Here is a 144,179-nt window from a genome sequence, read left to right on the forward strand (position 1 = left end):
CAGCCGGCGCAGCAGGATACCATGGTCAATGGTATCAAAAGCCGCCGAGAGGTCTAATAGGACCAGGATAGAGGAACAACCTCTATCTCTGGCCCTCCAGAGATCATCCACCAACGCGACCAAGGCCGTCTCCGTGCTGTGACCGGGGCGGAAGCCGGACTGGCGCGGGTCTAGATAATCATTTTCCTCCAGATGACGTGGAAACTGGTAGGCCACCACACTCTCTACAACCTTCGCCAAAAAGGGAAGGTTGGAGACAGGACGATAATTGGCCAGCTCCAAAGGGTCCAGGGAAGGCTTCTTGAGCAAGGGTCTCACCACCGCCTCTTTCAAGGCGGCCGGGAGAGACCCCTCGCTCAACGAAGCATTCACTAGGCCCAGGAGCCAGTCTCGTGTAACCTCCCAGGATGCCAGTACAAGCCAGGAGGGGCACGGGTCCAATAAACATGTGGTGGGTCGCAGTCGTCCACGCATTCTGTCCAAATCCTCGATGGCAACCAAGTCAAACTCCTCCCAGATCGATTCCTCAAGACTCGCCATGGACGTCTCCATTGGACCACTGACAGGGACCCAATCCCTCCGGATTTGAGCGATTTTATCCTGCAGATATTTACCAAATTCCTCTGCCCTGCCCTGTAGAGGGGCCTCCCGCGGCCTCTGAAACAAGAGGGAGCGGGACACCCGAAACAGGGCTGCAGGGCGGTTCTCTGTGGATGCAATGAGAGTGGCACAATATTGGCGTTTGGCCACTCTCAATGCCACAAGGTACGTCCTTAAATGGGCTCGTGCCTGTGTTCGATCAAATTCGGAGCGAGAGGATCTCCAACGACTCTCTAGATGTCTCTTGCGGCATTTCATCACCCTTAGTTCCTCGGTAAACCAAGGGGCCAGGGTGGATCGTTGCCGCCGGAGAGGCCGCAAAGGCGCCACCCGGTTCAAGGCCCCAGTAGTCGCATTATTCCACGTGACCACCAGGTCCTCTACCCGGGGGCGGGTCAAGGTTACAGGAGGTGGCCCAAGCTCCGTCTGGAACCTATCAGGTTCCATCAGGCGCCTGGGGCGGAACCATCTGGTACTTTCCGGTTCCGCCTCCCCGCAGCGGGAGGTAGCACCAGGGAAGTCAAGACGAAGGAGTGAGTGATCTGAACATGACAGGGGAGTGATGGTTAAGTCCCCTCCTCCCAGATCACTCAACCACTGGCCAGAGACAAAAACGAGGTCCAGAGTGTGTCCTCCCTCGTGTGTCGGGCCCTGAATCATTTGAGTCAGGTCCATGGCTGTCATGGAAGCCATGAACTCCCGAACCCCCTCTGATGCTTCTCCCATCGATGGCAGGTTAAAATCCCCCATCACTAAAAGTTTGGGGGTCTCAACCGTCACCGATGCGATCAGCTCGAGGAGTTCGGGCAGGGCCGCTGATATATAGCGAGGAGCCAGGTATACTATCAGCAGGCCCAACTGTCTCCCAGGGCCCCATTTCACAACAAGGGATTCACATCCGGACGTCTGTGGCACAGTAGACTCCCTCGGCTCTAAGTCCTCCCGAATAATTACTGCCACCCCACCGCCCCTTCCCTGGGCCCGGGGCTGGTGAAATGCTCGGTAGCCTGGTGGGCACATTTCCACGAGGGGAAGACCTCCCTCGTGGCCCAACAAGGTCTCCGTTATTCCCGCGAGGTCCAGCTCCCCCTCTAAAATTAGATCGTGAATGAGGGGGGCCTTGTTAACAACGGACCTCACATTGCATAACAACAGCCTCAGGCCTTGGGTCTGTAACTCTTGACCACCTAGAACGCGGGGGTTGGTACAAGCGACCGGGTGTAACCAGCAACCACGGTCTCCCAACCGACTGTAAGTTCTTAATCTGTCCTCGTATCTGCCCCTCCCTGCGACCGTTGGAATTAAAGAGCCCTGTATAGGAATGATATCCTCCCCCTCCTCCTCCCTTCTGCTCCTTCTGCTCGCGACCACACCTGGAGGCCCGGCTCTCACATCGCTCCTGATCTGACCCACCCACCCCACAACCCCTGAGCCCCCACCCCTACAAATTTTTAAAAAACAACTAACTAAAAACCCCCTAAGTCTCCGCTTCCTCCAGCCTGGTTCCCATGAATGTATTAGAATAGTTTGTTAATTAGACATTGTTTAAAATTTTAAAGACGGGATATTGTAAAAAATAAAAAATTATAAACAAATTAAAAAACAATAAAATATGTAAGTCATATTGCTGTATCAGCCCTACAATTTATCTCAGTTAGATTAACATGTGCAAATGCCAACTGAGTCTATTCTAATAAAGGGCCTATTATAATTTTTGAGGATTGCTGCATCTTTTTCTGCTTCCATATCCCAGATTCTTTGTAAAGATAACTTTTTAGCTGCTTCTCCAATTATACATGAAACAGGGAGACCTCAGTTCCTAATACGTTTTGTCAGTTGTATAATCCAAGATTGGTCTTTGTCACGATGTTAAAAAGTTTGCTAGATATGAACTGACTGAAACTGACACTGAAGAGTTAAACTGAGAAAGATTTATTGCGCAGGTCATGTTCTTATCTGACAGTGATGTACTGCGCATGCTTCACACATTCCAGAGCTTTTCTTTTTGTTTCTTTGTCCGCCTGCCAAGAAAAGCTGGCAGACGGAACTTTTATTATCAAAATGTAACAATTAGTTAACTTCTGTTTTATTTACTTTTATTATTTCCGTATTAAAGTTTGTTTATTAATTAGAATATACTTCTCAAAGACTTTTATTTTTCTTTTCTTAACATTTCAATGATATGCTGAAGGGAATCAGCCCGGTCCATAGACCTCATTTTTCTCCAGGGTGTTTTTCCCCTGACAGTCTTTAACTGAAATTTTATCTTTTTTGTCAGACACAATTTTTGGAGATAGATTAAATATTATGCCAATATTTTCTGATTTTAGACAAAGCAGAAATTGTGTAAATTCCCAAATTAGCTCTGAGGGCAGCAGCTGGAGTCCTTTTGACCACCCCAAGATACTCCTCGGAGGCAGTGGTGGGATTAAAATAATTTAACAATCGGTTCTCTCCCCTAATGATTTCTTCCAACAACCAGTTCACCAAACTACTCAGAAAGTTAACAACTGGTTCCCCCAAAGTAGTGCGAACTGGCTGAATCCCACCACTGCTCGGAGGCTGTGATTGGGTTGGTTCTGCTGGTGGTTTCTCTCTGAAGCCCCAAACATCAGATTGATGTAAGAACATGGGGGAAACCTTGGCTTCAGATACTTCAATAATTGGGGCTGAGGAAGCTGGAGAGCTATGAGGTTTTCATTTAAGCACCACTTTCACTCATGTCTTTGATCTAACTGAGCTCCTTTGATGATGAGGAGCCAAGATTCAGTCTCAGAGAAAACAACCCCAGGTAAGGAAAGGTCTTACTTGCTCTATTGGCTGACCATCTATGGCTAGGATGTCATTTCCCAAAGACCATAACTTTTGAACTTGATTTATTAATTATCAGATAATTATTATGATACAAGGATCCAAGTCTTCTTCACAGGGTATATAATCCAATGTGTAAGTATGATAAAATCACATTATCAGTGTAAATCAATGTGTTCCAATAGGAATTTAGCATGCTAAACAAATGTACCAATTACAGTTCTTAAAACAAAATAAAAGACTTGGAAGGGACCTTGGAGGTCTTCTAGTCCAACCCCCTGCTCAAGCAGGAGATCCTATACTATTCCAGAGAAGTGGCTGTCCAGTCTCTCCTTAAAGCCTCCAGTGATGAGCACCCAAAACTTCTGAAGGCAAGATGTTCCATTCCTCACCGTTAGAAAATTTTTCTTTAGTTCTAGGTTGTTTCTCTCCTTTATTAGTTTCCATCCATTGTTTCTTGTCTTGCTTTCTTGTGTTTTGGAAAATAGGTTGACCCCCTCTTCTTTGTGGCAGTTCCTCAAATATTGGTATACTGGTATTATGTTGCCCCTAGTCCTTTTCTCTATACTAGACATACTCAATTCCTGCAATTGTTCTTCATATGTTTTAGTCTCCAGCCCTTAATCATCTTTTCTGCAATCTTTCTAGAGTCTTTACACCTTTTTTATAATATGGTGACCAAAACTAGATGCAGTATTCTAAGTGTGGTCTTGCCAAGGCATTATAAAGCAGGACTAATACTTCGTGTGATTTGGATTCTATCCTTCTGTTGATGCAGCCTAGGATTGCAGTGGCTTTTTTTGGCTGCTGCCACACATTGCAGGCTCACATTTGAGAGATTGTCCACTAAGATTCCAAGATCCCTCTCACAGTTCCTGCTATTGAGCCAGGTTTCACCTCATCTGTACCTGTACATTTGGTTTTTCTAGTCTCAGTGTAAAACCTTACATTTCTCTACATTGAATTACATTTTGTTAGATAGGCCCAGGGTTCAAGTCTATCTAGATCCATCTGGATCTTGAACCAATCTTCTGGGGTGTTGGCTATTCCTGCCACTTTAGTGTTGTCTTCAAATTTGATGATTTCACCATTTATCCCCTCATCCAAATCATTCATGAAGATGTTGAAGAGTACTGGGCCTTAAATGGAACCTTGGGGTCCCCCACTGCTTATTTCCCTCCATCTAGATGTACTGTAGTTCGATTTGTGGATCACAAATTGAATCCATCTGGGGTGATGCTGTCTATCCGATTTATTTGTAGCTTGCTGAGAAATAGGTTGTGGTTTACTTTGTCAAAGCCTTTCTGAAATCCAAGTATACTACGTGCACTGCATTTCCTTTGTCCACTCATTTAGTAATTTTTGTCAAGAAATGAAATAATATTTATGATCTGTTTTTGGATCATTCATTAGTCCTAGTAAGTCATTCCTATGTCTACTGAATAACAAGGGTTCAAATATGCCCCCTTCCCTATATTAAAACTAATAAAACTTGTTTAAAAAAACATGCAACCTTCCCTTCCCGCTTGGTAAGTATGGATCCTCGTGGATAGGAGCCATCCTATTACTCCGTTGAGCCAAACCTCCCTCTCAAACAAGGGCTTGTAGAAAGAGCTTGGATCAGGGTCACCAGTCTGAGCTCCATTTTAAGGGCAATCAATTTCCTCCATTATTTATATGTGGAAATGAAGATGACAATAGAGGCCCCCCCAAAAAGGGAGACTTTTTGATCAGTTAAATAGTTGGTAGAATGTCTTCTCCAGGGAATGTACTGCTTCCATTTCAGGCCTTTTATAATTAATCTCAACATGAACATAATGAGGTAAAATATTGTCATTTTTGCTAATATGGAGAAAAGTAGCTCTTGAATTCCATGGAGAAGACATGATTGCATCTATTGCTCACCCACCACCCCTCACCACACCCTTTACCAGATGGAGAAAAACACACACAAACCTGGGGGACTTTGTAGATGCCTACTAAAGTTGATGCCTGGATGGAGATGTCCCTGGCAGCTACATCAAGAAGAGCCAGAAGGTTGTCCTTCCTTCCACAACCGTAGTTGGGGACATTTGCTTCTCCAGTGGAGAGAATGTCCAGCAAGGCATCTGAAGTGCAGAAAGTGCTCCAATAGTTACTATGGATGTTGTAGCCAAGTGTGAGATTGTGCAGGAACTGGGAATTCTTGTTGATCGTTTGAATGTCATTAATTAATAGTAAGCCATATAAAAAATGATAATAAGTCCTATTGTAAAAAATGTGTTATTATAATCAACAGCAATAACAAATACTTTAAAAAAAAATATGTATCCCTCCAGAAGCAGGGCCGGATTTTCCTATAGGCTAACTAGGCTTCAGCCTAGGGCCTCAAGATCAAGAGGGGCCTTTTATTTTTATTTATTATCCGTGCCACATTTTTTATAAAGGTTAGTACCAATTACAACATGTTTCATTTAATATATTGATATATATCACAGTAATGATGTATTTTATTATCTCTCATGTAATTTACAAACTTAAAAATGGGAGGTGAAAGGGCCCCATAAGTGGAATAGCCTAGGGCCTCTTTTCATCTAAATCCGGCCCTGTCCAGAAGCCTACTGAGTCTTAAGCCAACATTGATCCAAAACCAATGATCACTTACACAAATATGAAATTGGGCTAAGTTACGGCAACTACAACTGGTTCAGCCATTACTTTAAATAACATTCATTATTCAAGTGATAATTAAGGATTGAACTGAGAGAGGAAAGTAATCTCAAGTCCTTTCAGCTTTTTTTCAAACCCCTTTTTGGATTTGAGTCTCTTTCACAAAATCAGACAAAAGAGAGAAACCATGGAAATCAAAATCATTCAGGGAATTAGACATATTTCCCCAATATAGGAATAAATGAAAAAAACCAGAAAAGAATGAGAGTATTAGAATGCAGGGAGTACAACCCCATCACCCTGAATAACTTACGAATCATGGAAAACAAACTGAAGAGAAGGAGCCACGTTGAAAAGCAACTTTATATGCCATTTTTCAATTCCACTGATGACTATAGAAATGAGATGGTCTCCTGGCCTGTAAAAGCTCTGTGGTCCTTTTCCATCCTGGTGCTCCAAACTCAGTGGGCATTTAATTCTCAGCTTCCCACAGATTGGATGGGACACCAGCAGCATCAGAAGCAGAAGCAGGAGGTCCATCATTCAATGGGGTGAATCAATGAATCCCTTTTCTGTTTCTAAAGAAGAATTAGAAGAATTCAAAGGACTCTCACAAGGTGTAATATGGTCCAGTGTCTTTCCTGATTGAAACACAGAGAAACACCCAGCTTCATCTGGAAAGGAGAGAGACAGACATTCAAGAGCACAGACTCTGCCTGTCCCTAAACTCCATATTTCTCTGCCCAAAGTCTCCCCTGGAGGATTCGGCCAAAGAGCAGAGCTGAAACTTTTATCATAATTCGCCCTCTCAGGTGGGATCCCTGGATAATTCAACTTGTTCTTGGACTCAAAGGTTGTTGGGAAATTCTCTGGAGAGAAATGAAAGGGAAATAGTCCACGTGTGATTCATAATAACAGGGACAGAGATGGAATTAAATCAATAATCTAGAATTGAGAGGTTCTGGAGCTCCATGCTTGAAACTGACCCTAGAGGGAATACTCGGCATCTATAGCTGAAGAAAAAAAGAAATGTGACATTTATTGGCATAGTGATTAAAGGCAAAACTCCCAGGGCCAGTTAATGCCAGAGCATGTCATAGATCTGAAATAGCTCCCTGCTGAGTTGGAACCAAAATGTACTTTATTTTGAAAGCTAATGCTCAAAGGCACCACACAAAAGGGCTGGTGCAACAGTGCAGCCCGTTTTTAAGAACAAAATCAACTTTAGTGAAAAACTAGTTACCAGAACTTTGCAGAGTTAAAAAACAAATCACACAAACACACACACACAAGAAAAAAACCAAGTGAAAAAAGATGGAGAAATCAAGGCTGCTTCTCACCCCATGTGAGGAAAGAAGGGCGGGAGGGAAGGGGAGCTCAGGATTCTCGTGTTGCAGATGGAAAGCTGATCTACAAAATCCAATTTCCATCTTCAGAGACCTGGGAATGCAGAAGCCCATACCCCATGTTTCCATGCCTCCCTTTCCCATGCAGAGGCCAGGCAAGGGGGCTCTTGCAGGGATGCCAGAGAAGACTGTCCGGCTGAGTGGGGAGTTAAGGTCACTTCTTTGCTCTTATAACCCTACAAAAAGAAAATATACCAATTATTTATTTATCCTTTTATATCGTTCATATCATTTATTTTGCATTGAAGGAGTATATGAATCAATATTGGCTTCTGCCTATATTATTGTATACTGTCTGAAATTAGCTGTTTTATATCCTAGCAAATTGTAATCTTAATACTGGACTGCAAATGTTATCTCACTGCTGAGTCTCACTTCTATTCTTGGCTTCAAAGCTTGGCACATTTTTGAAAGCTAGTAGAAGAAATTGCTACATGGGAATATCAAACTGTATAGATAAAGGAACCAAACTAGGGAGTTTTTCTGGCTCATAAATCCTTAAAGCGTTCTGCCCCAAAACAATTTGGCAAAGGGGGGCAGCCACCCCCTTACACAAGGCTATAGGAATACTCCACAGATAAGGTAGACAGAGACAGGACCTTGAACAAAAGAACCCTTTAAAGATCACATTGGTAACGAATCTTTCCCTCTGATTGGACAAAACTTTGTATCAGTATCTGTGTAAAATGCATATAATACTCTGAGCCACTCTCGCAGGGGGTGGCTATTCCTTACATGCCTTTTGTTTGTATGTTTTGGATATAGTTTTGTGTTGTGGCCCAGCAGGAGCCGTTGGAGTTGCCACCAGACTCCGACAGCGAGGGTCCCTCTGAGTCGGCTCAGGAGGATGTGGAGGACCCTGGACAGGATTCCGACTCTGAGCAGGGCGCAGAGAGGCTGGTTGGCCACCAGGAGGCACCTGAGGCATGGAGCAGTGGTGAAAGCCAAAGGAAGGGGGCTCCTGATGTCATGCCTTGGAGCAGTGGGGAGGAGTCACGGGACAGTGAGTCAGACATCAGCAGTGAGCTATTAGATGCTCGTTACCGGCGTGCTACCTGGCGTAAGGAGCAATTGAACAATTACAGGAGGTAATTGCTCTCAGCTGCTGATAAATTAGACTCCTCTCCAGACTATAAAGGGACTGCTTGTGGACACGCCCTTTGCAGGAATCATCTGATCATTGGAGTTGGAGAAGCTCTCAGATCTGTGTCGTACTTTGGCAGGCTGGATTGCTGCCAAAGGGTTTACCTGGATTGCTGCCAATCTGTTCCCTGGACCTTGGCAAGCAGGAGTGCTGCTAAGGCAGTTATCTGGAGCTTGGTAGCTGGATTGCTGCCAAGGGGTGTCGCTGTAGCTGGATTGCTGCCCAGAGTGGTATCTCGATCTTGGCAGGCTGGATTGCTGCCAAGGTGGAACTTGTATGAAAATAAACATCTTGAAGAGTCTTTGTGTCGGAGTGACTTGGTGACGAGAGGGGAGGAGGTCAGAACAGTTTTGTCACCCAGCTTTTGCTATGGCCATAAATAAAAGCTGATACTTTTTGCAAGTCTGGTCTCGAGTCTCACTCTTTGGCATTTCAGTGGCTCGGGGAAAACTGCTGGAAACTTACAGCATAAACGAAGTATATAAAACAATAAGAGGTACACAAACACTTACATAAGAGCATACAAGTGTTTTCTTCAGTGCACTAATGATAATAATGACCTACAAAAAGAACCTATACCATGATATTTAACCTGGTTTAACCTGGTAAGAAGCTATACCATTAAAAATTTAACCTGTTTAACAAATTTAACCATTTAATACTTAAATAAGAATAAAAGAAATACATACAACAATAAAAGAGGTACACAAATACTTACATAAAAGTGTTAGTTGTCTTTCACTTTATAAGATGTTTCTATATCAATTTTTCATTGGCGCTCTCCCACTTTTCTTGACCTTGAGTCTGGGATCATCAGCTGAGCGATGGTGTCCTCGTAGCCACTTTCTCACTGCAGGAATAGGGTCCCATTTTGGAAGAGGTAGGCCAGTAATATTGATGGTCATGAGGTTGGTTAAATTAGAAATGGTAAGACGACTTCTGCTCTCTGAACATATGAAGTTCATTTTCGAGAAACCCCTTTCTGCTTCTGCAGAACTGACAGCAATTGTTCTGACAATATCTTTTGCTTTTTAAATACTGTCAGGAATTGCGTAGTTCTTTGAATCTTTTAACACATTCTTCAAAAAATCTCTATAGTCGTTGATATTAATGTTGTAATTGAAAATATTCACCAAGTGTGTGCAGTTGTTCTTCAGCTGCTCTCCATGGAACTACTACTTCTGCAATATCCCAGTACTCTGGCACCAAAAAATGTAAAAATTTTAATTTATATGTGGTGTCTTGCAACTGGCTCCCTGTTTTTAACTGTTCACAGTCCATTGTTTTTTTCTGCAAATTTGTTATGATGCTTCCTAAAAATCTTTCTCAATGAAGTCCAACAAATCAATGATTTTTCCACAAAATTTATGTTTTTGAAGGTTTCTGAAATAATTAGTCCTTCAACTTTTCCTTGATGTTGGAAAACATCTCGGTTTTTATTTTGCTAGGAATGCACTCAACTATTTTCACAACTGATGGCCTATTTTTTTTTTTGTAATAAATTTTTTTATTGGTTTTACAAAATTTTAAGGAAAAGGGTAATGGATATGGTTACAAATTTTGACAGCTACATCATGTAGGAAATGGTGCTCCCCCCAAATCTCATAACTTTTACATATTAATAAACAAAATGATTATTACTTAGCTAGATTTTGACAGCTTATTTTTACCTTATATCTTTCAGTAGTTTCAATCCATTTTATATCAGACAGAAAAAATTCTCCATATCAGTAATTGCATTATTTTTTTAACTTACTTCTGTGATCTGAGTTTTCTCAATGTTGCCTCCTCCCCCCCGCCTGCCAGCAAAGTCTTGGCACCTCCTGTGTCTTGTGTAATATCGTCAGCTTTATCTAGGAGGGCTTTGTTTTTTTCCATGAAGGCCTCCGCCTCCATTGTTGTATTAATTCTAACTCTACCGCCCTCCCAGAATATCAGCATACCTTCTGGCAAAAGCCACCGAAACCAAAATCCTTTGTCAAATAGTTTTTTCGCTAATAGTGCATATTTTTTTCTTTTATCTCTTACTTTCTTCGGGATTTGTTTCAGGATGGCTATCTCTCTATCCTTGTATTTTAACACTTGCCCCCTTTGTGCACCCAGAATCTCATCTCTTGTAGCCTTTCTAAGAAATTTAATGTGGACCTCTCTTGGAACATTGTGTGTTCTAGCATAAGCTGAGTTGACTCTATAGACCAGGTCAATATCCCATCCTACCTGCTGTCTGTCTTTTTTAATATATTCAGCCAACATTTTTGTCATGATCTCCCTCAAATCTTCATTGTCAGTCTCAATTACATTTTGAAATCTAAGGAAAAAAGACATCCTTTCAAATTCCATTTTTATCATGTAGTTCTCCAGTTCTAGGTTTCCTCTCTGGACCCCCCTCACCTCCCCCCTCACCTCCTCCCTCATCTCAGCCGTCCCCTCCTCCAGAACTTCTAGTCTCTGTCTATTTTGAGCTGTTTGGTTCTGATTCTCTCTGAGCTGTTCATTCATTTCTTTCAATTGATTTTTCAAATCGTCCTGTGCCTTTAAAAGCTTTTGAAGCAGCTGATGGGTTAACTCCAACCGGTTCTTCGGAAGTTTTAGGTTGTAATAACAATGTTAGAGTCTGTTGTCCGCTTGGGCTGGATGTTGAAGATGTTGGAGCAGAGCCAGCAAAACCTGGTTTCCCAGGGGGTGGTCTCTTGGGAGCCATTTTAGTAAAGAGAACTCAGAGATAATGTCTATACGATGAGATGGCAACTGTAAAAGAGAATAGCCAAGAGAGACCACGAGGCAGGCAGTCCAGGCAGGAATGAAGACCTTTTCTATAGTCCAAATCTAGACAGTAAAATCATTTATTCCAAGCTCAGGGTACAATATGAGAAGAGATATCTCTGGGTGTCACAGAGGCAAAGACACACTGCCAGCAATTTCCATAGGTGGAGTCAAATTTCAAAGTGCATAAAGACAACGGAAGTGTGCCATCTTGCTTTGCCAGCACCAGGATCAGAAAGCAACAAGTCAAAAGTTTTCAAAGTTTTTTTTTAAAAGAGTCAGATCATCACTTTTCTTTCTCAATTGCAGTGAGGTATTCATCTGCTTGCTTATAGTGAGTGTGATTTCTTTTTAAAACTCTCTCTCCCTCTCCGAGAGTAGAGAGCAGTCCAAAGCCGCTTTTCTTGCGAAGGGGGGGAAATCCCCCTCCCTCCAATCACACTTCCCAAAAGAGGGTTGAAAATCCTTTTAAAAAGCTGACAATCCTTCATTTGAATGTCAAAAAGGGGATCGGGGCGGGGGGTGTTCCCATCTCACCACATTGTAGCTGTAGCCTTCAAATTGTCAGGGTCATACAGCTGTCTCGATGCGAAAGCGCGCAGGAGCGTAAAAGCTCCGTCGCGCACCCCCTTTCGCCTCCCGGCTCCTAGGGCAATGCAAGGAGCCCCCCATGGCCACCGCCGATGCAGGGGACCCCCGGCTAGCCACCCATTCGGCAGGGCGCCCCTTCAAGGCACCCTGTGCCCCCCCCAGCTGAGGGGAGCCCACCAGGAGCGCACAGGGTGGACGAAACACGTCCGCCGCTCTCAACAGCCAGAACCAGAAGTCCACAACTGATGGCCTTGAATGCAATCCTATCCCCAGATCTACTCCATTTTCAGTTTGCAACTCTATCAATTCTTCTATGCTTGAAATTGGTCTTCATGCTTTTGCCAGGCTGTAAACAGTTTTGAACATTTTAGAAGTGGTGTCTAAACGCTTTCCAGGCATCTTCTCCATTGCTTTTGTTATGGCATCCTGCTCCCCTTGTCTGACGTTGTCTCTGCAAATGGTGTGTGATTTTGACGTGAAATGTTCTCTCATTTTCTTCCGTAGAGACGCCTGCTGCACTTCCTTATTTTTTCCCAGCTGCCTCAATCTTGGAATGCTTCCATTCTTTGGACACATGAATATTGCTCTCTATTGCAAAGTCATGTTTCGCACACTACTTGGAACCTAGTTTCTTGTTTGACACATCCAATCCCGGATACTTTTCTTGGAAGTTGCTGCACTGCTTCAATGTCCAACAGTCAGGGAGAATGATTTCAATTTCGGGCTCGGGTGACTCAATACTTGGCTTGCTGCTTTCTCCGAGTCCAAGTTCAAGTGGTGGGAGTGGTGGTGCTTGTGGTGCTTGGGATGGCTTTGGATTTCCTTAGAGTCCTGCAAAAAAAATCAGGTGGAACAACGGCTGATGACCTCTTTCTATCGGTCCACCATAGAAAGTGTCCTCACATATTGCATTACAATATGGTATGCTGGTTTAACAGCTGCGGACAGGAAGGCGCTACAGAGAGGGATCAATTTGGCACAATAAACCATTGGTTGCCCTCTGACACCACTGGATGACATCGCCAGATCTCGCTGCTTTAGCAGAGTAAGGTAGATACTCAGAGGTGATTCACACCCTGGTCGGTGTCTCTTTGCACTTCTACCGTCGGGCAGAAGACATCAAAGTATAGCCAGCCGAACAAACAGGTTTAAAGATAGTTTCTATCCTTGGGCTGTGAGACTTTTAAAAACAACCACAATCACTCCATGCACACTCTAGTTTTTTTTCTTTTTCTTTCTTTTTCATTTCTGTTATAATTTTGCACCAGTGAGGTTAAAACCAATTTCGTTGTATTTAAGTACAATGACAATAAAGATTATACTTATACTTATCCAAAGTCACATCTGATGGTTATTGTCGGTTGTTCTCGGGCCGAATCTGACCGAACACAGGTAAGAGCCCATTTACGGACCTACCTTGTGGCACTAAGGGTGGCTAAACGTCGATATTATGCCACCCTTATTGCGTCTGCAGAAAACCGCCCTGCCGCCCTGTTTCGGGTGACCCGCTCCCTCCTATCACAGAGGCCGCGGGAAGCTCCTTTACAGGGGAGGGCAGAGGAATTTGGGGAATATCTGCAGGACAAAATCGCTCAGATCCGGAGTGAATGGGTCCCCTTCAGTGATCGTGAGGAGACACCGAAGGCGAGTCTTGAGGTACCTATCTGGGAGGAGTTTGACTCTGTTGCCACCGAGGATATGGACAGGCTACGCGGGCGACTGCGGGCCACCACATGTTTATTGGACCCGTGTCCCTCCTGGCTTGTACTGGCAACCTGGGAGGTTACACGTGACTGGCTCCTGGGTATGGTGAACGCCTCGCTGGAGGAGGGGTTCCTGCCAGCCTCCTTGAAGGAGGCGGTGGTGAGGCCCCTACTTAAGAGGCCTTCCCTAGACCCAGTTGAGTTAGCCAATTATCGTCCTGTCTCCAACCTTCCCTTTTTAGCGAAGGTTGTTGAGAGTGTGGTGGCGCAGCAGTTCCCTCGACACCTGGAGGAAATTACTTATCTAGATCCGCGCCAGTCCGGTTTCCGGCCGGGCCACAGCACAGAGACGGCTTTGGTCGCGTTGGTGGATGATCTCTGGAGGGCGAAAGATGGGGGTTGTTCCTCCATCTTAGTCCTGTTAGACCTCTCAGCGGCTTTCGATACCATCGACCATGGTATCCTGTTGCATCGGCTAGAGGGGATGGGGGTGAGGGGCACCGTTTTGCGGTGGTTCTCCTCCTTCCTCTCCGGTCGGACGCAATGTGTGTTGGCGGGAGAGCAGAGATCGACCCTGAGGCCGCTCACGTGTGGAGTGCCACAGGGGTCAGTCCTCTCCCCTCTCCTGTTCAACACCTACATGAAACCGCTGGGCGAGATCATTCGAGGATTCGGGGTTGAGTGCCATCTGTATGCAGATGACACTCAGTTGTACATTTCTACCCCGAACCACCCCAACGAAGCCGTCGAGGTGATGTCCCGGTGTCTGGAAGCCGTGTGGGTCTGGATGGGCGACAACAGACTCAACCCTTCCAAGACGGAGTGGCTGTGGCTACCGGCGCCCCGCTTTAGCCAATGTGTTCCATCTCTGGCCATTGGGGGGGTACAACTGCCCCCGGTGGATAGGGTACGCAATTTGGGCGTCCTCCTAGATTCCCGGCTGTCGCTAGATGATCATGTGACGGCCGTGGCTAGGGGGGCGTTCCATCAGGTTCGCCTGATGCGCCAATTGCGTCCCTTACTGGAGCGGGACGCCCTTTGCACAGTCACTCATGCCCTAGTGACTTCTCACCTTGATTACTGTAACGCTCTCTACATGGGGCTCCCCTTGAGATGCACCCGAAGGCTCCAGCTGGTCCAGAATGCAGCCGCGCGGGTTATTATGGGGAGTACTAAGTACTCCCATGTAACACCTCTCCTGCGCGAGCTGCACTGGCTACCTGTCGCCTTTCGGGTGCGTTTCAAGGTGTTGATTGTCATCTTCAAAGCGCTCCATGGCTCGGGACCTAGTTATTTGCGGGATCGCATTCTACCCCATACATCCCTGTGACCAATCCGCTCTCACAGAGAGGGCCTCCTCCGGGTACCATCCGCTAAACAGTGCGGGCGGGCGGTGCCTAGGAGTAGGGCCTTCTCTGTGATGGGCCCAACCCTCTGGAACGACCTCCCCCCCGATATTAGAACCACCTCTGATCTCCGCTCCTTCCGCAAGAAACTCAAGACCCACCTGTTTCGAGTAGCAGGTCTGGCTTAATTACAACTATAATCGTAACTGTATTTAACATCTATTCAAACCTTCCTGGATGGCTTTTTAAATTTTTAAATTTTATATTGGGGTTTTAATGGGTTTTAAAATTGTTCTTAATATTTAATTGGTTTTGGGATTTTATAACAGACCGTGTGTGTGAGTTGTTTATGTTGCATGTATTATGTCTTATGTCATTTTATTGTTTTGATTACGAATGGTCTGTACACCGCCCCGAGTCCCTACGGGGAGAGGGGGCGGTCTATAAATTAAATAAACTATTAAACTATTAAATAAACTGTTGTGACAGTTTTGGTTTCTTGGCCAAGAAACAGACCAAAGTTTGTTGCCTTTTCATTTTTGCCAGTAAAAGCTGCTACTGCAAAAGGAAGAAAAAGAGCTTTGTCAGCTGAGGACCAGTGATGGGAGCAATACAAAACACGCAAAACACAAGAAAGTAGTTTTAACACAAAAACAACACAACTGGCTCGCACACAATGCAGAAGCAGCTGCACCTCACACAAAAGAGCCCCTGCCACAAGCAGGAAACTCACAGTGCCACAAAGAGCTCAAAAAGCAACTTTCAGACTTAACACAAAAACAACACAACTGACTCACAACATTGTGCAACACACCCACAATGCAACATTGTGCAACTCACACACAATGCAAAAGCAGCCGTACCTCACAGAAACTGCCCCCTGCAACACTTAACAGACTTAACAGATTTAACAAGTTAACAGATAAACAGAGTTGGAAGGGACCTTGCAGGTCATCTAGTCCAACCCCCTGCCCCCTAGTCCAACCCCCCTTGCAAAAGCACACAAAATGGCCCCTGCGACAAGCAGGAAACTCACAGAGCCACAAAGAGCTCAAAAAACAACTTTCACACTTAACAGAAACGCAATGCCATTGTGCAACCCTCACACAATGTAAAAGCACACAAAATGCCCCCTGCAACAACAAGCAGTAAACTCACACAGAAAACTCACAAAACCAACTATCACAAGCACAAAACGTCAAATAAAGCTTGATGTGATTTTGTGTGTTTGTGTAGAGTGTGAAACACTACAGAAACACATAAAATCTCAGAAAGCTGCACAAATATAAAAATATAAAAGCAGCTAAAATGTTATAAATTTTAAATGGCTATTATTTCCTAAAGAAAATTCCTAAAAAAACCCAAGTAACCTTTAAAAAAAAAAAGTTTAAAAAAACCCCACTTGCTTCCTCAATTGAAGGCACCAGGCAGGCAGGCAGATTCCCTTGCTGGCAGATGAGATGGATTGCAGACAGAAATCCAGGATTTCAAAAGGAGCTGAGCAGGCAAACAGCAAGGCAGCTCCCGATTCCTGTCAATTTCTTGCTTCCTTCTGTCTGTAAGGTTTCCTCTCACTATTTTATGCAGGGAAATTCCTCCAGTGGAAACTAATAATAATAGCTGCACAGAGCCTGGATTATTGGGGTTTTTGGGTCCTTCGTTTGATTCCACAGAAACTGGTGTCAGCAGTGGGATTCCCAATCTTAGATCTGCCACCAGGGACAGCAGATGGGAACCACTATAGGATGAGTGTTGTGAGATTCATCCTATATGACCCTTCCCACTGACCCATAAAGGCCCCATTTAGGAGCATCTGTGAGGCCACAGTCTGTGTCTGAGAGTCCATTGTGCTGGGGAGGCTTGGAGGATTTGTGGTCCCTTCCATCCCAATTCTCAGCCACTCTGGCCCTGCTTTGAGCTCTGCTGACCGATGGCCGGAGGTGTCCAGGAACTGAGGGGGAATTTGGCTTTGTGGAGTAAGTGGAAGAACGGAGACTGACCCAGAGACTCTGTCCAAACTCCCTTTTTACTATGGTCTGAATGGAGGAATTCAGCTGATCCTAGGCATGGAGGGCAGTGGATGATGGGGCTCAGGCAGACTCTGATTGGGGAAGGAATCTTTCCCAAAGAAACAGAGAAACCGCTGTGTCCCAGGGCTGGGAGGGGTCTGGGGTCCTCACTGGGGCCTCCACAGGAAAGAAAGGGAGGGGGTGAAATTGGAGGGGATGATAAAAAAAAAAAACTCTTCCTCCCTGGTGAGAAGAGAAACAGTCTGGAGATTTTTTTTCTCCTTGTAATTCGGCCAAGAAGCCCAACTGGCCCTCTTATGAGTCCTGGAAGGAACCCCAGAGCTCTCTTGAAGCTCAGGAGGCCTCCGACAGTCAACCTGGAAAGAACCTTCAAGCTCAGGGATAAAATGAAGCTGAAGATTTTTAAAGCTACAGCAGTTTTCTTCTTGAGAATTCATTTGATCCTATACAATTGAAATGCCCCAATTCTCCTGCCTTGCTTTACACAAGGTTGAACAGCCTTGATCATTTGAACCTTCCTGAAGCTAGGATTGGAGCTGCTGGAGAGAAGGCGGGGTGAGTCACAGAGACAAAGACACTGAGGTGGGGGCCCTTAAACTCCATATCATTTGAACCTTCCTGAAGCTAGGATTGGAGCTGCTGGAGAGAAGGCGGGGTGAGTCACAGAGACAAAGACACTGAGGTGGGGGCCCTTAAACTCCATATCATTTGAACCTTCCTGAAACTAGGATTGGAGCTGCTGGAGAGAAGGCGGGGTGAGTCACAGAGACAAAGACACTGAGGTGGGGGCCCTTAAACTCCATATCATTTGAACCTTCCTGAAGCTAGGATTGGAGCTGCTGGAGAGAAGGCGGGGTGAGTCACAGAGATAAAGACACTGAGGTGGGGGCTCTTAAACTCCATATCATTTGAACCTTCCTGAAGCTAGGATTGGAGCTGCTGGAGAGAAGGCGGGGTGAGTCACAGAGACAAAGACACTGAGGTGGGGGCCCTTAAACTCCATATCATTTGAACCTTCCTGAAACTAGGATTGGAGCTGCTGGAGAGAAGGCGGGGTGAGTCACAGAGACAAAGACACTGAGGTGGGGGCCCTTAAACTCCATATCATTTGAACCTTCCTGAAGCTAGGATTGGAGCTGCTGGAGAGAAGGCGGGGTGAGTCACAGAGATAAAGACACTGAGGTGGGGGCTCTTAAACTCCATATCATTTGAACCTTCCTGAAGCTAGGATTGGAGCTGCTGGAGAGAAGGCGGGGTGAGTCACAGAGACAAAGACACTGAGGTGGGGGCCCGCGCGCCTAATGGCGCGCGAATCATATATCTATAAACCAAAATAGCAATAATACATTCTGGATTAGTGTGTTTGAGATTGTGATTTTATTTATTTCAAAATGACTGGCTTAGTTCAATGTAATAGCTGTTTTGCACCTGTCTTTCGCAGTACTCTTTTCAAATTTGGATACTGTCACCTTTGTAAACAAATTACGAGTCTACATGGGCAGATTACCTATCTAGAATCTGTAATCTGTGCTCTCCAAGCAGAAACTAGGTGTCTATGTCAGCCATTCCACTCTATGGCGAAGCCACACTATCAGCCCCCTCTACCACAAAGATCTTGCAGGAGAAGAGCTGTCTGGACAACTGTGGGATCTGGCAGGTTGAGAGCTGTGAACCATAAACACAAAGCTTTTGCTGTGACCCAGCAAAACAGATATAGTGCCCTTGCTGACCTTAATGGGGACACTAAAGAGATAGGTCAAGGCAGTTGTGATAATGATGACTCAAATAAGCAGGGGATCGTGGTCCAAAACGAAGAACTTTCTTCGGAAAGGTGAAAAGGGGAACCAGGTATCACACATCAGTCGCAGAAGAAGATCAAGGTATGTAAAAAGAGAAGTCACCTTCTGGTTGGTGATTCAATCGTAAGAGATGTTAATTTAGGAGAGGATACGGAGGTTTTAAAAGAGGTCAGGTGTCTGCCAGGTGCTACTGCCAGCAGAGACAAGAGGCGTATTCTTAAGATAGTCAAGAATGCAAGTAAGGACTGTGACGTTGATGCTATTATACATCTTGGCACTAATGATCTATCCCAGAAAGATGTACTTTCTGTGCAGAATGATTTCCAGAACTTGGGGTATGAACTTAATAGTATAGGTTGTAGGCTTATCTTTTCAGAGGTTTTACCTGTATATAAGGAACAAAAAGGGAAGGGCCAGCGTGTAGCAGAGTTTAATGTTTGGCTAAAGGAGTGGTGTAAAAGGGAAGGCTTTGGTTTTATTAGTCATGAAGCCTGTAGTTGGTCCAATGAAAAACTGTACAAAAGAGATGGGTTGCACCCATCCAAGAAAGGAACTGAGTTACTTGGCATTAAATTCACAGATTTTCTTGATAAACATTTAAACTGAAGAGCGGGGACAGAGAATTAATAGATACAGAACATCTCTGTCCCCAGCAAACTAAAATTCATAGGGTTATAAATGCATGTAACATAGATGTGTGTGTGGGTAAGATTATCACTCCTGTTGTCAAGCAAAACCAAGCATGTAATAGTGATTGCCATACCATGTGCATGAATCACACAAGTGGCAAGAAAATAGGGGCAGTCAGGCATAACACAGGTTATGTAGACAGTAAACACAAGGTCAATCAAAATGGACTCAAATGTCTATATACCAATGCACAGAGTATGAGGAATAAACAGGGAGAATTAGAAATTCAAGTAAAAGAGGGCAGATATGATATTATTGCCATTACAGAAACTTGGTGTGATGAAACTGACAAATGGAACATACAGCTAGAAGGATTTAAATTATTTAAAAGAAATAGACCAAATAAAAGAGGAGGTGGAGTTGCATTATATATAAGAAATAACTACGTCTCTACAGAAATAGAGCACAACAATAATGAGAACTATCTTGAATGCATTTGGGTCAATATTAAAGGTTGTGGGGGAAATGACATTGCCATAGGTCTATACTACAGGCCACCCAACCAAGCAGAGGAAGAAGATGAACTTTTTGCTAGTCAGCTAACTAAGGTATGTAGGAAGCACACCACAATAGTAATGGGAGATTTTAACTACCCTGACATCAACTGGGAAACAAACTCTGCACCAAGTGGAAGATCCAACAGGTTCCTAACAAACCTAGCAGACAACTTTGTTTTCCAAAAAGTAGAGAAGGAAACAAGGGGATCAGCCATACTGGACTTAATTCTCACTAACAGAGAGGAAATGATAGAAGGTGTTGAAGCCATAGGAACCCTGGGGGCAAGTGACCATGCAATATTGGAATTCAACATTATCCAAACACAAGTAGTAGAACAAAGTCAAACTAGAGTCTTGGACTTTAAGAAAGCTAATTTCAATAAACTTAGAGAGAGCTTGGGAAAAATTCCATGGATGAGAATCCTCGAGGGGAAAACAACTCAAGAAGCTTGGGAAATTTTGAAAAATGAGATTACAAAAGCCCAGTCTAACACAATACCAATGAAGAAGAAAAATAACAGCTCCCAAAAGAAACCAGCATGGCTGCATAAACAACTATCTGACAAACTGAAAGACAAAAAAAGTAAGTATAAAAAGTGGAAGGAGGGGGACATAACTAAGGCAGAATATCAGCAAATAGCCCGAGCCTGTAAAGATGAAGTGAGGAAAGCTAAGGCTCACAATGAAGAAAGGCTTGTCACAAAAGTAAAAATTAACAAAAAAAGCTTCTTCCAACATGTTAAAAACAAGAAAAAAGTTAAGGAAACAATTGGTCCGTTGCTAGGAGAAAGTGGCAAGAAGGTGACAAGCAACAGGGAGAAAGCAGAACTATTTAACTCATGTTTTGCATCTGTCTTTACACAAAGGAATAAAACAGTCCAACCTATCAAAAGCAGCACCACAAAATTAGGAACACAAATTGAAATAGGGAAGAAAATGGTAAGTGAGCACCTGTCTACCCTAGACGAGTTCAAATCACCAGGACCGGATGGATTACACCCCAGAGTTCTGAAGGAACTAGCAGACGAGATCTCAGAACCACTGAATTATATCTTTCAGAGATCCTGGAACACCGGGGAACTACCAGAGGACTGGAAAAGAGCTGATGTGGTTCCCATCTTCAAAAAAGGGAAAAAATTAGATCCAGGAAACTACAGACCTATCAGCCTAACCTCAATACCAGGAAAGATTCTGGAAAAAATAATCAAGCAACGAATTTGCGAACACCTAGAAGCAAACAAAGTAATAGCCAAAAGCCAACATGGATTTGTCAAAAACAGATCATGCCAGACTAATCTTATTGCATTCTTTGATAATGTGACAAAATTAGTGGACCAGAGGAATGCCGTTGATATAGTTTACTTGGACTTCAGTAAGGCTTTTGATAAGGTAGACCATAACCTACTACTAGATAAAGTAGAAGAATGTGGGTTAGACAGCATCACCACCAGATGGATTCGTAACTGGCTGACCAACCGCACTCAACGTGTAGTTCTCAATGGAACTGCATCTACATGGAGGGAAGTATGCAGTGGAGTACCCCAAGGCTCTGTTTTAGGCCCAGTACTCTTCAACATCTTCATCAATGATTTGGATGAGGGAATAAATGGGGAACTCATCAAATTTGCAGATGATACCAAGCTGGCAGGAATAGCCAACACTCCAGAAGACAGGCTTAAAATACAGAAGGATCTTGACAAACTTGAACATTGGGCACTATCTAATAAAATGAAATTCAATGGTGAAAAGAGTAAGGTTCTACATTTAGGCAACAAAAACGGAATGCACAGGTACAGTATAGGTGATACCTTGCTCAGTAGTAGTAACTGTGAAAGGGATCTTGGAGTCCTAGTGGACAACCATTTAAATATGAGCCAGCAGTGTGCAGCAGCTGCCAAAAAAGCCAACACAGTTCTAGGCTGCATCAACAGAGGGATAGAATCAAGATCACGTGAAGTGTTAATACCACTTTATAATGCCTTGGTAAGGCCACACTTGGAATACTGCATTCAGTTCTGGTCGCCACGATGTAAAAAAGATGTGGAGACTCTAGAAAGAGTGCAGAGAAGAGCAACAAAGATGATTAGGGGACTGGAGACTAAAACATATGAAGAACGGTTGCAGGAACTGGGTATGTTTAGCTTAAGAGAAAGAAGGACTAGGGGAGACATGATAGCATTGTTCCAATATCTCAGAGGTTGCCACAAAGAAGAGGGAGTCAAACTATTCTCCAAAGCACCTGCGGGTAGAACAAGAAGCAATGGGTGGAAACTAATCAAGGAGAGAAGCAACTTAGAACTGAGGAGAAATTTCCTGACAGTGAGAACAATTAATCAGTGGAACAGCTTGCCTCCAGAAGTTGTGAATGCCCCAACACTGGAAGTCTTTAAGAAGATGTTGGATAGCTATTTGTCTGAAACGGTATAGGGTTTCCTGCCTAGGCAGGGGGTTGGACTAGAAGACCTCCAAGGTCCCTTCCAACTCTACTATTGTATTGTATTGTATTGTATTGTATTGTATTGTAAGCCCTTAAGGAAGGGGGTGGGACTGGGGTCCTCCCTTCCCCTCCCCCCTTTTTTCTCCCCTTCATATTTCTCTTTATTATCTCCCTTGCCTCCTTTCCCTTCTCTGGACTCCAGGTCCTCTTGGCCTCTCTGAGCTCCACTCCCACCCACTGTCCAGACTCCAGGCCCTTCTCTGCTCGCCCTGGGGGCTGCCTGGGAGCCCCTCCAGGAAGCCCCAGCAGAGCACAGCGGTTGAGAGTTGGGGGGGGGGGCTTGGAGGGGCTTTGTCCCAGCCAGGCTGCAGGCATCGAGGGTGCCTCTTTCCTGCAGGGCCACGTCAGGGCTCCGTCTCCAGAGGAGAGCCGTGTGGGGAACAGCAGCAGGCAGGCGGCCTGGAAGGGCTGGAGCGACCCCAGACCCCACGGCAGCTGGAGGGGGGCTGGCTGTGCTTGGGGAAGGAACCTTTCCCAAAGAAACAGGGAAACCCACTGTGGCCCAGGGATGGGAGAGGGAGGTCCGGCCCCCCCACTTCTGTTTGCCTTTTGATCAATTAATCGGCTTCCTATATTGCAAGGCTCTAATCGGAAGCCCCCAAAGCTGATGAGAAGCAGACAAAGACCTTCAGGCCATCACAAGTATCAGTAATAGAAGAGGATTTTTTTCCCCATCGCTCTGCCTCCCATCAATTGGATTCCACACAAGCGGAATTTCTTTCTTCAGCTGAGAAGCAGAGAGGAGGAAATCCAGGGTCTCTGCAGGGCTGTGATGATGATAAAAGTCCCTGCAGACGCAACCAGGGAGGGAGGGGGCTCTGTGGTTTTGTGGAGGGAAAGAGAAGGTGGGTTTTCATGGTTTATTTGTCTATATTAAAATTGTGTGGGTGTAAACAGAATAAACCGTCTGGTTGAAAATGCTGCAGAGTTTTACAGAAACAGAAATTGTAAGTTTCTCCCTTTCAAAAGCTGAATTCTTTTTGGTGCTGAGTGTGAATGCTGACCCTGCCTCCATCCCTCATTTATTCTGGTCTGTGTGAGTTTTGTGTGAATGTTGTGATGAGTCAAGAAAGTGGAGATGAAATTTTCAGTTTTTCTTTCTCCCTTTTCTATGTGCTTTCCCCTTCCCCAGGCCCCAAGCCCCCTCCTCTGGATTTTACGAGATCCCCTACAACAGTCCTCGACTTATGACTTACGACTACAATTTATTCCAAAATTTCTGTTGCTAAGCGAGACAGTTAAGTGAATTTTGCCCCATTTTACGACCATTCTTGCCACAGTTGTTAAGTGAATCACTGCAATGGTTAAGTTAGTAACAGGGTTGTTAAGTGAACCTGACTTCCCCATTGACTTTGCTGGTCAGAAGGTCGCAAAAGGGGATCCCGTGACCCCCGGACACTGCGACCGTCATAAATAGGAACCAATTGCACAGCATCTAAATGTTGATCATGTGACCATGGGGAAGCTGCAATGGTCGTAAGTGTGAAAAATGATCGTAAGTCGCTTTTTCAGTGACATTGTAAATTTGTATGGTCACTAAATGAACTGTTGTTAAGTCGAGGACTACCTGTACAGTCTCTGTCTCTTGTCTGTTTGATGCCTTAATTCAAAGTCCCAAAGAGGAAGAGGCGGGAAAGAGGCAAGGCTTCCCTGGAGACCCCTGGGAGCTGCTGGCCCTCCTCAAGTCCCTGAGTTCCTGAGGAAGGGTCCCAGCACGAGTCTGAGAGCTCAGGAGGCTCAGCCTGAGGTCCCAGTGACCGACCCAGATTGGATCCTGCGATCTGGAATCTTTTAGGAGGAAAACAGGATAATTTTTTTAAAAAAGTAGAATAATGTGGCTGCAGAAGCATTCAGGCACAGCTGAAGCCTCTGAAAATCTACTGATTTCTCATATACCCCAATAAATGGCTGAAGCTTTGTTTCCTGTAAGGAGAAACTGCTGGTTGTTATAGCAGAAAGAGAAAAACTGAATTTTATATATATACACACACACGGACACACAAAACACACCAAGTTATGTTTAATTTTTTTTTAATTTTCAAAACAATGTCATGTTTCAAGTGAAAAAAAGTAAGGAGGCCAATTTCTCTCTTTTCTTCATAATTTACAGGAAGACCATGGAAATGTCAAGGCTCTTGTCAGAAAAAGAGGAGCTCCAGTTGAAGAACAAGGAGCTTTGGGTGAAAAGTATCCCACAAATTACAGAAAAGAAGGAGCTTTCCAAAGATTTTGAAGAGAAAGTGAGCAGTGAGCAATGTTTATCTAGCAGCCCTGACTTTTCTTCCAGAATTTCATCTTAAATACTCCTTAGCTCTCTCTCTCCCCCCCTTATTACCCATAGTTCTAGGTTGAATTACATTGCCTGGAATAAGGTTGGGAAAAATAAGACCTGACTCTTTTCAACTTGTTCAAAACACAGGAAATTATACATAGACATACAACCATTCACCAAGGCTGCATTACTATTACTATTAGTTTTCTCATCGGTCCTATCACCCATCTCCTCCCACTTACGACTGCAGGACTGTAGCTTTGTGGCTTACATCCTTACGATTTATATTGATATTGATATTGTTTCCTGATTGCTTATTTGTATCCTATGACTATCATTAAGTGTTGTAGCTTATGATTCTTGACGAATGTATCTTGTCTTTTTATGTACATTGAGAGCACATGCACCAGAGACAAATTCCTTGTGTCACACTTGGCCATTCTATTCTATTCTATTAAATTGAATTGCAAGCCAATAAACAAAATACCAGGTGTTTTAATTAGTTTTAATTTTAAACAAGTCTGATGACTCACATAACAAACTCCAGGAAGCTAATTTTATTCTGGTTTAGATATTTTACAGAACAAATATTGGGGAGAAGGTGGAACTCCTCAGAGAAAACAACCAATGCAGAATCAATAGTTTGGAGAAAAAACTCAATGATGTAAACAAGGAAAGCCATCATCTCCACTGCAGAGTTCGGGAACAAGCTCGGAGGACCAGGAGCTCCTCAGGGAGAACCGAGCATTGAGGGAACAACGGGACAGATCAGAAATACCGTCTTTCCCTGAAAATAAGCCCCAGCCTGAGTTTTTTGGGGTGGGCCAGTATAAGTGAAGGGGTGGGCGTGGCCAGCACAGGAGGCACCTTTTCCCTTCCCTGGTTACCTCATGGAGGCTCCGCCCCTTAATTATGGCTCGCGGATCAGCTGAGCGAATGAGAGCCAGGCAACTCGGCCCAGATCTCTGGAGCCCCTTCCCAGCCTGCCAGGGCCCCTTTCACCAACCATTAAACCAGAAATCGACTCTTCTTCCTCCATCCCTTCTCTCTTTCAGAAATGGACCCAAACGAGCTGTTGCAGCCATCCAGGGAAAGACCCCAGACCATCTTTGGAGACCCCTGGAAAGTCACATTGTTCATAGTTGGGGTCTATTTATTCGTTGGCCTCTGCATTTTTTACCACCAATGCAAGTAAGTTGCTCCTGTTAAAGAGAGTATCATCACCATAACCTGGGGAGCCCTGGGGCACTGGAAGATTCTCCCAAAAGTTGGTGGAACTAATAGGAGAAAGTATAGAATCCCTCAGGGCTGGAAGGGACCTTGAAGGTCTTCTAGTCCAACCCCCAATCTTTTCTTGAAAATCTGGAGCCTCCATTAGGAATAAGCTTCATTATCATTGTTAAGAAAACAAAGCACCAGTCAGTTATATTTGATTCTTTTCCTCTTCTTCAATCCACAGAAAAAAGTGACTGCAAGTGTCACTAGAACAACGAAACGAAGACGTGGAGGTTGATCTCATCACTGTGGAACCGTACATACTGGAACCCATCTACCCCAACATCACCTTAATTGATGAGCGAAGGATGTCAGACGTTCTGCCTTGCATGACAGTGTGATGGATGGTAAGTGTTTGAACTAATTTGGTTGTCAGTTTTTTCCCATTATGATGACATTATTGTTATTTAATTCTTAGATGGATTCCATTCGAGAGGCAGAAAAACCCAGCTGACTGCAGTCAGCAGGAAACTTGGAGGCTGCAAGAAGTGAGTGGCTGGAGGACTTGTCCAAAAGAAGAGTCCAAAGGCCGCTTTCCTTGGAACAGCTGACATACAGTCCGAACATCTGGCTGACTGTGTGAAGAACCACAATCCCCCCCGTGAGGCAGGACCTTGACGTGGTTGTGGGGCTTGTGTGCTCTGAGGAAGGAGAGGTTCAAGCATGCTGGACAGAACTCATGAGAGGAATTGGACAAAGAGTGTCTCTCCCACAAACAATAGAGAAAAACACACATTACAGAAGCCCAGATTGGCTCTCTAGTTGCCCAAGTCAAGAAGGACTTTACCAGGGGTTCAAATTCCTGGACATCTGGTGGGAAATGACCTGCAGGACTCAGGGATGATGGGTGAGCATCCAGGCCAGCGGCTGCTGAACAACTGGAAGGAAAGTGTTTTTCCAAGTCTCCCCAAGATGGCATCCAGTCTCAGCAGGAAGGTCCCCCCCCCTGCTCCTGGTTTCCTCATCTGAACTGGTTCTTTTCTTTTTATTTGAAAAAAATAAATATTTATTTGAATAAAAATCATTGTCCCATTCGTGTATGGAGAATAGCTTGGCGTTGAAATTCCTCTCACATTTCCACATTTCTTCTAGCAGTAAGCTGCTCCTTTGTGTTCAGGTCTGGCCTCAGAAGGATAATGTAGCACTTGGGGATGAAGATGCAGCCCAGCAGACCAGCACTGGAGGCGAGGATGGAGAAGACCTGAACAGCCACCATGTATTTCCCTTTGATGCTCAGGTAGGTGGGCACAAAAGTCACCCAGACACTGCAGAAGACCAGCATGCTGAAGGTGATCAGCTTGGCTTCGTTGAAGGCCCCAGGCAGATTCCTGGCCAGGAAAGCCACCGTGAAACAGATGGCAGCCAGGAAGCCCATGTAGCTGAGGGTGACGTAGAACATGACAACAGCCCCTTCGTTGCATTGCAGGATGATCTCTCCAGGCTGGGAGTGGAGGTCAGAGTCAGGGAAGGGGGGAGAAACTCCCAGCCAGATGGAGCAGATGATAACTTGGATAGCAGAACAAGAAAGGATGATGGAGTTGGCCAAGCTCTTCCCCAACCATCTCTTCACTCGGTTTCCTGGTTTTGTGGCCAGGAAAGCCAGCACCACCGTGATGGTTTTGGCCAAGAGAGAAGAAATGGCAACTGAGAAGATGATGCTGAAAACCGTTTGTCGGAGAAGGCAGGTGGCTTTCCTTGGTTGACCAATGAAGAGAGAAGAAGACAAGAAGCAAAGCAGGAGGGACACCAGAAGGATATAGGAGAGGTCCCGATTGTTGGCTTTGACAATGGGAGTTTCTCCATATTTAATGAAGATAATTAAAACAAGGCCTGTAGTTAGGAAGAAGAGTAGGGCAAAAGAGACCAGGATGATGCCCAGATGTTCTTCATAAGACAGGAAAGTTATAACTTTGGGGATACATTGGACTCTGGCCTCATTTGGATATTTGTCATCTGGACACTTGGTGCATTTTTCTGCATCTGAGAAACCAAAAATCAGTTTTCTTTAATATTTTGTTCTTTTTATTTTTCATTAAAAATAGCATAAGAAGGATGTATTTTTTTAAAGTAGCTAGGTATATGAAGTTGAGGAAAGTCCTAGGGTGTTAATTATTTCTGGTGTAATGTGTAATATAATTCATTGGAAGCTACATTATTACAGGTTAATAATGAATCATATAATCTTTTTATACAAATATTTAGAGTCCTGCCACATGGCAATTAATATGCTGGACTTAGAGGATACCTACAGTATGTTGTAACATCTGGAAGCTATATGGAATTCAGGACAAACTTCCTAACAGTGAGAACAATTAACCAGTGGAACAGCTGGCCTCCAGAAGTTGTGGGTTCTTCAACATTGGAGGTTTTTAAGAAGAGACTGGACAGGCTGAAATGGTATCGGGTCCCATGCTTGAGCTGGGGGTAGGATTAGAAGACCTCCAAAGTCCCTTCCAGCTCTCTACTGATTGATTGATTGATTGATTGATTGATTGATCTACATGACTGGCAAAATATTTGTATAATGAGTTCCCCCCATAACTATCCACAGCAACACATTATAGACAGTGACACCTTCTCAGTGATCCTCAAGAGGAGGATTCAATATATAATGAATTGCAAGGTCTTTCAGAAGGTGCACCTAAAACAATTCATCAAGTTTCAAAGAACTCAGGTGTTCCTAGATAGATGAACTTAGCAGCACATATCCAGACTAGAAAGCAGGAGAGATGTTTCCTCTGCTGTTAGTAAAGCTTCCTCAGACTTCCACCTCCTCCTCCCAACTCTTCCCAGCCCCTCCTTCAAAGTTTTTTTTATTTACTTCTTTTTAAATAATAAATTGTGCAGGTTAAAAAAAATAGTGAACTTCAATCTGTCTTTTAACTTGCACTTTCATGAAAAGGTTCTGGATGGATCCAGTTCCACAAAGCCTCCCATTTTCCTCAGTGTGACCCACCTTCCTGAGTGGAGAAGGTCCCCTCCGGACAAGGAATGCAGTCATAGCAGCAAACTGGCTCTCCTTCTCGAGCCCTCTTGACAAATCCAGGATGACAATTTGCCGCACAGTTGGACTGAGGCAGGGACTGAGCAGAAAAATGAAGAATGCCAAAGAAAATGTGTTAGTAGTCAACATTCATGGAAAATAGAGATAGACACTGACATTAGCCAAATACCCTCTGGTCTTCATGTAAGTAAATATGAAATACCTGACTACTACTAAGAAGATGCAGGAGGTATAACTAACTATTGGCAGATTCTTCATTTAGTTCCTCCCTTTTGCTTTTGGCATTTAACATTACAATAAAGGACTTTTCTACTTAATAAAGTCAGCAGAGATGGAATTGAAAAAAGATTTACATATGATGATATATTCATATTAAAACTGAGAATAAAATTTATTGTAAAAGATTTAGGAAATTTCTATTCCATTAGATTATTCAATAAAGAATAAAACTGTGATGAAGAAAGAAACCTCTGACCAGTACGATCTTGAAATATTTCCATAAAACATGGCAAAGCCCCTCCACTTAGGTCCCTGTTGAAGAACTTCCATTAGGTGACACCAACTGGCATAGGATGCCAACCACCCTGGAGACTCTAGGCTTTGCCCACTTGAAATGGGACCTCAGGCTTTGGAAAACAGAGAAAAGACACCAAAATTTATCTCACCTTATTGAGCAATTTTAGCCCTGAAAAAGCATCTTGTTTGATAGAAAGTCTCTCTTTTTGAAAATACGCCAGAATTTCTTCCACAACATCCTTCTTGGGGAGAACCAAGAAGCCCCAAATGCCCAGATCTGCTCTTATCTCTCCATTTTGGTCCAAGTATAGTTTATAATGGGAAATATTCCAAAATTCATTCTTCTCCAGAAAGGGATGAAACTAGAATGGGAACATCCAGGAATTTGAAAAGTAGAAAACTTTATTTCTTATCCCACATTGAATCTTTCTTCTACAATTGTCTAATCTCTAAATATGGTTAAATAGGATACAAATACTGCCATTATCTTCATAAGTGAATGAAAAAGTTTGAGAAAAATTTGTCAATCATTTAGTGACAAAATATAAAGAAAATATAATCTACACAATTGGTCAATTATAGGGAACGTTCTAGAGCAAATGGCAAATAAAATGAACAGAGAAAAAAGATGATCCATAAACTCTTTGAAAACAACAGGTTTCCCAGAAAGCATGGGTTGATCAAGAAGAAAGTTGTCAGGCTAATCTTCTCCCTGGTCATCCTGATGGAAAACATCTCTAAATGTGCTAATTCTACTTGATTGTAATACGACAGATTTAAAAGAACAAATCTCCCACCAGCTCTTTTCTCAGTCTGAAAAGTTAGTGAGGATCCTTTCTGAGTTTCTTTCTCTCCCATTATGCAGCTGCAGGATTCTCCCCTCTTATCTGATCCTTCCCTAGGCAGCCTCTCTTCCCCTCACCCCAAAAATCATTCTCACACATCATTACACTTCCTAAATAGATTATGGGGACTCTGGTGATAGAACTGGATTTCAGTAAAGGACTCAGAAATAATTTTGCGATAGGATTAGAAACCTGAGGGATGGATGGTATGATAACTAAGTGGATAAAAACTGTCTTCAAAATGATACTCAAATAATTTTTAACCTTTTAAAATCTTTCTTATGAAACCTAAAAGTGATGGATACAAATTTGCCTTTGGTCATCAATTATTCTATGTTGTCATTAATACGGTAATTAATAGGATCTTAGAGTAAGCTAATTTGATGTGATTTAAAGAATATAAAGTATTTCAACTTAGAAGCCTTATTTGAAACTTCATTTTAAAAGTTTGATAAAACAACAATGGTTTTAAATCAACTTAAAGGCGATAATCAGAAGCAACCAACAATTGTTGAATCGGATGGATTGGATGGATGGACTGGAACTAAACTTGCTGCTGGCATCCCTGAAGGAGGAGTCTGGTTTGAAGGCAGGCTGCTTGGAGATGGCTGGAGAGGCCATGGACCCCGAAGACTCAAGTGGACAGAACGGATGACTGATGAAATGGATTCTTTCAAGAAGATTGAGGGAGATTGGGGAATGGACTTGTCATATTTAACTGGAAAACAAGTCTTAAGAGCTGCTGTTTTTTCATTTACAGGAGATCATATAAATTTGGGGAATGGAAAGCAGTTGTTGGGAAAGATTCTAATTAAAATTTTAAGGAAATGTATTTTTATTATAAGAATCAAACAAAGATGTTTAACCCTGGATAGATTATGGATGGATCAGAGATAATGATTGTGTTGGTCTGTGGTAGAAATGTTCTGTCAGTTAAATGCAATAGCAGATAACAGACAATTTTGAAGTTTTGAAATTTAACTTTATTGTTGGATTGCCTGTTAACTATATTTTTTATATACAGCAGATAGATGACAAGTCCAGTAGATAGATAGTTTATAATTGTGGGCCTATTTTGCAAGTGCGAGAAATTATTATTGCTGTATTGTATTCAATTGGGGAGACAATATGCATGTCTTTGTCTGTTTTTAATGTTTTATCTAGTTTTGCTTTGTCTTTGTAATAGTTTTATTTTCCAAAAGTAGTATTTTACATTTTTGAATAAAATAAAATTTTATAAGAGGAATATCAAGTTTCGAGAAACAATATTTATGATTAGCACACAGAGAAGGGTTCATAAGTAGAAAGCAGTAGAAAAGTATCTGATTTTTATCAACTAGGACTTGACTAACAATAGAGTCTCATATAAGAACATTAATGATGGACTGGAAGAAACATTAAGGATACCAAATTTGATATGTATGTTTGTTAAAATGATCTCAAAATCGTAGTTAACTGGAAACAGAATCTGAGTCAGCCGGGAGATGTCCATGGAAAGAAGGAAAATGCAGCCATAAGAATCTGAGGAAGTGAACGTTCTGGTTTGGGGAGACTCCAACTCAAGGACCAGGTCCCCTTGCAGGCATCACACATGGAGGAGAATTTGTACAAAATCTACCTGAACTTCAGGGAAAGGCAATGAAGCCAAGGAAGTGTTGAAAGCAGCTGCTCTTAGCCTTGAGGAAAGACAACAAAGAGAAGAGCTGAAGATCAAGAGAAGTCTGGGAGCCCCTTTTCCAACTGACACAATCTCTCAGTTGGGGAAGGGAGGATACAGCCAGTGGTGCGATTCAGACGTTCCGGCCTGGTTCGAGTGAACGGATAGTAAAAATTCTGCCTGGCCAAGTCTCTCCCCACCACTACTTGCCTCGCAGGCCTTGGTTGGGGCTTTAGAGTCATTGCTGCAGCTGCTGTTTGGCTCCCTTGCCTCGACCACGTGGCCACGCAGCCCAGCCTGTTTGCCTGTCTTTGCCGTGGCCTCCTGCTCGTCTTGGCCTGCTCCCGAATGCCCACCTCAGGCTGCTCCCGACCACACCAGCAGCGGCCATTCTTCATCTTTTCCCTCTTTCCTTTCCTTTCTCTTTTCCTTTTTCCTTTCCTTCCCATTCCCTCCATTTTTGATCCTTTCCTTCTTTCCCATTTTTTTCCTTTCCCTCCCCTTCCCTTTCCTTCCTTCCTTCCTTTCTTCCTTCCTTCCTCCCTCCCTCCCTTCCTCCCTTCCTTCCAGGGGGTCTGAGGGAGAGTCAGGGAACCCCTTTCCTCCTTGACCCCCTCCCCAACATCTGCTCTGGTGGCAATTATGGCTAAAAGGCCTTTGGAAGCTGGTGCTACCCCTCCCCGAATACTGCAGGGAAAAATAGGCTGGGCCCATAACTGGGCAGCGTGTTGGGGGAGAGGCTGCAGCAGCTCCACGGTGACCGGAGGGAGGGAGGAAAGTTTGGCCAGGTCCAACTGGTTGGGGGGATTCACCAGCTCAGCCAACAGATTTCAATCGTCCCTCCTGGCTTACCCGAGCCACTCCAATTTCCCCCCTGGCCAGAGGGGCCTCCGGTTAAAAGCCCCTCAGTGGACACCCCATGCACACGCCCCCCCAACACGGAGTTCAGAATGATGTTTCTTCCAAAGACGTTCTGGGGAACCACCCCCCCCCCCCCGCTGCTCCTTCCAGAGCCCAGAAAACTCCCAGGCAAAAGAGCGCCTCCTCACTCTCAGGAGTGGGGAAGAGAATGGATGGGAGGAAAGAAAAACTTGGGGAAGAGGGAGGGAGATCCAGAGGAAATGGGGAGAGGCCCTTGCCCCATTTCCGCCTCCTCCCAGGCGGCCCACAAGGTTGAAAATCTTCTGATTCCTCACTCTCACTCTCTCTTTCTTTTTTCTCCCCCCCTCTCTCTCTCACACACAGACACACACACACACACACATACTCACACTCTTATCCCTGCAAGTCCCCCTTCTCTGCCTGCTCCAGAGAGAGAAGCTTGCCTGTGCAGAAGAGGCACTGATCGAAGCGCGTCCCAGTAAGTTAATCAGCCGGGCTTTCCTGGGATGCGAGCGATGCTGCCGGGCGCTTGGAAAGGACTTCGGCAACTGGCCCACCACTAAAATCTAACAATGAGGCGAGGCGCAGAGCTGGTTGGAAGAGTGTGTACGTGTGTGTGTGTGTGTGTGTGTGTGTGTGTAAAATGGGCGGTTTCATCCAAAGGAGTTTTTGTTTCAGGTGGATCTCCTAGCTTTGGAAGGAGGAAAGAAAGGGGTAGAAAGAGAGAGAAAGAGAGAGACGAAAGAAAAGGAAAAAGAAAGGAAAGGAAAAGAAAGGAAAGGAGAGAGAGAAAGTAAGAAAGAGGGAGTTATGGAAGGAAGGGAAAGAAAGAAAGAGAGGGAGGGAGGAGGAAGTGAATGAGATATAGTTGGATGGATGGGTCAATAGATACATGGAGGGAGGGAGGGAAAGAGAGAAAATGAGAGGAAGGAAGGACACAAACCATGGCTTCAGGAGACTCTTTCAAACAGCACAACAACGTTTCAATGGGCTGGAAGGGATCTTGGAGGTCATTTTCTAGTCCAACCCCTGCTCTAGTAGGGTCAGAAGGGACCTTGGAAGCCATCTAGTCCAACCCCCTGCTCCAGCTGCAGACCTTATATCCTCTGGTTTATTTTGGTGACTCTAACAGAGAGGAAAATTGCCAGAAAAGGGAAGGAGTTTACTAGGACAAGGCTGCCATGCAGAGGAAGGCAGAGACAGTCCTTGACTTATGACAATTGAGCCCAACATTTTGGTTGCTAAGCAAGAGCATTGTTAAGTGAGCTTTGCCACATTTTACTCAATCCATGACATCTTTTGGCTCTAACAGTCATGTGCAGGCTAGGGAAGAACATCTGAAAGCCTGTGTAATGTTCTAATGTGCAGAAGTGATAGTTAAATGTGTGCCAGAAAGTGAACTCTGGGGGTGTTTTTCCAAATGGAATAAGTGAGGTTGAATGTGTATAGTTTTAGAAGAGGTGTGTGTGTGTGTGTGTGTGTGTGTGTGTGTGTACATACAGTGTATAAAGTAGATAATGTATCTTTTTGTGTGCCTATAGACACACTATACCTTGTAATACGTATGTACACACATGGCATATATACATAGGATTAAGTTGTGTATTTTGAATGTTCATTAGTAGTAAATAAATAGACAGGGAAATTGTATCTTGTTGACGCAAGGAGAGGCCAGGCAAGGTACCCCTTGACGTGAGTGATGTCAAGTTGGCTACACCCGCCCAATCACATGACCACCAAGCCACACCCACCCAGTCACAAGACCACCAAGCCATGCCCACAGAACCAGTAGTAACAAAATTTGAATCCCACCACTGGATACAACCCTCTTCCAATAACTGACTCCTGTTACACATGGTGAGACACTCTTATTCCAGAGTGTCAGACATGGAAAAAGAGAATTCAGTTACAAGAGAGGAGATTTTAATTGAATGAGAGAAAAAAATATGATAAAAGGATGAGCTGTTTTAGAGCTGAGCCAGTAAAGTAGAGAAGTTCAGTCTCCTCTTCGTCTGAATGCAAAGACTGAGCAGCCATCAGTCAGAGAAGCTTGAACTGGGATTCCTGCAGAGAGGAGGGGTAGGGCTAGATGGTCTCAGGGTCTCCTCCTAATTTATAAAGGTTGTCATGCCACAACATGTACTGTATTTTTCAGAGTATAAGATGCACCGGAGTATAAGACGCATCAAGTTTTGAAGAGGCAATTTTTTTTAAAAAAAGTAGGTAGGTAGAGAGAGAGAAAGAGAGAGAAATACAGTAGGTAGGTAGGGAGAGAGAGAGAGAGAGTACTTAGGTAGGGAGGTAGGGAGGTAGATAAAGGGATAGAGAGAGAGAGAGAAATAGAGAGAGATATAGAGATAGAGAAATACAGTAGGTAGATAGGTGTTCTGACCCCCCTTCTTCCCTCGCCAACACAGAACACACTCCGGACCAAAACTACTTCAACAGGATTTATTGCACAGACAGACAGATCCTTGGCAGCAATCCACCACGGCAAGACTCTCAGAACCCTCCGGCATGGAGATACGATAGCAGCTGTCCAGCCTGCCAAGCTCACAAGACGGAACTTTCCCAATAGTTCCTGAGTTGACTTCTGCAAAGGGCATATGCACAATCAGTCCTTTTATAGACTGGAGAGGAGTCTACTTATCAGCAGCTGAGAGCCCTTACTGCCAGTAACTGTGCACTTGCTCCTTGCGCCTGTGGGCGCGGCGGTAACAAGCATCTAATAACTCCCTGCTGATGTCTGATTCACTGTCCCGTGCCTCCTCCCCACTGCTCCAAGGCATGTCATCAGGAGCACCCCTCCTTTGGCTCTCACCGCTGCTCCATGCCTCAGGCGCCTCCTGGTGGCCGACCAGACTCTCCGATCCCTGCTCAGAGTCAGAACACGGCCCAGGGTCCTCCACATCCTCCAGAGCCAACTCATAGGGACCCTCGCTGTTGGAGTCTAGTGACAGCTCCAAAGGCTCCTGCTGGGCCACAACAGATAGGGAAAGAGAGAGAGAGGGTAGGTAGGTAGAGGGATAGAGAGAGAGAAATAAAAAGAGATAGAGAGAGAAATACAGTAGGTAGGTAGGGAGAGAGAGGGGGTAGGTAGGTAGGTAGGTAGGTAGGTAGGTAGGTAGAGGGAGAGAAAGAGAGAGAAATGCAGTAGGTAGGTAGGGAGAGAGAGAGTAGTTAGGTAGGGAGGTAGGGAGGTAGATAAAGGGATAGAGAGAGGGACTAATAGAGAGAGATATAGAGATAGAGAAATACAGTGGGTAGAGGGATAGAGAGAGAGAAATAAAGAGAGATAGAGAGAGAAATACAGTAGGGACAGAGGGAGAAAGAGAGAGTAGGTAGATAGGTAGATGTTTCCAGGTGTATTTATCCATGTGCTGGAGAAGGAAATCACTGACAATCTGCAGCACCTAAGACTTTTTTTCTGCTGGCACAGCACTTGATCAATGTAATTCTCATCAACCAGTTAAAGAGCTTTCCAAGAGGAGAAAAAAAGTTTTTACACTCTGCAAACCTCCCCAAAACAGTGCGTTTTTGTGAAAACATGTCCCCCCTTTTTTAAAAAAGTCATGAATAGCTTTGGGGGGGGGGCTTGCAGAGTGTTCGGGGGGGGAATGAGCAACAAATGGCCTGTTTTTCGCAAAAACAAGCTGGTTTTTTGTCAAAAACAAATGCATGCATAGCCTTATGGAGGCTTATAGAGTGCTGCTGGGGGTTGGGGGCGGCAAAAATGGTCCATTTCTTGCTCATTACTGCCCTCCCCAGCCCCCAGCAGCTCTTTGAAAGCCTCCATAAGGGTATGTACGGCCATTTTGGTGAAGGGGGCGGGGCTTCGGGAGGCAAAAAATGCAGTATTCAGTGTATAAGATGCACCTAGATTTTCAGCCTCTTTTTTTTGAGGGAAAAAGGTATATCTTATATTCTGAAAAATACGGTACCTGTTGTACTGTTGTTGCTATAGCGCCACCTAGTGTATGGGGGCAGATAAGCCTAACTATAAGGTCTGAAGCCAGACTCCATTTTCTGTCAGCCTTTGGAGAAGACAGAAGAAGCCGTTGTGACCGGGGGCGGAGCTTGCTGCCAGCATGAATGGCTGCCTGGACAGAGAGCTCTGTTAACAGCAGCCAGATCTAACGTCCGGAGGGGGTTTGCTGAAAAGATTTTGATAAGCCAAGCCTTCCTGGAGGGAAGACTGAAGAGAGAAGGTTGGTTTGACACGACCATAGGACGGCAATCCATGGTATGTGATTGAAATCTCCTTCATATCCCCGGACGTGGAAGAGGGCGACAGCAATGGACGTCCCAAAATGCTGACAAGAGTTCAAAGCAAGCGAGGATTTATTACAGAAAGCTGTCGGAGTTGCGAATGATCTAACAGCTTCCAATCTTGGAGAAGGTAATTCTATCCCAAAACAGCTCAAGAGATCAAGGGCTCCAAGGAGATTACAGCGGCGAAAAGTAATATACTGAGTGAAAAATGGCGGCTTTATCTTTTTACTCTCTGAACTGTCTGATAAGTTGAACCTAAACCTAATCTGTTAACATAACAAAGCCGGCTGTAAATAACTTTGAATATACAGACTCCTTCAGGGGGTTTTGAGTTAATTATACAAGTCTGGAAGGCTCGAAGGGAAAAACTTATTTTAGCAATTTATATAGGTAGAGTGATAGCAGTTGGTCAGCGCTTGGACAAGTGGAAGAGAGACATCTACTGGTGAAACCTGGAACTTCCCCCCCCCCCCTCTTAATACCCTAAGAGAAAACAGGATTTTTCATTGCTGACTATATTCTCTGGACAGCCTTTGGATTCTACTATCTGGAGAGAGAGAAAGAAGATCTATTGGAGCAGGGGAACCCAGAACATTTTCATATAATTATCCAACACAGGAGGGACGCACCTAAGGTTGAACTTAAAACCTAGGAATTAATGTGATAATATTACCATCAAAGGAATATATTGTTTTTGCTATTGTTATTGTTGTAAGATTATTAACCCTAACTTCTTTCAATATTAGTGGCACTAGTACTGATTAATTTAGGATAATATAAGCAATAACTATAAACATTCTATCCTTAGATTTTATTAAGTTATCAAAATAGATTAATAGATTAATAGAAAGTTAGGAGTATTGTAAATGTGACATACACACACACACACATATATATATATATATATACAGTGATAAACCGATAAGTCTCCCACACTATCCTACTATCCTATGACAGCTGTTCCTATATAACACACGGACTAATTGATATATAGAGTTTACTACTCCCTATCACTATTTAAAATTGAAATTTGAGTAGAGGTAGAGGGAAGAGAAGAGGGAGAAGAAGGAAGGTAGGTAGGCAGGAAGGAAGGAAGGAAGGAAGGAAGAAAGAAGGAAGGGAGGTAGGAAGGAGGGAGGGAGGAAGGAAGGGAGGAAGGAAGGAAGAAGAGAAAGAAAGAAAGAAAGAAAGAAAGAAGGAAGGAAGGAAAGAAAGAAAGAAAGAAAGAAAGAAAGAAAGAAAGAAAGAAAGAAAGAAAGAAAGAAAGAAAGAAAGAAGGGGGACTGGAGAAAGTTATGAGGGAGAGAAGTAAGTGGGAGTTCTGGGGGAAAATTAAAGTAGGGATCCAACTCCTCCCAAAAATGACAAGTAGTACAAATTTTACGAAAATTGGCACGGGGAGAAAGCCAGCATCCCAGCCATCCCTAGCGGCTGCCAGTCCCTCGAACCAAAGATCTTCAGAGGATATGCCTCAGAGAGAAAGATCCAATTCAACTAAGGAATTGCAGATGATGCTACAGTCAATGCATGAGGCAATGGCTAAAAATTACGAAGAACTTAAAAAGGACATTAAAGAAATAAGGAGTGATACAGTAGAATTAAAGGAGAGAATGCAGAAGATGGACGATAAATTTGAGAAGTTCCAGGAACAGATCGATAAACATGAACAAAGAATAAATGTAATAGAAGGAAGGTTGGAAAAGGAGGTTGAAAAAATGGAGCAGCTGAGCGCTAGGCTGATCCAGGCAAACAAGGAACTTGAATTAACGGTCCTCACGTTAGAATCGGAGAAAGCAGCCCAATTCCTACGGTTCCAGAACGTAAAGGAAGAAAAGGGCGAGGATTTACCAGACATGATGGCAGACCTAATGGCAAAGGCTTTGGGAATAGAAAAGGACGAGATGGCAAGTGAGATCGACGAGACGTATAGAATACAGACAAACTACGCAAAAAAGAATAATCTTCCAAGAGAAGTCCAGGTAAAGTTTGTTAAAAAATCAATACGTGATGAGGTGCTGAATAGAACTAGAGACGACCCGATAATTTACAACCAACGACAATTAATAGTTCTAAAACAGGTACCAAGGAGAATCAGAGAATTAAGAAGGCCCTACCAATTTTTAACATCTGTCCTTAACAAATATGAAATTAACTTTAGATGCCGGAGGGCGTACTGGTAACCTGGAGAGATAGAAGATTTAGAATAGACACAATAGAACAAGCGGAAGACTTTTACAACACCCTAGTTGGACAGGAGGAGGAGAAAGACGAAGGAGAACAGGCGGGAGCAAGGAGGCAAGGATCCAGGGTACAGATAAGAAGAGAGAAGGAACCAGTGGAGATAAGAAAGGAAAAAGAAGTCGTTCTAGACGAAAAAGGGGAAGAACCAAAGGAAGTGAGAGAAATAAGGGCAACAAGAAGCACACGACCCAAATACACATAGAAGTATGTCGGGAGAAATTAAGATCCTATCATTGAATATTAATGGTCTAAACTCACCCCAGAAGAGGAAAACAATATTTAATAAATTAAAACATTTGAACTACGATATAATTGCAATGCAAGAGGTCCATATGACTAAAAGACAGATCCAGATATTAGAATGTCCTAGATTGGGCAAAATCTACGCAGCACTGGCTGACCAAAAGAAAAGAGGAATAGCACTATATGTCAAAGACACAATTCAGACTAAACTAATTTACCATGATGAGGAAGGGAGGATACTAATCGTGGAAATAATGTTAAATCAAAAAAAGGTGTCACTGGTTGTAATATATGCACCCAATGAAGGCCAGGAAAATTTCTATCACAAACTATATGGCATTATTCGAGAGATGGGAACAGAAAATGTCTGTTTACTGGGCGACTTCAATGCTATAGTTGACCCGAAACGGGACTATAAAAGTGGAAAAAAGAGAAAAGGAGCTAGGAGAACTTTGCCAAGGTCATTCTTCCAAATGGCTGAAGAACTAAATTTGTTTGATGTATGGAGAGAAAGATATCCAGAGGCTAAGCAATATGCCTTCTACTCGAACCGACACGAATCCTGGTCAAGGATAGATATGGTCTGGCTGCCGATGGAGTTAATCTCAGAAGTGAAGGAGATAGATATAGAACCCAATCTATGGGCTGACCACAATCCCATGAGGATTATTTGGAAGAAACAAAAGGGCAGTTACCGTTGGTCACTCAACAGGTCAATTCTAAAAGACCAGGAATATATTAATAGAGTCAACCAAGAATTAAGATTCTTCTTTAAAGAAAATGGACCAGGAAACACATCCATACAAAACCTATGGGATATGACTAAGGCATTTATAAGAGGGGTCACAATATCAGCTACAGCCAGGAAGAAAAAAACTGAGAATCTAAAAATAAGAGAGCTGAAAGAAAGGTATAGAAATTTAGAGAGTGAATTACAAAAGAAACCGCAGAACAGAAGTATAAAAGGAAATATGGAACTGATTAAACATGAATTGGCTATATTTGAAAAAGCAAAATTGGCACAATCTATAAAAAAAGCAAAACAAAACTTCTTTGAGAATGCAAATAAACTGGGGCGATGGCTATCCTATAGGCTGAGGAAGCAAAAACAAGAGAACTGGATCTATAAACTACAAGATGAAAAAGGCGAGATCTGCTACCAACTAGAGGAAAAGAAAAAGATTATCCAAGAATTTTATGATAAATTATATAAAGAAAACCGAGACTATACAAAGGAAGGAATATTACAGTATTTGGAAAAGTCAGATCTGCCAAAGGTACCAGAGGAGATTAAGGACATGTTCAATGAAGACATTAAAACATCAGAGATAACCGAGGCCATACAAAGACAAAAGAATAATAAAGCTGCAGGGCCGGATGGGTTGCCAGCGGAAATTTATAAAGAATTCCAAGATATACTTGTCCCAATGTTGTTAGAAATCTACAACGCTGTGTTGAAAGAGGCGAAGACACCGTTGTCATGGACGAAGGCTAACATTGTACTATTACCTAAGGCAGATACAGACCAGGTGCTTATACAAAACTACAGACCAATATCACTGCTAAATGCAGATTATAAAATCTTTGCCTCAATAATAGCAGAAAGGCTGAAAAAATTTCTTACATCGTTCATCCATACAGACCAAAACGGATTCCTCCCCAGAAGACAAATTAAAAACAATATGAGAATTATGTTGGACATTCTTGAATATTATGAAGTGCACAATGATAAACAGGTTGCACTAATATTTCTCGATGCCCAAAAGGCATTTGATAATGTCAACTGGGAATTTTTGCACCAACAATTAGAATATATGGATTGTAGCGACAAATTTATAAACACGATCAGAGCAATTTATACAAACCAAAAAGCCAAAATAATAATCAATGGTGAACTAACACAAAGTATTGTAATCCAGAAGGGTACAAGACAAGGTTGCCCCCTATCCCCCCTGTTGTTTATACTAACCCTAGAAGTACTAGCCAGGAACATACATAAAGAGGTACAGATAAAGGGACTAGAAATTAAAAAGGAGCAATTTAAATTACAGGCCTTTGCAGACGATTTAGTGTTTGTGCTAGAAGATCCTATGGAATCTGGTACGAAACTCATTGAGAAACTGACAGAGTATGGGAAAATAGCGGGTCTGAAGATAAATATGACAAAGACCAAAATGCTGACTAAAAATATGAAATCAAAAGCAAAAGAGGAGTTAACGAAGAAATAGGGTATCCAAATTGTCAAAAAAGTCAAATATCTTGGTATACATTTATTTGCGAGGTGTCTGACCATCAAAGAAGACAACTATACCAATCTGATTAATAAAAGTAAGAAGGACCTAGAAAGATGGAAAAACATACAACTCTCCCTGATGGGCAGGATTGCAGTTATAAAAATGAAAATACTACCCAAATTTCTTTTCCTATTTCAGAACATACCCATTAAATTAGAAAAAGGTGTCCTTAAAGATTTGAATCAATTGGTTTCAAAATTTATCTGGCAGGGAAGAAAACCAAGAATAAAACTTAAGGCTATGCAAGACACTAAGGAAAAGGGAGGATTTGGTGTACCAGATTGGGAACTCTATTATACTGCGGCTATATTAACATGGCTAAGGGAATGGATAATGCTGAGAAATAAAAGATTACTCAAATTGGAAGGTCATGACCTCCAAGCAGGCTGGCATGCCTTCCTCTGGTATGAAAAAGGATCTACACACAAATATTTTAGTAGACATTACATTAGACAATCTCTGTTAATCATATGGAATAAAATTAAACATGACCACTATACTAAAATACCTATTTGGCTATCTACGATGGAAGCATACATACACCCAAATTTAATTAACATGGAAACTATAGTCACATATAAAGAGCTATTGAACAGGCAGGGGGAGATCAAAACTAGAGCAGAATTGACATCACAAGGAATACAAGTAGAATGGTGGTCTTATTTACAGGTACAATCAAGGTATGCTCAGGATAGGAAGAACGAAGGTATTGCCAAAGACTACACAATATTAGATAAACTGTTGATACAGACAGAAAACAGACTGATCAAAGTGCTGTATAGATTTTTGTTGGAATATAAACTAGAGGAAGAACATGTCAAAGAAAACATGGTCGCCTGGGCGAAAAATTTCGGTTACAATGTGGAATTGGCTAAGTGGGAAAAACTTTGGATACTTAATCAGAAATTAACATTGGCTACGGCGTATAAAGAAAATCTTTACAAGATGTTCTACAGATGGCATCCCGCCAGCACGGCTATCTAAAATGTTCAAAAATTTGGCCCCAAATTGCTGGAAGTGTAAAAAAACACCAGGCACCTTCTATCATATGTGGTGGATGTTCAATGAGGCAAAAAAATATTGGAAAATGATCCAATCATGGTTAGAACAAATGGTGGGAGAACAAATTATGTTTAAACTAGAAACTTTTCTCCTAGGCATAATACCGGAGGGGTTTAAGAAAGATACACTCTATCTAATTATACATATACTGACTGCAGCGCGCATAACCTATGCACAGCATTGGAAAAAAGAAAATACACCATCAGAGCTAGATATAATCAGAAAAGTGTTGGCCTGTGCAGAAGCAGATAGGCTCACTTTGGAACTTAAAAATAAAGGGGAATCAGAATATTTTGAGGTATGGAATATATTTTATGACTGGTATAAGTTAAGATGACAAGACTGGAACAAATGTATATATGTCGATCGAACAGAAGGACAGACAATGTATTAAGTGGAATAACTGTTAATGGTTGAAACCAGCTGTACATAATGTGAATATATGATCACCCTGACCCCGCAGCATTGCATTGTTTTAAATGTAAAAACAATAAAAACATATTAAAAAAAAAGAAGAAGCAGCCGTTGTGACCGAGACCCCTGGTCATCCGGAGACGCCTCCCTCCTTCACACGGAGCATCGCTGGGGAGGTTCCAGCTGCTTCTTTGCTGGCTGTTAGTTAATGCTGCCTATCTCGTCTTTCTATTTGATTTCCACTCTTTGCATCTCCTCAGTTTCACCTGCCCCCTTCTCCCAATAAAGCATCCAGATCCACGCCAGGCTCCCTTTCATTGGAGGAGAATGGGGGGCTTAGCTGCCTGTCCAGCTGCACACAGACCCACCTGCAATGGGGACGGAAGAAAGGTGGAATTCCACCAGGCTAATCACAAACCCACAAATACGGGAATTTATTTTAAAAAGAATACAGCATTTTCCAATTAGCAGTGCAAAATATAAAAATGCCATGGTATCTACTCTTTGGAACCATTAATTCCCTGAGTAATTAAATTGGCCAGATCTGTTGAGATGGTTCCCCTCTTTCTCCTCTGGATTCCTCCTCCAAAGGATCTAAGATTAATGGATCCTTATCGGGACCCCCATACCTGCCATGGCTGCAGCCTTGGAGACCCCAAGATCTTTTCATCCTCCTTCCTTCCCATCCTCGATCTGGAGGAATAGGCAGAATTCAGGGCCTGGGCCAGAGTCTTTGTGAAACTATAATGGTGGTAAGAATTTTGGACCCTTTTTCTGTCCCTTTTCTCCTGGGTCTCCAGTGGGACTTTCTGGGTGCATCTTCTGCGGCCTTTGACAGAAAAGACATTCTTTGAAAGAGAACAATGAAAATAATGATCTTGAAACTTTTCTTTCACAAAGAAAAAGGGTTTAAAGGCAGAATCATTTGGCCTTTCTTTTCCCAGATAACCAAAGTTCCAAATACTATGGATGTATTTGAGAAGTCTGTGCTTGTTTATTTGATATGCTGCAAAATTTGTGAGGATCCAGACTTTCCCCTCAATGGGTCCTGGCAGACGCCTAAGTGTTAAATGGAAAGAAAGAATTCTCTCCCAAATGGAAGCAATTTCTATGAAGTGAACAAAGACGTTGACTTGTCTCCACTTAGAGAGGGAATCCCTGAGGGCTGCTGTATGTCCAGTTGTTGAGAACAGTTGTGATATAACCACACAAATTCCATTCCTGACAAGCACAGGAGTAAAAGTCCTCATGAAATTCTCTCCCTTTTCTGTGTCTGAAGCAAAGAGGCCAATCAGGGTCCATCTGAAGTGGAGGAGCAGCTGGACAATTGCTGGGTACTGGAATCCTTCTTTGGGGAGCATCCGGTGGAAAAAGGGGAATCGACTTTTATCACTCAGAGCCTCTGAAGCTGTTAAATAATTGATCTGGAAAAGGAATTGAAAGGATTAGAGCCGTGATGGGGAACCTGTGGCATGCAGAGTGTCCTCTCCCGGAACGCCAGCCGCCCCAGCCCAGCTCCACTAGCATCCACATGCAGGCGCACCTCCTGCCGGCCAGCTGGTTTTCGGGCCTTTGTGGAGGGCCAGGGCGGGGGACGCGTGAGTATGCAGTGGGGGGGGGGTCACATTGCGTAGGAAACTCCGGCGGGCTGGAAGTGAGTGTGGATGGCCTCCCCCCAGTGCTTCCTGGCTCAGTTGGAAGCTTCCTTCAGCTTCAAACAGTTGCAGGGTTTTGGGGGGTTTTTTGCTTCCAGGTTGGTGCAGGAGGCTTTCCAGGGCCAAAATGGGGTGTGGAGAGCGCAAGGTTTTTTCCCCCGTTATTCCCAAATTGTGAGCTCTTAGGAAAGTATCCCCTCCTTGTGGGTTGCTAACAGTGGTGGGTTTCAAAAACTTTTAGAACCTCTTCTGTAGGTGTGGCCTGCTTTGTGGGAGTGGCTTGCTAGGCATGTGACTGGGTGGGAGTGGCTTAGCAGTCATGTGACCGGGAGGGAGTGGCCAAGACGATGCCAGCATTCCCAGTCAAGATAGAGGTATAAATTACACAGAAAAGAAAGAGGCATCTATACATCTGAATTTAACTTCAAAGCAGTGGCAACAACTTAAATTCCTTAAATAATAATGTTTGTTAGGGCTATGCACTGTTTTTGAATATATAGGAATGTAAAGCCCACAGCATCTACTTGGTACTTTTTAAAGCAGCGGCACCTTTTTCCTGGATTCATGAAATATCCACTTTAAAAAGTTGTGGGTGGGTCCTATATTTACAGTCTTGTATTCTCTTCAGTACTTAGTTTGGAACAGAATCCAAAGTACCTTTCAGTCCTAGCATTTGTACTAAAGCTAGGCAAGTGATTTTACAGGGCTCTGAGCTCTCCTCCAGATCTCGTCAAGGAAGCAGATGTTCCAAAGTATTCCCACAACTTTCCAATGCTTTGAAATCCCACCAAATGATTTGGACAGGCCTATTTCATACTTTCTTCTATATGGCAATCAGGGTGGTTTTACAGATGGTTCACAGGTGGTCTATTTTCCAAGTACTTAGAGGGCCAAGAACTGCCTTTCCTAGATTGCAGCTTTAGCTTCCTTGAATGTTAACTGTTAGATTGGGCAATGAGAAGGCAGACACAGGCTTAACGCAACAACAGCTCTTTATTAATCTCAGACAAGTATGTACAATCCAGCAACTGTTTGGTCTGACAGCAGCCCTTTTATAGGGAGCTGTCAGTCCTCTTAGCCAATTGGATTAAATCTCTGTTCCCGCGGGAACAGAGGAGCAAAGTGGAAACTCTGGTAGCTAGTGTTAATATCTAACACCCCTCCCCTCTTGGTTGGGATGTTCCTATTGGTCACATAGTCTTTGAGGTAGGCGGGTCTTTGTTTTGCTCTACCAGACCTGCGCAGTTCATTTGGAACCAGTTCTTCAGGCAGGTTGGACGGATCTGTCTGCTCTCCAACTCTGCTCTGTGGAACCTGCTGGAACTTACCCCAGGCTGCGGCTGGAGCTTCTTGGATTTGCTCGCTTGGAGCTCGCTGTGGGCCTGCAACAAACTCAGATAAGTTCCCCGGTACCCTCGGGTTTGAACTGGCTGTAGAAGGAGTGAGCATTTGCTCCTTTTGGGTAGGGCCTTGGCTGATTTGTTCAGGATTTTCGAATGGTGTTCTAAGATTTGAGTGGGAGAGGCGACCACGGAGTTGGTCAACATGCCTCCTCCAATTTCTACCATCCTCTAGCTCTAACAGATAAGTGCGAGGCCCGGTGATGCCTATCACCGTGGCAGGAATCCACAGAGTCCCCCCAGCATAGTTGTGGGGGTATACTGAGTCCCCTATGCTAAAGTTTCGAATCTTGCTTGTGGAGTCAGGGGGCGATGTGGCAGAATAGTTTGTGTTAGATATTAGCATATATCGTGATAAGTCTTCCCTCTGGTCCGCTGCTACAGCGGGAAACAGGTATCGTTCTGATTGGTCGAGGGGCGTACCCGATCCCTATAAAAGGGGAACCCTCCGACCACAGAGCAAGCTGGATCACTACTATTACTAATAAAGAGCTGTTAAGTCACTTCGTGTCCGCAGTCTGTCTCTCGTTGCCCAGATCTAACATTGGCGACGAGGATGGGATTGAGAGGCAGATAGGACGAAGAACGCTACCTCCAGAATCTCCGGATTTGATCCAGCCCAGGAATTCGGCAGAAATTCCGGCAGCCATCTCAGATCACCGCAGCGCGGCAAATTCAAACAGAGAAGATGGCGATGCATGCTCCCCCTGCTCCTTTCGACCCAGCAAACGACGAATGGGAAGCCTTCATGATTCATTTCGAGTGTTTCCTCGAAGCGAACGAATACACGGGGATCACCGATGCGAGGAAGAAAAACATCTTCCTCGGCTACTGCGGAAAGGAAGTCTTCAATACGGCCAGAGACCTCACCGCGCCTACTCCAATACAGGCAGTATCGTGGACGGCGTTGCAACAGGCTCTGCAAACTCATTACGCTCCAAAACCTTCCCGCCATGTCTGCCGCAAGGAATTCAACACGAGGAACCAGAAGGCGGGAGAATCCATAAATCAATATGTTGCAGCCCTACGAAAAGCAGCAACTCACTGCGAGTTCAGGGATCTGGACGAGCACATCTTAGTGCAGCTCATCTGTGGGTTAAGAGACATTTCGCTACAAAAGAAGCTGTTGGCAAACCCGAATTTAACCCTACAGATAGCGCTAAACGAAGCAAGAGCGTCAGAGTCAGCGGAGAAATCATCGGTGACCATACAACGAGGGGCCAACGTAAACCAGCCAGCACCAAGACAAACCAGAGTACACTACGAGGACACAAGCCCCGACTACGAGAATCCCGAGTTCGAGGACAGTCACCTGATGCAGAGCAGTCACTTGAGGCCTGGGGGGAGACCCGGATTCCGTTTGCCGCCCTGCGCAAGCTGCGGAGGGAATCACCCCAGGTCTACTTGTAGGTTCAGGAACGTTGTTTGTTCGCACTGCAACAAACTTGGGCACATCGCACGAGTGTGCCGGAGCGGAGTCCCTGCCTCACGGCAGCCACCCATGTGCCGCCAACAGAAGCCCAACCCAGGGGCTTGGCGAAATCAAAAAGGGCGCCCAGAGAGAAATCCACAAGTGTTTACCCAGAGAGAAAATTTCCAAAGAGCTGAACGAGCGTATCCCCAGAGAGATTACTCACAAGGAGTTGAGCGAGCGTATCCCCAGAGAGAATACACACAAAGAGCTGAAAGAGCGTTCTATCAAGACGCTCAACGAGAGTATTTTCAGGATGTAGACGATGAGATAGAGTTGACCCAGAGAGAGGAGTTGCGAACGTATCTCACCACAATACATCAGGTCCGCCCTAAGCGGCCAAAAAGGCTGAGAGTCACAGTCCTCTTGGAGGGCTCACCCTGCGAGCTAGAAGTTGACACAGGATCGACCCTGACGATTATTTCATGGGCATCCATGAAACAGGCTATCCCTAGCCTCAGAAAGAGCCAACTACGCGCTCCAGACGTCCTGCTACGAGACTACCAGGGGAACCAAGTCCCCATCGTGGGCCAAGGCACATTCCACATCCGTTTCAAGGACATCGAAGCCCAGCTGCCCGTGACCATCGCCAGCGCGCCATTACAGAACCTTCTGGGGCTTGATTGGTTTGAAGCCCTGGGGTTAGAAGTCACCGGAATCAACACCGTGAGAAACAGCAGCGCTGAGCAGATTTTTAAGGAGTTCGAGGATGTGTTCAGCCCCGGTCTTGGTAAGTATGTGGGTAAACCAATATCATTCAATTTAGACCCCAAAGTGGCGCCAATCCGACTTAAACCGAGACGAGTGCCTTTTGCACTCCGCCCAAAAATAGATAAGGAAATAGATAAGTTAGTGGAGCAGGGAATCCTTGAGCCGGTAGATCACGCGCGCTGGGAAACACCCATCGTGACCCCAGTCAAACCAGACGGATCAGTCCGCATCTGCGCGGACTATAAATGCACAATTAATGTCGCGTTACAACAGAGCGCATATCCTGTGCCTGTAGTACAGCACTTATTGCACTCGTTGGGGCCAGGAAAAGTATTTGCTAAGTTAGACATGGCACAAGCTTACCAGCAGCTGCCAGTTGATAGCGCCACAGCGGAGGCCCAAACTATAGTGACGCATAGAGGAGCATTCAAATGCAACCGGCTACAATTCGGTGTGAGTATTGCCCCAGGATTGTTCCAGAGCGTCATGGAACGACTTTTGCAAGGGATACCGGGAGTCGTCCCCTATTTTGACGACATCTTGGTGTCCGCTGCAAACGAGGAGCAATTAAATAAAAGAGTCAGAACTGTTTTGGCCAGAATCAGAGAAAAGGGTCTCCGCCTTAAAAAGGAAAAATGCCAAATCAACGTGCCTAGCGTAGAATTCCTGGGTTATAGAATCGATGGTCAGGGAATACACCCCACTTCAAAGAAAATTAAGGCGATCCAGGACGCCCCCACACCACGAAATCAGACCGAGTTGCAGGCCTTCCTCGGACTACTTAACTTCTACAGCGTTTTTCTGAGGCAGAAGGCGACCGTTGCTGAGCCACTACACCGTCTACTCCAGAGGAACGCACCATGGAAATGGGGACGATCCGAAGCTGCAGCTTTCGCCGGGGTAAAGCGCCTGCTCACCACGGACTCACTGCTTGTCCAATACAGCCAGACCCTACCGCTGGTATTGACCTGCGACGCATCACCCTTCGGAGTTGGAGCAGTCCTCAGCCACAGGATGCCCGACGGAAAAGAAGCACCCATCGCCTTCTACTCCAGAACTCTTTCATCGGCCGAAAGGAATTACAGCCAAATGGACAGGGAAGCGCTGGCTGCTGTAGCTGGAGTAAAGCGTTTCCACGAATACCTATACGGCCGCGATTTTGATCTAATTACAGATCACAAACCGTTGTTGGGACTTTTGGCGGGAAACCGCCCCACTCCGGTCTCCCTTTCTCCACGCATGACCAGGTGGACTGTTTTCCTGGCTGCGTACTCATACAAATTGATTCATCGACCGGGCTCCACTCTCGGACACGCAGACGCACTCAGCCGTTGCCCATTACCTGACATTCTGCCAGACCCCACTCCAGAAGTACCGGTATTGCTCATTGACTGTTTGGACTCTGGACCGGTTTCTTCATACGACGTTGCAAGGTTCTCCTCCAAAGACAATGTAATAAAGCAAGTTCAAACTTGGGTTTGGAGGGGGTGGCTGAAGGGAAACGTGGGCCCGGAATTCAAAATGTTTTGGTCAAAACGGGACGAACTCTCAGTGTTACAAGGTTGTTTATTGTGGGGGGATCGAGTTGTTATTCCGTATGTATTACGTAGGAATGTATTAGATGCTTTACATGTGGGTCATCCGGGGATTGTTAGAATGAAGGCGTTAGCAAGAAATTACGTTTGGTGGCCAAACATGGACAAAGAAATAGAGGAGTGGGTGGCCACTTGTGACCCATGCCAGGAATCGAGACCAGCACCCCCGGAAGCGCCCGCCACAGAATGGGAGAAACCTAAAGCACCCTGGTCGCGAATACACATCGACTTCGCAGGGCCATTCCAAGGTCAGACTTTCCTTACAGTTGTGGATGCATACTCAAAGTGGCTAGATGTAGTCCTAATGACTTCAACCACAGCAGAGGCAGTCATTAAGGTTCTACGGCGACTTTTCGCCACCCATGGCCTGCCCGACCTCCTGGTCTCCGATAACGGGCCCCAGTTCACGGCCATGCAATTTGAGACATATCTAGCAGGTCAGGGAATTCGGCACGCCCTCGTCGCGCCATTCCATCCGGCATCAAATGGACAGGCGGAGAGAATGGTACGATTCGCAAAAGAGGCCCTCGCTAGGATGGGTCCAGGTGATTGGCAAACACGCATTGATCATTACCTTTTAATTCAGCATATCACCCCAAGTGCAACGACGGGTAGGAGCCCCGCTGAGCTACTCATGGGCCGCCGTCTATGGTCTCACCTGGACCGTCTTCACCCAAATTACTCTGCCACAGCTCCCCCAGACTCCACAAGCAAAATTCGGTCTTTTAGCATAGGGGATTCAGTATACGCCCACAACTATGCAGGAGGAACATTGTGGATGCCGGCAAAGGTCATTGGCATCACGGGTCCACGATCGTATCTGCTGGAACTGGAAGATGGGCGGAACTGAAAAAGGCACATCGATCAACTTCGGGGTCGCCTAGCACACTCAGACCTTCGTAACGAAGACGAGATCTTCCTACCTACAGAAAGTCAGCGACGCGAGAGACCCATCATAGAAAACTACGACACCGGCAAACCAAGCTCGGAACAAGAAAACATGCACGAAGCAGAGCATCCCCCGGGAAACGGAACCGAGCAGACTCCAGAACGCCCTAGCAACGAGGGCACGAAACCTCCCGAACGTGGAACGGGAAAAGCAACCGATCCGGAAGCCAATTCTGACCAACCAGAACCACGACGTTCCTCCCGAGTAAGGCAACCCCCCACATACCTAAAAGACTATGTTACCTACCGCAACGTTCCGTCTAGGAGGGGAGGGGTGTTAGATATTAGCATATATTGTGATAAGTCTTCCCTCTGGTCCGCTGCTACAGCGGGAAACAGGTATCATTCTGATTGGTCGAGGGGCGTACCCGATCCCTATAAAAGGGGAACCCTCCGACCACAGAGCAAGCTGGATCACTACTATTACTAATAAAGAGCTGTTAAGTCACTTCGTGTCCGCAGTCTGTCTCTCGTTGCCCAGATCTAACAGTTTGGGTGTAGCCGGTCTAAATGGGACCTTAGCCAGCGACCCATGAGAAGCTCAGAGGGGCTTCTCCCAGTGGTGGCACTTGGCGTGATATGTTGGATTAACAAATAGTTATCAACCTGTGTTTGCCAATCACCCGGGCCCATCCTGGCGAGGGCCTCTTTTGCAGATCGCACCATTCTCTTTGCCTGACGATTGGAAGCCGGATGGAATGGCGCGACTAGGGCATGCCTGATTCCCTGACTTGCTAAGTAGGTCTCGAATTGCCTGGCCATGAATTGGGGCCCATTGTCTGAGACCAAGACATCAGGCAGGCCGTGCGTGGAGAAAAGTCTCCGTAGCACCTTGATGACCACCTCTGCTGTGGTAGAGGTCATCAGGGCTACCTCTAATCATTTCAAATATGCATCCACAACTATGAGGAACGTTTGGCCATAAACGGGGCCAGCAAAATCAATGTGCACCCTAGACCAGGGTGCTTGAAGGCGCTCCCACTCCTTAGCGGGCGTCTCTGGGGGAACTGGTCTAGATTCCTGGCATGGAGTGCAGCTAGCCACCCACTCTTCTATCTCCCTGTCCATGTTAGGCCACCAGACGTAGCTCCTAGCCAAAGATTTCATCCTGACAATTCCAGGATGCCCTGCATGTAATGCTTCCAATACTGCCTTCCACAGTTTGCTTGGAACAACCACCTGGTCCCCCCACAGTAAACAGCCTTTGATTACAAACAACTCATCGCGTTTAGTAAAAAAAAAATTAAATTCAGCCCCAACAGGCCCCTTGGGCCACCCCCTCCATACCCAGTTCAAAATCTGCTTGATGGTGGAGTCCTTTGCAGAATGACGGGCCACATCAGTGGACGAGACAGGTCCAGAGTCCAGGCACTCAATAAGTAGGACCGGTGTCTTGGGAGTGGGGTCAGCCAGCAGTTCAGGAAGGGGACAGCGGCTCAAAGCGTCTGCGTGTACCAACGTGGAACCAGGGTGGTGAATCAGTTTGTAGGAGTAAGCAGCCAGGAAAACAGTCCACCTGGTCATGCGAGGTGACGACACCGGGGGTAGGTCGGTCCCCAGCCAGTAGCCCCAACAACGGCTTGTGGTCCATCACAAGTTCGAAATTCCGGCCGTAAAGGTAGTCGTGGAATGTTTTGACTCCCGCTACTGCAGCCAAAGCCTCTGGGTCCATTTGGCTGCAGTTTCTTTCAGCGGAAGATAAGGTTCTCGAGTAGAAGGCAATAGGGGCTTCTGTGCTGTTGGGCATGTGGTGGCTGAGGACAGCGCCAATGCTGAAAGGGGATGCTTCGCAGGTTAACACCAATGGCAGGGTCTGGCTGTACTAGACCAGCAGGGAGTCAGCAGTCAGAAGGTGCTTGACCGTGGCAAATGCGGTGGCCTCGGCTCAGCCTCAGGACCACTTGGCGTTCTTGGACAGGAGGCAATGCAAAGGCTCAGCGACGGTAGCTTTCTATTTGAGAAAGACGCTGTAGAAATTAAGGAGCCCGAGGAATGCCTGCAACTCGGTCTGAGTGCAGGGTGTGGGGGCTTCCTGGATAACTTTTATTTTTTGTGATGTTGGGTGAATCCCAGAGCCATCAATCATGTAACCCAGAAATTCAACCCTTGGTACATTAATTTAGCATTTTTCTTTTTTGAGCTGGAGGCCCTTTTCGCGAATTCTGGTCAAAACCATTCTTACTCTTTTTAAAAGTTGCACCTCGTTTGCAGCCAATACCAAGATGTTGTTGAAATAGGGGATGACTCCTGGTATCCCCTGCAAAAGCCGTTGCATGACGCTTTGGAACAGTCCAGGGGCGATACTAACTCCGAATTGCAGGCGGTGGCATTTGAATGCACCCCTGTGCGTCATGATGGTTTGAGCCTCTGCTGTAGCGCCATCTACAGGCAACTGCTGGTATGCCTGAGCCATGTCTAATTTTGCAAAAAAAAATCCTGGGCCTAGCGAATGTAGCAGGTGCTGTACAATGGGTACAGGGTAAGCGCTTTGTTGTAGCGCGTTGTTTATTGTGCATTTATAGTCCGTGCAGATGCGGACTGACCCATCTGGCTTGACCGGGGTCACTATAGGGGTCTCCCAGCATGCATGGTCGACTGGCTCTAGGATCCCCTGGCTCACAAGCTTAGCAATTTCCCTATCAATTTTAGGGTGGAGAGCGAAAGGTACCCTCCTGGGTTAAAGCCTGATAGGCACTATGTTGGGGTCCAAGCTAAAAGAGATTGGTGCCCCCACATACTTACCGAGACCGGAGCCGAAGACGTCCTTGAACTCCTTAAAAATTGCCTCGGCAGCACCGTCCTTCACGGAGTTGATTCCGGTCACTTCCAACCCCAGGGCTTCAAACCAATCGAGCCCCAGGAGACTCTGTAGGGGTGTGCTGGCCATGGTCATGGGAAGCTTGGCACTGATGTCTTTGAAACGCACCCGGAAAGTGCCTTGGCCCACGATGGGGACTCGGTTCCCATGGTAGTCACGCAAGCTGATGTCTGGGGTGCAAAGGTGCCATTTTTTCAGGCTCAGGGTGGCTTGCTTCAGGGTTGACCAGGATATGATTGTTAGGGATAATCCAGTGTCGATTTCTAGCTCACAGGGAGCGTCCTCAATGAGGACTGTGACCTTCAGCTTTTTTTGGCTGCCTAGTGCAGACTTGCCCTATCGTGGTTTGATAGGTCACCTTTGGTTCTCTCTCTAGGCACCATTGTGGTTTCTGCCAGGCCCCAGGGTTGGGCCTCTGTTGGCGGTTTGGAGTGGTTTTTGGCTGCCAAGCGGTGGCAGGGAGTTTGCTCCAGCACACCTTGGCAATGTGCCCCTTCTCGTCGCATCACTGACAGGTCACATCACGAAAATGACAGGTAGACCGGGAATGGTCTCCTCCGCAGCTAGTGCAGGGTGGCAAACGCGAGTTGAATTTTTGCGCCGGTTTCGTGCGGCTACTGTGCATGCGGTAGCTGTCATCTTTGCTGTCAGAGGGTTCTTGTTCTGCGGCCTCGTGATGTACGCATGTTTGCTTCTGCGCAGTTTGTGGCACGTTATGTTGGTGCTGTAAGGCTTCCGTGGACTTGTCTGCAGATTCGGACGCCCTGGCCTCATCAAGTTCGATCTGCAGAGACATATTTGATCTGGCTTGCAAAAGTCTCTGCAGATTAATGTCCCACACACCGCAGATAATGCGGTCCAATATTAGGTCGTCCAGGTCAAGGAATTCACAATAGGTTGCCGCCTTTCGCTGGGCCGCGACATATTGGTTGATGGATTCTCCCTCCTTTTGATTTTGCACATTGAATTTATGGCAGCAAACGTTCCTCGATGGTTTGGGCGCATAGTGGGTCTTCAGAGTCTGTTGTAACGCTGCCCAAGGAACTGCTTGGAGCAGAGCTGGATCCGATAAGTCCTTCGCGGTTTCAAAGACCTCTCTGTCGCAGTATCCCAGAAATAGGTTCTTTTTTCTGGTGTCTGGGATGCCCATAAGGTCGTTTGCTCGAGGAAGCATTCGAATTGTAACATGTACGATTCCCAGTGTTCGGCCACCGGGTCAGATGGAGTTGGCGGGGCGTGCATGGCCATTCTTGGATGAGGCAATTCGAATTTGCCACTCAAAATGGTAGCTCGATGCCGCGCTGAACTCCGGGCTAGATTTACTTGCTGGATGTCTCATTGTTCGTTCATCACCTATCTGCCTCTCAATCCCACCTTCGTCGCCAGTGTTAGATCGGGCAATGAGAAGGAAGACACAGGCTTAACGCAACAACTATAGTCAGACAAGTATGTACAATCCAGCAACTGTTTTGTCTGACAGCAGCCCTTTTATGGGGAGCTGTCAGACCTCTTAGCCAATAGGATTAGACCTATGTTCCCACCGGAACAGAGGACCAGAGTGGAAACTCTGGTAGCTAGTGTTAATATCTAACATTAACACACCTTCAGGCCATTCAAATATAGACTAGCTCTGATCCTGGAACCATATCACATGCTTTATATATTAATATAATATTCAATGTCATCATTATTGCTAAAAAACCAGTCAGCAGTTAGAATAGTTTGTAACAAAACATGGGCAATAAACAAGAAGTTGATTCACCACCACCACCCCTATTTTAGCTTGTTTCTGTCTTATCTTATATTTTCCTGCAATTCTTCCATAATCCAGACTACTAAAAAGAGTTCTACATAATTAGCCTTTTAAAATAGGCTTGATGTCCAACAGATTTCCTACTTATTAATATGAACAGGTTCTGGCCTGTTGCTTAAAAAAATAAATTCATACCACAATCTACAGGAAAATGCAGTCTGTAAGTATAATTTCTCTTGTGCTACTACTAACACCACTACACATAAGCACCATACAAAAGGCTAGTACGATTATTTGCAGAACAGTGTGTTATCTCACACTTGCCTTTGTTGTTAAAAACACTTTGTAGAGTATAATATACAATATACTGTCTATGTAGGGGGGAAACTACTTGGATTGGCCACCCTCTTAAGATCTTGGGCTTGGAGTTATGTGCACCAGAAACAACACCTATTTTCATTGACGTGCGGTGAGCTTTACGGCTGGTGAGGCTGGTGACGTCATCAGCGTGAGCCGCGTTCCCATTCATGTTGACTCAGGAAGGAGGGGAATGGGACCACGTCAGCCTCCCTCCTGCGCACGTCCCATTCCCCGCCTTCCTAAGTCAACATGAAGGGGAACGCGGAGTGCGCTTCGCGGGACAGCGGCTCACGCTCCGCGATCCCCTTCATGTTGACTCAGGAGTCAGGAAGGAGGGGAATTCCCCTCCTTCCTGACTCCTGAGTCAACATGAAGGGGACCGCGGAGCGCGCTCCATGGGACCGCAGCTCATGCTGCGCGATCCCTCCTCCATGATCCCTCCAGCCTCCCTCCTGCGCACGTCCCATTCCCCGCCTTCCTAAGTCAACATGAAGGGGAGTGCAGAGCGCTCTCCGCGGGACCATGGAGCGCGCTCCGCGGGACCGCGGCTCACGCTCCGCGGTCCCCTTCATGTTGACTTAGGAAGGCGGGGAATGGGATGTGCGCAGGAGGGAGGCTGAGGCTAGAGGAGCCACCTGCACACGTGGTCCCTTTCCCCTCCTTCCTGACTCCTGAGTCAACATGAAGGGGACCACGGAGCGCTCCCATTCCCGACCACGTGTGCAGAAGGCTCCTCAGCGCCTTTTCCCTTCCCCCTTTTTTTTATTTTCATGATGAGAGTGGTGCAGCTCTGCCTCCCCTGCCTCCCTGACCGCACGTCCCTGCCTATTTGTTTCAGAGTATTTTCAGATTGACAGGCTGTCATGTGCTGAACTACCTGTTCTTTGTTTTGTGTACACAAACATAAAGTACAATCGGTACAACTGTTAACTCTTTATACTGTATATAATCTCTGAAAATGTAAAAGAGAGAAAAAATAGGACTCCCCAGTCTATCCCAACCTCATTTCAGCTTCTGCAACTTCCCTCCACCCTCAAAATCCAGGGCCAATAAGTTATATTCCAATCTTAAACAACAGAAACAACCCCCCCAAAAAAAACACACAGAAACACACAAACGTACTAGCCTTTTGTATGTTTCCATTTCTTTGAAGGATTTATCAGCACCTGTCCCTGCATAAAGAGGCTCAAGGAAAGATAATCAATTTCTTATTGGATTTGGAAGTACTTAGAAGTAGCAAAAGTTCCCACTGCTTTCCAGTGTCTCAAAAGCCCATCACAAAGGCGAGAGTCCATCCTTCTGCTTCTCAGTGCAGAAATCCCTAATATGTTCCAGTAGATTTCAAAAGCATCACTTGGAAGCAGAAACAGCCAATGTGGACCCTCAAGAGTAGTCACTGCTATATAAGGTTTCTTTAGTGCTGTGAGCTATACAATTTAAAGTTTCTGCACACTGCTATCAAGCAATTTAAGCAGGAATATACCTCTGAGTAAACAGGTATTTTGCTTATGGCATTTGTACTTTACTGCAACAAGCAAGCACTCGCCCTCTAAATAAGTTAGACAGTCATAATATTAAAACTTGATAAGTGTTCTTAACAAGAAATTCACAATGGTAGCATCACACATACATTCCAAAAATACTTATCATATTTGCACAACCACCTGCTTTGCAGTTCTTGTCTTCTTAACTGATGGGAGACTGAAACCCAATAAATATATCCCCAATAAAAAAGAATAGTATGTCGGAGTATTGAAAAACTCAGCAAAATGGGAAAATGCAAAGAAAAAATATTGGACTTCCTGCTAAGAAGTAACAATTTACATATAGTATGCACAATTCTTTTAGTTTAATTATTGCTGAACAATTTATAATAGTTGCATCACAATATTATTCTAAGATATTTGCCACTACTACCCTGCTTCCTAGATGTTCACTATTGTCTCTTTCCCCCCCCCCCCCAAGATTTAAGGGCATGTGAAATTGTTTTGATGAAAGTTGCATGATATGAAACTTCTCTCCTTTGAAAAGTTTGGTTTTCATTCTCCAATGAATCAAAAGGAATGTTTCACACTTCCTTGTTGCACAGCATTTGGTTTAGCTTTCCATAGCTCTCCCCAAAACTAACCAAGGAAGATAAAACCACCGAAATCTAATACTGTTGTGCACGGCTTTGCACTAAATTATCTGTATAGTAAGCCAAAAATAGTTTAAGATTATAATTAGCCCACCTGTTTCCCCCATTAACAAGCAAATACATTTTCTTGTTCAGAGACTGCATGAGAGATTTCCCAGTCCTTGCAAAATATCACATTAAATCCACATAACTACTCAAGTTTGTTTTAACTATGCGCAAGGAAGGAGCAGGCACCATCTTTCAACACTTAGAAGTCCAACAATAAGCTTTTATTCTTACATCAAGTTGGGCTGACTTTCCCCTTTCTAGCGCTAAGGTGTATTATTTTACCCAAGCAAACAGGAATGCTTTGTAAGGTGAATTATTATTCCACCGACACAGCATACCATACTCACATTCCTCTCCCCCAAGGGTTGCTAACTTATCTTTGTTTTCAATCAAGTGCAAATTTTCCTCTTCCCCCCAGCCTTTAAAGAAATAATAATTACTCCCTCACTCAAGCCTCAAGATTTGGGGGCATTCAGAATAAATCTTCTCAGTTTCCACAACTCACAGAAAACCGAACCTTACTTAGGAATAAACCCAGCTGGTTTCGGGTCTTTGTATCTTGTAGTTTTCAAGTAAGGTGCAACCACACAACTCTATGCATGTTTATCCAGTGTAACTATTCAGAGACTCTTCTCCCCTAAAAGTTCAGCCAGGCTTGCCATTCCCAGTCAAACCAGCGCAAATGCAAAAAGACTGTTCTCCTCGCGTTCCTGAGGGCAGTTGGTCACTGCCTCCATAAGATCCATCATCCCCAGAGCTCCCCTAAGTGAAGCACTGACCTCTTAGCCAGGTAAGTTTGGTTTTTTTTAAAGGAAGGGGGCACTACGAATTGGAGGAACAGGAGAGCCACTTACTGTTGAACTTTGCTAAACGGGGTGCCCCACTCCGCCTTTTGCCCCTCGGCGACAAAAAACAAGCAGGAAGGAGAGCGGGTGCTTACCTGGAGAGAGCCACATCGCCCGGGGCCATGCAGGTCTGACCATCAATTTCTCTTTAAGACGTCTGGTAAACTCCAGGTCGAAGTCCGGCGGAGGCAGGAATGCAAAAACGACGCCTACTACTCCCTTGCAAGGGGAGCGAAGGAAACTGCCTGTGTCTCTGATCTCGACTCACCTGTCTGGAGCCGCCGAAATCTTCAGGCTCTGGTGGCGGTGCTGGTTTCCCGCGGCTTCGGCATCCCTGAAAGGTGACTCCGCATTCTCCCTTTCCTTCTGCCCTCCTCCCTTCAAAAGCTGTGAGGTGCTTTCTTAGCACCGGTTGCCCAACTGGCATGGCCTCACGTGCTTGCCTCCTCCTCCTTCCTCCTCCTCCTCCTCCTCCTCCCTCCCCAAAGACTCTTCTTCTCCTTCCCGGAGCTCAATGTGAGCCGGGCACAAGGGTTGGGAGGCTGCTTTTGAAACCACACCTTGGAAAACTTCACCAGGAAGGGAGGCGGGAAACCAGTTTGGGGGGGGACATCCTGGAACTTGCCTAGGAGGCTGGCCGCTGTGAGCAACCTACCTCCTGCTGCCCCCGTGCTTTGCTGGCATCCAGGCCTCCTACTCCTAAGCAAGTTCGGGGAGGTCCTAGGAGGCCGGCCACGTGGTGCAAGCTACCCCCCGCGAGCAGTGAAATAACGGGCAGGGGGAGCAAGCAAGGGGGCCGGGGCAGGCATTCTGGTACTGTCCCACAGGACAAAGGGGTTATAAAACATATGGTAGATTTCAGGAACCTCTTCTACCATACCGATTAGAACTGGGAACAACCCACCCCTGGTTGCAAACAGCTATTTCCAGTGGGGAAAACAGGACAAAGCAAGTGGGGAAAATAGTTTCCTCTGCTATATTTTCAGTCTGAATTAGACCATGGCAGGGTCCCTATGGAAGACCTCTTTTTAGGATCATTATGTATTCATAGTAAAGCAACTAACTTAGTTCTGTTCTTAAATGCTAAAGCTATTGCACATAAAAACCAGAGGAGCTATCATTGTGACAGTTTTGCTGTACTGTAGTCTGTCCCCATGAAATGCAAGCATGGAATAAACTGAGCCTGGTTTTTCCTCAGTCTTTTCAATGGCCACAAACAACTAGCAAAAGTGCCATTTGATCACAAGACTAGGAATATTCCCCTTTTGAATTGGAGCATCCAAGAAGGGGTAGGAAAGACCAAGAAAAATAACGAAAGAGGGGAAGAGAGCAAGGAAGCAAAAAGAAGGAAAGAGTGGAAGAAAGAATGAAGAGGGAAGGAAAAAGAAGGGAAGGAAGGAGATTATAAGGAGAGAGAGTGAGGATGTGAGGTAAATTCTGCCTAAGCACTTGATCACCAGCAGCCCTGCTGCCTTTTACCATCCCCTTGTCCTCTCCTCCTGACCTCTCCTGGTGGTCTCCCATCCTATCATTGAGTATGCTTTGGTTACAAAGCTAGGTCTCGTAAGGAGAGATAGTGGGCCTCCCTCTGACCCACATACTTTGCCCTCCTGCACTCACCATGGGCAACCAAGGAGAGTGAGCACAGTAGCAGTTGGAGCTGGCCATGCCCACCATGGCCTCCGAAGCCAACCACAATGGGGCCCTCATTGAAATTGAGGTTGACACTTCTGGACTAACAGATGACCTGAGTGCTGCATGTGTTGCTCTCAAACTCTCAAAGTATGAGTCAAGTTAGAAAATTGGAGAAAAACATTACATGAAAATACTGACATGGCTTTCTACTATGGAAGCCATGATACATCCCAATACACTAGATCTATTGAAAACGGTTAGATATAGTGAAATTTTAGACAGTCAAGGGAATTTGAAAACAAATCAAGAATTAAAGGAGCAAAATATAAATATAGATTGGTGGCCATATCTCCAACTACAATCGAGATACAAAAAAGATGTAAAAGAATATGGAATATACACAGAATTACAACAAATTGATAAAATTTTAATTGGCCCGGAAAATAAACTCATAACGAAAATTTACAAATATTTATTAGAAGTAACATTAGAAGAAGAAAAAGTTAAAGGTTGCATGATAGTGTGGGCCAAAAACTTTGGTTACAACATAGATCTAGTAGATTGGGAAAGAATTTGGAACATAAATTATAAATTAGCACGATCAGCAGCACTTAAAGAAAATATGTACAAAATGTTTTATTGTTGGCATTTACCACCAACAAAACTGGCTAAAATGTACCCAAATGTGAAGCCAAACTGCTGGAAGTGTAAAAAAGTACAAGGGACTTTTTATCACATATGGTGGACCTGCCCGGAAACACAAAAATATTGGACAGAAATCTGGAAATGGGTGCAGAAATTACAGGAGAACAGATAAAATACAAACCCGAAATCTTTCTGCTGGGAATAATCAAAGGGAAATATAAAAAGAAAATTAAATACATATTAACACATCTGCTAACTACAGCTAGAATAGCATTTGCCCAATGCTGGAAACAAAATAATACCCCCTCGGATGAATTAGTGATAAAAAAAACTTTGGACTGCGCAGAGATGGATAAATTAACACTGCAATTAAAAGATAAAGAAGAGTCGGAATACTATGAAATTTGGAACAATTGGTTCAAATGGCTGCAAAACAAGAAAATTAATTAAGCCAAAAAACAATATATATAAATATTTATAGAACTGTGTATAAAAGTGTGTAAATATAGAAGCGAAATGTTATATACATGTACAGATATGATGATATATCAATGTTAACAATGTTGATATAATGACTGTAATGTGTTGTAGAAGGGGGAAAATAATAAAAAAATCTGTTAAGATAGAAAGATTATCAGCATGCATACAATAGCAAAAGTCACAATAATCAAAAGCATGCCAAATGCAAACATTTACCTTTCAATAAAAAGGTGTTTGTATCATTGAAAGTGCTGTTATTATGGGGGGCTTTTTTTCAGAGAAAAGATGGAAATCAGGGATGAGTTGTTTTTAGAAACTAAAACCTCATTATTCAGGTTAAATTGCCGTGTTGGCACTCCAAGATAAATAAGTGGGTTTTGGGTTGCGGTTTGGGCATTTGGTATCTAAAAGGTTTGCCATCACTGGATTAGAGCATACACAGAGTGTAATCTAATCCAGCTTTTGTTAAATTGTTGTTGAGAGAAGCTGCATTGTAACCTAAGGTGCCAACTAAATAGAACTTCTAGGTGAATTGCCAAGCTTAGCCTAGCAAAGTAACTTCTTGTGAAAAGTAGAATGTGGATTCTGCCAAGTAGCCTTGCTTGTAACTTGAAATGTGTGTTCAGCATTCCCTAACAAAGCTATGAGTTATCTGCCATAAAATGTATTTCTTTTCCCTTCTAAAGTCTGTTGTTTTCAGAGCACTAAAATCATGAAATCCGTGTGATATCAAATTATGTTTCTATAGCAATGACGTTCTGTGCAAGCTGTGTGAGCTGTAAGATGTTTGAAAAAGTTTTTGGCACATGCCTGTTTTTCTCTCTCTGCCTGCTCTGTTAAGGTGGGAGACAAAAAGGTCATCCAGTCTTTTGCTTTCTGCAGAAATAAAAGCTGATAATCCATAGCTTCGTCTTCAGAGTTTCACTGGACTCATTAGATTCTGAGCTGCATTCAAAAACCTTGCACAATGAAGAATGCTGTGTTATATTTGGGGTAACATCAAGTCCAAAATATTAGATTTTAATAAATCCAATCTTGTTCTCATGAAGGCATTAGAATCATTTGTTAATTAGACATTGTTAAAAATATTAAAGACAGAATATTAGCAAGATTGTATTATAAAAGTGGAAAATAATAAATAAATTTTAAAAACTATAAACAATGTAAATCAAATTACTGTATATCACCCCTACAATTTATCGCAATTAGATTAACATGTGCAAATGCCAACTGAAGTATTCTATTCCAATAAAGGGCCTACTATAATTTTGAGGATTGCTGCATATTTTAATGCTTCTATGGCCCAGATTCTTTGTGGGGGAATCTTTTTAGCTTCTTCTCCAGTTGTACAAAAAACAGGGAGACCTCAGTTCGTAATACAATTTGTCAGTAATACAATCCAAGATTGGTCTTTAATTGAAATTTTGTCTGTTCTAACAGCCACAATTTTTGGAGTCTGTCAGTTTCCATAGATTAAATTTAATACCAATACCCATATTTTCTGATTTTAGGCAAAGCAGAAATTGTGTAAATTCCCAAATCAGCTCTGAGGGGCAGCAGCTGGAGTCCTTTTGTCAACCCCAAGATATTCCTCGGAGGCTGTGATTGGGTTGGTTCTGCTGGTGGTTTCTCTCTGAAGCCTCAAACATCAGATTGATGTAAGAACATGGGGGAAACCTTGGCCTCAGATACTTTAATAATTCAGGCTGAGGAAGCTGGAGAGCTATGAGGTTTTGTTTTAAGCACCACTTTCCCTCATGTCTTTGATCTAACTGAGCTCCTTTGATGATGAGGGAGACAAGATTCAGTCTCAGAGAAAACAACCCCAGATAAGGAAAGGTCTTATTTGCTCTATTGGCTGACCATCTATGGCTAGGATGTCATTTCCCAAAGACCATAACTTTTGAACTTGATTTATTAATTATGAGAAAAGAACCCAAGTCTTCCTCACAGGGTATATAATCCAATGTGTAAGTATGATAATATGACAGTGTAAATCAGCATGTTCCAATAGGTATTTAGCATGCTAAACATATGTACCCATAACAGAACCTATCTCAAAATAAAAGGTTTGGAAAGGACCTTTGAGGTCTTCTAGTCCAACCCTCTGCTCAAGAAGGAGACCCTATACCAGGGGTCCTCAAACTACAGCCCACGGACCAGATATAGCCCACTGAAGCCATTAATCCGGCCCACGTGGGACCATGAGGCTGCCCCGGCCGAATCACCCCACCCACCCTCCAGCCCCCACCCACCAGCTGAGCGCAGGCCTTACATTCGCAAGCCCCATGGACTGAAGCTGCAAAGGAAGACCAAAGTTTTTGGCCGGCACAGTACTTCTGGGGACTGGGGAAGTCAAAAATGGGGTGCACAGAGGCCCCAGGAGGAGAAAATGATGCCCTCTGCCTCACCTTCTTAGCTCGGGCTGAGTGGAACGCAGAGCCATGTCACCTGGCAGCGCATGGCTTTGCCCGTTGCTCTTCCGGGTTTCTGGTGCGCATGTGTGTGCAACAATCAACTGGCCTCAGTGTGTACAGTAGTGCCAGGAACTGGAAGAGTTGGTCTTCCGGTTTCTGCGGGCGCATTCGCACCAGCCAGCTGATTGTCATGTGGGTGCATGCCAGAAACCGGAAGAGGAGCTGCCTGGTGCACATGTATGCACTGGCATGTACACTGGGCAACTCCTCTTCCAGATTGCGTCCCTGACAAGAGCACTTGGTGCTGAAAAGGTTCGCCATCAATGCCCTATTCCAAAGGTGGTTTTTCCACGACATTATAAAGCGGTACCAATACTTCATGTGATTTGGATTCTCTCCTTCTGTTGATGCAGCCTAGGATTGCAGTGGCTTTTTTTGGCTGCTGCACACATTGTTGGCTCACATTTGAGAGATTGTCCACTAAGATTCCAAGATCCCTTTCACAGTTACTGCTATTGAGCCAGGTTTCACCTAATCTGTACCTGTACATTTGGTTTTTCTAGCCTAAGTGTAAGACTTTACTTTTCTCTACATTGAATTTCATTTTCTTAGATAGGCCCAGGGTTCAAGTCTATCTAGATCCACCTGGATCTTGAGCCTGTCTTCTAGGATGTTGGCTATTCCTGCCAGTTTAGTGTCATCTGTAAATTTGATGAGTTTGCCATCTATCCCTCATCCAAACCATTGATGAAGATGTTGAAGAGTACTGGGCCTAAAATAGAACCTTGGGGTCCCCCACTGCTTGTTTCCCTCCATGCAGATGTAGTTCCATTGAGGACCACAGGCTGAGTCCATCTGGGGCTGATGCTGTCTATCCCACATATTTTTAGCTTTCGAAGAAGTAGATGGTGGTTTACTTTGTCAAAGCCTTTCTAAAATCCAAGTACTGTATACTATGTGCACTGCATTTCACTGGTCCACTAATTTAGTAATTTTTGTCAAAGAATGAAATAACTTTTATTTATGATCTGTGTTTGGATCCTTCATTCGTTGAAGTAAGTTGTCAATATCAAGAGAGAATAACAAGGGTTCAAATATGCACCCTTCCCTTCCTCCTTTGTAAGTATCAATCCTTCTTCTCATTGCTCCATTGAGCCCAAACCTCCCTCTCAAACAAGGACCTGGAGAAAGAGCCTGGATCAGACCAACAGGCTGAGTTCCATTTTTAGGGCAATCAATTTCCTATATAATATTTCTCTGTTAATTATGACAAATGCACAAACACCTAGAAAGCCAGCAAACCGTGTTTTACTTTGCTGATATAGATGAAATATTTCAAGACAAATTTGTTACCAATATTAGATTATTGACATTCAATATTTATTATAAAATCTATATAGCTGTTCACTACCTAAAACCTTCTGATTCTTCTGCAAGGAATGCATTTTTCTCAAGTTTAACTAAGAGGATCATGCCATAAATTTTAGCCACAATATATGCTACTCAGTTTGGCCTATAATTGCTAGAGTCCTTTCTATTCCACTTTTTAGATAGATAAAATGCTACTATTGCCAACTTCAACCCGACTGGATATTATTTATATGTGAAAATGAAGATGCCAATAGAGGCCCCAACAATCAGGGATATTTTTTGATCAGTTAAATAGTTGGTAGAATGTCTTCTCCAGGGAATGTATTGCTTGTATTTCAGGCCTTTTATGATTAATCTCAACATAAACACAATAGTGTAAAACATTGACATTTTTGCTAATATGGAGAAAAGCAGCTCTTGAATTCCATGGAGAAGACATGATTGCATCTATTGCTCACCCACCACCACCCACCACTCACTTTACCAGATGGAGAAAAAGACACACAAACCTGTGGGACTTTGTAGGTGCCTCCTATTGTTGACGCCTGGACGGAGATGTCTCTTCTAGCTCCATCAAGAAGAGCCAGAAGGTTCTCCTTCTTTCCACAGCCATAGTTGGGGACATTGGCTTCTCCAGTGGAGAGAATGTCCAGCAAGGCATCTGAAGTGTGGAAAGTGCTCCAATAGTTGGCATGGATGTTGTAGCCCAGTGTGAGATTGTGCAGGAGCTGGGAATTCTTGTTGACCATTTGAATGGCTAAAATATAATGTAGGCCATTTAGAAAACCATAAACATCCCTATTGTTAAAAAAAAGTTATTATAATCAACAGCACCAACAAACACTTTTTAAAAAATATATAATCCTCCAATGCCTACTGAGCCTTAAGCCAACATTGATCCAAAAGCAATGATCAGTTACACAAATATTGAAATGGGCTGAGTTACAGCAATACAACTGGTTCCACCATTACTTTAAATAAAATTCATTATTCAAGTGATAAATTAAGGATTGAACTGAGAGAGGAAAATAATCTGCAGCCCTTTCAGCTTTTTTTCAGACCCCTTTTTGGATTTGAGTTTCTTTCACAAAATCAGACAAAAGAGAGAAGCCACAGAAATCAAAATCAATCAGGAAGTTAGACATATCCCCCATTATAGGAATAAATGAAAAGTATAAAACAGAAAAGAAGGAGAGTGTTAGAATGGAGGGACTGCAACTCCATCACCCTGAATGACTTACAAATCATGAAAAATAAACTGAACAGAAGGAGCCACATTGAAAAGCAACTTTATATGCGATATATGATCTCCACAGATGACTATATCAATGAGATGGTCTCCTGGCCTGTAAAAGCTCTGTGGTCTTTTTTCATCCTGATGCTCCAAATTGTGCAGGCATTTCATTTTCAGCTTCCCAGAGACTGGATGGGACACCAGCTGCATCAGAAGCAGAACCAGGAAGTCCATCATTCATGGGGTGAATGAATCAATATCCTTCCTGTTTCTAAAGAAGAATTAGAAAAATTCAAAGGACTCTCACAAGGTGGAATATGATCCAGTGTCTTTCCTGATTGAAACACAGAGAAACACTCAGCTTCATCTGGAAAGGAGAGAGATGTACATTCAAGAGCACACACTCTGCCTGTCCCAAAACTCCATATTTCTCTGCCCAAAGTCTCCCCTGGAGGATTCAGCCTAAAACAGAGGTGAAACTTTTATCATAATTCTCCCTCTCAGGAGGGATCCCTAGATAATTCAAGTAATTCTTGAATTCAAAGGTTGTTGGGAAATTCTCTGGAGGGAAATGAAAGCGAAATAATCCCCATGTGATTCATAATAACAGGGGCAGAGATGGAATTAAATCCATCATCTAGAATTGAGAAGTTTGTGGTCTCCATGCTTGAAACTGGCCCCAGAGGGAATACATGGCCCCTGTGGCTGAAGACAAAAAGAAATGTGACATTTATTGGCATTGTGGTTAAAGACAAAACTCCAGGGGGCAGTTAATGCCTGAGCATGCCACAGATCTGAAATAGCTGCCAGCTATTACCAATAGGAACCAAAATTTACTTTATTTTGAAAGTTAATGCTCAAAGGCACCACACAAAAGGGCTGATGCAATAGTGCAGCCAGTTTCTAAGAACAAAATCAACTTTACTGAAAAACTAGTTACCAGAACTTTGCAAAGTTTTAAAAAAACAACACAGACAGAAACACAGAGAGAAGTTAGAAAAAAACCAAGTGAAAAGAGATGGAGAAACCAAGGCTGCCTCTCACCCCATGTGAGGAAGGGAGGGAGGGACGGAGGGAAGGAGAGCTCAGGGTCCTCTTGCTGCAGATGGAAAGCTGATCTGCAAAATCCAACTTCCATCTTCAGAGACCTGGGAATGCAGAAGCCCATATCCAGAGGTAGGATTCAGCAGGTTTTGACCATTTCTGGAGAACTGGTAGCGGAAATTTTGAGTAGCTTGGAAAACCAATAAATACCACCTCTGACTGGCCCCACCCCCCTGTATTCTCTTCCTCCTGAGTCCCAGCTGATCGGGGGGGAATGGGGATTTTGCAGTATCCTTCCCCTGGAGTGGAGTGGGAATGGGGATTTTATAGTAGCCTTCGCCTGCCACACCCAGCAAGTCACACCACGCCCACCAAGCCACACCCACAGAACCGGTACTAAAAAATTTTGAATCCCACCACTGCCCATAACCCATGTTCCCCTGCAGGGGTGGTATTCACTTACCTTCACTACCGGTTCACAAATGTGAGTGCGCACCGCCACACATATGCAGAGCATTTCACGCATGCGCATAGGGTAAAAAATGACATCAGGGTGGATGGGCGAGAACAACCTTCTCTAACGCTCCATCTTTGCCATTTGCTAATTGTCTCTGCTAACTGCATAGCTGTGGCTGAGGATTATGGGAGCTGGAGTCCACACATTTGGAAGGTACACATGGAAAGGCAGCTTGTGGCTGTTCTGGCAGGACAGAGATCCATAAACAGGACTTGGAAAAAGACTCTTGAAAGCAAGCAGCGTCCATTATTTCTCCCAACGCTTGGCAGGAGAGAGAGCTGAAGCCAACCCAGTGAGGGTAATAGCCACATTCCCTTTTTAAATTTGGCTCCATAAACACCAAGCTTTTCTGCTGTGGTGACCAACCCCAGTATCCTGAGACCTGGCCTAACTGGGAAATCTGGAAACCAGCATCCAAAAACATCTGTGAGGCTCCAAGCAGGAGAAAGAGCCTCAAAGTTCCCAGTTGATCCTCTGAAGACACATGGAAAGATCTTTGCAAGTCTCTATCAAGCTTTGTCCAGACATTGTGGGAAATCTCTGACTTCCTCCATCCACAAAGGTTCATTTCTGTCTCTCTCCCATTATCCCAGATCTATTGCCTGAATGCCAAACCTGGAATCGGTTCACACAATGTGCTAAACAATGTATTACAGTGGGTTGCAGAAAACTCTGAAGCCAAAAGAAGATCCTATAAAGAGTTTCCTATCCTGTGTGCAAACAGACTGAATTGACCATCATCACATAGCTGGTTGGTGGTAAATCTAGGGGAGTTCATACAACACCTTTAATCCAGGTTCATCAAAGAGAATGGCTATGTTGGCATAATGTACCATGCCAGAATGCATGAATCAGATGCCAGGTTAGCCTGATGACCTGCTTCACACACTAACACAGGATGAGGGAAGGTTCCCAGGCACCCAAATGTGTGAAACGGAGTAAACATATTTCAAAATCTCAGTCAATATTTTCAGAGGCTTCCTGGCTGACCAAGGATGAGACCCCTGGTCCTTAGAGGCTCCTTTGGGATGGGAGGGAGAAAGAAGCCGCTTTGAGATTGGTTCCCGAGATTGTGGAATATGAAATATTGCTTCTAAAATAATGTTCCATTATAGCTTTCCTTTCTGCATAGTAAATAGAGGAAAATAAGGAACTACCGGTATGGTCAGTTCCTCTCTTTCAGCACAACAGCCCTCAGAGGCCATAAAATGATGGAAGACCCACGTGGGAGATTCCTGTATATTCTTTGAGTTCCCAACAGAAAGATGTGAAAAGGGAACAGAAGCTGACGTTGCAATGATACGACATGTGATCTCAGAGCTCCGAGATCGCAGTCGATACCTTTGCCGCTGGACGGTCCTTTTGGACCTAAACCGTCCTGAAGAGACAGTGATAGGGAAGAGTACATCTTGCTGATCTCAGGAACATGGCAAAGTCCCTGATTGATCCAAGAGAATCTCTTCTTGCTGGCAACAGAAGCGCAGCCAAAAGCTGCTGAAGTTGGGACAGCTCCGCAACGGGAGGAAAGCGGAAAGAGAAAGTGTGTCCATCTGGTGAGGAAATTTTATTGTTACAAAAGAGACTGCCCCCCCCCCCCAAATCAAAGCTAAATTAAATTTACAAAGAAAATAAAAATAAGCGGCAAAATTAAGCTATATTGGACAGTGTGTTATCCCTTTTTTAAAATTATTTTTTATGGATGGAAGTTTTGCAAGTATTCCCTACTTTTTAAAGTGAAAATATTGGTTTTTCTTCTTCTATTTCTTTTTTTACCTATGGATTAAATCTTTTCCTTTATTTTTATAATATTGGTTTGGAGGGTTTTTTTCTTTTTCTTTTGCTCCATTTAAGAATTTTGTTTCTTTTAAGCCTGGATTATAAAGAAGATATAAAAGGAATATAAAGAGGGTAGTAACATCATAGGGAAAAGTAGTTACACTGCCACTTGGAGGTTGGAGGCTGAGTCCTGGGAATATTGCTTTCCATTTTTTCTCTTTGATTATTTTGACTTTGCACTTCAAAGGCTTCAGCTTGTTTACAGAAGAGATAGGAAGAAGAGCACGGGTTGTTTACACAGGTGCTCTTTGGATGCTTCTTTGGCTGCTGCAGTGAAGTGAAAACAAAATCTTATTTTGAAACTAGAGTGGCAGTGTTTACTAGTTGGAAGTATGGCATAACAAAAAGAAACCATAACATTACAACAGATTATGTTTGAAATTCAAAGATTATTAGAAACTTTATTAGAAAATTATTAGAAAATTATTAGAGAGAATTGAGAATAGATTGGAAAATATAGATTGTAATGCAGTAAAATTTGATGGAAAAATTGAAAATATCCAGCAAATAGAAAAACTGGAGGTTACAGTCCTAAAAGCCCAAGGGAAAAATGAACAAAGAGGCAAGATAATTGTGTATACTGACAGTGAACTGAGTGTGGTTGGAGATGGAAAGAGTGGAAAATGGAAAGGGAAGATAGATGGAAAGGAGCTTGACCCCAAGGTTTAGAAGAAGAAAAAAGAGAATAATTGATGGATCCAAGGAGGGAAACTTTGACAAAAACACTACTGATAACCAAAGATAAGCTGATTAAAGAAGCGGATGGAGGGTCTGGAGATTGTACAAGATATGCAAAAAGCAACAAGTTACAAAGAGTAGTCCACACAAATTTGATTCAAGAAATAACCAGAAGACCAATTCCACAAATGGCAAAAGACATAACACTGCACTATTACTGGAAAGACACAGGTTGAGATATGAAAACTAATAACAAAATACTAGTCAAATTTAGTTAAAATTAAAGCATTATGTTAAAAATGAAGTGATAATGGATATAGTTAGATAAATAATTGATAATGATAACCATGTACACATATGTATTGGTTTGATAAGAGGAAATTTGGTATAAATTCTAAATGGTGATCATGAAAGGATGTTTAGAAACACTGTTATGTATAAAAGCTTATAATATTAAAAAAAAGAGTGAGTCAAATTTAGTTAAACTAAGACCAAAAAATAAAAAATAAAAATGAAATGATGATGGATGTTGTTAAATAAATGATTGATAATGATAATAATGTAATATTTGTATTGACATGATAAAAGAGAAATTGGATATAAATTGTAAACAGTGATTAATAAAGGAGGTCTAGAAACTTTGTTATTAAACATTATTATTATTATTTATTTAGAAAGCATCATAAAGATGTAATGTTGCTGGATGATGTTGAGAATAGATAACAGAATGCCATCATGTGGTTTTGCTTTAAATTTTGGAATATTTTATATAAAGGTACAGAAAAACAATCATAGTCATATGAAGATTGAGGTATGATGATAGTAATACGTATATATAAATATATTTGATTTAAAACATAGAACTTGATATGAATTGTAGGTGATGACTGTGGAAGGGATGCACGAAAGCTCTTTGTAACTAATAGACACACTCTTTATAATTTGTAATGGAAGATATTTTTGTGGTGTTTGTTGTGTTTTGTCTGTTTGTGTTTATTCAAAAATAAAAAAATATTTTTTTAAAAAAGAAAGTTGTGAAAAGACTTTTTTTAAAGGACAATTGTTAATATAAAGAAGCTGTGGACTTTGCCTTTGTGGGGGTATGTTAATGCATACTACAACGTTGTTCTCTTTTATTTTATATAATTTCTAGGCACTTCAAAGTCTGGTCTGAGGAATACTTCACCCTCAGTGCAGGCATGGGACTTACTACAAAACAGATTCTTCAAAGAGAAATCTAATAATACAGGAGTAATTGCTCCTCTATTACTAAGTGAGACTGGAATTCTAAACAAATACTAAATACTAAATATGGGCCTCATTTAGCTATGGCCCCACTAAAAAATTCTTTGCAAATACAATGATTTATGGTATCCTAATAAATGGTAGTGAAAAAAGAGGTTTATGACAAATTTCCACACTTTTGCCCACATTTCTGCCCCTGACAACAACACATGCCAGGCTGAGAGGAAGGCTGGTGTGGCTGCACGAGAGACCTTCATCTGAGTGAGACAGGTAAAGGTCTCTCTCTCTCACATACACACACTCATGTAATTTGCTTTCCGTTTTGTAGGAAGAAAATGTTGCAAAAGAATAAATAATAGACTCAGGATTGAAAAATTTATTACATTTCTTACAATTTCTCTAATGATCTAGAATTATTTTCTATGTTCGAATCCAGAATGAATGAATGAATGAATGAATATATATATATATATATATATATATATATATATATATATATATATATATATATATATATATATATATATATATATATATATATATACATACTATGAGATTAATAACATGAAATCAGCATTGCAATCAACAGCTGCTTTGAACACTTCTGTTTCCTTTTAAAGGCGTGAAGACTGAGCGTGTGGCCCTTTTCCCCTTGGCAAGGAACAGTCCCAGCAAGGGAAGACTTCAGAGGCTGCTCCTGTATCTATTCCGGTTCTTCTTTTGTCTTCCCATTCTCTGTTTTACAATTAAGTTTGCTTTATCTTCCTCTGAGATTCTCTTTTCAGGTCTTTCCATTGGATCCATTCCCTGGGGAGAAAAATTCTAAAAAGGAAAATGTTTGCTTATGAAAAATAATGTATATGAAGTACCATTTGTAATCATATTTTTTTAAATTACAAGGATTATAGGATAATTATAATCAACTCCGCAAATATGTAATTTGAACTAAAATAAATACCATTTGTGCAAAGAATTATTAGAAATAAATTATTTTAAAAACACAATATAAAAATTTGCTTATCCAGAGAGATCTTTCATCTGAGGTTGGTGAGATACTCCCAACTCCTGTCTTTCTGAAGATCCCAATGGAAAGGCCCATCCATATGCCTGGTAGGATGCTGTTCCAGAGAAGGGCCCCTGACTGACGGCTAAGGGAGGCTTCTGTGGCCTCCGTAGGTGGTGATGTCTGTTCAAGAGGATACCAGACCTCTCTGATAGACATTCCCAGGTGGGCAAGTAACATCATCCAGGCCCTGAACCATGAAAGGTGACATCACCCAGGCCCTGAACCATGAAAGGTGACATCATCCAGGCCCTGAACCATGAAAGGTGACATCACCCAGGCCCTGAACCATGAAAGGTGACATCACCCAGGCCCTGAACCATGAAAGGTGACATCACCCAGGCCCTGAACCATGAAAGGTGACATCACCCAGGCCCTGAACCATGAAAGGTGATATCATCCAGGCCCTGAATCATGGAAGGTGACATCACCCAGGCCCTGAACCATGAAAGGTGACAACCAGAAACTTGAATTGCATCTGAAAGCCAACAGCCAATCGGTACGGCGATATCAGTATCAGCATGGGAAATGTTTTTTTTTTCACCTTTTAATTAATTTTTAAAATGCTTTATCATCCTTCTCTTTTTCCAAATGTCCTAACTTTTGTATACTGTTCTTATTCAATTCAAACAATTTATATAAGAATTTTTCCATGCAGCCTGACTTTGGAAGACGCTGTATTTTCACTGTACGTTTCCTAGGGAAGAACCAGGACCTTAGCAAGCCACCTGTCCTCATAGTTTTATTTCCCTTTGGGTAGGATGGGGAAACTTTTTTTAAAGTCCTAAAATTACTTCACTTACAGGTAGATTTTCCTGATGCCCACCTTAATCCATAGTATAATTCAAGAACAATACATTACCTGACTTAATTTCCCCTTTTTAGACTGTGTTGCCAAATATCCTCCTTCCGGCTCATCTTTCCCAACCAGAGTTCTTTTAAGAACAAGCCGTCCTCTGTGTGGCTCAGAACACTGTAGGATCTTAAGGGCATCTTCATATTTGATATTTTCAGAAATGGTTCTGACACTCAGAAGCTGAGCTGGAAAAGAGAAATGGACCTTTCAGACAATCAGATCCATCCCTCGGCTCCTCGTCTGAATTTGCAAAGTCTGCTACTTTCCATTCACTTGTGAAAAGTACATACAGGTAGTCCTCCACTTATGTGTGAAATTGACCTTGGAATTACAGTTGTAACTTACACCGGTCATTAAGCAGGTCATCAAGTGGCCACGCAAAATTTTGCAGTCTTTTCTGTTGTGGTCATTAAGCGAACATGGCAGTCATAAAGTGAACACTTCCGTTGGCAAAAAACACAGTAAATGGAAGTCATGTGGCTGCAGGATGTTGTAAACGGCCACAAATACAGGCCAGTTGCTGAGCGCTCAAGATGCAAACACACAACTGTGTGTGTGTGACCCTTACACTTTCAAATCTAAGTCATATGGACCTGGGGGGGGGGTCTATTATAACTTTGATCTGGTCGTAAGTCGAGGACTGCTTGTACTACTTTGTCTCTGCCCTGCAGCACCTTCATCGTACAATACTTTTTAAAAAGTACCGTATGGTTATTATTTTTTAAATGTGTGCTTTGAAGATATGGCCATTTTCTTAGTTAATGGTTTTAAGAGAAAACACCAACATACTCCAAGAGCAACACGGTACCTTCTCTTGGACCAGAGGGGTTTGGTGCTGGGGACCCCTTGAGCACTTGCTTTACAAATAGGCCTTCGGCTCCCCCACCAGCTATGCTGAATCCCGTCACGCCAGACTCCGCATCGCTTTGAAATATCACTTCCATGGGTTCCTAGTCATCCCAAAAGGGAAGCTATTAAATCTCATCTCTCAATTAGTTCACTCTTTCAATCATTTACATCTTAACGTCACTCACGCTCTCATTAACATAATCCCAACCTTGACTGTACTGTGTTTCCAGAAATACCATGTATTAAATTTGCAGAAACATTTCCTGGCACCAAAAGACAAGCAAGATTACACAACAGATAACAAGGGATTAGATTTACTATCAGTTTGCTGGCAGAGTAATGTGGATAAGCCCATCACAAGATCAGAATGTAGGATTTGACAAGTAGGAATATTTCTTAATGTTCCACGACAGGCAGATAAAGATTTTTAGAAAATAAAAACATCTCTCTGGTATTTTTGGAATGGGAGACAAGTTATTTTAAATAAGAATTAAACAGCCAGCAATGATAAAATATCTAACCAGATAAAATCTTCCATCTAAAATGTCTACACTTAATACCATCCACATGCATGCTTATTTTTCAAAAGCCAGATGTTCCTGAAAAAAACACCCCAGAACACTGACCTTCATTTCTGTGGATCTTATGACAATACAATTTACAGTCTCCAGCATCTCATAAAGTTATAAAATATATTAGTTGAAAAGGGCTGCATTGATCTGCTATCAGTGCCGATTGGGCCAATAGTTTCCTATGAATGTGTTCAGGGCTACGTGCCTAAGCATTCATAAAATGCAGAGTTTATTAGTGGGTGCAGAATTCATACAACTTGCTTATTTTAAAATTATGTTGGAATGACAGAATATTAGCGTAATTGTGTAATAGCGTTGAGACATTTCCGTTCCAGAAGTTCAGTTCAGTGACTGAGTGAAAATTGCACATTGTTTAGTGACTGTACCTATTTAATGCAAGTAAAAATATCAATTGTCATCTAATGAGACCCAGGATTTTCAAGAATTCTAGCCTAGAATTCTTTTCTATATTGAAAGTCACACCTGAAGTTTAATAGGTACTGAAAATCACCTGTGAATCCCTTATTTTGAAGGAGGAGTCTCGTCTTTGTATCTTCTTCATGACCTGCTGAAGCTGGAAATAAACACGCAATCTTTAACACTTAGTTGTAGGTCATCGACTATGAAGGGCGGATGGACCAAAGAAACAGTCCTGGGAAGATGCCTCAGAAATCCAGATGTCTTAGATGGTCGTAGAGTTCCACTGACGGTTTTTGGACAAAATGGCAGCAGAGCCCCGGAAGAAATCAGCCTAGCAAAGGGTGGTGGTGAGAGTGAAATCTTGCCACAGATGGCGGAACCGGCCTCCAAGGAGAAGGGGGGATTGAGCTGTGACGCATATGGGGATGCCCTGCGCTTCCTCAGATCCAAGGGTGGCTTTTCCAGGATCCCCATTTGCCAATATGGATGCCCCACCTGAGCAGGCTGGGGGGGCCTTGGCAAAAGAGCCTCCACCACACACAAGCAGGTAACGTATGAAAAGGCGTTAGATATTTCTAGGACTTGACAGAGTTAACTGCCTTTTTTTCAGTTAACTCCTTGTAATCAACATGTGGGGCTAGCCTTAAACAAATCTGTCATAGCCCCCTATTTTGGAATCCCTCCTGACTTCTACTGATGATGTTCTGGTACTTAGGAAAATACGGGGTCTCATGTTCTTCAGAACCTAAAATAGTATAAGATCTCCTGCTTGAGCAGGGGGTTGGACTAGAAGACCTCTGAGGTCCCTTCCAATTCTGTTATTCTGGGAAGAAACCCTTCTTCCCGGGTTGTATGGCTTCATCAACAGACTGAATGAGCCAAGTTCACAGCGGATGTTAAGGGCATCCAGGTTTTTTCAGGCATTTCGATGGCTGTTTTAGCAAGTTGGGCTCATCTCGGCCTGGCACTGCCCATTATTGGTCCTGAGTGTGTGTGTGTGTGAGTGTGTGTGTGTGCGTGCGTGCGTGCAGGCAAGGGCTTTAGAAGGAACCAATCTTTCTCCCTTCTATTCCAAAAGGAACCTCTAACAAGCAGGGATCTCATCCTCGGTCACCCAGAGAGCCTCTGAAAATATTGACTGACATTTTCATATCTTTTTACCCCATTTGACACATTCTGTCCGTCTGGTGGAACTTTCCTCTTTACTATGTAAATGTGGGAAGCATCACGCTAAGCACGGCATGCCCCATTGGGCACAGCAGTTCCCTCTCATTAACCTGGGTTAAGCATGTTCTGTGAACTCACCTAGATTTACCCCCCAATCAGTGATGTGCTGGCCAAGGCAGTCTGTCTGCACACAGGATGGAAAACTTTTTATAGGATCTGCTTTTGAGTTTGGGGTCCATGGTGACATTCACAAGACAAGAGCTGAACCTTCTGCAATCTGGGTTGAGAATGAAGCAACATCTCAGGTTTTGGCTCCTTCTCAACCAGGCTGTCAAGAAAAGGACACGGGATTTATTTATGCCCAAAACACCTTGTTTGTGGTTGCTACCTCTGAGTGTTTTTATTTACATTGCCTGTAGTCTCGGAAATGCAGCCTTCTGCTATTGTGATAGCAAAGAGGGCATGGGAATGAGTGCTCTCCCGTGTTTCTAGTCCTCAGTATTAAGATTACGACCCTGACAGCCCCCTCTTCCTTTGGCAGAAAGATATTTGAGGAAATGTATGTGAGGATGCCACCACTGCAATTCTTGAACACAACTTTGATCTTTGCTTGTGTGACAAAGGCTGGGAGGTAGAGAGCTTTTAAAGGGGACAGCAGAGTTTTTAATTCAGGAAAAGATTTTCTGGATACCTGCAGACTCCAACCTCAAGGAGGGCCCGTTTCTTCCTGCAGGGATCAGGCTGAACCCCATGTGCAATTCAGGCACATCTCATGGCCCCAGAGCTCTGCACCATCCCCCAGAATACACAACTCTCACTGGGTCAGAGACAGAAACAGAGACAGAGACAGTGTGTGTGTGTGTGTGTGTGTATTTATGTGTGTGTGTGAATGATGGCTGCCTTCCCCACTTGCCCCCAACTGGCCAGTGGAAGAGAACCCTCTGGGTGGGAGAGATGGGGGTGGGTGGAAGCTCCTTCTGGTGCTGAGGCTAACGTGGAAGAACCGCAGGGCTTCCTTCCCTTACATTCCTCCCCCCACCCGACTGAGTGATGGAATTGAGAGCCACAGACTGGGACCCCCATGGCCATTAACTGGGAAGGGGGGAGGGCTCCAAAGGAGTCTGAGCAGGTCAGAAGATTCCAATAGTGATGGGGAGAGAGGAAAACACGGAGAGAGTTGAGAAATGGTTCACTCATGGGGACCGAGTCAGAGGGATCTCTTTCCTGTGGCTCCGTCCAGCCTCTCGGACTCAAACCCAAGTCCTGGATGGCAGGTTCTGAAGGCCCTGGACCATTGGTGAATGCCAGTCCAGGCTGCAATAAAGTTCCCTTCATCCAGGACTTCATGGCGGAGGAAACGGCTGCTCTGGCTGCATCACTGAGACCGGGACCAGAGGGGGCGATTCTGCTCACGGAGCTCTGCCTGGACGGTTTCTGGGTTTGGCACCAGCTGAGACTCCAGGGGAGGGGAGGGGAGGGGAGGGGGATGCTTGGGGGGCATGCAGGGCCCTTGTCCCACAGATAGCCAGAGGAGAGAGGCTGTTTCTATAGTGGGGCACCAGGAGGCGTCAGTGAGGGCTGCTGTTCCTGCACCGGACTCCCTGCCTGACCTCCGGGCCTCTGGGGCTGGGCGGGCGGTGGAGTCCCCTGGGCTTATGGTGCTGGGGGGCTCCAGACAGTCATCCCCAGGTGTGAGCTCAGAGGCAGCTCAGGAGTTTATGACCCCCAAAGCAGCCCTGGGCCCAAATCATCCAGGACCAACTCCTAGCAATGGTAAAAGGAGTCTTTAACTTACAACCATTTCTCTATTGACCACTGGAAGTTATAATGGCACTGAGAAAAGTGATTTATGACCATTTTTCTCTCTTATGACCATTGCAGCATCCCCATGGTCACATGATCAAAAGTCTTGATGCTTGGCAACTGGCATGTACTTATGATGGTTGCAGAGTCCCTGGGTCATGTGATCACATTTTCTGACCTTTTGACAACTGAAGTCAGTGGGGAAGGAAGATGCCTCTGTATGACTTTCAAGATTTATTGAGCTGGAAGGGAATGGAGTTACAAGAATTACACTCATTCAACCATTTCCCATTTCCAAACATGTTGATATGATTTTCTTTGACTCCTGCATACTATTTAAGTGGAAATAATTAATGTGTTCTTTCAAATAATAGGGAATTTTACAATTCTTTCAATATTATGGCGTTATGTCTCATGTTTTTACATTTGTTCTGGCTGTAAGCTGCTCCTTTGTGTTCAGCTCTGGCCTCAGAAGGATAATGTAGCACTTGGGGATGAAGATGCAGCCCAGCAGACTAGCACTGGAGGCCAGGATGGAGAAGACCTGAACAGCCACCATGTATTTCCCTTTGGTGCTCAGGTAGGTGGGTACAAAAGTCACCCAGACACTGCAGAAGACCAGCATGCTGAAGGTGATCAGCTTGGCTTCGTTGAAGGCCCCAGGCAGATTCCTGGCCAGGAAAGCCACCGTGAAGCAGATGGCAGCCAGGAAGCCCATGTAGCTGAGGGTGACGTAGAACATGACAACAGCCCCTTCGTTGCATTGCAGGATGATCTCTCCAGGCTGGGAGCGGAGGTCAGAGTCAGGGAAGGGGGGAGAAGCTCCCAGCCAGATGGAGCAGATGACAAATTGGACAGCAGAAGAAGAAAGGATGATGGAGTTGGCCAAGCTCTTCCCCAACCATCTCTTCACTCGGTTTCCTGGTTTTGCGGCCAGGAAAGCCAGCACCACTGTGATGGTTTTGGCCAAGAGAGAAGAAATGGCAACAGAGAAGATGATGCTGAAGACCGTTTGTCGGAGAAGGCAGGTGGCTTTCCTTGGTTGACCAATGAAGAGAGAAGGAGACAAGAAGCAAAGCAGGAGGGAGACCAGGAGGATGTAGGAGAGGTCCCGGTTGTTGGCTTTGACAAGGGGAGTTTCTCCATATTTAACGAAGATGATTAAAACAAGGCCTGTGGTTAGGAACAAGATCAGGGCAAAAGAGACCAGGATGATGCCCAGATGTTCTTCATAAGACAGGAAGGTTATAACTTTGGGGATACATTGGATTCTGTCCTCATTTGGATATTTGTCATCTGGACACTTGGTGCATTTTCCTGCATCTGAGAAAGCAAAAAGCAATATTCCTTCAATATTCTGTCCTTTTATCTTACAAGAAATACCTTCTTTGGATAACAGCTGATACCACAGGCATTTTCCAGAAGTATTTCTTAGCTATTTCATTAAAAAGAGCATAAAAAGGATGTGTTTTTAAAAATATAGCTTGGTATATGAAGTTGAGGAATTTTAAAGGATGTTAATGTGTAGAATCTTCATAGGAACCTACCTTATTAGAGGTTAATAATGAATCATATAATCTTTTTAGGCAAACTTTCTGATTCCTGCCACATAGCAGTTAATATACTGGACTTAGCGGATACCTAAAGTCTGGAAGCAACCTGGAATTAAGAAGAAACTTACTAACAGTAAGAACCATTAACCAGTGGAACAGCTGGTGTCTAGAAGTTGTGGGTTCTTCAACATTGGAGGTTTTTAAGAAGATACTTCTTCTTAAAGCAGTGGTTCTCAACCTGTGGGTCGGGACCCCTTTGGGGGTCGAACGACCCTTTCACAGATCATTGGAAAACATATATTTTCAAAAAAATACGGAAAACATAAAATAATCTTATGGTTGGGGGTCACCACAACATGAGGAAATGTATTAAAGGGTCGAGGCATTAGGAAGGTTGAGACCCACTGTCTTAAAGTCACTTGTCTGAAATGGTATCAGATCTCCTGCTTGAGCAGGGGGTGGATTAGAAGACCTCCAAGCTCTATTCTGATTGATTGATTGATTGATTGATTGATCTACATGACTGGCAGACTATTTGTGTAATGAGTTCCCCCCATAACTATCCACAGCACCACATTATGGACCAGTGACACCTTTTCAGTGATCCTCAAGTGGAGGATCCAACATACAGTGAATTGTAAGATCTTTCAGAAGGTGGACCTAAAACAATTCATCAAGTTTCAAAGAACCCAGGTGTTCCTAGAAAGGTGAATTTAGCAGCACATATCCAAAATAAAAAGCAGAAGAGACATTTCCACTGCTGTTAGTAAAGCTTTCCCAGTCTGCCCCACCTCCTCCCATCTCTTCCCAGCTCCTCTTTCAATGTTTTTTTTTAAAATTTACTTCCTTTTAGATAAGAAATTGTGCAGGTTAAAAATAAAAATCCAGGTGAGCTTCAATCTGTCTTTTAACTTTCATGAAAATGTTCTGGATGGATCCAGTTCCACAAAGCCTCCCATTTTCCTCAGTGTGACCCACCTTCCTGAGTGGAGAAGGTCCCCTCCGGACAAGGAACGCAGTCGTAGCAACAAACTGGCTCTCCTTCTCGAGCTCTCTTGACAAATCCAGGATAACAACTTTCCACACATCTGGACTGAGGCAGGGACTGAGCGGAAGAACAAGGAATGTCAAAGAAAAGATGTTAGGATTCTCCGTCCATGGAAAATGGAGGGAGAAATGGATGGAGACAAGTAGCCTCTGGTCTTCACTGAGGTAAATATGAAATCTCTGACTACTTCTAAACAGATGCAGGAGGGATAACAACTGGAAGGTTCTTCATTTAGGTCTTCCCTTTTGCTTTTGGAATTTAATATTACAATAACATACTTTTCTATTTAATAAAGTCTGGAGGGATGGAATAGCAATAGTATGATGATTTATTCATCTTAAAACTGAGAATAAAGTTTACTGTAAAATATTTAGGAAACTTTTATTCTATTAGATTTTTTAAAGATAGAATAAAACTGTGATGAAGAAAGAAACCTCTGACCAGTAAGATCTTGAAAGATTTCCATAAAACATGGCAAAGCCCCTCCACTTAGGTCCCATCTGTTAAAGAACTTCCATTAGATGACACCAACTGGCATGGAAGGCCAACCACCCTGGAGACTGTAGGCTTTGCCCACTTGACATGGGACCTCAGGCTTTGGGCAACAGAGAAGAGACACCAAAATTTCTCTCACCTTATTGAGCAACTTTAGCCATGAAAGAGCATCTTGTTTGATAGAAAGTCTCTGTCTTATAAAATACGCCAGAAGTTCTTTCCTTGGATCCTCCTTGGAGAGATCCAACCATATTTTAATGCCCAGATCTCCTGTTATCTCTCCATTTTGATCCAAGTACAGTTTTCTCTGAGAAATATTGCAATATTCATTCTTCTCCAGAAAGGGATGAAACTAGAATGGGAACATCCAGGAATTTGAAAAGCAGAAAAATTGGTTTCTTATCACACATTGAATCTTTCTTCTACAATTGTCTAATCTCCAAATATGGTTAAATAGGATACAAATGCTGCCATTATCTTCATGAATGAATGAAAAAGTTTGAGAAAAAATTGTCAATCATATACTGACAAAATATAGAGAAAATATAATTGACACAATTGGTCAATTATAGGGAACATTCTAGAGCAGATGACAAATAAAGTGAACAGAGAAAAAATGATGATCCATAAACTCTTTGAAAACAACAGGTTGATTCCCAGAAAGCATGGGTTGATCAAGAAGAAAGTTGTCAGGCTAATCTTCTCCCTGGTCATCCTGATGGAAAACACCTCCAGATGTGCTAATTCTACTTGACTGTAAAGCAACATTAACAAAATGTTGTAAATCTGAAAGAACAAATATCCCACCAGCCCTTTTCTCAGCCTGAAAAGTTAGTGAGGATCCTTTATGAGTTTCTTTCTCTCTCATTATGCAGCTGCAGAATTCTTCCCTCTTGGCTGATCCTTCCCTAGGCAGCCTCTCTTCCCCTCATCCCAAAAGTTATTTTCACATATCATTATACTTCCTAAATTGATTATGGGAACACTGGTGATAGAACTGGATTTCAGTAAAGGACTCACAAACAAATGTGTGATGTGATTGGAAACCTCAAGCGTGGATGGTATGATAACTATGTGGATTAAAAATGATACTGAAATAATTTTTAATCTTTTTTTCTCTTTCCTAGAACACCTGAAGGTTATGGAAAACAATTTTCCACTGGTCATCAATTTTTCTATATTGTCATTAATACAAATCACACAAGATATGATGTAATATGTAGATCTTAGAGTAAGCTAATTTGATGTGATTTAAAGAATATAAAGTCTTTCAACTTATCTGAAACTACATTTTAAAAGTTTGATAAACTAACAATGGTTTTTTAATAAACTTAAAGGCGATAATCAGAAGCAAGTAACAATTGTTGAATCGGATGGATTGGATGGACTGGAACTTAATTTGCTGCTGGCATCCCTGAGGAAGGAGTCTGCTTTGAAGGGAGGCTGCTTGGAGATGGCTGGAGAGGCCATGGACCCTGAAGACTCAAAGTGGACAGAACGGCGGACTGATGAAATGGATTCTTTCAAGAAGATTGAGGGAGATTGGGGAATGGACTTGTCATATTTAACTGGAAAACAAGTCTTAAGAGTCATTGTGTTTCAATTTACAGGACATCCTATGACTTTGGGGAAAGGAAAGCAGTTGTTGGGAAAGATCCTAATTAAAACAACTCAAGGACCAGGTCCCCTTGCAGGCATCACAAGTGGAGGAGAATTTGCACAAAATCTACGTGAACTTCAGGGAAGGACAAGGAAGCCAAGGAAGAGATCAAAGGAGTTGCTCTTAGCCTTGAGGAAAGACAACAAGGAGAAGAGCTGAAGATCAGGAGGAGTCTGGGAGCCCCTTTTCCAATTGAAACAATCTCTCGGTTGGAGAAGGGAGGATACAGCCAGTGGTGGGATTCAGACGGTCCGGCCTGGTTCGAGTGAACTGATAGTAAAAATTCTGCCTGGCCATGCCCTGCCCCACCACTACTTGCCTTGCACGCCTTGACTGGTGCCTTAGAGTCATTGCTGCAGCTGCTCTTTGGCTCCCTTGCCTCGACCACGTGTCCATGCAGCCCAGCCTGTTTGCCTGCCTTTGCCGTGACCTCCTGCTCATCTTGGCCTGCTCCCGAATGCCCACCTCAGGCTGCTCCCGACCACTGCAGCAGCAGAACAGTAATGTGTTGTGACCACCCTTCACCTTTTCCCATCTTTCCGATTTCATTTTCATTTTTCCCTTTCTTCCCTTTCCTTCCCTTTCCTTCTTTCCCATTTCCTTTCCTTTCCCTCCCCCTCCCATTCCTTCCTTTCTGGGGGTTTGAGGGAGAGGCAGGGGACCTCTTTCCTCTTTGCCCCCCTCCCCAACATCTGCTCTGATGGCAATTATGGCTAAAAGTCCTTTGGAAGCTGCCCCCTCTTCTTCCCCTTTGCAGAAACTCCTCTTGCTGAAGAATTGGGATCCCTTCATCTTTCCTGGCTTTCAGATCCTCTTCTTTTGTCCAATTATCTTCTCCTGCCTCCCCACCTCCCCATCTGCACAGTCTTAGTTGCTGCTTGGAATGGGGGGGGGGGGAGATTTCTGGTTTTGCAGGGCTGAGAGGAAAAGTGGAAGGATGAAGAGGCCCTCCAAGGCTGCCCACTACTTTGCGTTTCTGTAACCAAATTCTACCCCCAAACAGAGGACCCCCCCCCACCGAATACTGCAGGGCAAATCAGGCTGGGCCCATAATTGCGCAGCATGTGGGGAGGAAGGCTGCAGCAGGGCCGCTGTGAATAGAGGGAGAGAAAAAAGTGGGTATTCTCTCTGCTGCAGCCCTTAACCTTAAATGCTTGAATGACTGAGAGAAGTCAAACTTTCCCCTCTCCATTCACAGCGAAGCTGCTGCTCCCTTTACAGCCCCTTCTGGGCCCTGGGCCCTGGGCCCCTGCCAGTACCTGAAAGAGACAGTCAGGCAGCTGCAATTCCCTTCCAAGTAGGCTCCAACTCCTAGAGAGGGAGGGAGGGAGGGAGGGGAGAGACAAGAAAGAAAAGAAAAAAGAAGAAAAGGGAAATAAAGAAAAAGGGAGAGAAAGAGAGAGGGAGGGATGGAAGGAAGGAAAAGAAAGAATGAAAGGGAGGGAGTGAATGAGATATAGATGGATGGATGGATGTCAGGTTCCAAAGGGTTAATGAAAGCCAAACACAGAAACGGTTTGTAAATGCAGTTTGTATTCTTCCTCCGGCACGAACTGACCAAAAAAGCACTAAGGAAATCAATAAATTGTCAGAACTGACACCCGGTGCTTCCCACTTTTTACCACCTTTTATAGCTACATTGGTAATTAAGATAAGCCACACCCAGCGCATACGCACACCCATCACCTTGTGACCCAGAGCGAAACCGCCCGGCAATCAATCATGGATTGTTAGCAGGAGTTTCTTCACCTTGTATAGGTGGGATGGTGAGTCTTGGCAGTTGGCCCAGTCTTCTCCCCTGAATGGCAGCTCCAGGCTTCTGAGCTGGCTGGAGCTGACAATGGATGGATGGATAGATAGAGGGAGGGAGGGAGGGAGGGAGGGAGGGAGGGAGACAGAAAGAGAGACAGAGACAGAGACAGAGAAACAGAAAGACTTCTTTGAAACAGCACAGCAATCTAGGGCTGGAAGGTCATCTTTTAGTCCAAGGCCTGCTCCTGCAAGGTTAGAAGGGATATTGGAGGCCATCTAGTCCAAACCCCTGCTCCAGCAGGAGACCTTATATCAGTGATGGCGAACCTATGGCACGCTGGCCAGCTAAGTTCACCCTTTTAAAAGCCATTTTTCGCCCTCCCCATGCTCCAGAGGCTTTATAGGAGCCTGGGGAGGGTAAAAGGAGCCTCCCCCTGCCCAGGCCCTCCGGAGGTTTCATGAGCTTCCGTGAAGCCTCTGGAGCTCAAAAAAACAGCCCTACAGGCAAACCGGAAGTTCGGGAACAGACTTCTGGTTTGTTCGGAGGGTAGTTTTGAGTGCTCCAAAGGTGTCAGGGAAGCCTCCTGGTGGTCCCTAAAGCCTCAGGAGGGCGTCCGGGGGGGCGGGGAGGCTGTTTTTGCCCTCCCCAGGCTTCTATAAAGCCTCTGGAGCCTGGAGAGGGCGAAAAAATTAGAAAAATGGGGGGGTCGCACCTGTAGTGCGCGCATGCGCACTTGGGGGGTCGCACATTGCATTATGGGTGCAGCACACCCGCATACGACCCCCCTGCACTCCCCACACTTATGGCACGTGAGCCAAAAAAGGTTCGCCATCGCTGCCTTATATCCTCTGAATTATTTTGGTGCCTCTAAGAGAGAGGAAAATTGCCAGAAAAGAGAAGGAGTTTACTAGGACAAGGCTACCATGCAGAGGAAGGCAGAGACAGTCTTTGACTTATGACAATTGAGTCCAACATTTTGGTTGCCAACCAAGAGCTTTGTTAAGTGAGCTTTGCCACATTACTCACTCCATGACATCTCCTGGCTCTAACAGTCATGTGCAGGCTAGGGAAGAACATCTGAAGGCCTGTGTAATGTCCTAATGTGCAGAAGTGATAGTTACATGTGTGGCAGAAAGTGGACTCTGGGTGTGTTTTTCCAAATGCAGTAAGTGAGGTTGAATGTGTATAGTTTTAGAAGAGGTGTGTGTGTGTGTGTGTGTGTATACACATACAGTATATATAGTAGATAATGGATCTTTTTGTGTGCCTATACACATACTATACTAATATGTATGTACACATAAGGCATATATACATAGGATTAAATTGTGTATTTAGAATGTTCAGAAGTAGTAAATAAATAGACAGGGAAATTGTATCTCGCTGAGGCGAGGAGAGGCCAAGCAAGGTACCCCTTGACGTGAGTCATGTCACAAGACCACCAAGCCACGCCCACAGAACTGGTAGTAAAGAAATTTGAATCCCACCACTGGATAAAACCCTCTTCCAATCACTGACTCCTGTTACACACGAGTGTAAAATCCGCTCACTCTTATTCCAGAGTGTCAGACATGGAAAAAGTGAATTCAGTTACAAGAGAGGAGATTTTAACTGAATGAGAGAAAAAAAATATGATAAAAGCATGAGATGTTTTAGAGCTGAGCCAGTAAAGCAGAGAAGTTCAGTCTACTCTTCATGGATCGTCTGAGAGCAAAGACTGAGCAGCCATCAGTCAGAGAAACTTGAACTGGAATTCCTGCAGAGAGGAGGGGTTGGGCTAGATCAGTGGTGGGCAAACTCATTAGTCAACAGAACGAAATATCAACAGTACAAGAATAAAATTTCTTTTGAGAGCCAAAAGAAGGTGTGTGGCCTGTTTTGTGGGAGTGGCTCAGCAGTCATATGACTGGGTGGGCATGGCCAACTTGGAAAATGTGGTGAAACTCACTTAATGATGCTCTTGCTTAGCAACCAAAATTTTGAGCTTAATTGTGGTCATAAGTTCTCTTTCTTTTTCTTTCTTTCATCTCTCTCCCACTTTCTTTTCCTTTTTTCTTTCTTTCATGTTTCCCACTTGCTTTTTCTTTCTTTCTTTCTTTCTCTTTCTCTCTTTTTCTTTCTCTCTCTCTCTCTGTGGCTTTGTTTCTCTCTCCCTCCCTCTCTGTCTCTCTCTGTCATTCTCTCTGTGTCTGTCTCTCTGTATCTCTCTGTCTCTCTCTCTCCTCCCTCCCCCATCTCTGTCACTCTGTGTGTGTGTGTGTGTGTGTCTCACTCATTCTCTCTGTGTGTCTGTGTCTCTCTCCCCTCCCTTCCTCTCTGTCACTGTGTGTGTGTGTGTGTGTGTGTCTGTCTCTCACTCACTTAATCACTCACTCTGTGTGTGTATGTGTGTGTGTGTGTGTCTGTCTCTCACTCACTCACTTAATCACTCACTCTAAGTGTCTCTGTTTGTCTCTCCCTCCCTCCCTCCCTCCCTCCCTGCCTGCCTCCCCCCCTCTCTCTCTCTCTCTGTGTCTCTCAGTCTCTCTCTGATTCCCTCCCTCCTTCTCTCTGTCTTTCTCTCTCTCGGTGCCTGTCTCTGTCTGTTGGCATTTCTCATCTTCTGGCTGTGGCCCCACTCCGTAGAAAACATAGGTGCGCACGCACGCCGCACAATTGCAACTCGGAGCAGAACCAAAGCCCCTCTCCCAACTGGCCCTTCCTCGCTCGGAGGGAAGCAGGTCTGGAAAGCATAGGCGCACACGCACAGCCCATACAATTAGAGCCCCAGAGACTTCGTAACGGCAGGAACTTGTTCTCACTCACCTGGGCTTCTGCAGAAGCTTCCCTCCGAAACCCTCCAAGCGAGGAAGGGCCAGTTGGGAGAGGGGATTTGGTCCTGCTCAGGGCTGTAATTGCACGGTGTGCGCACACATGCCTACGTTTTCCACGGAGTGGGGCCGCAGCCGGAAGACAAGGAACATGAGGTGGCGCAGCAGTGGAGGAAGAGCCACATTCAAGGGGCCAAAGAGCCGCATGTGGCTCGCGACCCGCGGTTTGCCGACCACTGGGCTAGATGGTCTCAGAGTCTCTTCCAAATGTATAAAGGTTGTCATGCCACAACATGTAACTGTTGTGCTGTTGTTGCTCTAGCCCCACCTGGTGGCCGGGGGCAGATAAGCCTCACTATAAGGTCTGAAGCCAGACTCCATTTTCCGTCAGCCTTTGGAGAAGACGGAAGCAGCCGTTGTGACCGAGACCCCTGGTCATCCGGAGACGCCTCCCTCCCTCACACGGAGCATCGCTGGGGAAGTTCCAGCTGCTTCTTTGCTGGCTGTTAGTTAATGCTGCCTATCTCGTCTTTCTATTTGATTTCCACTCTTTGCATCTCCTCAGTTTCACCTGCCCTCTTCTCCCAATAAAGCATCCAGATCCACGCCAGGCTCCCTTTCATTGGAGGAGAATAGGGGGGCTTAGCTGCCTGTCCAGCTGCACACAGACCCACCTGCAATGGGGACGGAAGGAAGGTGGAATTCCACCAGGCTAATCACAAACCCACAAATACAGGAATTTATTTTAAAAAGAATACAGCATTTTCCAATTAGCAGTGCTAAATATCAAAATGCCATGGTATCTACTCTTTGGAACCATTAATTCCCTGAGTAATTAAATTGGCAACAGATCTGTTGAGATGGTTCCCCTCTTTCTCCTCTGGATTCCTCCTCCAAAGGATCTAAGATTAATGGATCCATATCGGGACCCCCTTACCTGCCATGGCTGCAGCCTTGGAGACCCCAAGATCTTTTCTCCCTTCTTCTTTCTCCTCCTCAGTCTGGAAGAATATGCGGAATTCATGGCCTGGACCAGAGTCTTCATGATACCATAAGGTCGATAGTCATTTTGGATCTGTATTCTGTCCCTTTTCTTTTTGGTCTCCAATGGGGTTTTTTGGGTGCATCTTCTGCGGCCTTTGATAGAAAAGACATTCTTTGAAATAGAACAGCGGAAATAATGATCTTGAAACTTTTCTTCCACAGAGAAATGGGGTTCAAAGGCAGAATCTCTTGGCCTTACTTTCGGCAGAGAAGCAAAGTTACAAATACTATGGATGTGTTTGTGGAGTCTGCACTTCTTTATTATATACCCTACAACATTTGTGAGAATCCAGACTTTCCCCTCAATGGGTCCTGGGAGACGCATAAGTGTTAAATGGAAAGGAAGAATTCTCTCCCAAAGGGAATCAAGTTCCATGAAGTGAACAAAGACGTTGACTTGTCTCCACTTAGAGAGGGAATCCCTGAGGTATGCAGTATAGCCAGTCTTTGAGAACAGTTGTGATATAACCACACAAATTCCATTCCTGACAAGCACAGGAGGGAAAATCCTCATGAAATTCTCTCCCTTTTCTGTGTCTGAAGCAAAGAGGCCAATCAGGGTCCATCTGAAGTGGAGGAGCAGCTGGACAATTGCTGGGTACTGGAATCCTTCTTTGGGATTCATGTGATGTAAAAAGGGGAATCGACTTTTATCACTCAGGGCCTCCGATCCTCTTGCATTATTGATCTGAAAAAGCAATTGAAAGGATTAGAGCCGTGATGGGGAATCTGTGGCATGGAGAACCCTCTCTCCCGCACCAGCCCAGCTCCACTAGGATCCACATGCAGGTGCTCCTCCTGCTGGCCAGCTGTTTTTCGGGCCTATTCCGAGGGCCAGGGTGGCGGATGTGTGAGTATGCAGTGGGGGGAGGGAGCTCGCATTGCACAGCAAACTCCCATGGGTTGGAAGTGAGTGTGAATGGCCTGGCCCGCCCAGTGCTTCTTTGCTCAGTTGGAGGCTTCCTTCAATAATAATAACAATCTTTATTTTCATTGTACTTGTTTACAACAAAATTGGTTTCAGCCTTCAAACAGTTGCATGGGCTTTTTTTGCTTCCAGGTTGGTGCAAGAGGCTTTCCAGAGCCAAATCGGAAAAAAACCCCTGCATTTTCAGTGCCCCATTTTGGTCCTGGAAAGCCTCCTTCACCAACCTGAAAGCAAAAAAACAAAAACAAAAAACCCAACCTGCAACTATTTGAAGGCTGAAGGAAGCCTCCAACTGAGTCAGGAAGCACTGGGGGGGAGGGGGGGTTCCAGGCTATTCACACTCACTTCCATCCCATCGGACTTCGCTGCCCCAGGACAGAAATGAGAGCCTGCCTGTAGAGCCCACTGCCACTTGGGTGAGAAGGACAACCACACGAAGAAGAGGAGGAGAAGAATGGCGACGCTTTGCAGGAGCCGGCCAGGAGTAGGTCAGGTGGGGCTGGCTGGCTGGGGAGGGGGCAATCATGGTGCTTAGGTGGTAGCCAGGGGTGGGTTCCTGCTGGTTCTAACTGGTTCGCTAGAATAGGTTCCACAAATCTAGTGTGCCGTTTAGAACCAGTTCCAGTGGTGAAACCGGCCCTGCCCTCTTGTTTGCTAACCCGGTCGCTGCTGGTCCGCTCGCTTCCCCTACCCATCCGTACCATGCCTCTAACAACCCTATATAAGTGAGAGACAGACAGACAGACAGACAAACAGACAGACAGACAGACAGACAGACAGACAGACAGACAGACAGACAGAGAGAATGACAGAGAGAGACAGAGAGGGGGTGGGGAGAGAGACAAAGAGCCACACACAGAGACAGACAGACAGACAGAGAGACAGAGAGAGAGAGGGAAAGAGAAAGAGAGAGAAAGAGAAATTAAAGAAAGAAAGAAAGAAAAAAGAAAAGAAAGTGGGAGAGAGAGATGAAAGAAAGAAAGAAATAGAAAGAAAAATAACTTATGACCACAACTGAGCCCAAAATTTTGATGCTAAGCAAGAGCTTCATTAAGTGAGTTTCACCACAGTTGGTCATGCCCACCTGGTCACATGACCACCTAGCCACTACCACAAAACAGGCCAAACCTACAGAATAGGTTCTAAAAAAATTGAAACCCACCACTGGTAGCAGCAGCCTGCTTTCCCCCCGACTGTGCTGGGAAAGAAATGAGAGGCCCTGCTTGAATGGGGAGAAATGAACACACACACCCTGCCTCACTGCTCAGGTGTCGTCCACACCATTGGCAGCAGTTTGGGTGCCCTGTCTGAAATACACTTTTTCTGACACACACATACCTGTCTCTGTCTCGCCCCATTTGCATGCAAGCATGCAATGAGGCTTGAGGCAAAGAAGGAGCCTCTATTCTGGGCACAAAAAGCATTTCCCAGCCAACTCCCCTCTCCCTTCTTCAAAGGCAAAGAAGCAGAGAAACAAGAGAGGAGACAGAGGTTTGCAAAGTCCTTGTTGCAGGAAGGGAGGGAGAAGAGGGAGGTATCTTAGTGGATTGGGGAGGTCTTTGAGGGTCTGTTCTATCACTAGGACTAACATCTAGAAAGCCAGCAAACCATGTTTTACTTCGCTAATATAGATGAGATATTTCAAGAAAAATTTGTTACCAATATTAGATTATTGACATGCAATATTTATTATAAAATCTATATAGCTGTTCACTACCTAAAACCTTCTGGTTCTTCTGCAAGGAATGCATTTTTCTCAACTTTAACTAAGAGGATCATGGCATAAATTTTTAGCCACAATATCTGCTAGTCTACTTGACCTATAATTGCTAGAGTCCTTTTTATTCCACTTTTTAGATAGATAAAATGCTACTATTGCCAACTTCAATCAGACTGGATAGGGTAGATCTTATTTGTGTGTGAAAAATGAAGATGCCAATAGAGGCCCCAACAACCAGGGATGTTTTATTTATCAGTTAAATAATTGGTAGAATGTCTTCTCCAAGGAATGTATTGCTTGCATTTCAAGCCTTTTATGATTAATTTCAACATGAACATAATGGGGTAAAATATTGACATTTTTGCTAATATGGAGAAAAGCAGCTCTTGAATTCCATGGAGAAGACATGATTGCATCTATTGCTCACCCACCACCACCCACCTCACACTTTACCAGAAGGAGAAAAACACACACAAACCTGTGGGACTTTGTAGGTGCCTCCTAATGTTGACATCTGGATGGAGATGTCCCTGTTAGCTGCATCAAGAAGAGCCAGAAGGTTCTCCTTCCTTCCACAGCCGTAGTTGGGGACATTTGCTTTTCCAGTGGAGAGAATGTCCAGCAAGGCATCTGAAGTGCAGAAAGTGCTCCGATAGTTGGCATGGAGGTTGTAGCCAAGTGTGAGATTGTGCAGGAGCTGGGAATTCTTGTTGACTGTTTGCATGTTGGAAATAAACCGTAAGCCGTCTGGAAAACCATAAACACCCCTATTGTAAAAAAGGTGTTATTATAATCAACAGCAAAAAGAAATACTTTTTTTTACTATATAATCCTCCACAAGCCTACTGAGCCTTAGGCCAACATTGATCCAAAACCAATGATCAGTTACACAAATATGGGAATTGGCAGAGATACAGCAATTACAACTGATTCCACCACTACTTTAAATAAAATTCATTATTCAAGTGATAAATTAAGGATTGAAGTGAGAGAGGAAAATAATCTGCAGCCCTTTCATCTTTTTTTCAAACCCCTTTTTGAGTCTCTTTCACAAAATCAGACAAAAGAGAGAAGCCATGGAAATCAAAATCATTCAGGAAATTAGACATAATCTCCAATATAGGAATAAATGAAAAATAAAAACAGAAAGAAGGAGAGTGTTAGAATGGAGGGAGTGCAACTCTATCACCCTGAATGACTTACAGATCATGGAAAACAAACTGAAGAGAAGGAGCCATGTTGAAGAGTAACTTTATATGTGATTTTTGATCTCCACTGAGGACTATACCGATGAGATGGTCTCCTGGGCTGTAAAAGCTCTGTGGTCGTTTTCCATCCTGGTGCTCCAAACTCTGCGGGCATTTCATTCTCAGCTTCCCAGAGACTAGATGGGATAAAAGCAGCATCAGAAGCAGAAGCAGGAGGTCCATCATTCATGGGATGAATCAATCAATCCCTTTCCTGTTTCTAAAGAAGAATTAGAAGAATTCAAAGGACTCTCACAAGGTGGAAAATGATCCAGTTGCTTTCCTGATTGAAACACAGAGAAACACTCAGCTTCACCTGGAAAGGAGAGAGACGGACATTCAAGAGCACAGACCTTGCCTGTCCCAAAACTCCCTATTTCTCTGCCCAAAGTCTCCCCTGGAGGATTCGGCCAAAGAGCAGAGCTGAAACTTTTATCATAATTCTCCCTCTCAGGAGGGATCCCTGGATAATTCAACCAGTTCTTGGACTCAAAGGTTGTTGGGAAATTCTCTGGAGGGAAATGAAAGGGAAACAATCCCCATGTGGCTCATAATAACAGGGGAAGGGATTAGATTAAATCCATCATCTACAATTGAGAGGTTTGGGGTCTCCATGCTTGGCCCCAGAGGGAATACACGGCACCTGTGGCTGAAGAAAAAATAAATCTGAGATTTGTTTGCATAAAGACAAAACCAGGGGGTGGGGCAGTTAATGCCATAGTATGACACAGATCTGAAATAGTTGAGTTGGAACTAAAAACTATTTTATTTTGAAAGCTAATCCTCAAGGGCATCATCACAAAAGGACTGATGCATCCAATAGTGCATCCAATCTCTAAGAACAAAATCAATTTTAGTGAAAAAGTACTTACCAGAAGTTTGCAAAGTTAAAAACAACAACATAGAGGCAGAAACACAGAGAGAAGTTAGGGAAAAAACCAAGTGAAAAGAGATGATGAAATCAGGGCTGCCTCTCACCCCTTGGAGGGAAGGAAGGGAGGGAGGAAGGGGAGGGACAGAGAGAGAGAGAGAAAGAGAGGGAGAAAGGTATGAAAAGAGATGGAGAAGTCAAGGCTGCCTCTCACCCCATTAAAGGAAGGGAGGGAGGGAAGGAGGGAAGGGGAGCTCAGGACCTTCGTGTTGCAGATGGAAAAGCTGATCTGCAAAATCCAATTTCCATCTTCAGAGAGCCAGAAATGCAGAAGCCCATATCCCAAGTTCCCCTGCCTCCCTTTCCCATGCACAGGCCAGGCAAGGGGGCTCTTGCAGGGATGCCAGAGAGGAGTCTGCCCAGCTGAGTGGGGAGACCCTCTTGGAAGAAGGAAGCTGGGGAGCCTTGTGTTGGGGAAGGGAAGCAGATCTGCAAAATCCCCCTCCAGCTTCCATCGTCTGAGTCCTGGGAAGCAGGGAGACCATATCCCATGTTGCTCAGCCACCTCTTTCCATGCATGGGGCACCCAGGGGAAAGCAAAGCCCAGACACACAGAGAAGGCCCAGGATGGCCAGGAAGGAGGAGGAGATCTGGGGCATTCCTGGGAAGAGACTAACCTGGTTTATGGGTCCCAGGGTTGAAGGTTGGGGGGACGCAGCCCCTGGGGTTTCTCCAGCCTCGCTTGGCCTCTGTGTCTTTCCAGGAGAGGCTCCTGTGGGGGAGAAGCCATGCAGGGCTGGGTCTTCTAAGGGGGATCCGGGGTTGCCCGGGTGGAAAAGGTGGGTGGCCTCACCCTGTAGGGGACCCTCCGTGACTCTGAGGAAGATGGGGGTCTATGTGGCCCCTCCAGAGTGGTCTGAAGATGTTACTTCCATTCTGAAAACAATGAACACGATTTTGTGTAATGCACAAACCATGGGGTTTTTTTATGCCAGGTAACCTTAAAACCCTGATCCTGGTTTGGGAGCCACCCTGGTTGGTTCTGAGGCTGCCCTAAGCCAACCCTGAGCAAATCCTGGGAGGCCCTGCGAATTCAGCCCCTTCCTGGCCCTTCAGACTCGGGCAGAGTCACAAAACCTTCCCAGATTCTGAGGCTCTCAGGCCCAAAACCTCCCTGGACCAGGAATGGCTGGCAGGACCTTCCAGGAGAGCCTCCTTGGCTGCTTCTCTCCGGCTGTAACCACTGAGCCCACTGGCTCCTCCTCTGAAGCTCTGTTTTTGGCCTCTGCTAACGGCGTAGCTGTGGCTGAAGGACTTGGAAAAAGCCTCTTGAAAGTAGCAGCCTCCATTGTTCCTCCCAACGTCTGGCAGGAGAGAGAGAGGGAGGGGGGGAGGGAGGGAGGGAGGGGGGGAGGGAGCCAACAGGTACAGAAATGCCTGGAAACCCCTGGAGGCCCTTCAGGTGAGCTATGAAGTTGGCCCATTCGAATGACTCCACAGGGCCCAAGAAAGAGGCTTCCTTCCCAATCCAGGTTAAGGAGACGAGACGCTTCCATGAGGGTTAATGGAGTTTGGTTCCCTCGGCTGAATTCTGCAGGGTACCCAGAAGCCTCCACTCCTTGGGGGGGAACTTCATGTGAAAGGGCTCTGCCGTGGGGTCCTGTAAAGGGGGCTGAGGGGCCCCTCCAGGGCTGGGCTTGGCTGAGGAGGGCCAGATCCCATCCGGACCCCCCCAAAGACACTGAAAGGCCCGTTAGCCCCCCTATAAGGAGCCCCAGAAACTCTGCTCCGGCCTCGGCCTCTTCCTCTGGCCAGGACCAGCCTCTGGGTCAGCTTCACACAACCCCTGACACACCCGGGGGAACAACGCCCACCCTCTGGGTCCCCAGCAACCCAGCCACAGACGGGGGATCCTGGCAACAGATGCGGCTCCCCCTCCCCATTTCCTTTGCCTCTCCCCTGGGCTCCCTGGGACAGAGTCCCTCCCCTCCCCTGCAAGGCCAGAGGGACCCTCTCCATGGGGTGCCCCACTTCCCAGATCAAAAGGAAGAAGCCCCCGCCTGCCCCAGGGGGAAATTGGCAGCAGAGGCCCAGGCTGACCTCATTTCCCCCCCTGGACCCCACCAGCCCCACCTGACCTGCAGGTGCCCAGGGCTCACCTGGGAGCCCCACCTGCCCCCACCTGTGACGTCAGTGCCCCTCTCCCTCCCAGCCAATCCCAAGGAGGGCCCCTCCCTCAGAGGTGAGCTTTCCGACAGCACCTGAGCTGCCCAGAGCAGATGGGGTGGGTGGGGGGCTCCCCCTGCCTCCCTCTTCCCCAGCCCCCCTCCCTCCCTGCCCTCACTAGGGAGGGGGAGGATATCCTGCAGACCCGTCTGGCCCTGAAGGACCCCTGCGTGCCCCCTCCTCACAGCACAGCCACCTGCAAAACCCTCTCCAAATTCAGCCCATTGGAGGCCGCTTGACGGGCAAGGAGGAAGCCAGGCGAAGGGAGGCCATCTGGGAGTGAAGGTGGTCAGGAAGCCCCCAGGTGAAGTTGACCCAGGGATCTCGGCAAGGCTGTTCAGAAGAGGTTGCCATTGCCTCTTTCCCAGGGCTCCGAGAGAGTGGCTGGCCCAGAGTCTCCTAGCTGGCTTGGTGCCCAGGGCAGGACTAGAACTCAGGGTCCCCTGGGATTTCACAACCACCACACCTGACTGACTCTGCTGAGATCCACACAACCCACTGAACTTGGTCACTTCACCAATGGCCGCATTCCCATGTGCCACTTTTAACCATGGTTTGTTTCCTGAGGTTGAACCTGTTGGCCGAGGAGTCAGTGGATTATGGGAACTCCGAAGTGGATCAATTCATTGGAGAGAAGCTGAACAATAGGATACACAGGCAGTCCTCGACTTACAACAGTTCGTTTCGTGACCGTTCAAAGTTACAATAGCATTGAAAAATGTGACTTATGACCGTTTTTCACAGTTACGACCTTTGCAGTCTCCCCAGGGTCACGTGGTCAGAATTCAGATGTTTGGCCACTGATTCATGTTTATGGCCGTTCTGGCTGTGTCCCAAGGTCATGTGATCCCCTTTTGCGATCTTCTGACAAGCAAAGTCAATGGGGAAGCCAGATTCACTTAACAACAGGGTTATTAATTTAAGAACTGCAGTGATTCACTTAATGACTGTGGCAAGAAAGGTCATAAAATGGGGCAAAACTCACTTGATGGATATCTCACTTAACAACAGAAATATTGGGCTCAATTGTGGTCGTAAGTCAAGGACTACCTGTATTGGGGACACTTTTCTGCTTGCAAGGACCACGTTCACACAACATACTTGACCAGGCCGGGGTCCTTGCAGCCCCCCTCAGACAAACCAGAGGTCCATGTGGATCCTCCTCAAAGCCCGTAAGAAATCATGGATGACCACATCCCCCCACTCCTCCTCTCCTCTGGGGTCTCCCCTGGGACAAACTCATACATTGGGGTGGGATCATTCCTGGCCAAAAAGGGGCTTCCTCCTCTCTGGGCAGAACCCGGCTTTGGTAAGACATGGCTGTGAACCCCCTGGAGGAGAACAGAGTCTAATCCCACATCAACCTGGCATTGAGAAGCCACAGCTTGAACCCGGAGCCACCCAGGATCTGGTCTCCAGGCCCTGAGAGCAGAATCTGAGGGACGTTGAGTGGGAGAACTTCCAAGCGGTGGACCTGGGATATGGGCCATGCTCTGTTTCTCCCTGTCAGGATGGACCTTCCTGTCCCTTCGGTTCCCCCCTTTCACTCAGCCCCCCAGTTCCCCCTTCTAGGCCAAGAAGTCCATATTAATGTCCCCCACCCCCATTGAAGAGACACAATCCCTGAACAATGGATCCAAATAAACCAGGAACAAATGAGTTTTCAATAGGACTTTCAAACCCCTTGGAGGTTTTTGGATATAGAAAGTCTCAGCCTCAGAGATGGGAAGGTCAAAGGGAAGGTCCTCCCCACCCCCAAGTACATCCCCACAACAGAGGAAGCCCCACCAGATCTCCAAAAATCATGTCGCTAGAAATCAGGTTGCACCAACCACCACACTGTGGGCATCTCGACCATCTTTGTAGAGCTTCCCTGTGATAAGATGGGTGGCCAATAAATGCAATGATTGGATGGATGGATGGATGGATGGATGGATGGATGGATGGATGGATGGATGGATGGATGGGTGGGTGGGTGGGTGGGTGGATGGATGGATGGATGGATGGATGGATAGGTGGATGAATGGATGGATGGATGGATAGATGGATGGATGGATGGATGGATGGATGGATGGATGGATAGGTGGATGGATGGATGGATGGATAGGTGGATGGATGGATGGATAGGTGGATGGATGGATGGATGGATGGATAGGTGGATGAATGGATGGATGGATGGATGGATGGATGGATGGTCCATTCTTTATTTAAAAAATTAAAAAAGGTCAAAATATAAAGAATTTTAGTGTATTATATGAACATGGAAAGACAACACAGAAATGACAAGGAAGAAAAAAAAATGAAAGCTTCCATCCAGTCTATGATGTTCTCCCTATTTACCCAACAATATAGTCCACAAGTTGTCCCTTTCTGGCTTCTTAATGAGTTCTTATCCAAAACTTAATTTTGCTATAAAACAAATGAAATTTCACTTCAGGCACAAGCAATTTTAAAATGAGCTGCAATTTAAGATTAATATATGAAATTCTGATATTAAAAAAAATTCCAAACAGGGCCGACTCTTAACATTGGGCAGAATTCAAGGGTATTGATGGCCTCCTTGTCATTAGAAGACAGGCAACACTAGAGTTCAATGGCATTAACTTAGAGTGGCACCAAACTCCATAGCTCTGGGTGACCTTTCCCAGCAATCTCTGGAAACCAGAGACCATGTTGAAGGACAGCAGAAGTCAATTCCCTGAACTGTCTTCTCCAGCATCACTTTCTGGATGTGTCCTGACAGGAAGGGCACAACCACAATGGAGCAGTGTCCCCAGGGCTGTAGCTGTAATTTTTCACTATAACTTGCTTTTCTCCTGCCTCTCCTCTGCACACGGAGCCCGGAAAAGGTTCAGGATCCCAAGAGGAGAAGTTGCTTCTCACTGTAATTATGATCGTCTGGAACTTTGGGACCTGTGATGTTATTTCTCCAATTTTTGACATTGATGTAAAAATCAGACTGAAGCCACATGCAAAGGATCTTGTGTCAGAAACGGATGAATTCCTTGGGTCAAGTTCCCAGGGAAGAGGTGTTGGGGCAGGCAGAGGCTGCTCTTGATTGTATCTTTCTCTCCTGTCCAGATGAAACTGAGTGGTTCTCTGTCTATATCAGGAAAGCCATAGGGGCACTTCTGAGAAACAGGAAGTGGATTGATTCACCCCATGAGTGATGGACCTCCTGCTTCTGCTTCTGCTGCTGCTGCTCAGCTCTGGGAAGCTGAGAAGGAAATGCCCACTGAGTTTCAAGCACCAGGATGGAAAACGACCACAGAGTTTTTACAGGCCAGGAGACCATCTCATTGGTATAGTCATCACTGGAAAGGAGATATTGCATACAAAGTTGCTTTTCAATATGGCTCCTTCTGTTCAATTGGTTTTCCATGATTTGTAAGTCATTCAGGGTGATTCCTATATTGGGGGATATGTCTAATTTCCTGAATGATTTTGGTTTCCATGGCTTCTCTGTTTTGTCTGATTTTGTGAAAGAGACTCAAATCCAGAAATGAGTCTGAAAAAAAGATGAAAGGGCTGCAGATTATTTTCCTCTCTCTGTTCAATCCTTAATTTGTCACTTGAATAATGAATTTTATTTAAAGTAGTGGTTGAAGCAATTGTAGTTGCCATACCTCAGCCAATCCCTATATTTGTGTAACTGATCATTGATTTTGGATCAATGTTGGCTTAAGACTCCTTAGGCTTCTGGAGGATTATATATTTTTAAAAAGTATTTGTTGGTGCTGTTGATTATAATAGTATTTTTTTACAATAGGGATGTTTATGGTTTTTCATATGGCTTACGATTCATTTTTGCCATTCAAGTGGTCAACAAGAATTCCCAGTTCCTGCACAATCTCTCACTTGGCTACAACGTCCATGACAACTATTTGAACACTCTCCTCACTTCAGATGCCTTGCTGGACATACTCTCCTTGGGAGAAACCAATGTTCCCAACTATGGCTGTGGAAGGAAGGAGAACCTTCTGGCTCTTCTTGATGGAGCAAAAAAGGAAATCTCCATCCAGATGTCAACATTAGTAGGCAGCTATAAAATCCCACAGGTTTGCGTGTTTTTTTCTCCATCTGGCAAAGTGAGGGGTGGGTGGTGGTGGGTGAGCAATAGATGCAATTATGTCTTCACCATGGAATTCAAGAGCTGCTTTTCTCCATATTAGCAAAATTGTCAATATTTTATCCCATTATATTCACATTGATATTAATCATAAAAGGCCTGAAATGCAAGCGATAAAGTCCCCGCAGAAGACATTGTACCAACTATTTAATTGATCAAAAAAATATCCCTGGTTTTTGGGGCCTCTATTGGCATCCATTTCCACATATAAATAATGCTTACCGTATCGATTGAAGTTGGCTATAGTAGCATTTTATCTATATAAAAAGTGGAATAAAAAGGACTCTAGTAATTATAGACCATGTCTATAATTATAGACTAGCAGATATTGTGGCTAAAATTTATGCCATGATCCTCTTAGTTAAACTTGAGAAAAATGCATTCCTTGCAGAAGAACCAGAAGGTTTTAGGTACAGTGAAAAGCTATATAGATTTTATAAGAAATAATGCATAAGTTAATCTAATATTAGCAACAAATTTGTCTTGAAATATTTAATTTATATCAGTGAGGTAAAACAAGGTTTGCAGGCTTTCTAGATGTTAGTGCGGCATTTGACTCAATAAACTGAGAAACATTTAGTAGGAAATGGATTGCCTTTAAAATGGAGCTCAGCCTGTTGGCCTGATCCTAGCCCTTGTTTGAGAGAGAGGTTTGGGCTCAATGGAGCCATGAGAAGAAGAATCGATGATTACCAAGGAAGAAGGGTGCACCCTTGTTATTCCATCTAGATATGAATGACTTACTCGGAGTAATGAAGGATAATAGAAGGACAGATAATAAATAAATGTTATTTCATTCTTTGACAAAAAGTACTAAATTAGTGGACAAGAGAAATTCAGTGCATGTAGTATACTTGGATTTCAGAAAGTCTTTGACAAATTAACTACAACCTTGGTCTCCATAAGCTAAAGATATGTGGGATAGACAGCATCACCCCCAGATGGACTCAGCCTGTGGTCCTCAATGGAACTAAGTCTACATGGAGGGAAACAAGCAGTGGGGGACCCCAAGGTTCCATTTTAGGCCCAGTACTCTTCAACATCTTCATCAATGATTTGGATGAGGAATAGATTAGGAACTCATCAAATTTGCAGACAACAATGAGGTGGCAGGAAAAGAAGATAGGTTCAACAACCAGATGGATCTAGATAGACTTGAACCCTGGGCCTATCTAACAAAATGTAATTCAAAATGGAGAAATGTAAGGTTTTACACTTAGGTTAGAAAAACCAAATGTACACTTACAGATTAGGTGAAACCTGGCTCAATAGCAGTAACTGTGACAGGGATCTTGGAGTCTTTGTGGACAATCCCTTAAATATGAGCCAACAGTGAGTGGCAGCCGCCAAAAAAAGCCATTGCAATCCTAGGCTGCATCAACAGAAGGATAGAATCAAGATCATGTGAAATAGTGACCTGAGGTGGCACAGTTGTTAGAGTGCAGTACAGTGACGTGCGGTGAGGTTTATGGCTGGCGAGGCTGGTGATGTCATCAGGAAGGCGGGGAATGGGACCACGTGTGCTGGAGGCTGAGGCTGCCTCAGCCTCCAGCACACATGATCCCATTCCCCGCCTTCCTGAGCGCGCTCCGCCGGCTCGCGCTCCGCAGTCCCCAACAGCAGCTGCTTTTCAGTGCTTTTCTGAGCGTCTGGCGTTTAGGACATCCAGCTATCTACCTAAATGCCAGACGCACAGAAAAACACTGAAAAGCACTTTGCCTCCAAGCCACTTCGTCTTGATGACGTTGCCGCAGCTGCTGGGCACGGCCGGATGGAGGTAGCCAGAGCGATGCCGAGGCAGTCCGGGCGGACAAAAGAGTGAGTGAGCGAGCGATGGAGGATCAGGCAGCCTGATCCTCGGTCGCTCGCCCGCCGGACTGCCTCGGCGCCACTCTGGCTACCTCCGTCCGTCCGCGCCCAGGAGCTGCGGCGACATCATCAAGACGAAGTCCAGCGGAGGCAGAAATGTTGTCGGCGCTCCCGGACTTTGTCTTGATGACGAAGCCACGAAAGCAACTGGGGAATGACAAGAACCTTCCTGCCTTTGCTGGACTTCGTGCACTCCTTGCAACTGCAATATATGTCCAGAAGCGACTTTTGTGGCTAATGGGGTTTGGGCTTCCAGCCCAACAGCCCCTGCCACTTCTGGACGTCTATTGCAGTCGCAAGGAGCGCGCAAAGTACAGCGGAGGCAGGAAGGTTATTGGAGCTTCCGAGAACCCTCCTGCCTCCGCCGGTTGCCTAGCTGGCACCGCCCCACGCGCGCATCTCCTCCTCCTCCCTCCTCTTCCTCTTCACTCCCCAAAGGCTCTTCTCCTTACCGGAGCTTAGCGGGAGCCGTGTAAAAGGGATGGGAGGAAATATATATTATTATTATATATTATATAATATTTCTTGATGAGAGGTGAGGCTCTGTTTCCCCTGCCTCCCCTGATCGCAGGTCCCTGGTGCAGTACTAAAGGCTAATTCAGCTGACTGCTAGCTGCAGTTTGGCAATTCAAATCCCACCAGGCTCAAGGTTAACTCAACCTTCCATCCTCCCGAGGTCGGTAAAATGAAGACCCAGATTGTTGGGGGCAATATGCTGACTCTGTAAACCGCTTAGAGAGGGCTGTAAAAGCACTATGGTATATAAGTCTAAGTGCTATGCTATTGCTATTGGTACGGCTTTATAATGCCTTGGCAAGACCATATTTGAAACAGTACATCCAGTTTTAGTCACCATATTATAAAAAAAGATGTAGACACTCTGGAAATAGTATAGAAAAGAAGAACTAAAATGATTAAGGGCCTGGAGATTAAAACAGATGAGGAACAGATGCAGGAATTGAGTATTTCTAGACTAGTGAGAAGGACTAAGGGTGACATCATAGCAGGGTATCAATATTTGAGGGGCTGCCACAAAGAAGAGGGGGGTCAACCTATTTTCCAAAGTACTAGAAAGCAAGACAAGAAACTAATCAAAGAGAGAAATAATCTAGAACTAAGGAAAAATTTCCTAACAGTGAAGAATGGAACGTCTTGCCTTCAGATGTTTTGGGTGCTCCATAACTAGAGGCTTTTAAGGAGAGATTGGACAGCCACTTGTCTGGAATAGAATAGGGGGTTGGACTAGAAGACCTCCAAGGTCCCTTCCAGCCCTTTTATTTTGGTATATGTTCTGTTATAGGTACACATGTTTAGCATGCTAAATTCCTATTGGAACATGCTGATTTATACCGATAATGTGATTTATCATACTTTGGATTAGATACCCTGTGAGGAAGACTTGGATCCTTTTATCATAATAATTATCTGGTAATTAATAAATCAAGTTCAAAAGTTATGGCCTTTGGGAAATGACATCATAGCCATAGATGGTCAGACAATAGAGCAAATAAGACCTTTCCTTACCTGGGGTTGTTTTCTCTGAGACTGAATCTTGGCTCCCTCATCATCAAAGGAGCTCAGTTAGATCAAAGACATGAGGGAAAGTGGTGCTTAGATGAAAACCTCATAGCTCTCCAGCTTCCTCAGCCCCAATTATTGAAGTATATGAGGCCAAGGTTTCCCCCATGTTCTTACATCAATCTGATGTTTGGGGCTTCAGAGAGAAACCACCAGCAGAACCAACCCAATCACAGCCTCTGAGGAGTATCTTGGGGTGGACAAAAGGACTCCAGCTGCTGCCCCTCAGAGCTGATTTGGGAATTTACACAATTTCTGGCATTAAATTTAATCTATGGAAACTGACAGACTCTGAAAATTGTGGCTGTTAGAACAGACAAAACTTCAATTAAAGACCAATATTGGATTCTACTACTGACAAATTGTATGAGGAACTGAGGTCTCCCTGTTTCTTGTACAACTGGAGAAGAAGCTAAAAAGATTCCTCCACAAAGAATCTGGGATATTGAAGCAGAAAAAGATGCGGCAATCCTCAAAAGTCGAATAGGCCAGTGATGGCGAACCTTTTTCCCCCCGATTGCCGAAAGCGCACTCGCGCATGCCAACACCCATAATACAATGCCCCCCCCGGTCCCACCCCTGTGCATTCATACATGACCCCCCACAATACCTCCGCACATGTATGCGTGTCTCCCGGCATAGACCTGAAAATCAGTTGCCTGGCGGTAGATGCGCGTGAATGTGCAGTGGAGCTGACTTGGGCAATGGCTTAAGTGCCTGCAGAGATGGCTCCGCATGCATGCCATAGGCTCGCCATCATGATAATAGGCCCTTTATTGGAATACAATACTCCAGTTGGCATTTGCACATGTTAATCTAATTGCAATAAATTGTAGGAGGGATACAGTAATATTGTTTTTAATTTGTTTATTATTTTCCACTTTTATTATACACATTTTCTAATAGTCTGTTTTTAATATTTTAAACAATGTTTGATTAACAAACTATTCTAATACATTCATGGAGAACCAGTTTGGATTTATTAAAATCTAATATTTTGGATTTGATCTGACCTCAAATATATCACACCTTTCTTCATTGCTTTTTCAGATTAATCTTGAAACTGCTTCAGAGGCTCTGAGTGATAAACGTCGATTCCCCTTTTTCTACTGGATGGACCCCAAAGAAGGATTCCAGTACCCAGCAATTGTCCAGCTGCTCCTCCATTTCAGATGGACCCTGGTTGGCCTCTTTGCTTCAGACACAGAAAATGGAGAGAATTTCATGAGGATTTTCACCCCTATGCTGGTCAGGAATGGAATTTGTGTGGTTATATCACAACTGTTCTCAACAACTGGATATACAGCAGCCCTCAGGGATTCCCTCTCTAAGTGGAGACAAGTCAACGTCTTTGTTCACTTCATAGAATTTGATTCCATTTGGGACAGAATTCTTCCTTTCCATTTAACACTTATGCGTTGGCCAAAACACATAAAAGGGAAAGTCTGGATCCTCACAAATTTTTTAGGTTATAAATTAAACAAGCCCAGACTTCTCAAATACATCCATAGTATTTGGAACTTTAGTTATCGGGCAAAACAAAGGCCAAAAGATTCTGCCTTTGAACCTTATTTCTTTGTGGAAGAAAAATTTCAAGATCATTATTTCCACTGTTCTCTTTCAAAAAATATCTTTTCTGTCAAAGGCCGCAGAAGATGCACCCAGAAAGCCCCACTGGAGACCCAGAGGAAATGGAACAGAGAATGGATGCAAAATTACTATCAACATTACAGTCTCACAAAGACTCTGGCCCAGGCCCTGAATGATGCTTATTCCTCCAGATAGAGGAGGGGAAGGAAGGAGGGAGAAAAGATGTTAGGGTCTCCAAGGCTGCAGCCATGGCAGGTAAGGGGGTCCCGATATGCATCCATTAATCTTAGATCCTTTGGAGGAGGAATCCAGAGGAGAAGGAGGGGAACCATCTCAACAGATCTGGCCAATTTAATTACTCAGGGAATTAATGGTTCCAAAGAGTAGATACCATGGCATTTTTATATTTTGCACTGCTAATTTGAAAATGCTATATTTGTTTTTAAATAAATTCCCGTATTTGTGGGTTTGTGATGAGCCTGGTGGAATTCCACCTTTCTTCCGTCCCCATTGCACGTGGGTCTGTGTGCAGCTGGACAGGCAGCTAAGCTCCCCTATTCTCCTCCAATGAAAGGGAGCCTGGCGTGGATCTGGATGCTTCATTGGGAGAAGAGGGCAGGTGAAACTGAGGAGATGCAAAGAGTGGAAATCAAATAGAAAGACGAGATAGGCAGCATTAACTAACATCCAGCAAAGAAGCATCTGGAACCTCCCCAGCGATGCTCCGTGTGAGGGATGGAGCCGTCTCCGGATGACCAGGTGTCTCGGTCACAACGGCTGCTTCCGTCTTCTCCAAAGGCTGACAGAAAATGGAGTCTGGCTTCAGACCTTATAGTGAGGCTTATCTGCCCCCAGCCACTAGGTGGGTCTAGAGCAACAACAGCACAACAGTTACATGTTGTGACATGAAAACCTTTATAAATTGGGAGGAGACCCTAAGACCATCTAGCCCAACCCCCTCCTCTCTACAGAAATCCCAGTTCAAGCTTCTCTGACTGATGGCTGCTCAGTCTTTGCTCTCAGACGATCCATGAAGAGGAGACTGAACTTCTCTGCTTTACTGGCTCAGCTCTAAAACAGCTCATCCTTTTTTCATATTTTTCTCTCTCATTCAATTAAAATCTCCTCTCTTGTAACTGAATTCATTTTTCCATTTCTGACACTCTAGAATAATAGTGAGCAGATCTTACACTCGTGTGTAACAGGAGTCAGTGATTGGAAGAGGGTTGTATGCAGTGGTGGCATTCAATTTTTTTTACTACTGATTCTGTGGGCGTGGCTTGGTGGTTTTGTGATTAGGTAGTCGTGGCTTGGTGGTCATGTGATTGGGTGGGTGAGGCTTGGTGGTCATGTGATTATGTGGGTGTGGCCAACTTGACATCACTCTTGTCAAGGGGTACCTTGCCTGGCCTCTCCTCACCTCAAAGAGATACAATTTCCCTGTCTATTTATTTACTACTACTGAACATCCAAAATACACAATTTCATCCTATGTATATATGCCATATGTTTACATACATATTGCATAGTATAGTATGTGTATAGGCACACAAAAGATACATTATCTACTATGTGTAATGTATGTGTATGTACACACACACAAACACACACACATGCATGCATGCGCGCACATACAGAGCTGTTCTAAAACTATACACATTCAACCTCACTGCCTTTGGAAAAACACACCCAGAGGAGTGGGCTTCCTTTCTGGGCTTGAGGAGGGGAGGAGGCGGAGCTGTTGCCCGAGGTTGAGAGCAACCCCTGGCCACCTCTAGGTTAGGGTGGAGAGCTGCCTTCAGCCTCCCTCTCTTGATCTCCGTGTACCAGGAGAATCCTTCTCCAGGCAGGGGCGAAGAAGAAGAGCTGCTGCCCACCTCCTGTGTCTCCTGCCCAGCGCTCTCTCTTCTCTCTCCCCTTTGACTTCCCACACTTGTTTACCCATCTCAGAGAGCTCGGGCTACATCTCCCTCCGACCCGGCTACCTTCCTCGCTGACGTCATTCCTGAGCGAACTCTTCTGTCCTCGGCTGTTGTGAAGAAGTGGCAGCTTCTTGTTTTCAAAGCGGCTCTCAAAGAGAACAAAGTGGGCATGGCACACCAAGAGCTGTCCTTTCTTTGCCACAGCAGAAGACCTCTTCCATGTGGAGCTCCAAGCTGCAGGAAAGGGAGTGGCTGCAACACCAGCAGCTTCGGGGGACTCCTTCCCTCAGTGGTTTGTTTTCGTTACTCTAGGCGGCTACGCTGGCTTTGTCCTTAAAGGATGTTGCTCTGTGTCTTTTTATCTTTCTTGGGCATGGAGAAAAGCGACCCTATGAAGTAACCGAGCCTGCTGCTGAACTTGGAATCCAAGAGGTTTCTTTTCCACTCAGCTGCTGGCGCAGGTTGCCCAAAAGACCTCTGGTCACTGCCACCTTCTTTGCACATACGCATCTTTCTTCTCACTGGCTGGAGGACTTTTTGGTGCCCTCTGGCCAGCGGCTGGGTGGAAAAGAAGCCTTCAATCCTCCGGCACTCAAAGAGGTGACTGAGAGGCTTTTTTTTTGCCAGCCAGCCACTTTTCAGCTCTGGTCAGCTTGCCATCCGACAGACGGGAGCAGAGACCAGGGGATCAGTTCAAGGATGTGGCCAGCCTGCCTGCATGACCAGTTCGGAGAGCCAGCCCAAATTTTTACTACCAGTTCTATCAAACTGGTCCAAACCAGAAGGAACCCACCTCTGGTTTAGCCGGAAGTGTCTCTGGCCAGGGGTGAAATTCAACTGGCTGAGCGAGCCTGTAATGACGATTGAAATCCGTTTGGCGAGCCAGTAAAAAACACCTCTGGTTGGCCACTTGCAGCTCACTCCTTAGAATGAGAAGACCTGGCCAAACCTTTCTCCCTCCCTTCGCAGCAAAGGGAAGGGACTCGGCGCCTGCTTGGAAGGGAGCTGCAGCCGCCTGCCTGTCCCTTTCAGGTCCTTCGACCCCCTGGGGAGGAGGGGTCCGAGGGGAATATAAAGGGAGCAGCAGCTCTGCTGTGAATTGAGACAAAAAAGTTCGGCTTCTCTCTGCCATTCAAGCAATCAAGGTTAAGTGCTGCAGCAGAGAGAATCCAAACTTTTTTCTCTCCCTCTGTTCACAGTGGTGCTGCTGAAGCCTCTCCTCCCCACCCACTGCCCAGTTATGGGCCCAGCGTGATCTGCCCTGCAGTATTTGGGTTGGGGGGGTTCCTCTGTTTTGGGGATAGAATTTGGTTCCAAAAATGCCAAGGGATCCACAATTATAAACTATACCTCTATTTGCAACAACTTGACCTGCCGTCTGTCTGCTGTATATAAAAAGATAATAACAAGCAATCCAACAATAAAGTTAAATTTCAAAACTTCACAATTGTCTGTTATCTTCTATTGTATTTAACTCACAGAAAATTTACAGGAGCTTCTTATCCAACACAGATCACCACAATCATTACCTCTGATCTATCCAGAATCTGTCCAGGGTTAAACATCTTTGTTTAATTCTTAATAATACCTTCCCTTAAAATTTTAATTAGGATCTTTCCCAACAACTGCTTTCCATCCCCCAAAGTCATAGGACTTCCTGTAAATGGAAAAACAACGGCTCTTAAGACTTCTTTTCCAGTTAAATATGACAAGTCCATTCCCCAATTTCCCTCAATCTTCTTGAAAGAATCCATTTCATCAGTCATCCGTTCGGTCCACTTTGAGTCTTCGGGGTCCATGGCCTCTCCAGCCATCTCCAAGCAGCCTCCCTTCAAACCAGACTCCTCCTTCAGGGATGTCAGCAGCAAGTTAAGTTCCAGTCCATCCATCCAATCCATCCTATTCAACAATTGTTGCTTGTTTCTGATTATCGTCTTTAAGTTGATTTAAAACCATTGATATTTCATCAAACTTTTAAAATGAAGTTTCATATAAGGCTCCTAAGTTGAAAGACTTTATATTCTTTAAATCACATCAAATTAGCTTACTCTAAGATCGTTTTAATGGCGATATTAATGACAATGTAGAAAAATTGATGACCAATGGCAAATTGTTAATCATCACCTTCAGGTTCCATAGGAAAGATTTAAAAGGGTTAAAAATTATTTGAGTGCCATTTTGAAGACAGTTTTTATCTACTTACTTATCATACCACCCCTCAGGTTTCTAAATCACATCACACAATTGTTTGTGAGTCCTTTACTGAAATCCAGTTCTATCACCAGAGTTCCCATAATCTATTTAGGAAGTGTAATATTATGTGAGAATGACTTTTGGGATGAGGGGAAGAGAGGCTGCCGAGGGAAGGATCAGATAAGAGGGGAGAATCCTGCAGCTGCAAAATGGGAGAGAAAGAAACTCAGAAAGGATCCTCACTAACTTTTCAGGCTGAGAAAAGAGCTGGTAGGAGATTTGTTTTTTCAGATTTTCAAATTTTTGTTAATGTCGCATTACAATCAAGTTGAATTAGCAAATCTGGAGGTGTTTTCAATCAGAAAGACCAGGGAGAAGATTAGCCTGACAACTTTCTTCTTGATCAACCCATGCTTTCTGGGAATCAACCGTTGTTTTCAAAGAGTTTATAGATCATCTTTTTCTTCTATGTTCATTTTGTCATCTGCCCTAGAATGTTCCCTATAATTGACCAATTGCATCGATTATATTTTCTCTATATTTTGTCAGTATATGCGTGACAATTTTTTCTCAAACCTTTTCATTCACTTGTGAAGATAATGGCAGCATTTGTATCCTATTTATCCATATTTGGAAATTAGACAATTGTAGAAGAAAGATTCAATCTGGGATAAGAAACAGATTTTTCTGCTTTTCAAATTCCTGGATGTTCCCATTCTAGTTTCATCCCTTTCTGGAGAAGAACGAGTTTCTCAATATTTCTGATAGAAAACTGTACTTGGACCAAAATGGAGAGATAACAGCAGATCTGTGTATTGATGGTTTCTTGGTTCTCCTCAAGGAGGATGCCAGGATAGGGATTCTGGCGTATTTTGAAAGACAGAGACTTTCTATCAACCAAGATGTTCTTTTACGGCTAAAGTTGCTCAATAAGGTGAGATAAATTTTGGTGTCTTTTCTCTGTTTTCCAAAGCCTGAGTTCCCATTTCAAGTGGGCAAAGCTTATAATCTCCAGGGTGGTTGGCCTTCCATGCCAATTGGTGTCATCTAATGGAAGTTCTTCAACAGACGGGACCTAAGTGGAGGGGCTTTGACATGTTTTATGGAAACCTTTCAAGATCTTACTAGTCAGAGGTTTCTTTCTTTATCACAGTTTTATTCTACATTAAAAATTGTAATGGAATAAAAGTTTCCTAAAAATTTTACAGTAAACTGTTATCAGTTTTAATAAGACTATATCATCATACTTAAATCTTTTTTCAATCCCATCCCTCTAGACCTGTGATGGCGAACCTATAGCACGCGTGCCACAGGTGGCACGCGGAGCCATTTGTTAGGGCATACGAGCCATTGCCCTGTCAGCTCAGCCTTCATTTTCAACCGTTTTTGGGGGCATTTTTTGCTCTCTGGAGGCTTCCTTGAAGCCTCTGGAAGGCAAAAAACAACCCAACACACAAACCGGAAGTTGGGGAACGGACTTTTAGTTTGCGTGTTGGGCCGTTTTTTGCCCTCATTCTCAGCTCACAGGACTGTTTTTCTTGAGCTCCAAGCTCAGAGAAGTGTGGACTTCTTTGCTGTAGAGTCCTGGCAGTGACGTCAGGAGTTTCCCCTGAGTCTGCTGGCAACAGGCAAGCCACGTCTGATTGGTCAAGACGCGGCTTGGCTGAACGCGGGCAATCCTTGCATCCTGATTGGCCTCCCTGCTTGACAGCTCCATATAAATAGCTGTCAGGCAGGGACAGCCCCCGCTTCTCTCCTGTACGCTGTACATTACGGGTTGTGAATAAAGCTTGTTGAATTCGCCTCACAGCGTCCGTCTGAGTTCCTGCCTATCTAACATTTGCATTCTGATACTTTCCTGAGAAACAGGATTTTTAGGAAGAGGCTGTAAGAGTGCTACTACAGGAGCCATTTGTGTGGCCCTGTTGCACCTCTGGCACCTCAAAAAGGGGCTACGCAGCCTTGTTAACGAGCTCCGATCACCTATGTTCCCTCTAAGGTGCGCGGCTGTGTGGCCGCGCACATGGCTAGTAAATACCACGCAGCAGTTTCTCACTGCCGCGCAGTGTCATTTGCCGGACACGGACTGCAGTCTCTGCACTCTGCAGAACAGCCGCGGAATCGCGAACGAAACCCCCTCCAGCTAAACAGGAGTCTTAACAACATTTTTTTAAAAGTTTGGGTGGAATTGGTGCGGTTTATTATGCGGTTGCATGTGGGTAGCACCTCCTGATTCTCCGCGCTTTGGACCTGTCATTCAACAAAGCTTTTCGCTTGCGTGCAAGCCGGCGCCCTAAACGGGGCTGGCTCCGGTCATCTCTTCCCTGCCTTTCCTTCCCTTTTTATGTCCTGTCTCGGACGTGCGGGCGGGCATGCGCATGCTGTGGACACGCCCGCTTAGACGTCGAGGTTGCTGCGTGCTTAGCTGCGTCCGTATCTCCCAATGTTAAAGGACGTCCCGGCTCCCCTGCCACTGCCGCCGCCTTAGTCGCTTTCCCGGCCTTTGTCCCACCCAGCAGCCCTATGGAGGTCGTGCTTCTGCCTGGCAGCTGCTTGCTGAGAAGCCCGTGGAGGAGCAGGCGAGGGGCACTGTGTCTCCCCCAGGACCGAAAAGCCCCCTTTCTGCCTCTGCCTTTGTCAACAGCTGCGCTGAAGCCCCTTAACTCCCGGGCCCCCCTCCCCAATATCTGGACCTTCTGTGTGCTGGGAAGTTGCAGGGGGAGGATGGAGAAAGCTCAGCCCGTCTTCGCTCCTCAAACTACAGAGAGCAACACCCGGAGGAGGCCAAGTTTCCTCTGCCTTGGGGGAGATTTAAAAGAGGGCAGCAGTCCAGGTGCGGGGGGAGGGACTTCCGTTTTGTTCGGCATGAGGTGGAGCTGGTTCTCCTCGTCCAGATGTCCTGCGTGCGTATCTCCTCCTGGTTTTTTTCCTCTTACGTGCCTCCTTGGTGCAGCAGGCTAACACCGGCCAAAGGAGTGGGGCGGACAGCATGGCACAACTGGGTAAATTATAAACCACAGATTTTAATCCTATTTAATTTTTAATGGTATCAAATTTAGCTATAAAGTGGCCTTACCTACTTTTTTTCCCCTGGGCCTGATAAATTCTGGCCTGGATTTCCTATTGTGCAATTTGTGTCATGGACTTAATCATTTTAAATTCCATTAAATGCCAGTACACATCCTTTCTGCCAAGAGATCAGTAAAAACAATGCTATAATCTTCTGATATTTAAATGATTTTAATGTTGTTTAGATATATAATTTGGATTACATTTGAAAGCTCTGCATTGATTAAATACTATGGAATACAATCCTACAGCAGTTCTTCTTTCTTTTTTGGTTTTAGAAAAGGATAATTCCCTTTTTAGCCAGGCTTTTTGAATTGGTTTATTGTGATGTTAACACTAGTTTTTAAGTAGATTTCAATTTAAAAAAAATATGTTAGCTGCTTTGAATGCCTTGGAGATGAAAAGATGGGGTACAAAACTGAAATAATAAAAAATTAGTACATTCATTTTGAAAAATAAATGCAATACTTGATTAATTTTATATCATTATTCAAAATAGTTTTGGCAAGGGGGAGAGTTTCATGATAAATCATTTTATTACATTTATATTGCATTTATATATTATATTTATTACATTTATACTCCACATTATATATTTGTATTGTTATTTTAGTGTTTATTGTCAATTTTGATTGATATTATATTGATATATCAATACTGATTTTAGTCATACTAAATAACAATTACTGCTATTATTCATCAGCATTAAATATTTACAGTTTTTAATATTGACAGTCATATTTTAGAATAATAGGATTATCTTTTGATAGGATAATTGGCAAAATCTAATTCAGATGTGATGGATTGCATTCCAAAGGAATGTGAGAGGACAGGTTGCCTGCAAAATGCCAGGGCCCAGGCTGTTGGTGCCATGTCTCTCTCTAGCCAGTCTAACAATGTAAAAGTTTAGCAGAGAGGCTTTTTTTTTCCAGTGTGACCAGAAAAGTATATTGTTTGAGCGGCACATTTTCATGCCTGGCATTCATCGGGCTGAAACCTCACTCGCAATTGGCAGTTGACACTTGGAATGTTGAGCAAATATCCAGCAGATGTGACAACAGTTCAAACTGTTGCTCTCTTAGGTGCTCAGGCATGAAAATGTTCCGCTCAAACACTATACTTTTCCGCTCACACTGAAAAAAAATTAGAGGGAACATTGCCGATCACTCCCTTTGTTCTTTGACAGCTCTCGCTTAGGATCGGAGAGTGGTGGAGCTCAGCAGGACTGTAAACAGCCGTTTGTTTATTATGGTAAGAAAGAGGTTAGAAGGAAAGCTGTTTGCACTCAGGTTTTTCATTGCCAGTTGTTAAACCTCATGCATCTGTTTAAAAGTAATCAATAGATTTCATACTTACCTCCGTGAAGACCAGAGGCTACTTGTCTCCATCTATTTCTCCTTTCATTTTCCATGGACGGAGAGTCCTAACATCTTTTCTTTGGCATTCCTTGTTCTTCTGGTCAGTCCCTGCCTCAGTCCAGATGTGTGGAAAGTTGTCATCCTGGATTTGTCAAGAGGGCTCGAGAAGGAGAGCCAGTTTGCTGCTATGACTGCATTCCTTGCCCGGAAGGGACCTTCTCCACTCAGGAAGGTGGGTCACACTGAGGAAAATGGGAGGCTTTGTGGAAATGGATCCATCCAGAACATTTTCATGAAAGTTAAAAGACAGATTGAAGGAGGGGCTGGGAAGAGATGGTAGGTGAGCGATAATGAGTGGTCCAAACCTATAATTCAGATTTTATCTTTAAAGTGAAAATTTATGTTTGGTGTGGATGTTTCCGGACACATTTACCTCTCTGGAACCATCTGAGTTCTTTGAAGCGTGAGGAATTGTCTTAGCTCTATCACTGGAAGGATTACTATAATATCTTCTACGTGGGCCTCCCCTTGAGGATCTCTGAGAAGGAGTTGTTGGTCCGCAGGGAGGCAGCATGGACCATTATGGGGGAACCTCATTACACGAATATTTCTGATAGCCAACTAGATATCCCAGGATAGGAATCCTCCGAGTCACTACATTAAGAAGTGCCATGTGTCAGGTCTCAGGATGTTTGCTTAGAAAGATTACCTGTTTCATTATTAATAATGTATTGTGTATGTTACATTATTACTAATAATGATGTAACCTAATAAGTACATTATTAACCTAATAATGTAGATTCCTATGAAGATTCTGCACGTTAGAGAGCAAATAATTAACTTCCTAGGACTTCCCCTAATTTCATAGACTTAGCTCTACATTTTTGGAAAATACATATTCTTATCTCTTTTAGTGAAATTGTTAAGGAACACGTCCTGGAAAGTAATCCTGCTATCCGTTTAAGATCTTTGTTGAAAGATAGAAAGATAGAATATTAAAGGAATATTCTCTTTTGGGTTATTCAGATACTGAAAAATGCACCAAGTGTCCAGATGATAAATATCCAAACGAGGCCAGAGTCCAATGTATCCCCAAAGTTATAACCTTCCTGTCTTATGAAGAACTTCTGGGCATCATCCTGGTCTCTTTTGCCCTACTTTTCTTCCTAACCACAGGCCTTGTCTTAATCATCTTCATGAAATACCGAGAAACTCCCATTGTCAAAGCCAACAACCGGGACCTCTCCTACATCCTCCTGGTCTCCCTCCTGCTTTGCTTCTTATCGTCTTCTCTCTTCATTGGTCAACCAAGGAAAGCCACCTGCCTTCTCCGACAAACGGTTTTCAGCATCATCTTCTCAGTTGCCATTTCTTCTCTCTTGGCCAAAACCATCACGGTGGTGCTGGCTTTCCTGGCCACAAAACCAGGAAACCGAGCGAAGAGATGTTTGGGGAAGGGCTTGGCCAACTCCATCATTCTTTCTTCTTCTGCTGTCCAAGTGATCATCTGCTCCATCTGGCTGGGAGTTTCTCCCCCCTTCCCTGACTCTGACCTCCACTCCCAGCCTGGAGAGATCATCCTGCAATGCAACGAAGGGGCAGTTGTCATGTTCTACGTCACCCTCAGCTACATGGGCTTCCTGGCTGCCATCTGCTTCACGGTGGCTTTCCTGGCCAGGAATCTGCCTGGGGCCTTCAACGAAGCCAAGCTGATCACCTTCAGCATGCTGGTCTTCTGCAGTGTCTGGGTGACTCTTGTGCCCACCTACCTGAGCACCAAAGGGAAATACATGGCGGCTGTTCAGGTCTTCTCCATCCTGGCCTCCAGTGCTGGTCTGCTGGTCTGCATCTTCATCCCCAAGTGCTACATTATCCTCCTGAGGCCAGACCTGAACACAAAGGAGCATCTCACAGCCAGAACAAATTTAAAAACATGAGACATAATATCATGTTATTTTAAAAATGCATCATTTTATGTAATTGCTTTCATTGTTGAGGTAGACTGGCTGGCTGCATTTTATCCTTTTATTTGAAAGAAGATATAATTTAGATAGCATGCAGGAATCAAAGAAAATCATATATGGGAAATGTTTTTAAATGAGAAATGGTTGAATGACTGCAATTCTTGTATTTTAAAAAAAATTATTGTAATTTGTCAAACAGAAACGAAAACAGGAATAATATAAAGACATAATGACAGGGAGGATAGCTATGTTAGTGCACTTTTGCAGGCTCCCTCTAGGGACCTCTTAAGTATAAAGTGAGGTCCATGGAAGTTAATTTGGGTCTAAAACTGTGAACATTTGTAGTTGAGACAACTGAATCAGGTAGAGCAATCCAGACTTTGACAACTCTATTACAGAAATCATATTTTTTACAGTCAAGTTTAGAATGATATACACTGAGTTTAAAGTGGTTGTTCATGCTTATTGCAATTAAAACAGTCATTTACAGGTAAAGCATAACTACGTATCATTTTCTATGCAATACCTAAGTCTGACTGCAACATTCTTTCCCGTGGGAGTCAAGGACGTCTTGCCAGAACCTGGGGAAGCGTGCCTGAAAGTTAGCTGAAGACCGAATGGTGACCAGATTGGACCATTCAGACGCAGAGTCCAGATCACTTTGCAAAACAACATAATTATCGGTAGTATTAAATAATTTTACATCATCGGCAAAAAATTGCTTTTAAGTTGATCACATAAATTGTGGATATAGAGCAAGAAAAGTGTGTGGCCTAAGACGCTGCTAAGACACCCCTGTTAACTGATGCAGGATTAGACAGCGAGTTCCCCATTTTGACTTTCTGCACTCTGTTAGACAAAAAAAGCAGCAATCCACTTGTGCAAAGGTCCAGAAATGCCATAAGAATTTAATTCCAACAGCTCTTTATCATATGCTGCTGCATCAAAAGCCTTACAAAAATCTATGTAAATTGCATCTACAGCTTTACCTTGATCAAGACATGCAGCTCAGATATTTTTACAGTGCAAAAGTTGTAAATCACAGGATGAGTTTTTCCTAAAGCCAAACTGTTTGTCGGATAGTAAGTTATTTGTCTCTGAGTGTTGAACAATGGATTGGTTTACGATTGATTCCATAACTTTGCATGTAACACAACACAAAGAAATTGGTCTATAATTTTCAACTGAATGAGGGTCACCCTTTTTAATTTCCCTATTCATCCCAATAAATCTAGCTAAAGAGAACTCTGTGAAAGTCATTCAGTTTAATGTTCAGCAACCACCAATGAACCAGACACCTCATGAAACATAATTTCAGCAATTATTGCTGCGGACAGTGGCTGAAACTATATATCTGTGTGAGAAAGAGGTGAGTAGGGAAAGAGGTGAGATGGAAGCTGGAAGGACCATGCTCCAACCGTGTTGATTGATCATCTCCATGAGAAGCCTTGCCCTTCACACCAAGCCAGGTGGGGGGGATGAAGGCTGAAGGCTCCCTTGCTTAGATGTTGCCATCCCAAGAGACCCAGTCGGCACAATTTCCCCCAGCTGCCCCTGCCCTGTCAAGGAGGGTTTTCTTTCTATGGGATCTTGAACTCTCCCCCTCCCCTAATTGGGTGATCAGGACCCCCAAACAGCCTGTTCTTCTCCCTGATACAAGGAGCAGGTTGAGACTGGAGTCCAGAAGCTTTGAGGAATTGATGGTTTTGGGGCCCCCACATGGGCTCCTTTTGATGATTACTATCGTTTTGTCGGTTTTTATGTGTTATTCTTATGCCCCCACCTGCCCAGGGATGTTGCACATGAGGTGGGCGTCCACATGAGTCTCTGGAATAAATAAAGAGAAGGTGTCGTTTTTGTGGGATCTCCTGTCCAGGGACAAAATCCAGGTGATCTTCCCAATGAAGGAGGGATCTGCATTCACTCTTCGTCCCCTGCCTTGAACCTGGAGGGGAAAATATCCCCTCCCCTTTCCTTCTCTTTGGGTTGCTTTGTAGCTACATATAACTGAATTCACATCAGCCTGACATACTCAGATCTTCAGAGAACCGTCAGAACTCTACCTTCTTCACAAGGGACCCCACACAGCTGTCTTTGCTTCTGGGCATCTTTTGATCTCTCTCTTTCTCCCCCTTCCCCTCCCTCCCTCTCTCTTCCCATCTTCCCCCCACCCTCCACCTCCTATCTTTTCCTTTCCCCAGGGAGTTTTCCTCCTTGATCACCTGCTACAAAGTGCCTGGAGCCTATTTGTGACGTTCCCTTACACACCTCTTACACAGTTGAGCAAAACCCACCCAGCCAGGCTCCCTCAACAACCAGCCCGAAATACCCAGGCACTGTCAATCATCCCTGGCCAGATTCAGTCCCTGCCACGTTGACGAGGAAGAGATCCGGCGGGAGGGCCGGGGAAGAGAGGGTCTCCTAGGACTCTTTGAATGGCCGTCAGGAAGGGCTCATCTGAAGGTTCCCAGCTTCCTTTGGGCCCTTCAGCTCCTCTTGGCTGTCTCCGCAAATGGTGTGGCTGAAGTCCAAAGGGCGGGGGGGACTCAAGCGAGGGTCTTGGGGGCTTCGGAGTCCTTTGGCGGGGACGGCAAAGGTTGTGGGTGGGGGGACACAGAGGGTGGGGCTGAACGCTTAGAGTAGACGAATGGGGAGGAAGAGCGCCCCCTGTGGGAAGGACAAGGCAGCTGCCTAGGAAATTGGGGGAGACTGGGCTCCCCACCTCTTGTGTATTTTTGTGTATTTCCTCTTTCTTTGCACTGACTTGGTGGCGTCGTTTCCCCTTGACGGCCTCCTCCTCTTCCCTCACCCGCCCCCTGCCTCGCCCTCCAGGAAAGCCGCAGAAGGAAGAGGAGCCCCGCTGAGGCGCCTCGACGGGTTTCCTCCCAGCCGGGCGGCGGTCCTCGAGGGGGCAGCCAGTTCGACGCCACTTCCTCCCGGGGCGACGTCGAGGCTCAGTCTCGAGAGGTTGCGGGGGACCCGCCGAGGGGAGGAGAGCTTCACGGGGAACCGCAGCGGTGGGACCGAAGTGTGGCGCCCCCCCAGATGGGGAGGGGAGAAGCGCTCCAGGGGAGGGGCCGCGCTCTAAGGGCTGGAGCTTCCCTCGGCGCCTCTCCCGGGACTGGGCTGATGTGCGAGAGAAGCCCGCGGGGCCACTGAGGAAGAGGCTGGCAGGGAAGCTGCGCTCCGGAGCAGCGGATTGGCTTCTGCCGGCCTCCAGCATCGCCCTCTGGGAAGCCTCAGAAGTTTCTCTCGCTTTGAGGCTCCGTTTGCCGAGGTTGCACAGCAGGCAGGGGAGAGGCGGCAATCGGGGAGAGGAGCGGCAGCGTTAGTGCAAAACTGCAAGGCCAGGGAAGAGGGGGTGACTCCTCTCTTGGCTCTCTGTGTGCGTGTCCGTGTGTGTACGGCCCCCTCCTCTTCCCTGCGTCTAGCTAAGGTTACAAGAGCACTGGAATCGCCCAGAGGTTTGCCCGGAGGAGCAGACGGAGCTCTAGCCCTCCAGATGCAGTGAAAGGAGATATTCTTTCTATTTAGATAGTATGCAGGAGTCAAAGGAAATCATTTCTATGGTTGGAGAGCAGAATATCTCAAAGCCTCCACCCCACCCCCACCCTCTTATTCTCCCCCTTCTTGGACCTGGATGGATATTATGCAGCATTGAAGGTTTGTGACCTGGTCAATGATGCGGCTGCCTTGAGACAGGATCCCTCCAACCTCCTCCTGGGGAGAGTCTCAAGGTCCCCTTTCTCTGGGCATCTTCTCCAGCCCTTCACAGACAAGACAAGCTTGGAAGAGGGGCAGAGAAAATGCTTTAGGTTGAAATTGTAGGGTGGAAAATTAAAAACTGCTATTCTAATTCTCTGCTTGATGAAAGAAAAAAAAACACAGTGGAAATTTCTTTACACACTTTATTTTGTATTTACTTTTTAATTATTATTTTGCTGTGAAGTACATACCAAAATAAAAACAACCCCAAACTCAATTTTAAAAAAGAATTATATGAGGGATGAAGATTTTCCTCCCCAGCTGAGAGCCAGTCAAACATGGCATTTCACATCACTCCAGCATTCTCAGAGAGGTCATCAGGCAATCAGACTGGTGCTTGGTTCCCAAAGATTCCTCCTGACCTCTTTTCCTGATCTCCCTCTCTCTCTCACACACACACACACACACATACACACACACACACTTTAGCTGTAGGAACAAGTGCCAGAATTATTTTTTAAAGGTGTCTCATTCAGTAGCTATTGCTGAACAGCAAATTCCTCTGAATGACATTCACAGAATTGTTCTCTTTAGCAAAACTTATTGAGCTGAAAGGGAGCTCCAAGAATTCCAGTCATTCAACAATTTCCCATTTGGAAATATATAGAAATGATTTTCTTTGACTCCTGCATACTATCTAAATAGAAAGAATATCTCCTTTCACTGCATCTGGGGGGCTCTTGAATCTCCCGCAAGGCGGATGAAGGTGGACCTGGCCCAGATGTTGCCCTCTGTAGTTTGGGGGGTGAAGGCAGGCTGAGCTTTCCCCATCAGCAGACCCCCCCCCCAACTTCCACACACCCAGAAGATCCGGGTATTGGGGATGGGAGGGTGGGAGCTGAGGGGCCTCAGTGGAGCCCTTGACAGAGGCAGAAAGGGGACTTTTCAGTGGGGGGGGATAGTGCCTCCCCCGCTGTCCCTCCCTTCGGCCTTCTGGGCAGGCAGCTGCCGGGCAGGAGGATCACCGCAGTAGAAGTGCTGGGTCAGAGGAAGAGCAGGGAAGGACTAAGGGGGGCGAGAGGGAGAAACAAAGACCCCTTTAGCTGGATGCAGATTAAAAGAGGGGGGAGATTCTCACACACGAAAAGTTCACTTCCCTGCCACCCTCTCCCGCCCCCCTTCCAAGGGCATCCAACGTTGGAGCCGCTGCTCCTGGCCTCTCCTGCCCCGGGAGTGGAGCCGGGCCCCGTTTCTCCCCGCCCGCTCCCTGCAACCGGCGGTGCCCGATCCACTCCTCCCACACCGCCTCCTCCGCAGCGACGGCCCGCCTGCCTTGCACAGTATGCGGTGGGGAGGTGCCGAGAGAGGCTCGCCCTGTAGCCTCCTGGGGTCCCCCGTGGGCTTCCCCGGCTCTCAGGTCCGGGGCCACCCCCGACCCCCGCAGATCCTCCAGCCGCTCTTCTGGGTGGGGGCGCAGGAGCCTCTGGAGCCGGAGCCCCGATGTGGCCTGGGAGGGAAGAGGCGCAGGGAGCCCCTACCCGCCATCTCTGCAGCCCCCCCCCCCCGGAGGAAGCCTGTCCGATCCCTCGACCACCCTCGGCGCTCCGACCGGCTCCCTGGCAAGGCTCCCGGCCAGCCCCAAGGAGGCTTCTGCGGGGACGAGGCGGCGGGAGGGCAGGGGGCTCAGGCAGAGTGCCAGCAGGGGGTGGTACTGCCCGACCAGGGTGCGAGGAAGCGGGGCAGGGCAGGGGCTTGAGTGACAGCTGTCTGTTTGGGGGAGCAGGGAAGCGCGGGCGCAGAAAGAGACTTTTGTGTTGTGGGGGGCAAGGAGTGCCTGCAGGGGTGGGGATCAAAGCCAGCTGAGGGACTTTCTGCCAATCCGGGAGTTTTAAAATAATTCAAAATAAAAGCCAAATGGCCGACTTTGGGCCAATCATCAGGAGACACTTGAGTTCCAGTCCTCCAATACTTTTTGATGGGTGGCGGGGGTGGGGGGAGCTTGAAACTTGGAAATATTTTCTGAGATTAATGTTGGATAACAGAATTGGGGATTCCTAGAGTGTGAGATGGCTGCGTGTCCAATATTGTGTGGTGGGATGGAGGAAAGTGAAATTGTGGGGAAATGCCTGTCCCATGTTGAGCAAAGCCATAAGTCTTTGCCTTCTTCTGCTTGTGGGAGAACCAGAGGCCTCTGTGTGGTCACTGAATCTGAGACTGATCTTGGTCTGATCCATCAGAGCTTCTCTTATCTCTTTAAAATAGAATTTTCAGAGGGATTCTATTCCCGATTAGGAGCCATTCAGAAACCTAAACATTGATTCCCAATTGATCTGCAATCTCTGTGGTTGGAGAGCAGAAGAGCTTCCATGGGTGCCTCTTCCTAGAAACCTTGAAGTCCCTCCTCTCTTATACACACCCCCTTCTTGGACCTGGATGAATCTTATGCAGCATTGAAGGTTTGTGACCTGGTCAATGATATGGTTGGCTTTAGACAGGATCCCTTCAATCTCCTCCTGGGGAGAGTCTCAAGGTCCCCTTTCTCTGAACATCTTCTCCAGCCCTTCACAGACAAGACAAGCTTGGAAGAGGAGCAGAGAAAATGCTTTAGGTAGGAGTTGTAGAATGGAAAATTAAAGGGCCTGAAAACTGCTATTTTATTTCTCTGGTTAAGCAAAGAAAAAATATACAATGAAAATTTATTTATATATTTTATTCTTTATTGAATTTATCATTATCATTTTGCTGTGACATACATATAAAAAAAAACAATTCCAAACTCAAATCCCAAACAGCTCTTCTGCTGAACACTTTCTGCAAAGGAGGTTTTATCAGGAAATCAAGAAAATTTTATAAGAGGGATGAAGCCAGTCAAACATGGCATTTCACATCATTCCGGCATTCTCAGGGAGAGGATCAGGCAACCAGGCTGGTGCTTGGTTCCCACAGCTTCCTCCTGACCCCTTTTCCTGATCTCTCTCTCTCTCTCTCTCTCTCACACACACACACACAGAGACACACACTTTTAGCTGTAGGAACAAGTGCCAGAATTATTTTTTAAAGGTGTCACATTCAGTAGCTGTTGCTGAACAGCAAATTCTTCTGAATGACTTTTAGCAATGTTTATTGAGCTGAAAGGGAAGAGAGCTAGAAGAATTCAATAATTTCCCATTTTGAAACATATAAATATTATTTTCTTTGACTCCTGCATCCTATCAAAATGGAAAGAATATCTCCTTTCAAATAAAATAAACTTTAACAAACCTTCCAATATCATAATGGTGTTATATCTCATGTTTTTACATTTGTTCTGGCTGTGAGATGCTCCTTTGTGTTCAGCTCTGGCCTCAGAAGGATAATGTAGCACTTGGGGATGAAGATGCAGCCCAGCAGACCAGCACTGGAGGCCAGGATGGAGAAGACCTGAACAGCCACCATGTATTTCCCTTTGGTGCTCAGGTAGGTGGGCAAAAAAGTCACCCAGACACTGCAGAAGACCAGCATGCTGAAGGTGATCAGCTTGGCTTCGTTGAAGGCCCCAGGCAGATTCCTGGCCAGGAAAGCCACCGTGAAGCAGATGGCAGCCAGGAAGCCCATGTAGCTGAGGGTGATGTAGAACATGACAACAGCCCCTTCGTTGCATTGCAGGATGATCTCTCCAGGCTGGGAGTGGAGGTCAGAGTCAGGGAAGGGGGGAGAAGCTCCCAGCCAGATGGAGCAGATGATAATTTGGACTGCTGAACAAGAAAGGATGATGGAGTTGGCCAAGCTCTTCCCCAACCATCTCGTCACTTGGTTTCCTGGTTTTGTGGCCAGGAAAGCCAGCACCACCATGATGGTTTTGGCCAAGAGAGAAGAAACGGCAACTGAGAAGATGATGCTGAAAAATGTTTGTCGGAGAAGGCAGGTGGCTTTCCTTGGTTGACCAATGAAGAGAGAAGAAGACAAGAAGCAAAGCAGGAGGGAGAGCAGGAGGATGTAGGAGAGGTCCCGATTGTTGGCTTTGACAATGGGAGTTTCTCTGTATTTAATGAAGATGATTAAAACAAGGACTGTAGTTAGGAATAAGAGTAGTGCAAAAGAGACCAGGATGATGCCCAGATGTTCTTCAAAAGACAGGAAGGTTATAATTTTAGGGATACACTGGACTCTGGACTCATTTGGATATTTATCATCCGGACACTTGGTACATTTTTTTGTATCTGAGAAACCAAAAAGTAACTTTCTTTAACATTCTGTCCTTTCATCTTACAAGAAATACCTTATTTGGGTGATAGCTGATACCATTTCATTAAGAAGAGGATAAAAAGGATATATTTTTTTAAAAAAATGAAACTAGGTATCTGAAGTTGAGGAAAGTTCTAGGATGTTAATTATTTCCTTTGTGATATGTAGAATCTTCATAGGAACCTACTTTATTAGAGGTTAATAATGAATCATATAATCCTTTTATACAAATATTTAGAGTCGTGCCACATGGCAATTAATATACTGGGCTTGGAGGATACCTACAGTAACATCTGGAAGCAACCTGGAATTCAGGAGAAATTTCTTAACATTGACAACAATTAACCAGTGGAACAGCTGGCCTCCAGAAGTTGTGGGTGCTTCAACATTGGATGTTTTTAAGAAGAGACAGGACAGTCACTTGTCTGAAATGGTATAGGGTCTCCTGCTTGAGCAGGGTGTAGGACTAGAAAATCTCCAAGGTCCTTTCCAGCTCTATTCTGATTGATTGATTGATTGATCTATATTGCTGGCAGAATGTGTAATGAGTTCCCCCCATAACTATCCATAGCACCACATTATGGACCAGTGACACCTTCTCAGTGATCCTCAAGGGGAGGATCCAATATACAGTGAATTGCAAGGTCTTTCAGAAGGTGGACCTAAAGCAATTCATCAAGTTTCAAAGAATTCAGATGTTCCTAGAAAGGTAAATTTAGCAGCACATGTACAAACTAAAGAGCAGGAGAGATGTTTCCTCTGCTGTTAGTAAACCCTGCTCAGTCTGTCACCCACTCCTCCCAACTCTTCCCAGCCCCTCCTTCAAAGTCTTTTTCGTTTACTTCCTTTTAGATAAGAAATTGTGCAGGTTAAAAAAAAACAATTGACCTTCAATCTGTCTTTTAACTTGCACTTTCATGAAAATGCTCTGTATAGATCCAGTTCCACAAAGCCTCCAATTTTCTTCATTGTGACCCACCTTCCTGAATGGAGAAGGTCCCCTCCGGACAAGGAATGCAGTCATAGCAGCAAACTGGCTCTCCTTCTCGAGCCCTCTTGACAAATCCAGAACGACAATTTTCCGCACAGTTGGACTGAGGCAGGGACTAAGCAGAAGAAAATGTGTTAGCAGTCAACATTCATGGAAAATAGAGATAGACACGGACATTAGCCAAATAGCATCTGGTCTTCGTGTAAGTAAATATGAAACCTCTGACTACTTCTAAGAAGGTGCAGGAGTTATAGTCAACCAGCCTGGAGACTGTGGGCTTTGCCCACTTGAAATGGGACCTCATGCGTTGGAAAACAGAGAAAAGACAGCAAAATTTATCTCACCTTATTGAGCAACTTTAGCTGTGAAAGAACAACTTGGTTGATAGAAAGTCTCTGTCTTTCAAAATACGCCAGAATCTCTATCTTGGGATCCTCCTTGGGGAGAACCAAGAAGGCATCAATGCCCAGATCTCCTGTTATCTCTCCATTTTGGTCCAAGTACAGTTTCATCTCAGAAATATTCCAAAATCCATTCTTCTCCAGAAAGGGATGAAACTAGAATGGGAACACCCAGGAATTTGAAAAGCAGAAAACTCTGTTTCTTATCCCACATTGAATCTTTCTTCTACAATTGTCTTATCTCCAAATATGGTTAAATAGGATACAAATACTGCCATTATCTTCATAAGTGAATGAAAACGTTTCAGAAAAATTTGCCAATCATATATTGACAAAATATAGAGAAAATATAATTGACACAGATGGTCAATTATAGGGAACATTCTAGAGCAGTTAACAAGTAAAATGAACCGAGAAAAAAAGATGATTCATAAACTCTTTGAAAATAACAGATAGATTCCCAGAAAGCATGGGTTGATCAAGAAGAAAGTTGGCAGGCTAATCTTCTCCCTGGTCATCCTGATGGAAAACACCTCCAGATCTGCTAATTCTACTTCTACTTGTAATGCGACATTAACAACATTTTGAAAATCTGAAAGAGCAAATCTCCCACCAGCTCTTTTCTCAGCCTGAAAAGTTAGTGAGGATCCTGAGTTTCTTTCTCTCCCATTTGCAGCTGCAGGATTCTCCCCTCTTATCTGATCCTTCCTTAGGCAGCCTCTCTTCCCCTCATCCCAAAAGTCATTCTCACACATCATTACACTTCCTAAATAGATTATGGGGACTCTGGTGATAGAACTGGATTTCAGTAAAGGGCCCACAAAGAATTTTGTGATGTGATTAGGAACCTGAGGGTTGATATAATAACTAATTGGATAAAAACTGTCTTCAAAATGATACTCTAATAATTTTAACCCTTTTTAATCTTTCCTTTGAAACCTAAAGGTGATGGATATCAATTTGCCATTGGTCATCAATTTTTCTATGTTGTCATTAATACGGTAATTAATATGATCTTAGAATAAGCTAATTTGATGTGATTTAAAGAATATAAAGTCTTTCAACTTACAAGCCTTATTTGAAACTTCATTTTAAAAGTTTCATAAAATAACAATGGTTTTAAATCAACTTAAAGGAGATAATCAGAAGCAAGCAACAATTGTTGAATTGGATGGATTGGATGGATGGACTGGAACTTAATTTGCTGCTGGCATCCCTGAAGGAGGAGTCTGGTTTGAAGGCAGGCTGCTTGGAGATGGCTGGAGAGGCCATGGACCCTGAAGACTCAAAGTGGACAGAATGGATGACTGATGAAATGGATTCTTTCAAGAAGATTGAGGGAGATTGGGGAATGGGCTTGTCATATTTAAATGGAAAACAAGTCGTCGTTTTTCCATTTACAGGAGGTCCTATGACTTTGGGGAATGGAAAGCAGTTGTTGGGAAAGATCCTATTTAAAATTTTAAGGAAATGTATTATTATTAAGACTCAAACAAAGATGTTTAACCCTGGACAGATTCTGGATGGATCAGAGGTAATGATTGCGTTAGTCTTTGGTAGATAAGAAGCCCCTGCAAATTTTCTGTGAGTTAAATACAATAGCAGATAACAGACAATTTTGAAGTTTTGAAATTTAACTTAATTGTTGGATTGCCTGTTAACTATGTTTTTTATATATAGCAGATAGATGGCAAGGCAAGTAGTTTCAAATACATGTGTAGTTTATAATTGTGGGCCTATTTTGCAAGGGGGAGAAACTATTATTGCTGTATTGTATTCAGTTGGGGAGACAATATGCATGACTTGGTCTGTTTTTAATGCACAATTTTAAAAAAAAATTATCTAGTTTTTTTGTCTTTGTAATAGTTATATTTTCCAAAACTCATAATTTACATTTTTGAATAAAATAAAATATAATAAGAGGAATATCAAGTTTCCAGAAACAATATTTATGATTAGCACACAGAGAAGGGTGCATAAGTAAAAAGCAGTAGAAAAATATCTGATTTTTAGCTACTAGGATTTGACTAACAATGGAGTCTTGTACTGTATAAGAACATTAATGATGGACTGGAAGAAATTTGAGGGATACCAAACGTGTCAGGCCTGCAGCCATATTCCTTTTCGGATCTTAGGCCTGCCACACTTTCTATTATTTTACTATGTTGTTTCTAGTGTGGGGAATTGGGAGTGGGGATGGTACGGAGTAAAATGCTATGTAGCCAAAATAAAATTCCTTTTTAGAATCCAAGGTCATCCTTTGTCTCTGCACCTCTGCACCTGACCGGAACTGGGTGGGTGCAAATGCCAGCATGTGGCAGTGGAAGATTGGATCATGTGATGGACCTATGGGTGTGGAGGCAAGATCTTGAACTTTCAACTGGGTGGGGGAAACCCAGGAAGCTCAGATTTGGGTTTCCCCAGGTGTGCCAACATGGCTCTCTTAGTAAATTGGAACTTTGAGCAATACTTTGCCTTGGACTCTGATTTAATTTTGGATGTTATTTGGAAACCGGACATGCCGCTTCTCCCAAAGTTCTGGGGAGCCCAGCCAAAACCCCACAATCTCCCCAGAACCCAGAACACTCCCAGGCAAAACAGCACCGCCTCACTCTTAGGAGGAGGGAGGGAATGGATGAATTGGAGGAAAGGAAAACTGGGGGGGGGGGAGAAGAAGGGAGATCCAGAGGAAATGGGGAAAGGGTCTCTATTGCCTCCTCCCAGGCGGCCCACAATGTTGAACAGCTTCTGATCCCTCTCTCTCCCTCTCCCTCCCCCCCTCTCTTTCTTTCTTTCTTTCTTTCTTTCTTTCTTAATTTCTTTCTTTCTTTCTTTCTTTCTTTCTTTCTTTCTTTCTCTCCTCCCATTCCAATGTGTGATGTAAAGAAGCCGCCCGCCCTTCCAGCTCCCCGTAAGTCCCCCTTCTGTGGCTGCTCCAGAGAGAGAAGATTCCTTGTGCGGAAAAGGCACCGATCCAAGGGTGCTGCCAGCACAGAGCCTGCACCCCAGGAAATTAATCGGCAGGGCTTTCCTGGGATGCGAGCAATGCCGGCCTGCCACAAAAAGGAAACAATGAGACGAGGTGCAGAGCTGGTTGGAAGAGAGAGAGAGAGAGAGAGAGAGAGAAAGGGAGAGAAAAGGGAGAGACAGAAAAAAGAAAAAAGAAAGAAAAGGGAAAGAAAAGGGAGAGAGAGAGAGAGAGGGAGGAGAAAGCGAATGAGATATCATTGGATTGATGGATAGATGGATAGATACATGGAGGGAGGGAGGGAAGGTGAGAGAGGAAAAAAGAGGAAGGAAGGCTTCAGAAGACTTTATGAAACAGCACAGCAATCTAGGGCTAGAAGGGACCTTAGAGGTCACCTAGTCCAACCCCCAGCTCCAGCTGGAGACCTTATATCCACTGGATTATTTTGGTGCCTCTAACAGAGGGGGAAATTGCCAGAAAAGGAAAGGAGTTTACTAGGACAAGGCTGCCATGCAGAGGAAGGCAGAGATAGTCCTTGACTTATGACAATTGAGCCCAACATTTTGGTTGCTAAGCAAGAACGTTGTTAAGTAAGCTTTGCCACATTTTACTCAATCCATGACATCTCCTGGCTCCAACAGTCATGTGCAGGCTAGGGAAGAACATCTGAAGGCGTGTGTAATGTTCTAATGTGCAGAAGTGATAGTTAAATGTGTGGCAGAAAGTGGACTCTGGGTGTGTTTTTCCAAACGCAATAAGTGAGGTTGAATGTGTATAGTTTTAGAAGAGCTCTGTGTGTGTGTGTGTGTGTGTACATACACATACAGTGTATAAAGTAGATAATGTATCTTTTTGTGTGCCTATACACACACTATACCTTGTAATATGTATGTACACATATGGCATTTATACATAGGATTAAATTGTCTATTTTGGATATTCAGTAAATAAATAGACAAGGAAATTGTATCTCGTTGAGGTGAGGAGAGGCCAGGCAAGGTACCCCTTGACGTGAGTGATGTCAAGCTGGCCACACCCACCCAATCACATGACCACCAAGCCATGCCCACCCAGTCACATGACCACCAGGCCATGCCCACCTAGTCACGTGACCACCAAGATACACCCACCCAGTCACCTGACCACCAAGCCACGCCCACAGAACCAGTAGTCAAAAAATTTGAATCCCACCACTGGATACAGCTGTCTTCCAATAACTGACTCATATTACACACGAATGTGAGATCTGCTGACTATTATTCCAGAGTGTCAGATGTGGACAAAGTGAATTTAGTTACAAGAGAGGAGATTTTAGCTGAATGAGAGAGAAAAATATGATAAAAGGATGAGCTAGTAAAGCAGAGAAGTTCAGTCTCCTCTTCATGGATTCTCTGAATGCAAAGACTGAGCAGCCATCAGTCAGAGAAGCTTCAACTGGGATTCCTGTAGAGAGGAGTGGTTGGGCTAGATCAGGGGTAGTCAACCTTTTTATACCTACCTTTTGTATCTCTGTTAGTAGTAAAATTTTCTAACTGCCCACCGGTTCCACAGTAATGGTGATTATATGAAAACCTAATGAAAATGTTTTTAAATAATGCTATGATTTTTTTTTTAAGTCAAATAAATTAAAAAAAGGGAAAGTGCTTCAGTATGGGACAAAACCCCTACCACCTACCATGAAAGCTGGAACGCCCACTAGTACGCGGAAGGGAAAAGGTTGACTACCACTGGGCTAGATGGTCTCAGGGTCCATTATTTGCTCATTACTGCCCTCCCCAGCCCCCAGGAGCTCTCTGAAAGCCTCCATAAGGGTATGCACGGCCATTTTGGTGAAGGGGCAGGGCTTCAGGAGGCAAAAAATGCAATGTATAAGACGCACCCAGATTTTCAGCCTCTTTTTTGCGGGAAAAAGTTGCATCTTATATTCTGAAAATTACGGTAACTGTAGTCCTGTTGTTCCTCTAGCCCCACCTAGTGGCCAGGGGCAGATAAGCCTCACTATAAGGTCTGAAGTCAGACTCCGTTTTCTCTCGGCCTTTGGAGAAGACGGAAGCAGCCGTTGTGACCGAGACCCCTGGTCATCCGGAGACCCCTCCGTCCCTCACACGGAGCATCGCTGGGGAGGTTCCAGCTGCTTCTTTGCTGGCTGTTAGTTAATGCTGCCTATCTCGTCTTTCTATTTGATTTCCACTCTTTGCATCTCCTCAGTTTCACCTGCCCTCTTCTCCCAATAAAGCATCCAGATCCACGCCAGGCTCCCTTTCATTGGAGGAGAATAGGGGGGCTTAGCTGCCTGTCCAGCTGCACACAGACCCACCTGCAATGGGGACGGAAGAAAGGTGGAATTCCACCAGGCTAACCACAAACCCACAAATACGGGAATTTGTTTTTTAAAAGATACAGCATTTTCCAATTAGCAGTGCTTAATATAAAAATGCCATGGTATCTACTCTTTGGAACCATTAATTCCCTGAGTAATTAAATTGGCCAGATCTGTTGAGATAGTTTCCCTCCTTCTCCTCTGGATTCCTCCTCCAAAGGATCTAAGATTAATGGATCCATATCGGGACCCCCATACCTGCCATGGCTGCAGCCTTGGAGACCCCAAGATCTTCTCTCCCTCCTTACTTCCCCTCCTCGATCTGGAGGAATAGGCAGCATTCAAGGCCTGGGCCAGAGTCTTTGTGAAACTGTAAGGTTGGTAGTGATTTCTGATCCTTCTTCTGTCCCTTTTCCTCTGGGTCTCCAGTGGGGCTTTCTGGGTGCATCTTCTGCGGCCTTTGACAGAAAAGACATTCTTTGAAAGAGAACAATTAAAATAATGATCTTGAAACTTTATTTCCACAAAGAAATAGGGTTTAAAGGCAGAATCTTCTGGCCTTCCTTTAGTCAGGTAACCAAAGCTCCAAATACTATGTATGTATTTGAGAAGTCTGCGCTTTTCTATTTCATATGCTTTGAAACTTGTGAGGATCCAGACTTTCCCCTCAATTGGTCCTGGCAGACGCATAAGTGTTAAATGGAAAGGAAGAATTCTGTCCCAAATGGAATCAAATTCTATGAAGTGAACAAAGACATTGACTTGTCTCCACTTAGAGAGGGAATCCCTGAGGGCTGCTGTAGGTCCAGTTGTTGAGAACAGTTGTGATATAACCACACAAATTCCATTTCTGACAAGCACAGGAGTAAAAGTCCTCATGAAATTCTCTCCCTTTTCTGTGTCTGAAGCAAAGAGGCCAATCAGGGTCCATCTGAAGTGGAGGAGCAGCTGGACAATTGCTGGGTACTGGAATCCTTCTTTGGGGTTCATCTGGTGGAAAAGGGGGAATTTGCTTTTATCACTCAGAGCCTCTGATGCTGCAAAATAATTGATCTGGAAAAGCAATTGAAAGGATTAGAGCTGTGATGCGGAACTTGTGGCATGCAAAGCGTCCTCTCCAGCCGCCCAAGCCCAGCTCCACTAGCATCCACATGCAGGCTCACCTCCTGCCGGCCAGCTGGTTTTCGGGCCTTTGTGGAGGGCCAGGGTGGGGTACGCGTGAGTATGCAGTGGGGGGGGGGGTGCTCACATTGCGCAGGAAACTCCGGCGGCCTGGAAGTGAGTGTGAATGGCCTGTCTCCTTCCTGGCTCAGTTGGAGGCTTCCTTCAGCCTTCAAACAGCTGCAGGGTGTGGGGGGTATTTTTGCTTCCAGGTTGGTACAGGAGGCTTTCTAGGGCCAAAATGGGGCTTGGAAAGCGCAGGTTTCCCCCCCCCCCCCCGTTATTCCCAAATGTTGAGCTCTTAGGAAAGTATCCCCTCCTTGTGGGTTGCTAACAGTGGTGGGTTTCAAAAACTTTTAGAACCTCTTCTGTAGGTGTGGCCTGCTTTGTGGGAGTGGCTTGCCAGCCATGTGACCGGGTGGAAGTGGCTTGGCAGTTCATTTGACTGGGTGGGAGTGGCTTGGCAGTCATGTGACTGGGTGGGAGTGGTTTGGCAGTCATGTGACCGGGAGGGAGTGGCCAAGAGGATGTCAGCATTCCCAGTCAAGATAGAGGTATAAATTATCCAGAAAAGAAAGAGGCATCCATACATCTGAATTTAACTTCAAAGCAGTGGCAACAACTTAAATTCATTAAATAATAATGTTTGTTAGGGCTATGCACTGTTTTTGAATATACAATACAATACAATACAATAGTAGAGTTGGAAGGGACCTTGGAGGTCTTCCAGTCCAACCCCCTGCCTAGGCAGGGAACCCTATACCGTTTCAGACAAATGGCTATCCAACATCTTCTTAAAGACTTCCAGTGTTGGGGCATTCACAACTTTTGGAGGCAAGCTGTTCCACTGATTAATTGTTCTGTCAGGAAATTTCTCCTCAGTTCTAAGTTGCTTCTCTCCTTGATTAGTTTCTACCCATTGTTTCTTGTTCTACCCTCGGGTGCCTTGGAGAATAGTTTGACTCCCTCGTCTTTGTGGCAACCCCTGAGATATTGGAACACTGCTATCATGTCTCCCCTAGTCCTTCTTTCTATTAAACTAGACATACCCAGTTCCTGCAACTGTTCTTCATATGTTTTAGTCTCCAGTCCCCTAATCATCTTTGTTGCTCTTCTCTGCACTCTTTCTAGAGTCTCCACATCTTTTCTACATCGTGGTGACCAAAACTGAATGCAGTATTCCAAGTGTGGCCTTACCAAGGCATTATAAAGTGGTATTAAAACTTCACGTGATTTTTATTCTTTCCCTCTGTTGATGCAGCCTAGAACTGTGTTGGCTTTTTTGGCAGCTGCTGCACACTGCTGGCTCATATTTAAATGGTTATCCACTAGGACTCCAAGATCCCTTTCACAGTTACTACTGTTGAGCAAGGTATCACCTATACTGTACCAGCACATTTCATTTTTGTTGCCTAAATGTAGAACCTTACTCTTTTCACCATTGAATTTAATTTTATTAGATAGTGCCCAATGTTCAAGTTTGTCAAGATCCTTCTGTATCTTAAGCCTATCTTCTGGAGTGAATCTTCTGGAATATATAGGAATGCAAAGCCCACAGCATCTACTTGGTACTTTTTAAAGCAGAGGCACCTTTTTCCTGGATTCATGAAATATCTACTTTAAAGAGTTGTGGGTGGGTACTATATTTACAGTCTAGTATTCTCTTCAGTACTTTGTTTGGAACAGAATCCAAAGTACCATGCAGTCCCAGCATTTGTACTAAACCTGGGCAAGTTATTTTACAGGGCTCTGAGTTCTCCTCCAGATCTGGTCAATGAAGCAAATGTTCCAAAGGACTCCCACCACTTTCCAATGCTTTGAAATCCCACCAAATGATTTATACAGGCCTATTTCATACTTTCTTCTATATGGCAATCAGGGTGATTTTACAGATGGTTCACAGGTGGTCTATTTACTTGAAGAATTTATCAGCACCTCTCCCTGCATAAAGAGGCTCAAGGAAAGATAATCAATTTCTTATTGGACTTGGAAGTACTTAGAAGTAGCAAAAGTTCCCACTGCTTTCCAGTGTCTCAAAAGCCCATCATAAAGGTGAGAGTCCATCCTTCTGCTTCTCAGTGCAGAAATCCCTAATATGTTCCGGTAGCTTTCAAAAGCATCACTTGGAAGCAGAAACAGCCAATGTGGACCCTCAAGAGTAGTCACTGCTATATAAGGTTTCTTTAGTGTTGTGAGCTATACAATTTAAAGTTTCTGCACACTGCTATCAAGCAATTTAAGCAGGAATATACCTCTGAGTAAACAGGTATTTTGCTTATGGCATTTGTACTTTACTGCAACAAGCAAGCACTCGCCCTCTAAATAAGTTAGGCAGTCATAATATGAAAACTTGATAAGTGTTCTTAACAAGAAATTCACAATGGTAGCATCAAAAATACTTATGATACTTTGCAGTTCTTGTCTTCTTAACTGATGGGAGACTGAAACCCAATAAATATATCACCAATAAAAAAGAATAGTATGTCAGAGTACTGAAAAACTCAGCCAAATGGGAAAATGCAAAGAAAAAATATTGGACTTCCTGCTAAGAAGTAACAATTTATATATATTATGCACAATTCTTTTAGTTAAATTATTGCTGAACAATTTATAATAGTTGCATCACAATATTATTCTAAGATATTTGCCACTACTACCCTACTTCCTAGATGTTCACTATTGTCTTTCTCTCTCCCCCTCCCCACCTTCCCAAGATTTAAGGGCATGTGAAATAGTTTTCATGAAAGTTGCATGATATGAAACTTCTCTCCTTTGAAATGTTTGGTTTTAATTCTCCAATGAATCAAAAGGAATGTTTCACGCTTCCTTGTTACACAGCATTTGTTTTAGCTTTCCATAGCTCTCCCCAAAACCAACCAAGGAAGATAAAACCACAGAAATCTAATACTGTTGTGCACGACTTTGCACTAAATTACCTGTATAGTAAGCGAAAAATATTTTAAGATTATAATTAGTCCACCTGTTTCCCCCATTAACATGCAAATACAATTTTCTTGTTCAGAGACTGCATGAGAGATTTCCCAGTCCTTGCAAAATATCACATTAAATCCACATAACTACTCAAGTTTGTTTTCAGTATGTGCAAGGAAGGAGCAGGCACTATCTTTCAACATTTAGAAGTCCAACAATAAGCTTTTATTCTTACATCAAGTTGAGCTGACTTGCCCTTTCCAGAGCTAAGGTGTATTATTTTACCCAAGCAAACAGGAATGCTTTGTAAGGTGAATTATTATTCCACCAACACAGCATACCATACTCACATTCCTCTCCGCCATGGGTTGCTAACTTATCTTTGCTTTCAATCAAGTGCAGATTTTCCTCTTCCCCCCAACCTTTAAAGAAATAATAATTACTTCCTCACTCAAGCCTCAAGATTTGGGGGCATTCAGAATAAATCTTCCCAGTTTCCACAACTCACAGAAAACCGAACCTTACTGAGGAATAAACTCAGCTGGTTTCGGGTCTTTGTATCTTGTACTTTTCAAGTAAGGTGCAACCACACAACTCTATGCATGTTTATCCAACGTAACTATTCAGAGACTCTTCTCCCTTCAGCCAGGCTTGCCATTCCCAGTCAAACCTCTCCTCGCCCTCCTGAGGGCAGCTGGTCACCACCTCCATAAGATCCATCATCCCCAGAGCTCCCGTAAGTGAAGCACTGACCTCTTAACAAGGTAAGTTTGTTTTTTTTTAAGGAAGGGGGCACTATGAGGTGGAGGAACAGGAGAGCCACTTACCTCCCCCCTGTTGAACTTTGCTATCCGGGGTGCTCCACTCCGCCTTTTGCCCCCGGCCACAAAAAAAAAAAGCAGGAAGGAGAGCGGGTACTTACCTGGAGAGAGCCACATCGTTCGGGGCCGCACAGGTCTGACCGTCCATTTCTCTTTAAGACGGTAAACTCCTGGTCTAACTCTGGTGGAAGCAGGAATGCAAAAACAATGCATACTACTCCCTTGCAAGGGGAGCGAAGGAAACCACCTGGGTGTCTGATCCCGACTCACCTGTCTGGAGCCGCCGAAAGCTTTAGACTCTGATGGCGGTGCTGGTTTCCTGCGGCTTCCGCATCCCTGAAAGGCAACTCCGCATTCTCCCGTTTCTTCTCCCCTCCTCCCTTCAAAAGCTGTGTGGTGCTTTCTTAGCACCAGTTGCCCAGCTGGCCTGGCCCCACGTGCTTGCCTCCTCCTCCTCACTCCCCAAAGACTCTTCTCCTCCTTCCAGGAGCTCAGTGGGAGCCGGGCACAAGGGTTGGGAGGTTGATGTTGAAACCACACCTTGGAAAACTTCACCGGGAAGGGAGGCGTGGAACCAGTTGGGGGGGGCATCCTGGAACTTGCCTAAGAAGCTGGCCACTCTGCGCCACCTACCTCCTGCTGCCCCCGTGTTTTGCTGGCGGCCAGGCCTCCTACTCCTAAAGAAGTTCGGGGAGGTCCTAAGAGGCTGTCCATGCCGCGCCAGCTATCAACCACCGCCCCCATGCTTTGCTGGTGGCCAGGCCCCCTAGGGAAGTTTGGGGAGGTCCTAGGAGGGCAACCACACTGTGCAAGCTACCCCCCGCGAGCCGTGACATAATGGGCAGGGGGAGCGAGTAAGAGGGCCAGGGCAGCATTCTGGTACTGTCCCACAGGACGAAGGGGTAATAAAACATATGGTAGATTTCAGGAACCTCTTCTACCATACCGATTAGAACTGGGAACAACCCACCCCTGGTTGCAAACAGCTATTTCCAGTGGGGTAAACAGGACAAAGCAAGTGGGGAAAATTTCCAGTCTGAATTAGACCATGGCAGGGTCCCTACGGAAGAGCTCTTTTAAGGATCATTATGTATTCATAGTAAAGCAACTAACTTAGCTATCTTCTTAAATGCTAAAACTGTTGCACATAAAAAACAGAGGAGCTCTGATCAACTACCAGAGCCATCATTTTGACAGTTTTGCTGTACTGTCGTTTGTCCCCATAAAATGCAAGCATGGAATAAACTGAGCCTGGTTTGTTCTCAGTCTTTTCAGTGGCCACAAACTACTAGCAAAAGTGGCATTTGATCACAAGGCAAGGAATGTTTCCCCTTTTGCATTGGAACATCCAAGAAGGGACAGGAAAGACCAAGGAAAAGAAAGAAAGAGGGGAAGAGAACAAGGCAGCAAAAAGAAGGAAAGAGGGGAAGGAAGAATGAAGAGGGAAGGAAAAAGAAGGGAAGGAAAGAGATTATAAGGAGAACGAGTGAGGGTGTGAAGTAAATCATGCCTTAGCACTTGATCACCAGCAGGCCTGCTGCCTTTTACCATCCTCTTGTCCCCTCCTCCTGACCTCTCCTGGTAGTCTCCCATCCTATCACTGAGGATGCCTTGGTTACAAAGCTAGGTCTCGTAAGGAGAGGGAGTGGGCCTCCCTCTGACCCACATACTTTGCCCTCTTGCACACACCATGGGCAACCAAGGAGAGTGAGCAAACAGCAGTGGGAGTACGCCTACCATGACCTCCAAAGTCAACCACAATGGGGCCCTCATTGAAATTGAGTTTGATACCCCTGGACTAACAGATGACCTGAGTGCTGCATATGTTGCTCTCAAGCTTACAAAGTATGAGTCAAGGTTAGAAAGATTATCAGCATGCACATAATAGCAAAAGTCACATTAATCAAAAGCATGCCAAATGCAAACATTTACCTTTCAATAAAAAGGTGTTTGTATCGACTTCCGCTTCCGGGTCCGGATGGCGACGGACACGTTGTCCGCCGTTCACTCTCCTGGTGAGTTCTGAAAGGAACACAGGAGACCCTGGATGGGTCCCCTGCTGAAGGGCGTCTTGCTGGGACTCCCCGCAATCGGCGGTGGCCGGCGGGGGTGTTTTCCCAGCTTCACCTAGGAGCCGGGGGGCAGAGGGGGGGCGAGTGACTTCGCACTTTTGCCGAATGGCTCCGGAGGGTTTTAAAACAGCAGGAGAAATGCGGCTGGGTGCTGGAAGTGTGGATACTGTCCGGAGCTCTCTGTCTACTTAGAAGAAAAACAGCAGACGTTTGTAAGTCTGTGTGTTCCGGTTTTTGCAATGGAAATTAGAGGGGGTGGTTTTTCTATTACCCCCCCTCGGGCTAAGCGGCATTTAAATGAGCTCTCTTGAAGAGAGAAAATAAAGGCTTGACTTGTCATTTGAAATAGTAGATTGAGAATGACCTCTCACAATTGCTGGAAATGATTTCGGAACCGATATTTGAAAACGGGAAAAAAATAAAAAACTTTTGTGACTTCTTTCCCTGCGGAAGGGAGGGCCAAGATGGCGCCCACCCTCCTTCCTTTGTCTACATTTAAATAAAGCCTGTCCTTTGAAACTACTCCCAAAGGGAAAACAAAGAAAAGTGGATTGTTTGTTTTACTCTCTCGAAGGGAAACGGGGACTTCTTCCTGTACGTGGCTCTTCTGAACTTTGGTTATTTGAATTTTCTTCTTGGAGTATTCCTCTCTTGGAACTGTAAATTGGGTCCCTTTGCTCTTGTTTGCCTTTTGAGACCAGCGCAGCTGCGAAATCCACGGACACCATATTCTCTGGAAAAGACTTGCATCTCTGAATTTAAGTAAATAGCTTCAAGGAAACCACCGACGGGCAAGTCTCACTCAGCCCCCTCATTTGCTGCCTCCAGCCCCATAATTCAACAGACTAAGATACTTCAATGTTGCAGAAAGGAGGGGCTGGAGAGGAACCAAAAGAACTATCTGTTACTGAAATGTTTAAAGAACTTATGAGGGGGCAAAATGAACTAAGAAAAGAAATGGCAGAGGTTAAAGAAGAACTCAGAGAGGTTAAAGAACACATAGCTGGGAATAGACAGAGAATTTTGGTGTTTGAGGAGGGAGCGGCAGAACTGGGGGAAGAAGTGAAAACAATACGTAAGGGAAACATAGACATGGAAAATTTTCAGACAAAAATAAAATTTGAAAGAATGTCCTTTTTTCTTAGATTCCAGAACCTACCAGAGACAGAAAATGAAGATCTTAAGGATATTATGAGTACAATTTTAGCAGATTACGTTAAGAGAGACAAAAAACAATTATGGTGGGATATGGATCTAGTATATAGGATAAATTCAGCATATGCCAGAAGTCATAATGTTCCAAGGGAGATACATGTTAAATTTGTCAGGAGATCCACAAGGGATGAGGTGCTTGTGGCTCAAAGGGAGAGACCATTGATATATAAAGAGGAAGAGATCATCATTCTTAAACAGATCCCCCAAAAAATAAGAGAGAGAAGGAGGAAATACTCCTCCTTATAAAAAAAATATATTATAAAGGGGTCTGGTTTGGATGGCTGCTTCCAGAGGGGATGTTGGTCTTCTGGGAGGGAAATAGGATTAGAATTAACACAGTTCAGGAGGCGGAAGCCTTCGTTAAAAATAATTTTTCCCTCCCAGAGGAGGAATTTAGTGGGAATAGTGAAAAGGACAGCAAGACACAAGACGGGAGGGAGGGGTGTGTGGAGGCCTCTTCTGGGGGCAGGGAAGAAGGAGCAATATCGAAAAGGCTTAGATCACAAAAATAGAGGTATTTGGAATAATCGCAATTGGTGATATTTTAGAAAGTGACAAATAAAAATGTAGAAACACATGACTGATAATATAGAGTAAGATTTGTTCGGCTGCTTTCTTTTATATTTTGTTTTTAAGTTTGTTAAATCTGTGAGTTTCTTGGAGGGATCTCCACCGCCAGTGTGGAAGCTAACAAAATTTTTGTATATCCCTTTACCTTTCCCTATATATTCAAAACCAATAAAACTTTGTTTTTTTAAAAAAGGTGTTTGTATCATTGAAAGCGCTGTTATGGGGGGGGGGGGTTAGACAAAAGATGTTAATCATGTATGAGTTCTTTTTTCTAAACTAAAACCTCATTATTCAGGTTAAATTGCCATGTTGGCACTCCGAGATAAATAAGTGGGTTTTGGGTTGCAGTTTGGACACTCGGTCTCTAAAAGGTTTGCCATCACTGAATTAGAGCATATACAGAGTGTAACCTAATTCAGCTTTTGTTAAATTGCTGTTGAGAGAAGCTCCATTGTAACTTAAGGTGCCAACTACATAGATAAAAACTCCAGTGAATTCCCAAGCTTAGCCTAGCAAAGTAACTTCTTGTGAAAAGTAAAATGTGAATTCTGCCAAGTAGCCTTGCTTGTAACCTAAAATGTGTGTTCAGCATTCCCTAACAAAGATCTGAGTTATATGCCAGAAAATGGATTTCTTTTCCCTTCTAAAGTCTATTGTTTTCAGAGCACTGAGAAAAATCATGAAATTTGTGTGATTTCAATTTATGTTTCTATAGCAATGATGTTCTATGCAAGCTGTGTGAGCTGTAAGATGTTTGGAAAAGTTTTTGGCACATGCCTATTTTTCTCTCTCTGCCTGCTATGTTAAGGTGGGAGACAAAAAGGTCATCACAGTCTTTTGCTTTCTGCAAAAATAAAAGCTGATAATCAGCATCCTTGTGTTCAGAGTTTCATTGGACTTATCAGACTATGAGCTGCATTCAAAAACCTTGCACAATGAAGAATGCTGTATTATATTTGGGGTCAGATCAAGTCCAAAATATTAGATTTTAATAAATCCAATCTTGTTCTCATGAAGGCATTAGAATAATTGGTTAATTAGACATTGTTTAAAATATTAAAGACAGAATATTTGCAAGATTGTATAATAAAAGTGGGAAATAGTAAATAAATTGAAAAACTATAAACAATTTAAATCATATTACTGTATATCACCCCTACAATTTATCGCAATTAGATTAACATGTGCAAATGCCAACTGAAGTATTCTATTCCAATAAAGGGCCTACTATAATTTTTGAGCATTGCTGCATATTTTAATGCTTCTACGGCCCAGATTCTTTGTGGAGGAATTTTTTTAGCTTCTTCTCCAATTGAACAAGAAACAGGGAGACCTCAGTTCCCAATACAGTTTGTCAGTAGTACAATCCAAGATTGGCCTTTAATTGAAGTTTTGTCTGTTCTAAGAGCCATAATTTTCTGAGACTGTCAATTTCCATAGATTAAATGCCAATATCCATATTTTCTGATTTTAGACAAAGCAGAAATTTTGTAAATTCCCAAATCAGCTCTGAGGGGCAGCAGCTGGAGTCCTTTTGTCCACCCCAAGATCCTCCTCAGAGGCTGTAATTGGGTTGGTTCTGCTGGTGGTTTCTCTCTGAAGCCCCAAACATCAGATTGATGTAAGAACATGGGGGAAACCTTGGCTTCATATACTTCAATAATTGGGGCTGAGGAAGCTGGAGAGCTATGAGGTTTTCATTTAAGCACCACTTTCACTCATGTCTTTGATCTAACTGAGCTCCTTTGATGATGAGTGAGCCAAGATTCAGTCTCAGAGAAAATAACCCCAGGTAAGGAAAAGTGTCACTTGCTCTATTGGCTGACCATCTATGGCTAGGATGTCATTTCCCAAAGACCATAACTTTTGAACTTGATTTATTAATTACCAGATAATTATTATGAGAAAAGAACCAAAGTGTTCCTCACAGGGTATATAATCCAATGTGTAAGTATATAATATCACAGTGTAAATCAGCATGTTCCAATAGGTATTTAGCATGCTAAACATATGTACCCATAACAGAACTTATAATAAAATAAAAAGGTAGGAAAGGGCCTTTGAGGTCTTCTAGTCCAACCCCCTGCTCAAGAAGGAGACCCTCTTTACCAGGGGTCCTCAAACTACGTCCCACGGGCCGGATACAGCCCACTGAAGCCATTAATCCAGCCCACGTGGGACCATGAGGCTGCCCTGCCCAAATCACCCCACCCACTTGCCAGTCCCCACCCACCGGCTGAGTGCAGGCCTTACCTTCGCAAGCCCCATGGACTGAAGCTGCAAAGTAAGGCCAAAGCTTTTGGCCGGCAGAGTGTTTCTGGGCGCCTGGGAGGCCAAAAAGAGGATGCACAGAGGCCACAGGAGGGGAAATGGTGCCCTCTGCCTCAGCTTCTTAGCTCAGGGTAAGTGGCACACAGACCCATGTCGCCTGGCACACGCAGCCTTGCCAGTTGTTCTTCCGGGTTTCTTGTGTGCATGTGCGCACGACGATCAGCTGCCCTTTACATGCGTGGCAGTGCCAGGAACTGGAAGAGGAGCTGCCTGGTGCACATGTATGGACCAACATGCACACTGGGCAACTCCTCTTCCCGATTGCGTCCCTGACAAGAACACTCGGTGCGAAAAGGGTTCGCCATCAATGCCCAATTCCAAGGGTGGTTTTATCAAGGCATTATAAAGCGGTACCAATACTTCACGTGATTTGGATTCTCTCCTTCTGTTCATGCAGCCTAGGATTCCAATGGCTTTTTTTGGCTGCTGCCACACATTGTTGGCTCACATTTGAGAGATTGTCCTCTAAGATTCCAAGATCCCTTTCACAGTTCCTGCTATTGAGCCAGGTTTCACCTAATCTGTACCTGTACATTTGGTTTTTCTAGCCTCAGTGGAAGACTTTACTTTTCTCTACATTGAATTTCCTTTTGTTAGATAGGCCCAGGGTTCAAGTCCATCTAGATCCATCTGGATCGTCAGCCTATCTTCTGGGGTGTCTTCGCTATTCCTGCCAGTTTAGTGTCATCTATAAATCTGATGAGTTCCCCATCTACCCCTCATCCAAATCCTTCATGAAGATGTTGAAGAGTACTGGGCCTAAAATAGAACCTTGGGGTCCCCCACTGCTTGTTTCCCTCCATGTAGATGAAGTTCCATTGAGGACCACTCACCACCACCCACCACTCACTTTTCCAGATGAAGAAAAACACACACAAACCTGTGGGACTTTGTAGATGCCTCCTAACGTTGACACCTGGACGGAGATGTCCCTGGCAGCTCCATCAAGAAAAGTAAGGAGGTTCTCCTTCTTTCCACAGCCGTAGTTGGGGACATTGGCTTCTCCAGTGGAGAGAATGTCCAGCAAGGCATCTGAAGTACAGAAAGTGCTGAAATAGTTGGCATGGATGTTGTAGCCCAGTGTGAGATTGTGCAGGAGCTGGGAATTCTTGTTGACCGTTTGAATGTTGAAAATAAACCGTAAGCCATTTGGAAAATCATAAATGTCCCTATGGTAAAAAAAAGGTGTTATTATAATGAACAGCAACAACAAATATTTTTTTAAAAAATACATAATCCTCTAGAAGCCTACTGAGCCTTAAACCAACATTGATCCAAAACCAATGATCAATTATACAAATATGCAAATTGGCTGAGGTATGGCAACTACAACTGGTTCAACCACTACTTTAAATAAAATTCATTATTCAGGTGATAAATGAAGAATTGAACTGAGAGAGGAAAATAATCTTGAGTCCTTTCAGCTTTTTTTTTAGACCCCTTTTTGAGTTTCTTTCACAAAGTCAGACAAAAGAGAAGCCATGGAAATCAAAATCATTCAGGAAATTAGACATAATCTCCAATATAGGAATAAATGAAAAATAAAAACAGAAAAGAAGGAGATTGTTAGAATGGAGGGAATGCAACTCCATCACCCTGAATGACTTACCAATCACGGAAAACAAACTGAAGAGAAGGAGCCACATTGAAAAGCAACTTTGTATGCAATGTTTCCTTTCCACTTAGGACTATACCGATGAGATGGTCTCCTGGGCTGTAAAAGCTCTGTGGTCGTTTTCTATCCTGGTTCTCCAAACTCTGCGGGCATTTCATTCTCAGCTTCCCAGAGACTGGATGGGACACCAGCAGCATCAGAAGCAGAAGCAGCAGGAGGTCCATAATTCATGGGGTGAATTAATCAATCTCCTTCCCGTTTCCAAAGAAGAATTAGAAGAATTCAAAGGACTCTCACAAGGTGGAAAATGATCCAGTTGCTTTCCTGATTGAAACACAGAGAATCACTCAGCTTCACCTGGAATGGAGAGAGATGTACATTCAAGAGCACAGACCCTGCCTGCCCAAAAACACCATATTTCTCTGCCCAAAGCTGAAACTTTTATCATAATTCTCCCTCTCAGGTGGGATCCCTGGATAATTCAACCAGTTCTTGGACTCAAAGATTGTTGGGAAATTCTCTGGAGGGAAATGAAGGGGAAATAATCCTCATGTGATTCATAATAACAGGGGCAGAGATGCAATTAAATCCATCATCTAGAATTGAGAGGTTTGGGGTCTCCAGGCTTGAAACTGGCCCCAGAGGGAATACACGGCACTTGTGGCTGAAGAAAAAAGAGAAATGTGACATTTGTTGGCATTGTGGTTAAAAAGAAAAATCCCAGATGCCAGTTAATGCTAGAGTATGTCAC

General features: G+C 44.5%; 1 protein-coding gene across 1 annotated transcript; it reads right to left on the reverse strand.

The window, feature by feature from the left end:
- Window positions 1-27,142: 27,142 nt before the first annotated feature.
- LOC309393752 (vomeronasal type-2 receptor 26-like) lies at window positions 27,143-88,602 on the reverse strand (the record flags this gene model as incomplete). Its single annotated transcript, XM_081956247.1, has 3 exons — window positions 27,143-28,053; window positions 81,608-81,734; window positions 88,507-88,602. 3 exons carry the CDS (start codon window positions 88,600-88,602, stop codon window positions 27,143-27,145), a joined length of 1,134 nt encoding a protein of 377 aa, XP_081812373.1.
- Between the last annotated feature and the right edge of the window lie 55,577 nt (window positions 88,603-144,179).

The sequence above is a fragment of the Natrix helvetica genome (genome assembly GCF_964273705.1).
Source record: "Natrix helvetica genome assembly, chromosome: 5".
NCBI classification, from domain to species: domain Eukaryota; kingdom Metazoa; phylum Chordata; class Lepidosauria; order Squamata; family Natricidae; genus Natrix; species Natrix helvetica.